General features: G+C 39.5%; 11 protein-coding genes and 1 long non-coding RNA gene across 13 annotated transcripts in view; 6 read left to right on the top strand and 6 right to left on the bottom strand.

The window, feature by feature from the left end:
• The window catches only part of LOC133527245 (uncharacterized), a 3,812-nt gene extending 488 nt beyond the window's left edge, over positions 1-3,324 (top strand). Inside the window, exons 2-3 of the long non-coding RNA XR_009800847.1 lie at positions 397-2,069; positions 2,544-3,324. This is a non-coding gene — a long non-coding RNA (uncharacterized LOC133527245). The remainder of the gene's footprint in view (positions 1-396; positions 2,070-2,543) is intronic.
• A 2,850-nt stretch (positions 3,325-6,174) lies between these two features.
• Positions 6,175-12,051, top strand: LOC133527246 (D-amino-acid oxidase). The gene is made up of 8 exons (XM_061864158.1): positions 6,175-6,479; positions 6,976-7,079; positions 7,574-7,774; positions 8,524-8,749; positions 8,847-8,911; positions 9,120-9,237; positions 11,366-11,474; positions 11,745-12,051. Exons 1-8 carry the CDS (start codon positions 6,396-6,398, stop codon positions 11,846-11,848), a joined length of 1,011 nt encoding a protein of 336 aa, XP_061720142.1. The 5' UTR covers positions 6,175-6,395; the 3' UTR covers positions 11,849-12,051.
• Positions 12,031-19,622, bottom strand: LOC133527247 (uncharacterized). The gene is made up of 4 exons (XM_061864159.1): positions 18,970-19,622; positions 13,412-13,585; positions 12,787-12,901; positions 12,031-12,370 (listed from the first exon to the last, which is right to left on the bottom strand). The coding sequence occupies exons 1-3, from the start codon at positions 19,075-19,077 to the stop codon at positions 12,836-12,838; spliced, it is 348 nt and encodes a 115-aa protein (XP_061720143.1). The 5' UTR covers positions 19,078-19,622; the 3' UTR covers positions 12,031-12,370; positions 12,787-12,835.
• A 2,109-nt stretch (positions 19,623-21,731) lies between these two features.
• Positions 21,732-30,140, bottom strand: LOC133527277 (omega-amidase NIT2). Of its 2 annotated transcripts, none has more exons than XM_061864216.1 (7): positions 29,987-30,140; positions 28,734-28,880; positions 27,865-28,049; positions 26,803-26,971; positions 25,895-25,991; positions 23,923-24,059; positions 21,732-23,352 (listed from the first exon to the last, which is right to left on the bottom strand). In XM_061864216.1, the coding sequence occupies exons 1-7, from the start codon at positions 29,997-29,999 to the stop codon at positions 23,267-23,269; spliced, it is 834 nt and encodes a 277-aa protein (XP_061720200.1). In that variant the 5' UTR covers positions 30,000-30,140; the 3' UTR covers positions 21,732-23,266. The 2 variants fall into 2 exon arrangements, with proteins under 2 accessions (XP_061720200.1, XP_061720199.1); XM_061864215.1 differs by having other exon boundaries at positions 29,897-30,123.
• Positions 30,141-32,098: 1,958 nt separating this feature from the next.
• Positions 32,099-38,663, top strand: LOC133527278 (serine/threonine-protein kinase RIO2). The gene is made up of 10 exons (XM_061864217.1): positions 32,099-32,252; positions 32,331-32,472; positions 33,102-33,270; positions 34,138-34,240; positions 34,459-34,565; positions 35,344-35,535; positions 35,966-36,137; positions 36,815-36,961; positions 37,736-38,014; positions 38,492-38,663. Exons 1-10 carry the CDS (start codon positions 32,187-32,189, stop codon positions 38,636-38,638), a joined length of 1,524 nt encoding a protein of 507 aa, XP_061720201.1. The 5' UTR covers positions 32,099-32,186; the 3' UTR covers positions 38,639-38,663.
• Positions 38,664-39,253: 590 nt separating this feature from the next.
• Positions 39,254-46,356, bottom strand: LOC133527279 (uncharacterized). The gene is made up of 4 exons (XM_061864218.1): positions 41,977-46,356; positions 41,282-41,427; positions 40,661-40,811; positions 39,254-39,769 (listed from the first exon to the last, which is right to left on the bottom strand). Exons 1-4 carry the CDS (start codon positions 42,205-42,207, stop codon positions 39,665-39,667), a joined length of 633 nt encoding a protein of 210 aa, XP_061720202.1. The 5' UTR covers positions 42,208-46,356; the 3' UTR covers positions 39,254-39,664.
• Positions 46,357-48,910: 2,554 nt separating this feature from the next.
• Positions 48,911-61,231, top strand: LOC133526967 (sorbitol dehydrogenase-like). The gene is made up of 8 exons (XM_061863840.1): positions 48,911-49,021; positions 51,194-51,227; positions 51,434-51,567; positions 56,707-56,897; positions 57,538-57,722; positions 58,288-58,466; positions 58,819-58,940; positions 60,034-61,231. Exons 1-8 carry the CDS (start codon positions 48,968-48,970, stop codon positions 60,209-60,211), a joined length of 1,077 nt encoding a protein of 358 aa, XP_061719824.1. The 5' UTR covers positions 48,911-48,967; the 3' UTR covers positions 60,212-61,231.
• Positions 61,232-62,524: 1,293 nt separating this feature from the next.
• Positions 62,525-67,149, top strand: LOC133526969 (sorbitol dehydrogenase-like). The gene is made up of 8 exons (XM_061863843.1): positions 62,525-62,722; positions 62,885-62,918; positions 63,497-63,630; positions 64,079-64,269; positions 64,573-64,757; positions 65,123-65,301; positions 65,584-65,705; positions 66,060-67,149. Exons 1-8 carry the CDS (start codon positions 62,651-62,653, stop codon positions 66,208-66,210), a joined length of 1,068 nt encoding a protein of 355 aa, XP_061719827.1. The 5' UTR covers positions 62,525-62,650; the 3' UTR covers positions 66,211-67,149.
• On the bottom strand, positions 67,020-85,080 carry LOC133526968 (recQ-like DNA helicase Blm). The gene is made up of 22 exons (XM_061863841.1): positions 84,737-85,080; positions 83,681-83,757; positions 83,165-83,211; positions 82,578-82,706; positions 82,049-82,336; positions 80,530-81,655; positions 79,889-80,044; positions 79,623-79,735; positions 79,089-79,267; positions 78,538-78,703; positions 77,762-77,886; positions 77,291-77,450; positions 76,549-76,741; positions 74,396-74,496; positions 73,342-73,437; positions 72,469-72,629; positions 71,688-71,822; positions 71,359-71,523; positions 70,429-70,619; positions 70,120-70,303; positions 68,786-68,940; positions 67,020-68,232 (listed from the first exon to the last, which is right to left on the bottom strand). The coding sequence occupies exons 1-22, from the start codon at positions 84,841-84,843 to the stop codon at positions 68,135-68,137; spliced, it is 4,152 nt and encodes a 1,383-aa protein (XP_061719825.1). The 5' UTR covers positions 84,844-85,080; the 3' UTR covers positions 67,020-68,134.
• A 370-nt stretch (positions 85,081-85,450) lies between these two features.
• LOC133526966 (mitochondrial import inner membrane translocase subunit TIM50-C-like) lies at positions 85,451-100,689 on the top strand. The gene is made up of 7 exons (XM_061863839.1): positions 85,451-85,710; positions 86,976-87,150; positions 87,828-87,999; positions 90,176-90,309; positions 92,381-92,606; positions 92,922-93,045; positions 97,823-100,689. The coding sequence occupies exons 1-7, from the start codon at positions 85,572-85,574 to the stop codon at positions 98,005-98,007; spliced, it is 1,155 nt and encodes a 384-aa protein (XP_061719823.1). The 5' UTR covers positions 85,451-85,571; the 3' UTR covers positions 98,008-100,689.
• Positions 100,639-106,626, bottom strand: LOC133526965 (uncharacterized). Its single transcript, XM_061863837.1, has 4 exons — positions 106,404-106,626; positions 105,960-106,326; positions 104,037-104,255; positions 100,639-103,491 (listed from the first exon to the last, which is right to left on the bottom strand). Exons 1-4 carry the CDS (start codon positions 106,440-106,442, stop codon positions 102,167-102,169), a joined length of 1,950 nt encoding a protein of 649 aa, XP_061719821.1. The 5' UTR covers positions 106,443-106,626; the 3' UTR covers positions 100,639-102,166.
• Positions 106,627-109,505: 2,879 nt separating this feature from the next.
• LOC133526878 (uncharacterized) lies at positions 109,506-117,932 on the bottom strand. Its single transcript, XM_061863708.1, has 8 exons — positions 117,632-117,932; positions 115,420-116,370; positions 114,198-115,194; positions 113,149-113,968; positions 112,549-112,654; positions 111,878-111,989; positions 111,446-111,543; positions 109,506-111,367 (listed from the first exon to the last, which is right to left on the bottom strand). Exons 1-8 carry the CDS (start codon positions 117,753-117,755, stop codon positions 109,629-109,631), a joined length of 4,947 nt encoding a protein of 1,648 aa, XP_061719692.1. The 5' UTR covers positions 117,756-117,932; the 3' UTR covers positions 109,506-109,628.
• Positions 117,933-121,896: the final 3,964 nt, after the last annotated feature.

Genomic DNA, 121,896 nt, shown 5'->3' on the forward strand with positions numbered 1-121,896 from the left:
TGTTGTTTGTATGCTACGATAATGTAACGCAGCGGCACCCGCACCAGATGCCCATAATTTTGTCCATTCCATTCTTAGATATAATTTAGGCAGTGCCAACAGGTCTTCAGCAACATTCCTAAACGGAAACATGTCCCCAGAACTAATGGCATCTCGAGCCAAGTCATCCACCCTTTCATTGCCTTTAATCCCTCTGTGTCCAGGGATCCAGGCAATGGAAACCGAATACCCTTTAAGACGACATTTTAACAGTTGGCTACGGATTTGATAAATAATTGGGTTATTAGATTTAGATTTGAAAGGAAATTTAGCTATTGCCTGAAGTGAACTTAGAGAATCTGAGAAAATAATAGTTTTTTTAAGATGCATTATAATGATGAATTCTATTGCTTTCAGAATTCCAAAGCACTCGCCACTGTACACAGAGGACTCTGGAGGCAACTTTATTTTTTGGTAAATATTAGACTGGGTGTGAAGTACACCAATGCCAACACACCCATTGTCAGACATCTTAGAAGCATCTGTGTATATATGATCAGCAGCTAGGCCATCTGTTCCAATGAATCCCAGGAATTGTTGATTTTGTTCAACATCATTCTTAGAAATGCCGATATTAAGGAGAACTGGAGGATCAAGTATTACAGATTCATATTCATACTGGAAAATGGGAAGTGTTGAAGAGCTAACAGTGGGAGCTGAAATAGATTTAAGTTTTTGAAAACTTTTAATCAAACATGGAGGACTCTTGTGCTTCCAGTAGTTAGAAGTAGTTATTTGAAGCAGGAGGTTAGACAAGATAACCCAGAGTTGATGATTAGAAAATTGGGAGCAGCGGAAAATAAACCTATCACAAAGATATTGGCGTCGTAAATGGAGTGGAGGCTCAGCACACTCAACTTGCATAGCATTGATAGGGCTTGAATTCATGGCACCGCATATCATTCTCAGGGCTTTTGATTGAATACGATCTAATTTTTGGAAGCCTGCTACAAATCCTGGCTCTAACAAAAATGTTCCATAATCTAGAATACTTCTTATCAAGGCATTATACATTAATTTTATGCAAAGAGGATGCGAACCCCACCAAACTCCTGAAACACACCTAAGGATATTAATATTTTTTTCACATTTAGAAACTATGTAATCACAATGTGGAAGACCTGTTAATTTATTATCTAAAATAACACCTAGGAACTTGGTTTTATCTTTAATGGGAATGGAGCAGTTATTAAATTGCACATTGATTGGAGGAGGAAACAGTTTTCTAGTAAACAAAACTACAACACTTTTAGGAACTGAGAGTTCCAGACCATTTGAATCTAATCATAACTTCAATAAACCCAAAGAACAAGTAATGGATCTACTGGCCTGTTCAATAGAAAGGTTTGGTGAATATAATAATAAATCATCAGCATATTGCAAAATTCTGACAGTGCCATTTAAGGATGACTCTAAATCGGATGTGTAGATATTATATAGCAATGGACTTAATACGGAACCTTGTGGAAGACCTCTCCAAACTAAACGGGAAATCCTATTGTTGTCATCTATAAGAAGGCTAATGGACCTTTCTGATAAAAGATTTATTATGAAATTGCTTAACATTATTGGTACAGCTAATCTATGAAGTTTTGCTTGTAATACTGAGACTAAAACATTATCATAAGCGGCACTTATATCAAGAAAAGCAGCTACTACAGACTCATTTCTAGAAAATGCTAATCTAATTTCTGCAACTAATATACCCAAACTATCATAGGTAGATCTACCTTTTCGGAATCCAAACTGACTATGAGAAAGTAATTGGTTTTTTTCTACAAAATATTCTAATCTGTTTTTAATCAAATGTTCTGCTACTTTAACAAATACTGAAGAAAGGGCAATTGGACGATAAGAAGAAACATCTGTTGCTTGTTTGTTGGGTTTTAATATAGGAATAACTATTTGAGATCTCCAAGAATCTGGGACTGTACCAGATTGGATGACAAAATTTATTATATTCAGATAATAAGAGAGAATACCATCACTAGCATTTGCTAAAAAGGAATATGGGACTCCATCATCCCCAGGTGAAGTATCTCTTAAACTACTTAGTATACCTTTTAACTCTTCTATTTTAAAAGGCCCATTAAATACAGTATAATAGGAAGAGTCAAATGAAAAGGCAGCAGGGTGGAAAACATGTTCTTCGGGGACTGATGCTGGTGCTAATTTGTCCATGAACTGATTAGCAAGGTTAGGAGGAAGTGTCTGTCTAGATGGCTCATTGAAAGCATGTCTGAATCTTTTAATATTATTCCATACTATGGATGGTTTCACGTTAGGACTAAGAGATGAACAAAATCGTCTCCAGCCTTCGAACTTTTTTTTGCGCAGTAATTTTTTTGTCTCACGAGCAACTTGTATATATATCTCGAAATTTTCATTTGTCATCGAATGACGATAACTTCTCTCTGCCTCCTTGCGGTTTCTGATTGCTTGAGAACAATCATCATCCCACCAAGGAGGAGAAGGTATTTTACCTGATACACTGTTTTTTACAGGGAAAATTTCATCAGCTGCTTCGGTAATCGTCTGGGCTAAGGCAACTGAGCAGCTAACTACATTACTAGCATCTATAGTGGGCAAACACAACAATTTCTCCTCTACGCGGCTTTTGAAAAGTTTCCAATCAACATTACTTAAATTATACTTAAGCCTAGGGCTAGGTTTTGGAGATGGAGGAATGGAAGATGGAAATGTAATAATAATAGGGTAGTGATCACTCCCATATGTTGAATCTAAGGTATGCCAAGAGAGAGAGGATGCAAGATCGACCGAACAAATAGATAAATCAATAGCGCTAATTGACTCTGTTGGCGCTGTTCGGCGGGTTGGAGAGCCAGTGTTTAAAACACAAAGGTTGTGTTCGTCTAAGATATGTATGAGACGATCTCCATTATAATTAGATGATGAACTACCCCAAAACTGGTGATGCGAGTTAAAGTCTCCTAAAATTAACACGGGCCTAGGGAGAGAAGAAATTATTTGTTCAAGCTCATCAAAAATGGATGATGATGGATGAGGTATATATACAGAAATGATACAGATGTTATTTACAATGGCAGCAACAATTGAAAAATCATCGCTATGGGATGGAAGATTATAAGGTGAAAATGAAATGGAATTCCTGACGAGTAGAGCTACACCGCCCCATCCGCCAGGACGGTCCTCTCTGAGGCATGAATATCCAGTAGCTCTAAGAAGAGCTCCAGGCTTTAGCCATGTCTCAGAGAGGGCAAAAACAAAAGGTTGAAATTTGTTTAATAAATGTATTAGATCTTGCTTTTTATTTATTATGCTTCTGCAATTCCACTGAATAATTGTGGCCATTATTTTTAATAGTTGTAACAAGTACATCAAGCATGGGGGCAACGTGGGACGGTAGTTTTACATTGGGCTGAGATAAATGATTAATTAGGGCTTGAATTTCGTCAGCTACTGATGTATTCTCTTTGCGAGAATCTTGCTGTAGTGCACAGCCATTTGGAGGAGATGGAATGGTATACTCATTAACTAGTGCATTATGAGCTGCTACATCATACCCTGTCATGGTCTTTCTTACTGGACGTGGCTTCAAAAAAGTTGTTTTTTTGTAACTATGGGACTGCATGGTTGTGCTCGGGGCTGAATTATGGACTCTGTGATGTAAATTTGGCTGGGACTGTAACTGTGGTTGTGGTTGTGTCAGAAGGACATCGGCGAATGATTTAGAAACTGCAGGATGTAGTTTGACAGCTTCACCGTAGGAAATACAATTATTGGCCATAGTTATTTTAATATCCTTCTGTCTCTTATGCTCCGGGCAAGCCCTGTTCGTGGCGAAATGAAAACCATTGCATAAGCAGCAAATGGCATCTTCTTTCTCCACTGAACAGGTATGACCGGAGTGCATTTGACCACACTTAAAACACTTTGGTTTTGATCTGCAATTAGTTTTGGTGTGTCCGAATTTAGTGCAATTATAACACTGAATTGTGGGGAAAATATACAATTCAACAGTCAGTGAGTTGTAGCACGAAAATACCCGTTTTGGTAAGACTTGGCCATCAAAAGTTAAAACAACTGTTTCAGAGGGTTGCCACGAAACAGAACCATTAACCGTAACTCTATGGTTTAAGCGCCGCACTTTAAGAACATTTCCGCACCCAATGGGCACGGAAATGTTTGACAAAATTTCTTCATCCGACCACTGTGCAGGAATGCCGCGAACCAAACCCATACGGGTCACAGAAAAAGACGGTATGTATGCAGTAAGATTCTCTAACTCGAGACATGGGTCAGTTACAAATAAATTTGCATCTAAATAATTTGAGAATGACATTGCTATGCGAGTTCTGCCAATGCGCTTAACACTTCCGTTAATAATGTTTCTGAAGGCCTTTTTGACGAGGAATTTCCCAAAAGATACCGGGTGCAGAGATGAGCTTGCGTCAGTCTGTTTGAGTTGGACGTGAACCATAAAGGGTGCAACATCTGAATTTGAAAATAAGTTCCTACCAACCTTGGTGCTAATAGCGCTATTGTTTATATTTATATTTAAATTGTCAGAGGGGATTATGGTAGGCTGCGTGCTAGAACTCGAAAGAGCTTGGGAGTTTTGTATGTTTTCCTGGCAATCGCACGAATATTCCCCGCCATTATTTTTCCTTCTTTTTTTATTGCAATTTTTGCATCTTTTTTGTACTTTATTTCTTTTAAGTTCACTCCTGCTACCCACAGAAGTGTCAGTATCCATTGCCGAATCAACGGTCACATTACATCCAACCTGGAGGTTTCCACCTCCAGGATCAGGAGGATCGTCGTCCCCCATAGAAAATTTACACGAAAAAACTTACCAACTATGAAGAAATCCACTAATTATATATACAAATAAAAGAATATATACAAAATATGTGAAAAATTATATACAAATTACCGATTTCCTGATATTACAATAAAAATAATGTACGAGAAACAAAAAACTAGACCGCCGCGTTTCACGTTTCCCGCGCTTTTCCGGCACTTGGTTTGGTTTTGTTTGTCAGTGCCACTGTCAGTGTCAAGCATTGTACGTTCGGATTTTAACTTTTGTTCAAAGTCGAAAATGTTTACAGGCACAGGGGGCCTACCGCGAAAACCGAAATTCGGAAATTGCGGTAACCTTTCTCTTTTACTCTCACTAAGATGTAATTAGTGTGACAGAGAAAAATGTTTAAGGCTTAGTATGTGATGTGATAGTGCTGCTCTCTGGCGGCAGAACCTTGCAGTAATACTCCCTATTGACGAACTTAGATTTTCGCGTTTATAGCCCAGAGGCTCAAATATCCAAGCCGAACGATTTAATTTAATAGGGAGCGTGCATGAACTGTAGGAGGCAGCACAGGAGCCGTCAGATTTTTGGCGCGAGGCGTATATGTGATGTTTTTGTTCCGATGTAGCCCACAAGATGGCAGAACCTACTATGCGCAAGAAAACAGGTGACGTGTACATGTGCATGTTTATGGTTCCGATTCAGGCCACAAGATGGCAGACCCTCCAACGCGCACGGTCCCTTGATATCTGTCATTCATTTATACATTTATGAACATATACATGTTCAGTTTGTGTTCACAAAGAGTAAAATATAATCGGTCAAACAAGTTTGTCAGTAGAAAGAGGCGCGAATTTTAAATTTTCTATGAGACAATAACCCTTAGCACCTAAATTTAGTAAATGTGCCGCATTTTTCTACTGACGGAAATGGTTTAATAACGACACAACACACGCCACTCATCTTTTTTTACCCTTCTTAAACAACGGTTGCATAAAATACTATTTTTAAAAATTATTTTTGTATAGGAATACTGTACGAATATTTGTGAATTTCATTGTTGGTGTTCATCCATATAAACGTTTACTAAAATATAATTAGGCATTGTCTTTGCTCTTTCTAGAAAATATAGTGGTTAGAAGGAGAGGCAAACTGAGGTTATAGCTAATAGAGGGCCTATACCGAGAAAAACGAAATTCGGTTTATGTTTTTTGCGGTGGGCCTTTAGTCCTACTTAAAATATGACCGTGTCTACAAGTAAGTATGTGTACCTACAGTTGCCCCCAGTGTTAAAATTTAGGTATTTTTTCCATTTTGTTCTCACTGGGGTCTACTGGATAGGAACAGGCCAATTTAATAGAGATTAATTAACAGAATCTTTTGTTAATAGTTAGTTTACTTACCTTTTGACCCCTAGATATTGAAGTCGTTTACTTAGCTTTAGCGATAAAGTAAGTATTAAGTATGTTGATGGAATTCTTTTGTACTCAGTTGTTATCACGTACGTCTCAAGAAAGATTGTATAAATTGTATAAATCGTAGTTTCTGTTTTTTTTTTCAAATCATGGTTAAAGTTGGTGTAATTGGTGCTGGGATAAATGGAATAGCTTGTGCACTTCGGATCAAAGAAATATACCCAAATTTTGAGGCAAGTTTATAAACACAATAAAAAAATAATTATAACAAAGTAATTTTGCAAAACGATAAATAGATACATATAATCTGGCAAACACAATTTGTCAGTAAATAAGAACGAATAAAAACACCCCTCGGGATGAGCCCTTTCTTTTCGATGCTAGGACTAGCGTAAAACAAAGACAGTATGATTTTCTCTATCATGTCTGAAATAAGACAGTCCTTAACCAAATTTTAACAGCAAGAATGGGTAATAGTGACCCTGCCTATGAAGCCGATGGTCCTGGGCTCGAATCCCGGTAAGGGCATTTATTTGTGTGATGAACACAGATATTTGTTCCTGAGTCATGGGTGTTTTTTTTATGTATATAAATGTGTATTTATCTTTATGAGTATGTGTTTATCGTCACCTAGTAATAACCATAGAACAAGCTTTGCTTAGTTTGGGGCTAGGTTGATCCATAGAAAGCCACGAGTGTTTTTAGCCAATATATTCAATTTTCTTTCAGGTGGTAGTGTTATCAGAAGAGTTCAGTCCGGACACGACTGGGGATGGGTCTGGAGGTCTTTGGTATCCTTATTGCTGTGGGAATACTCCAGGGCATCTTCTTAAGTAAGTACTTATTTGTATAGTCAAGTGTAAAAATATGGGTGTACACATATTACTCAAAAATATGTCCCATAGCATCTTATTCCAGTGTAATAAGAGCGTAGTACCATATTTATGAGACGATTCTCTCGATACATATTTTTGCAGCTAACTGTACTAGGTGATTTTGGGATAGAATTTAAAATAAAGAGATTGAATCACACAAAAATAGGTATATCAAATTGAAACAACTAAAAACCGTCGATAACCATAAGCATATTATGAGTTGAATTCTGAGGACCTATCGCGAAAAACAAAAATCTAATTTTATAATATAATAAATCAGTGTTATAAAGTGAACTTTGTTTACCTATTCTTCCAATAGGGGTCACCCATACCTAAATTATCTGTTTTTCTATCGCTCTTGTATATTCGAGCGAGAAACAGATAAATAAATTTCAATCTTCCTGTTTTGTACTAGCATCTTTGATCATTTCGTCTATCTGTTTACCTAACAGTAAATGGGGTGGTGAAACTTATAAGTTCCTGCACTCATGCTGGCTGAAAGGCGGTCACAACGTGAGCATCGGGCCAGTCTACTCCCTGAGTAAAGACCATAACAAAGAAACTCTGGCGTGGAGCTCGGCAGTCTTCGGATTCCGGGACTTAGAGCCACGGCAGTTGGAATACCTGAACCGGCTGTACTCTGCCGACTATGTGTAAGTATAGTAAATGCGTAAAATAGCATTTTTATTTCTCATGCTAATTCCACTTCAGAAGTTACCGCTTACCAGCGGACATAAACACACTTTAAGGGCTCTGATATGTCCAATTGTGTTCGATTTTCATCGTGATTTCGCTTTAATTTATCAACAGTATCTCGTTGACAACTTGTCCACCTATATTTCTATTTCACGCTTTTGTGTTGATGTTGTCTGTAGAGCTCATTGTACAATGTTAGTAATACAACAAGTTAAATAAAAGCTTGTAAAAGTGTACTTAATTTTGATTTCACCCTAGAAACATTACATTGCGAAAAAAACCCCGTTGGCTACGTTTCGTTTTACGAAATAAGTATCAAAGCCATCAGAGTCAGACCAAGATAGGATGGCAGCGATTTTGATAGCCCGGAAATTATCACGTTTACTTAACACTTGCACAGGCTGGGCTAGCTAAATCACTGCCAACTTATCGTGGTCTGACTCTATAAAATACAAATTTAGGATTAAAAGTTTCTATAAAAAGGAGAAGCCCATTTTTTTTATTAAAAAAATATTGTTAACGAATAACGGAGCATTAAGGCATGGAGTCGTATTTTCAACGTTGTTAATCCGTGTTGTACAGTATGTATAAACATGGTACAAACGAGTATACTAGTTTGTACCATGTGTATACATACTGTACCGTATACGGTATGGGTCAACCTGAAACTCGTCAAAATCCCTACCATGATTCCATTTAATTTCAGTTCTGGCCACACGTTCACAACCTTCATCGTCCACACAACCTCTATGCTATCATACCTATACTCCCGCTTCGTCCGCGCCGGCGGTGAGCTAAAGCGGGCCAAGGTGACTTCTTTACGGGACCCCGTTCTTGAAGACTACGACGTGGTGGTCAACTGTACTGGTCTTGGAGCGAGAGATTTGGTCCCTGATTCCGGGGTGTTCCCGGTTAGGGGACAGGTCGTAAGAGTGAGTATTGAACTAGATCATACAAAATAAGACAACTATAATGGAAAAATATGTAATTATTTATTTTAATTTTTAACTCAATTCTTCTATTTTTAAGGTTGATGCCCCGTGGCAGAACGACACAGTCTTGGACAAAAGCTCTGGACACTACATAATACCTAAGTAAGTAATTTTTTTTGAGTTGTAAGTCTTCATAGTCAGACCAAGATAACTTTGCAGCGATTTTTATAGCATAGACGTGCAAGTGTTATTTAGGTCCCTAAATCGCTGTCGAATTTCGGTTTTGTAGGAAGTTTCCATTCTGTACGGTAGTACTATTATTTATTCTGTGGTACTGGCAGAGTCCTTCATTCGTCTGATTCAATTTTAGCGCCGAGACAGTGGTGTTAGGCGGCACGCAACAAGACCACGATTTCAATACGGGAACAAATCCAAAGGACACAGAGTTCATTCTTAATGGATGTTGCTCAAGGATTCCTACGATGAAGGTAATAAGTTTTGTTTTATTTTTAAGCCCCCTCCAGACTATGCGCGTGAATCGCGGCTTGACTTCGCAGAGCGAACATACTGCGACTTGACATAGACTCCACACTCGCACAACTTCACGGCGATTTCGTCAGCTGATCGAATTTAGTTTGCGGCAAGGCATTATTGGTTCAAACTGGGAACTGTCAAATTGATTTTTGGTTGATCAAGTTCGCACCCAATATAACCAAGTAGCCACCATAGAAGGACAGATTAACCGACTCGTGAGCGATCGCGAGTGTGGAGTCCCGACAAAAAACTGGGAATAAGGCGCGAAGGCGTGAACAATCTGCGAAATCGACGGGAGGGCCCTCCAAACTCGCGTTCGCGGCTTCGCGCATCGATTCGCGCACGAGTGTGGAGGGCCCTTTAAGTTAATGTGGATAAAAACTGTCTCTTATTCACCTTAAAATCCTTAAATACCTAAGCAGTCACATTTTTTGTCTCATTCTAACTGTACTTCACTAACTACTGTGTGTGTGTTTTACTGTGTCTATTTCACTATAGGTAACAATTTTAACAATAAAAAAATATAATTTTAATTTTACCCTGGTAACATCAGTTACATTGCGCAAAAACCCCCGTTGAGTCCATTTCGTTTTACGAAATAAGTATCAATGCCGTTACCAAATGCATCTAATGTATCGTTATAATAGTGTCTACAGAGGGCCTACCGCGAACCACGTTCGACGTGTTGCCTCCCTGTCACACTCACGTACGAATTTACAAGTGCGACAGAGAGGCAACACGTCGAACGTGGTTCGCGGTAGGCCCTCAGATTACATCACTGGACCGCGACCTTGGTCCGGTACGGCGCACGTATCGATAGTGTGTAAGGTGGTCGTCGTACGTGCGTTAACCCTTAAATGCATAGTGTTGCCAAATGTCTACAAAGCATTAGACAGCTCATAGTTTTACGTTCTTGAACGCACCTTTATACCAAACGTCAAGTAGTAGTCTTGGGAAATAATAACTGGCAACACTAAAATCTGCGCACTTTAAAAAAAAAATTGAGTTGGCGGCAACGTAGTGTTTGCTAAAGTTAGCGGAGCGGTAAATTTATTTTTGATTTCACGTTAGGATGAGTGTTATTCATTCAGTGAAAAAACATTATTTGTTTATTATAAATATACATTTCCCATGGGCTGTGAACCAATGTATTTAGATAAATGCGTAACTATTTTGTTATAAACATGAAATAATAAAATTTTAACTAAACGCATACTATTAGAAGTATTAGAACAAATTAGATTAGTTTTAGAAAATATTTTAATTTGTTTTTATTTCAAGTAGAAACACTACTATATAAATTATAAACTTTTTTTCTTGGTATACGACATTTATTTCAGTTTTTAAACGCATACTGTTGCCATTTGGCAACTATGTATATTTTTGTATATAAAAAAGTAAATATAAAAGCTGGATAATTTTTTCCCAGATCATACATCCAATGAACTAAACAAAATCATTTTTTCTACAAAAAATAAAAATCATGCATTTAAGGGTTAAAAGACGCAGCTATAAGTTTTAGCGAGAAAGGTGTCCTGCACAGGTGCGGTGATCTGTTACGGCTATAAAATTGAAATTTAGAAATTAAGTCCAGTAATACAGCAATACAAGCACAGTACAGCTAGCCTTTTCAACAGCCTTTTGAACATTTATGAATTATAAATTCTATTCTCGGCCAAGCAAGCGAAACGATGCGACGGCTTTACATTCAACTCGGGACGCACAGATGCGTCCCAACAGCATAACAGTAGCAAATAGCATAATGTACCTGCAGCAGTAGGTTATTCTATTTACTACTTAACACATTCACTGCCGGGAACCCACCTGGTGGGCGCTCGTGAACTTTGTTCAGATGCCGGACAACCCGCTGTTTTGTACGCAGCTATAGACCACCGGTTTCTGGGGTATTGCGCCGTTTTTTGTCTGGCAGTGAATGTAATAATATTTTTCATCATGGAATACTTTCGTTTTACTAGTAGAGGTGTTTTTTAATGAAAATCGGGAGGTCAACATTCGGGGTGAGGTGAGTTAGTAGGTACTATATAAGGTATAATACAAAAACAATGTTTTTCTATGTTTCAGGCGGCTAAAATAGTAAAACACTGGACAGGTCTGCGACCTGGACGAGACCAAGTCAGGTTGGAGTTAGAAATTGTGGATGGAAGACTAGTCATACACAACTACGGACACGGTCAGTATTTATTACTTGTGTAAATAGCATCTACCTTTTCGTCAAACACTTGCGATCTTTCCGTTGTGGGACAGGACAATTCATATATTTTTCTCTATCCCTCTCAGCAGAAAGTATTATAGTCAGACCAATATAATTGGCAGCCATTTTGATAGTCATAATTCCATAGAAGTTTGACGTTTAAAATAACCCGTGCACTGTCTGGGCTATCAAAATCACTGCCAACTTATCTTGGTCTGACTCTAAGAATTATGAAATGGTTTGTTACAGGTGGGAGTGGCGTTACGTTGTTCTGGGGGTGCGCAAGCAATGTCCTAGATTTGCTGCAGGCATATTTGAACCAAATAGAAAGACCCGTAACGTCCAAATTATAATAAAGATACCGGAGACGGTGCTAACACAGCTTTACACACCTTTCTGCGACACGATGTAGATATATCCATCTCACTTCTTCGTATTGCTGCGTCCTTGTTGTCAGTTACTAAATTGAGAAAACTGGCTGTAAAGATTTGGGTTAATTTTTTTCATGTGTTGTTTTATATTAACATTAAATATATATGTTCTATGTTGTATTGTATTTTACCTTAATTCTTATTTATAAAACACCTGAAGCACCTATCCTTAGATACAGATTTGTGTTTTTTAAATTGTCACCTGCAATCATGCACACCGCTTTGTGGTGTTTAAATTATAAGTATTTCATAAATACGAAAAATGAAAACTGTCATATAGAAAACCCTGCAATAAGTAGGGAGGTAGTGCGTGTGATCGATCAATTTTCGATCGCAAGAAAGAAAAAAAAAATCTGCCCGCGGAGGCAGCTTGTGGCGAGCTGACGGTGAGTGGCGTGTACAGGTTTTGCTCCTGTGTGTGTACTTGATGGGCTCATCGTAGGCCTGAAAACATGAGACAAAACTCAAGCTCATAGATATATAATAAATATAAAATTATAAGCGTAGAAACACATTTCACAAAAAAATATTATTAATAATATATAAGTTCAATCAAAAATAAAATGGCGCTGTTTTCTGCTTTAGCTTTTGTGCATAAATTGTTAGAATTTTTTAAGGTACGTTTTAGATCTATGTTCGTGATTTTTCCCTATCGAGCGAAAGTCAGGAAATCAGGTCGATCGAGGAGTATCGATGAAGTTACTAGTGAAAAGCCTCAAGATTGCTTATTATTTTTTTGGCAACCCTATAATGATGTCTATGCCTCGTACAGCGAGAAACCGAGGCGTAATACTAGTAGATGTAGTTAGTAAGCGACAGTGCAATAGGCATGTGGTCTAACGTCAAGTGTGCAGCCTCACCTGGATAAGCAGCATGCGGCGCACGCGGTCGGAGAGATTACGATAGCTGCTATGCAGCGTCAAGTATAAGAAGAAGATGACATCCCCTCCTCTTGGCGACGATTGGCCATTCTTTCTGCAGAAACCATATTGGTTAGAGCAGTTACACGCTCACACACAAGTGTGCTAGAGATCGATAGTTTTAAATGGCTAAAACACCCTCATTTTAAAGATGGGTCCAAAGAGTAAAGTATAGGTTGGGGCTATCCGAGTTATAATGACTCGAGTTCCAGTAACGTCATCGTCATTATGCAAACATCAAAAACTCAGTTAAATCTGTAATAATTATTATAAGTAATCTGATTAATGTGCAAATTGAATGGACTCTCGAGTGGGGTTTACAACGCGGCGTCTATGTGAGTGCGATCTCAGTGTACGCTCAAATTGCTTAGAAGCTCAACGCCACGCTGCACGCCCAGCCGAACTTGCTGTTCTGCTGGACATTGCTAGAGCCGTACCCGAGAGGCGCGTACTCTGAGCGGGAATGCTTTACGCCGACATAAACCGCCATACATTTACCATTGATAGATCAACACATAACGCACGCTAAGGAGCGTATGTTTCGTGGCTGAGGCCTAGTACTTACTGGGTCCATATAATGGAAGGCCTGTCCTTTCTCAATTGTGCCGACGTCCTTCATCGGGCCGAACTTGTGTGAGCGGGGGTGGATGCACAGCCCGCCGTTCTCAGGGTCGGCGTCGTCCAAGTTGATGAACGCTGCGGTCATGGAGTCGTTCTTGTAAGGGAAGTAGTGGTAGTCCTGTAAATCACAGTTCGTAAATTGCTGAACCTATACTGAAATAGAAAACTTCCTCGTAAATTGAATCTCTTCCTCGTAAAAGTGGGTAGGTGTATAAAAAACGACAAGTCACCTGATTTTAGTATATTAAATTTATTATTTATATTCAAAAGTTTTAAACAAAATTTGGCCTTAAATTACTAGCATTGAGTCTAAATATTGACATACTGTGTGGGAAAGTATTTCCTATGTGGTATTAGTGTGTAAAATCATCACCAACCTGCCTGTTGACCTTTGCACTCCAGTCTGCACTTGTCACCTGTCACTTTTTATATAATTACTGGCACTAAAACAAAACATGGAGGCCATGAACACCATCCTGGACACACAAAAGCAGTTTGAGGCATCTATCAACAAGCGGTTCAATGAGCTGGACGCGGCACTGAAGTTGGCATCTCCCCATACTCATCCCACCATCGCTAGTCTTAGCAAGGAGGTCAGCACATTCAAAGAGCAAGTGTCGGGCATGATGAATCTCCTCAAGCAGCAGATCTGCTCAGTCATGAGTATGGTGGACACCATTGAAATGCGCCATCGGAGGAAGTTTCTGCTGTTTTCTGGTATTCCTGAGGCGAGCAGCGAGGACATCACTGGTACTGTAGTCGCTATCTGCCAAAACCGCCTTCAACTTGCTGATGTGAACAAGGACTCTATTTTAGTCTGCCATAGGCTCGGTGCATTAAAGGACGGGCGACCTCGACCAGTTCTGGTTCGTTTTTGTGATACACGGTTAAGAAGCTTAATATGGTCAAAGAAAACAGGCTTAAAGGGCACCCCAACAGTCGTTTCTGAGTTTCTTACTCGTGAGCGACAATCAATGTTCCATGCAGCTCGGGAGTATTTTGGTATGCGCAGAGTATGGACAATGGACGGCAATATTTTTGTCAAGTTGCCTTCGGGGAAGAAACAGCGGCTATCCTCGGATGAACATCTTCAATCGCTGATGTCGCAGCATGCAGTCCTAAGCTCCGGGTCTGTCACCTCCGAAACCTCAGCCTCTGTGCCACCCGCAGTCCCATCACCTGCGCCGTCTGAAGTCACGGCGCCTGCGCCGGCCGGCGGTGTAATCCTCGCATCTGACGCGGTTATCACCATGGCCTCAAACTCCGCATCACAAGTCTCTGCGGTGGCCGGTAAAAGCACAGCGACTGCTGCGACCAGGAGGCCTGCAACGAGACGTTAGTGGGCCTTGCATGTGGCCATTGACAGGTTTTTTCATGTTTTATATAATGTCAAAAACTACGCAGTTTAGCAAAACTTATGGTCACTGAACAATTTATAAGTCTACCGTCTTTGTATTTTTATATTGAGTTTATTTTTCACTAGTAAATTCGATTCAGTCAAGTCAAACGTCAATATAGCCGTCATGATGATAGATGTCAAATTATGCGTTTTGTTTTTGCAAGACAATTTTACGGTAGTTTGCAAATACATATGTCAACATCTTTTCTTGTATTAACTTATATTTATTTTTGTTTTTTCTTTTCCTAATTAATGTGCTCGACAAGTTTTTAAGTAATTTAAGTTGTGTTATGTTTTTTTTCTGTTATTGTAGATTTTTCCTGTTTTTTTTTTTTTTCTATTGGTCAACTGGCAGGGTAAACCGAACTTGTATAGTTTGTAAAAATTGCCTGTATACGGGTATAATAGTTTTAGTACTTATATATTTTTAATTTACTTATTTATTTGTATATATTTATATTTGTACCTGCGTTAGTGAAATATTATGTCGAACAATGAATCTTACCTTTCAGCATGCGACTTGTCTGCCTCTTTCTACTCGCTTGATAGCTCGGCCGGTGAGCCGGATACGCTCGGGAATCGCCTCACACACACTTTTGAGAACGATTGCAAACATATTAACATCTGCCACATCAATGCCCAGAGTATTCCGAGCCACTACAATGACTTCTTAGACACTTTCTCTTCGAGTAATATACATGCTATAATGGTTTCAGAGACATGGCTTAAACCTGAGCTACCCTCCACTTCTTATGGCCTTTCAGGTTTTGTGTTGCTACGTAACGACCGTATAGGCAAACGTGGCGGTGGTGTTGCCATTTACCTCCGCAGCAATATTACGTATAAAATTATTTCATCATCTTCCACGAGATACTCTGGGTCTATTGAATATCTATTTGTCGAAATTAACGTGAGGGGTTCACTTGCAGTACTTGGTGTAGTCTATTGTCCTCCAAACACTGACTACTTTACTGACTTTGAATCAGTTTTGTCTCCGATTAGCTCAGTGTACACACATCACGTGGTAATGGGTGACTTTAATACCGATCTTTTAAAATTTAACAATAGGTCACGAAAATTGCACGAAATCGTTGAATCAGCGGGTTTAAACGTTCTTCCTCTTAACCCTACCCACCACAACTGTGATGCTTCGGACTCCTGGCTTGACCTTATTCTAACTTCTTCCAAAGATCTCGTGGACAAAGTTGGCCAGTTCACAGCGCCCGCGTTTTCTCACCACGACCTTATTTTCATGAGCTATCGTATCCGGCCTCCTAAACCACAATCCAAATTTGTTCAGCTGCGTAGCTTTGCGAGGCTGGATATTGAAGCCCTAAAACGTGACGCGTGTGCTGTGGACTGGACGCCGGTATATGCAGCACCCTCGGTGGATGAGGGAGTAGCTTTATTGAATAAAGCAGTCTTAAAGCTCTACGACACTCACGCACCGGTTTGTACTGTCAAACTGAAACGACCTCCTGCGCCCTGGATTACTAGAGGGGTCCGAATGGCCATGGCAAGACGTGATCGGGCGTTCCGGAAGTACAAACGCAGCCGGTGTGACGAAGACTGGCAACATTATAAGGCTGCTAGGAATCGGTGTAATCGACTGGTGAGAGCGGCTAAGCGTAAATATATACATGAAAATATTATTTCTTCATCCCAAGCTGACATTTGGAAATTCCTAAAATCTATTGGTGTCGTCAAATCTCATAGCCCATGCAATTCATTCTCTTCTTTTTCTATTAACGATTTAAATAAACATTTTGCAAAAAGTCCCACCTTAGACCCTGATACCAAAGATTTAAGCATCTCGTACATTTCTTCTTTACCTTCTATTTCTAATAGATTTTCTTTCTCCCCTGCCACTGATGATGAGATCCGTAAAGTAATCCTGTCCATTAAGTCCAATGCAGTTGGTCACGACGACTTGAGTAGATTAATGATTGTCTGCATCTTAGAATGTATTCTCCCAGTTATCACTTCTCTGATTAATTCTTCAATGTTCAATGGGGTTTTTCCTTCAGTGTGGCGGAATGCCCATGTTATCCCTTTACCCAAAAATTCTAACCCCATTTTACTTAAAGACTTTCGGCCAATATCCATTCTCCCATTCATGTCAAAAATATTAGAAGCAGTAGTTCATAAACAACTATCTACCCACATCTACTCTAACCATTTACTGTCGCCTTTTCAATCCGGTTTTCGCCCTGGGCACAGTACATCGACAGCTCTGCTGAAAGTAGTTGAGGATGTGAGGCACGGCATGGAGAACTCTCTGCTAACTGTATTGGTTTTAATCGATTTTTCCAACGCCTTTAATGCGGTTAATCATGATCTTTTACTTGCTGCGCTAAAACATTTAAACATCTCATCATCAGTCGCGGAGTGGTTCTCTTCTTACCTCCTGGATCGCCGGCAGGCGGTTCGCGCTGGTCAGTCCTTTTCTGACTGGCTAGAGCTCACTTCGGGTGTTCCACAGGGTGGCATACTTTCTCCTCTTCTCTTCTCTATATTTATAAATTTGATTACTAATAGTCTTAGCTGCTCTTACCATTTGTATGCTGATGACTTGCAACTTTATACGCAAGCAAATACCAAAGACATCGGATGTGCAATCGCTAAAATTAACGACGATCTTAACCGCATCGCTGTTTGGTCCCGTGACTTTGGAATCGCCGTTAACCCCACGAAATGCCAAGGTATAGTTTTGGGAAGCCCCCGCTTACTTTCGTCAACTGATCTTTCTCTCGTTGCGCCTATCCTATTCGAAAGCACCGTTATACCTCTGTCAGCGCATGTTAAAAATCTGGGCTTAATTATCGACAGTGGTTTGACATGGGAGCAACATGTGTCTGACGTTAGTCGCAGGGTGACCAATACATTGCGGGCGCTTTACAGGCATAAAAACTTTTTACCGGCAAGTACTAAAATTTTACTTGTTCGGTCCCTAATATTACCAATCATTGACTACGCTGATGTGTGTTGCACTAACATTACACAAGCCTCGCTTTCCAAACTTGATCGTCTCCTCAACAATTGCATCAGATTCGTTTTTAACCTCCGCAAATATGACCATGTCTCTGCTTTTCGCCGTAAACTCCAATGGCTCGCAATTCGTGAACGCAGGTCATTGCGAATTTTATGTACTTTGTATTCAATTTTATTTGACCCAGCTGCACCCAGTTATCTCAGGTCTAAATTTGAATTTATAACAGCCCGTCCTGGTTATGTTCTTCGTGCTTCTCGAACTCTGAAGCTGGCTGTCCTCCCTCATCGGACTGGATTCTTGTCCAACTCATTCACTTGCCAAGCAATACGTCTGTGGAATGCTCTCCCTCTGCCTATCAGACAAGCTCAGAGCAAGCTTTCTTTCAAAAGCAAGTTGCGTAAGCACTTATTTGAAAACATTCGTGACTAAATGTCTGCGTGATATCTCACACTAATAGGTACATTATTATTATATATATGTATGTTTATTTATATATATTGAATATGTATATATGTAGGTATATTTAAAATATATATTAGTGTAAGTATAGTATCATAGTAGTCTCGACTTGTGTCTATTTCCATATCAACTCTTTACAATCCTGCACCAAACTAACTATTTCTGTTTAGCCCAATGGTTGACTGGTAGAGAATGCCTCAAGGCGTTAAGTCCGCCATTTGTACTCTTTTTGTAAATTTGTGCAATAAAGTTTAAACAAACAAACAAACAAACAATCTCCTAAATTTTACCACTTGTCGTTTTGTTAGTAATGTAATCTGCCTCAGTTTAAATACAGCTGCCCTTTCTCTCATTCTCTGACACGTACCTTCACACACACACACACACACACACACACACACACACACACACACACGCACGCACCCTCGCACGCACTCGCACACGCATTCTTACACACACACACACACACATACAAGCATACTTACACACATATACACCGCTCCTCCATTTAAAAAAAAACTCTTTAAAAATACGTTATATTCAAACATATAAATATACCATAAACCTAACTTTTGTTTGGTCTCAAAACAGTTGTAACCATTCATAAAGTTTATAAACAGTTGAGTTGGTTATCCCCATAATTCACACTTACGGAATATTCCTCGTTATCTGCCGCCTTGCTCATCAGCTTCCACTGCCACGACGTCTCCATCTTCGGGTTATTCTTCTCTCGGAACAGCCTGCCGTATTCCTGAGCCATCTTCACTAACTCCTCTCAGTGAAGATCCGGGCAATTGGAGGTAACCGTAGTCTTGAAAGAATTGCACTTGCTTCGGGGATAGTTTCACCTTTTTGCTGGAATCACTTTAATATTATATTTCGTAAACGTCGTACACTTAATACGTAGTAGGTACTCTTCATGTGCCGTTGGCAAGTACTGTGTCAAAAAGAGTATTTTTAGGACACAATGGAGCTCTGTTTCTATTTAGGTCGTTAACGATATCTCATAATTTCCGAGAAATATTCTTGTGATAAATAATCTATTCTCTCTCTATTCTTTCAAGACCCTCCTACGTATCCCCAGTGGCGGGGCAAGACCAAAATTTGATGTGGGCAAGGTACATTTAACGATGCCTTCTGGTGGCGCAAGAAATAACGAATATTTTTTTACGTTGCTTCCCAGTTATATGTATTTGAGGCGCGAGTCTCCTCGGACCGCGAGGCCGTAGGCGGTGGCCCATGTCGCCCTCGCCTAGCGCCGCCTCTGCGTATCCCCTTCTTAAATAAGATAAAGGTAAAGTAACCCTTAACTCATGTAATTAAGAGATAAATAGAAAAATTAACAAAACAACTCTTAATCTTGCAAACCAATTTGTCATTAGTAGGTATTAAATAAATTTAGGCACGATAAGTATAATAGGCATAAAATCTTTGAACTTTGCGCCTTTTTCTATTGATTAGGCTATCATTCATTACGTAATGAAATAATAATAATAAGTAGGTAGATATACTTGTTTTTCGTAAACTGTGATCCGCCGCAACGTTGACCTAACAAGGGACGCTCAGGTCCCACATTTGTCTTTATACCGGCAGCCATTGATGGAAGCTCACCCCTTGACAGTGGAATTATGTGCTACGGATATGTGCCATATGCCGAATCTTCTGTTAGATGTATATATAGTCCTCCTCATGACGGCGACCCTAATAAATGTGTACACGCAGGAGGGCTTAGATCTTTCTTTCCGTAACTGGCGTTTTATGTCTAGGCTAGTGAGGCGGTTATCTTTAAATGTTTTGACACCGTTACGGATGGTAGAACGCCAAGAAGACCTCCTTCCAGCAAGCTCCTCCCAACGCTCAGGGTCGATGGCGCAAGCGTTCAGATCAGATGCCGTGTTTACTATAAGTGTCTAGCGTAGTAATATGTGAATCTATTGTGGGAATTTATTACCGCCAAACTACTTTAATTGTAAATGGGTATTAGGTACTCTGTATCATGTCACTGAATGCCAAAGAAAACGTAGAACTTAATGCAAAATAATTAGTACCTCGTCAATCTGATTGCATTGCATCGCATGTAATTTTTTCTTTTATTTCGGGTAGTATAGATTTGAAACAGTTCTATAGGCATAAGGCAAGCAAGACACAAAACGCCAGTCTATCTTATTCAACAGATGTCCCCGAGAAGAATTTCACTTAACCAATTTGAATCCTTCCTGGATCTGTAAGGTGTGACGTCAATTGAGAAAACTTGTTGGTTGAAAGTACTAATAGTTTTATTCTGATATGTGATCCTTAACCTACTGTGCGTGAAGCTGTGTGTACCTACGTACGTAGCGCACACTACAGGCCATTTTTCTACCTCTAGATAGTCGTGATTACTGTTATAGTAATTATATATGCATAGCTTTCATAAATATTAATCGTCATTGACATCATTATAGGCGTTTTTCTTACAGAATGTATACGTATATGTATCGTTCTCAACAAAAAGGTACAACAGTTGCGCTTGACATAAGGACGCTCTGACAGGATAAAGAAAAGAGCAAATTTCGTCTTTATGGTAAGAGTTTTGTGCAAGCTAGCAAAAATGTTTTATTTTTCCACACACGTATACAAATACAATTCACACGGATCTGACAAGCTCCGGTGGCTTAGTTGATTAGAGCGATCGCACAGGTGTTACAAATAGTCGCGATTTCGAATCTTTTCGAAGCAGTGAAATTTTATACATTCAGTAGTTAAAAGACTATTACATCAACATTTTGGTAGGACAAGTGTTGGCCGTACGTTCATTAGAACTGACCATTAACGGCATTAAGCATTACAAATTGAACCGTAAACTGAAACCGCCTGTTAATGGTCAATTCTAATTAACGATCGGCCAACACTGGGTAGGACACTTCCTGTACGCTTAGCACGAGTGCACCGCGACAGTTTCTCGCGCGCAGAATTGTCTTGTACTAATTGCAATAATTCGGAACTTTCGGAAGGGACTAAAACTTCTGCCACCCTTCTGCTGAGACACAATTTTTGCTACACTCTTTTGTCCGTCCTTTCAGCAGAAAATGTCTGACGAAAAGGTAATATAATAAATAAAAGTGGATATGACGTCCGACTTTCAATCCGGAGGTCGTGGGTTCAAATCCTGGCTCGTACCAATGAGTTTTTCGGAACTTATGTACGAAATATCATTTGATATTTACCACTTGCTTTTCGGTGAAGGAAAACATCGTGAGGAAACCTGCATGCATCTGCGAAGAAATTCAAAGGTGTATGTGAAGTCCCCAATCCGCATTGGGCTAGCGTGGGGACTATAGCCCGAGCCCTCTCGCGCATGAGAGGAGGCCTGTGCCCAGCAGTGGGACGTATATAGGCTAAATTATTATATTATATTATATATATAAATAAAAGTTTAAAGTCGAAATTTTAATAACAATAGGACTCGTCCAAAAATATTTTCATTAATTAAATTACATAGATCTAAAAATACATTTACATATTTATTTTTTGGTGTAAAATGTTATTGTATACCTACCACAAAATTGATAGGTAGCTTGGTAATCACTTACGGCAAATACCATCACAGACAATAATAAAACAATACGTAAATCTTATTGCAAAGATAATTAATATAATAATATTCATCAACTTATTTTTTCCATATGTATACCTTCTCTTTATTCTTGTTTATATATTCCAGATCTATTATGTAGTACACGAAAAAGAAATATTAAGTATATAAAATGGCAGTTCAGTTGCCCCTGTAGTTGTGCCGTTCTCGAGAACGTTCTCTGTTTTGTATGGAGAAGAATATTCCCCATAGTTAACGGAGAACGTTCCCAAGAAAGGTTCAACTCTTTGCCCCAATTTGTCCGACTGATTTGTAATCTTATTTAGTACAAGATCGGTACAAAACCAGGACAAATAGGTACTAAAGTAAGTACGAAGAATTTCGTACATTGTTCCGCCATTTCCGCTCTATAGGGAGCGTGCATGAACTGTAGGAGGCAGCACAGGAGCCGTCAGATTTTTGGCGCGAGACGTAAATGTGATGTTTTTGTTCCGATGTAGCCCACAAGATGGCAGAACCTACTATGCGCAAGAAAACAGGTGACGTGTACATGTGCATGTTTATGGTTCCGATTCAGGCCACAAGATGGCAGACCCTCCAACGCGCACGGTCCCTATCGCACGTGTATAATTATTAGGTCATTACCTATGAAATTGGCGTTTTGTATGGAGAACTTTAACGAAGTTCGATTTTGCATACAATGATTTTTGCGGATTATTTTGTGATGGCATTTTCAAACCAAACAAATTTTTGCCAGTAATCTGAGACATTTTTAAGGCACATTTTCTATATCATTTTTTTTTTTAATCTGTCTCGTCAGAAAAATATAAGTCATTTAAATACTCGAGCCGGCAGGACATGAAAAGAGCTGTTTTCAGGGCGGTATTCTGAATACATAAAACAATAAAAGTAGCAAATAATTGTATGTAAAATCGTTGTTATGTAGCGCACTAATGAAATTAAAAAATACTTCGAAGTTACTATTAAAATAAATAAACTATGACATGACTAATACTTATGAACAAAAACGCCAATTTTATAGGTAATGACCCAATATATTGGTTTCCCGGTCGCACAGGGGCATTGAACGCCGGCACATAGAAACCGGTGGATCAATGCACGAAATACTCAGTGCTTCGCGTCCTTACTTAAATGAACTGGACAATCAAACTGTCACTTTAGTACCTGAATTACAAATGCACAGCTTATAGTCGTGCTGATCTCACAATCGAGAAAGATTTGACTGGCTGCACATTTCATTTCTAAATACGAGGTGTTGTATTTGAGACGTGGCCTTTCTCTCTTTACATACTATACAACAGTACAATAAATGATACGTACGTATGTATATTATCTAGATTTTAATTTATTATCCTTATTTGGCGATGGTGTCGTAGATATCCGTTCGCCTTTGACTTCTTATTGGTATTTGACTCCTGACTTCTTCTACCGTATCCAAATCTAAAAAAAACAATGAGGTTGTTAACGTGCTTTTTATTATAGGACAAAATGTTATTGATTGATGAAGAGTTGTCTAACAATAATTAAGTAGCTTTCCCTCTTTAATAATCTTTTTAAATATTGATCCTTATAAAACGAGTACCCATATCTTTTTTGTAGAAAATTTTGTGTAGATTATTTACATTCAACAACGTTTTTTGCTATTGGCCACCGTTTAGGAATTATTTACAAAAATATAGAAAAATGGACCAAAAAATTGATTTTAATTAACTTTCCCGCTTTAATATCTTTTAAATGTTGATCCTAGCGAAAAAGTGTACAAAATCTTTCTTATAGGCAATTTTATATACATTATTTGCGTGAAAGACCATTTTTTGCTATGGGCCACCGTTTACGTTTACGAGTTATTTACGAAAAACTAAAAAAGGGCCCTTGTATTTGCTGTGATTTATTTTTCAAAAGCATATTGCAATAAAAAGACACGTCAAGATCTACTACAGTCTTTTTCTAACGCTGAAAAACGAAGTATAGATCCAAGTTTATTCCTAATGTATACTCTGTCTCACTCACCTATATTGCCCGTGAGAGTGCCCTCCTTCTCATCCAGTTTGGCGACGACGGCGCCCCAGGGGTCCACCAGCGTGGAGTGTCCCCACGCCACGTAGCCGGCCGCCTCGTCGCGCGCCGGGCTCACTAGCGCCACCCAACTGTCAACGTTCAATAGGCATGATGACACATTTTTAAAAACTGTTCTATAATGTTTAGAAACATTTATTATGTACAACTAATAAGATTTTTCTAGAGAAAATAACAGTTAAGTAGGAAAAAAATGCATTTGAGTTTTTAAATTTAAAATTGGCGTTAAAACGCTTGTCAGTGTCATGGCGTCCCGAGTGACGTCACGTTTGTAAAAACAGGGCTATAACCGCGAAAATCGAAGTTCGTCAATCGCGGGCATTTTTCTCTGTAACTCTAATTAAGTACGTGTTATTAAGAGTAAAATTCACGCAAAATAGGCGCGAATTACGACGTCGAGTTGCGGAAACCAAGCCCGCGAATACGAATAGTAAGAGTAAAAGAGAAAGATCCCCGCAATTTGCGAATTTCGGTTTTCGCGGTAGGCCCCCAGAACGCAGACCTTTAACGTTTGCTACCTAGATCCTCGATTGCTCATTGAATAAACATGAATTCAAAAGTTTACAAGTCTTGCGCGTTCCCTCAGTGTGGTTATCAATATAAACCTAAATAAGTCAAGAGAGTACTGACAGAGTTGGCTTGCCATTCCACCTTCCTATTTTTTATAAAATAAAATTTATGCAAATCTACAATACCATAGACAATCAAATTGACAGAAGGATTAGTAGCCTAATAAAGCGTTGGTAGCTAGCCTATCTGTAAGGCGTGCGAATTTAAAACCCTAGAAGGTCACGGGTTCGAATCGAACCACGGCTTATACTGAAGAGTTTCTTAGAATTCGTACAAAATATTGTTTGATACTTATAAAAAAAAGAAGCCTTTAATTCCACTACATTAACATGATTAATAAATATATACTAGCTAGCTAGCTTACATACTTAATTATTATTACTAAATTAATTCAACTACTAACTAACAGTATGATTGGTGGACCTCTTCGCGAGTAAAGTCGTCCCACAGCCACCGCCATTCTGAGCGGTCCTACGCTACATCTTGCCATTTGTGCGGTATGATGTTGATAAAGTCATTGACCCATCTTGTGGTTGGTCTGTCAGATTTTCTTTTTCCATGTGGTCCTTTCCGAATAGGGTTGTTTCCAATTTTTTGAAACGCTTGTATTACGTTTTATATTAACTAAAAGTTGCCCTAAAATTCAACTTTTATGCTAAAAACGGCTTCAAATATGTTAATTTAACAAAATATATTTTGACAGATGCTTTCGCGCCCAAAACGCTCTTTGAAAATTGTGTGACGTCACAGTTTACGGTTTGACACATAACTACATACACACGTAGAAGATACGAACTGTCAACAGACATTTGTCATTTGTTGTTTATCGCCTAACTGTCAACAGTGTCAATCCGAGAGTTGTGACGTCATCCTAATCTTCAAAGACGTTTCGAGTTTGGTCACGTGACGTGTGCCAAAAGATATTTTAAATTTAATATTTACAAAAATATGGTCATTACAGGTCCCCTAAAAGTAGTTTAACATGTTCTTATAATCCAAAAGAATTTATTGGGATACAATTCTGCCCTAACATTTGTAGATGGAAACAACCCTATTGTCACAACTTTGGTCACTAATTCTCGCTATATGGCTTGCACATACTTACCGATAGCTTACCGTTTGATACTTACCGATAGCTTATCAGTATAGGAAAACTTTGTCAAAAACCCAGACTATACCAAAAAAACTTAGTTTCCCCCTGGGCTTGGAAGCCAGATGTCAATCGCTTGGATAAAAAAAATGTCTGCACCAATTCTTCGACCCTTAACTTAGCAGGCTATAAATATAAGCTAAGACGAGGAAGGGGAATCAAATGGAAGAATAGACATCGACTTACAGTTGCTGGTCGGTGGCTCGCGCGCGGGCCAGCAGCTCCCAGTGCTTGGGGCCCGTGGTCATGTTGAAGGCGCCCGGGTAGATCAGGAGGGAGCATCCTGTATGCAGAAGATAATGGGTATTAGGGTCGAATTTTTACACGGTGACAACTAGAATTCGGAAGGTTAAAGCCACTAAAATAAAATCACATTTACATCTCCAAATTTTATTAGTATTAGTACTCTGACATTGGGGACCTTTTACATCTCCAGATTTAATGTGTTTTTAACCATAGAGACTATACATCTCTATTGTATTGTAGTAATTATTTATATTAAGATTATAATATAATGTAATGTTTACCCAGGTATTGGCTGTTATATTTATAAATGTTGTTATGTATTTTTCATGTCACTATATGATGTTACTATAAATGTTGTATTGACTTGTAAAAGAGCCCTTGAGGCCTACTTGCAGAATAAATTTTTGAATTTTGAATTTTGACATTAAGTGAAAAAAGTATATAGTATACTTAACCCGTTATAAGACAAAAGGGTGTCAGAAATTACGCAAAATTGAACCCTACCACTGTGAAATAAAGACCAAAATTATTTGGGAAATATCTAAATAATACAACATAACATAGAAAAGATTGTCCAGACCAGCGTTTAAAGACTTTAGTGTGCAGTAACAGCCCAAAAAGACCGAAGCCTGTGCTAGGGCTGTGACATATTCAGCGAGTGATCAGTATAAACAGTCGTCGTTTGGGTGGCTAATACCATTTTAAATATTGAAAAATATATAGTTTATAATATTTACAAATAGAAACTAAAACTAAAAGAAGGTCCATTCTGCCTCACTGTCTGATATTATTATTATAATTATAATATTTACAAATTGTCCGTTTAACTGTGGACGATGATCTCTTACCCTTGTTTGCCATAAGATGCGCCATCTCCTGGAACCGTAGATCATAACAGATGCCCAGGCCGATCTTCACGCCGTAAACCTCGAATGTGGTCAACTGGTCGCCAGCTGATAGAACTTCGGACTCTTTAAACGTTATCTTATTTGGAATGTCGATGTCGAAGAGGTGCATCTAAAAAACAATAGGTTTTGATTCAATACTCGTATGCACCAGATATGGATTAATCCATTCATATAAATAAGTGAAACAAGCATTGAGAGCGTAATTTTTTTTTTTATTAGAACAGCTTTAAAACAGCTCCTTAATATATACTTATATCCAGCTGCTAAAGTGCTTAGCCACTTTATGAATGAACTCCTTTCATAAGGTAGTAAAGGTAGGCATGCTTTTGCAGCTTGTATTAAACACACACTTGCTTGTATTGTACAATTAGTTTTAAATCTTAAATTATGTTACTACTCTTCTTCTTGTTTCTTGTGTTCTGTCGACCAGTTTGGCCTAGTGGGTAGTGACCCTGCCTACGAAGCCGATGGTCCCGGGCTCAAATCCTGGTAAGGGCATTTATTCGTGTGATGAGCATGGATATTTGTTCCTGAGTCATGGGTGTTTTCTATGTATTTAAGTACTTATAAATATTTATATTATTATATATATCGTTGTCTAAGTACCCTCAACACAAGCCTTATTGAGCTTACTGTGGGACTTAGTCAATTTGTGTAATAATGTCCTATAATAATTATTTATTTATTATTTATTTAACCATTATGGACCATTCTTGTCTGTTGAATAAATAAATTGAAATTACACAATGAGTTTTTGTTATAACACTCTTAAGTTGACTTTGTGAAGTCTGTAGAGATAATAATACGATTCTGACTATGTCCAGTTATCCAGTAGTGACCGTCTTTCGGATGATATGATGAGATTTCAAAAGAGGAAATTAAGCGCTGGAGGTGTTTGCTTGACGTTGCGATGGATGACATCCTCGCCAAAGTTTCACAAAAGAGGATTAAGAGAATGTCGAAGAATGTACGAAGTGCAGGAGAAAAAGTTGGAAAGTACACCTTCCTGTGCTGCGCCAGGAGTTTGCCGCGCGCGTCCCACACGGTGCACGTGTTGTACAGCTTCTCCCCGCAGCGCTCGGGCACGGTGCCGCCCACTACGCACACGCCGGCCTCCGCTGCGGCCTTGGAGAGCGCACGCGACGTCTCCCCCATGGGGACTTCTTCCGCGTATTGATCAAAGAACTCTGAAAGACAAGAATATAGTTTTTTATACAATCGTGACATATCAAAGAGTTTTTAGATCGCGTTTAGACAATTTTGAAAATATGAACCGTAAATCACAGTAGCTTGGATCGTAGAGTCGCAGACTGATATCCTAGAGTTGCTAGCTTAAGTCCTGCTTGAGTCTGTCAACAATCTCTCGATTACACTAGAATGTGCCACCAACACATGCTGTTTATATTGTATCCTTTTGTTCCGGTCCGATACACTCCAGTCTTGTTTATTAATTCTCTGTAACACTTTCATTCAAGACCAACATGTTTACAAAAAAGTTGCTGGAAAACTGAAGTGTTTGTGACATACACATGTTTATAGTTTATGAAACAGAACTGCTTATAATCTTTTCTCGTTATTGGCACAGTTCATGAAACATATTATCAGTGTTTTTTTAAGCCTTAATATGACAACATACAAAATACTGGACATAACTTTCGACGTATTGTATTTTTTTCCTACTAAGAAACATTTAAGACTATTAAGTGCCATGGAGTTGCAATTGAGGTTAAGCCTCGTTGAACTGAAATAAAAATTGCAAAGCAAATAAATGATTGCATACTCAAAAGGGCAGACCATTTAGGGCATCAACCCTACAAACCTTTATCATGACATAAAAATACATTATCTAGCTTAGGTAGACTGCTACTTACTGGTGCCATAAGGTGAATTAAAACATTCTGGCAGAGCCACCAGCTGCGCTCCAGCCTGCTTAGCGCGGTGGATCTCTTCAACTGCCCGCGCAATGTTCTTGCTTTTGTCGGGACCAACTGCCAGTTGGACCAGGGCAATCTTCAACCCTGAAATAATGGAAGGAACTACTGATCAAACATAATATAAAACAGAATTGGTCCAGTGAAAAGTCCCTAATAATATGAAAACTTTCAAAACTTATTATTGTAGAAATAATAATTACATTAATAGTTTACTCTTTCAGGTATTTAAAAGAATGTAAACAGACTTATATAGATACAAATAGTTAGTATTAACCTGTTTTGATTGTTTATAATGTTACGAAGTAGGGAGACCTTTATCCAGCAGTAGGACACTCTTACAGACTAGCAAAGATATACATATAAGTTATATATCTATGGTGTTCCATAGGTATACTTTTTTCATCTGCCATTTGACAGAGTTATACAGTATTACATTATTTATTATTATTTACATTATTTTTCATATTATGCGGTGGTTGGCAGTCCTAAACTGTGGGTTTCTCCAAAAACTTCCTGCCTCACAAAGCTAAACAGTGAAATGAATTGTCTCCTTCAGTATTTCCGGACTGATATAACCTTCAAGAAGAGTGTACTCCCATCTCAAAGGCAGACAAATCACTTACAACCCCTCTGGTGTTGCAGGAGCTCATCAACAATGGTAATCACTGACCATCCATTGATTTGTTTGCTCAGTTGCCTCCTATATCATTAAAAAAAAAAACAATAATAAGTAGGATTCTCAATCACAATTTAGTTTTTGTATGATTAAAATAAATTAAATTTTGGGGTTAGTCAGATCTAATAGGCATCAGCAACTTTATATTGTAAGAGTAAAATAACTATATTCTAAGTATCTTATAGAAGCATTTAAAAGGCATAAAGTAGTTATATTCATGCGAGTGGAAGAAGTCAACAATGTTATCATGTACGCCTGTTATCAGTACTGACATTATAGTAATAGGTATACATGGTATTTTATTTTATTTTAATAGACTTAGAAAAAGGCGATATAATCCAATAATAGAGAAATTATATACTAATTTGTAAGCGCGCATAAATGATTGTTATACGAATTAACTGTATAAATACTGATACTGTACCGCGAAGAACTTTAGGGGGTTTCTGTAAAAACCGCGGGTGGACCGCGTCAGTGTAGGTACCCTCTTTACTATCATCGAAAGAATCATTACCTCGTTTTAACATTATAGAGGAATGAATTCCGTTACCACCACGATATTTCTTGAAACCAGCGCGATCACTCGGCGAACTAACGAGACAAGACAACTACAAAGCCTGACTAACAATGACATTTTCCTGATTTTCCGCAAAGAGCATATAATCACTACGTTTTAAGAGACGGGATTTCCATACTAGCGAGTGGAATCAGTTTGTTTCGCAAATCATTACCAAACTGACGACAAAGAACTGTCAAAGAACCATAGTACCAACATAAGCGATTTAAATAGTGTAGTACGCTACACGCTTACGATTCTTATCGATATCGATAAAATGGGGAGGGTTGAAACATAGGCTCCTGTCTACAAATTTTGTACTCGAAATCAGGTTAGCATCGAGTCCACATTTAAGTTGTATGTTATAAAGTGGATAGTTCTTAATTGGACTACTATCTGGTCGGGCTTAATGTGGACCCGAATTATTTTAATACAGTTTTTAAGTCGTGTTTTTTTTATTTTATTAAATGCTTGATTTTCATAATGATGTGCACATACATGTTTGAATAAATGTAACTTTTCTATGGGAAGATGTATCAGGTTCCCAACAAATTTGACCCACTGCCTGCATCTGAAAACATACAGCCTTGGAAAAACATGACTTTATCTACAGTTTATATTCCATGTGTTATATTCCATGAGATGATCAACTGATTATTTCGCGCTAATATGCATCTATAAATCATGTTTTTCGGCATCCAGTTATCATCAACCCTTTATCAATGCTTTAACTTTTTATGTATTTATATGTCTGTTAATCATGAGAACGGGTCTGGCCTTGTTGGCAGCGACCCTGCCTATGAAGCCGATGGTCCCAGGTTCAAATCCTGGAACGGGCATTTATTAGTGCCTCATCAGAGCATGAATATTTGTTCCTGAGACATGGGTATTTTCTATGTATTTATAAATACTTATAAATTAGGTCTATGTACATATATATATACATTATTGCACAAACTGACTTAGTACTAAAGTATGAATGGCATGTGTTGTGGGTATATATATATATATCGTTGTCTAAGTACCCACAACACATGCCATTCATACTTTAGTACTAAGTCAGTTTGTGTAATAATGTCCTATAATATTTCTTTATTTATCATAAAAACAGAGTTTGTTACATTTTAGGTTAATATATTAAATAATCACTAGATAAAAAAAATATGTTAACTAAGGACCATTAATGCATAAGTGATAGATAATTTATGCATTATTAAGCTTCGACGAATTAATATCATGTCATATTGCATATTGCATGTTCAGGTCATATTGCATGCTAGTTCTAAGGAAATTTCACATATTTAATTTAATTATTTACACTGATATACAAATAAAACTACAGTTATCGATAGTTATAGTACATCCCTAGTTCACAACGAAAAATAATGTAAAATATCTAATTTTCGATGTGTTTATAGCCTGCTGACCCAAAATAAGGTCAAAAGTATCTAAAGCAATACTTACCAGTCTTCATCCAAGGGAAATTTCACCATAAAATCCCTTTTTTCGTGATTTTCTCGAGTGGCTCGCTTGCCACATATTTCACACTTAGTAAACCGTTTTCTCGCTGGCATTGTAACAAACTCGCTCTTTACTCTGATCACGGTTGACTATTTTCGATTTTTGCACTAAATAATAAAGAAATTACACGAAATACCCGAACAAAACATTGAAGCCTCCAAAACAAACAAAGCAATTAGGCTGACAGTAGACTTGATGTAAACTTGACAGAATAAATAGCACTGACGTTTTCTTTTTCTTCGTTGGCAATGATTTGCGAAACAAATTCCATACAAAAAAAATTTCTTCCTAGTTGCGTCAGCCTGATTTTCCGGCTAAATGACGTATTGACGTGACAATGACAGCTAAAGTAAACTCAGAACAGCTGTTCGACTTGCAGAGTTCGCGCGGTTTATTAAGTAGTTAAACATTTAATTTATTGTTTATATCTCTATAATAAACAAATTTTATATATGGACATTAAATGTGACTAAATAACTAAATCTTAATAAAAATACAAATATTAAGCGCTAACTAAACGCTACTGCTGTCACTGTCACCAATGCCATCCATCCATGTTCTTCCTTTTCTTTCATTGAACACATGACGCTGTAAAGGTTGTTTATATTAATTTTCCCATGCCAGTTATTAGTTCAAAATGGGGAAACTAGACGTAGCAATTTTACGTTATTTGACGGGGGAGGACTTCCGCGTGTTGACTGCGGTATGTGAAAGCTTATAGTGAAATTCAGTGATTGTTCCACATTATCCCTAACCTTACTACTTTACGTGTCGTTTTTAGGTGGAAATGGGCATGAAGAACCACGAGCTGGTGCCGGGTTCGCTTGTGGCGTCTATTGCGAATCTCCGTCACGGCGGAGTCCATAAACTAATGAAGGAGTTGTGTAAACATAGGCTGCTGACGTACGAGCGAGGAAAACACTGTAAGTTACATAGCTCTTGTCTAACCTATATTAACAATAAGACCTAATATACAGCATAAAAGCAATAAAGAATAAAAAAATATGAAATCTGATATAACATATAACTACATATGATACAACATAACTATGTTGTATCAGATTTCATATTTTTGAGGATGTTGCTGAAAGCTGACCCATCATACAAGCCTTGGTATGTTACAGACATTTATCAAACTGCTGACTGTTGCAATGTTTGCAGCTAAAAGTAATTAATTAATCAAGCAGAGATAAGAATAATTGAAAAGGATCATTGTAACAATGGAGAAATGCTGTAGTAACACAACTCACAAGCCCTATAGAGCTTACTGTGGAACTATGTTGATCTGTGTAAAATCCTATAAAATGTATGTACTTATTTTAACCATATAGTCTGTCAAGCCATTTCCGTCAGTACAAAAAAGTGGCAAATTTTAAAAATGTTGGTGAAAAAGGTTGTTGTCCCATACAAAATTTGAATTTCGCGCGTTTTTCTACTGACAATGTTGTTTGTCAGACTATATGTTAGTCATTTATTCGAAATAAAGGTTTACTTACCTAACCTAAGTGATTGAGCTGTTAAATTACTCATTAAAAAAATATGTCCTTGACAGATGATGGTTACCGACTCACCAATGCTGGCTATGACTACCTCGCGCTCAAGGCACTAACAAACAGGAAGGTGATTGCCTCATTCGGCAACCAGATTGGTGTGGGCAAAGAGTCCAACATCTACACAGTTGCTGATGAAGATCATAACCCACTCTGCTTGAAGTTGCATCGGTAAGCAATGTAACTGGAATACTATTTTTTCATATAAACTATCCTGGATGCTCAAAAATATTTTGAGCATATCTAAGTAAGCCATTATACTTAGATATGCTCAAAATATTTTTGAGTTACTAGTAACAAAAATAGTATAATAATGTGACAATAATAGCAATAGAAAATGATTTTTATAATTACTGCCATTTGTATTTTTGTATTTTTTATTGTTTTTTTTGACATTTGTTTTGCATTTTGCATTTTAAATTTAGTGTTGGTTGTGTATTTTCCATTTTACTTTTATTCTGATTTTTGAGATTAAAGATATTGAATTGATCTTAGCTAGCATGTCATAAAACTAAACAAAAAAGTATTGCTGCGTTAGCTGTCATTAGACATTTCAGATTTAACCTTAAAAGTTTATAATTGGATACAGTTAAAACAAGTCAGTGATTAAGGGTTAATAACTGCAATCAACTCAATATCCATGTTGTATAATTTTCACTTACAATCAGGACTGACAGCACTGCTGCTTTCTGGGAATCCATTGTTTAGGGAACTTTAACACAAAAGCAACTTTAACGCACTCAGGCGAGGAAAACGCGCGCGCCGCGTCGGCCGAGGCACGTCTACACTGGCCGGTTTGTGCGAACTTGCCTCGCGGGTATGCTCGTTCTGTGTGAACTCGCCTAATCAGATAAAAGTAAACATGTATTGTTGTACTAAGGCCACCCCAGAAGTGCAGTAGACCTTTACATTGACATTACTATAGAAGTACAGTGGATCTTCATAAGTTCGCGCCTCTCCTTCTTGTCCTCATCAACGAAATCAATGTAGCTTTACTTGAGCTCAGTAATACTGTCATTATCTTCTAAAACCTTGCAGGCTGGGTCGCACATGCTTCCGCAACGTCAAAGATAAGCGCGACTACCACGCGCATCGCCACCGCGCTTCCTGGCTGTATCTGTCGCGCATCTCTGCCACCAAGGTATAGTACGAATATTATGAAATGATAGTTTGGCTCGGGCCCTAATCTGTTAAACGCAAGCCTATGTTTATGCCAAGTTCAGAGATTAAATATAGTAAAGTTAATAAAGTTTTTGCTAACAAAAAATTGCAAAAAGAACATTGAATTTTCACTTTACGAAAACATACAACCCTTATGCCTTGCACTATGAAAATTCGAAATTATACTTGAATTCACAGGAGTTCGCATACATGAAGGCCCTGTATGAACGCGGGTTCCCCGTGCCCCGTCCTGTGGATTTCAACCGACACTGCGTGGTTATGGACCTCGTGCGAGGAGGGCCTCTGTAAGTATCTATGACTTTTTTTGAAATTATATCTATATAAAAAATACCTTTAGGAAATTAAATTGTTATTAACTGCAAGTTCGTTTGTTAAACTTGATTGTTCCAAACCTAACAGATTCTTCGAATTAAAGTAAACTGACACTTTTACTATTTTTTAAACGAGATTTGATTAATACCTTACTTGCTGCTATATATATACTTGTTTGCTGCATCAAACTAATTTTGAGATTACTGACATACACATAAAATATTTTAAAGTGGCCAGCTTAAAATATTAAAACCGTAACTTGTCTTGTTATTAGATTCTCGTACGATACTTAGTTGTATTCGTACCTTACTTAGGCAAACACGGTACTCGACTGAAAAGCTTTATTATATCACTATTGTATACAATACTTTTTCTACAAGTCAACTAAAATAATCCTTCTTTAACTATAAAATCTACATAATTAATGAAAATTGGTAAGTATCTCAGTAGACAAAAATATAGTACAAAAGACATAAACTCCGCGCGACCCCGCGCCCGTTTAAGTCTTTTCTATGGGAAGGGGCGGCGGCACGTGATTGGTCAATTTTTTTATAGTTGATTCCAGCTTAGCGAAAATAATCTTATAATTGAGTTGGGAGCCCATACATGAAAAGTACGCAATTATAGTTTGCTATACGAAATTTTAATTCTTCATTCAAGCATTAAAATTCGAGTAGAAAAATGATATTTTAGTAGCTCAACGACTTTAAAGGGCTGCCGACAATCGGCTAACGATTTTTATAATTGTAGCACGCAAGTCCGCTCCTTACCCGACGTGCCGGCGCTGTACGACGAGCTGATGTCGCTGGTCGTGCGCCTGGGCAACTGTGGGGTCATCCACGGAGACTTCAATGAGTTCAACCTCATGATCGACGAGGAGGGGAAACCGATCATCATAGATTTCCCGCAAATGGTGTCTACAGAGCATCCTAATGCTGAACTGTGAGTTATTATATGTTGTGGCATTGTATCTCCCAAAAGTCCCAAACTGATTAACAGATTTGATTATGGTTTTCAGTAAAAGATTTGTGATATGTATAGTTAGATAGTTCTTAGATAGGTTTTAAATTCACTAATTAGTGCTGTTATAAAGGGCATTTAATGACGCGACGTCACAACTCTCACAAGTGACCATGATGTACGAAATACATCGCCGTTCAAAAAAATAAAAAAAATAATGTTCTTTTAGTTAAGACTAAATTAAATAAAAACTTTCAGAATTGTTTTGTCGCACTAAAAGCTACGTCTAGTTTAAGCTTGCGGTTATATTAAAAATACATATTGTAGAAATATGCCTAGAACTAGTTTTTGGTCTGAACTGAACCCTTTGAAGCGAGTTTGGGCATATGTCAATGTATTCCTTTATTTCCAGTTACTTCGACCGCGATGTTCGCTGCGTCCGCGACTTCTTCAAAAAGCGCTTCGGCTACGAGAGCACCCTGTACCCGCGCTTCAGCGACCTAGAGCGAGAGGACGAGTTAGACAAGGAGGTCGCATGTTCGGGCTACAAGCGAGCTAGGGCTGTCGACGACGAGTTGTTAGAGGTCAGTGTGACAAGCTTGCGGGCTGGAGCGAGGGGACGAGTTAGACAAGGAGGTCGCATCCTCGGGCTACAAGCGAGATAGGGCTGTCGACTACGTGGTCTACGTGTTGTTAGAGGCCAGTGTGACAACCTTGCGGGGTGGAGCGAGAGGACGAGTTAGACAAGGAGGTCGCATGCTCGGGCTACACGCGAGCTAGGGCTGTCGACGACGAGTTGTTAGAGGCCAGTGTGACAACCTTGCGGGCTGGAGCGAGAGGACGAGTTAGACAAGGAGGTCGCATGCTCGGGCTACAAGCGAGCTAGGGCTGTTGACGACGAGTTGTTAAGAGGTCAGTGTGACAACCTTGCGGGCTGGAGCGAGAGGACTAGTTAGACAAGGAGGTCGCATGCTCGGGCTACAAGCGAGCTAGGGCTGTCGACGATGAGTTGTTGTAGGTAAATATTTTTTTTAAATCTTAAAAACTAAAAGGGATGCCTTTGAGATGCATCGTCTTAAACGAGATTCGAATCCGCGATCGTAAGGAACATAGCGCTAAGTAACTTCGTGGTTCGGGGCGAAAACAAGAATGTATGTATTTAATGCATTTAGATATTATATGTACTTATAATTCATACTTTCAAATGTACCTAATCACAAGTATTAGTTCAAATTCACTCACCCAATTTTTATTTTCACAGGAACTAGGTATAGGTCTTCAAGTGAGTGACGACGAGGATTCCGAAGCGGAAGACACACAGAACACAAAAGACTCAGATGGCACACAAGACAAAGCTTACGACAACAAGAAATACACCGAAGAAGAGCTAGCCGCGTTTAGGAAACAGGTAAACGATCAAATATATCATCTTACAGTATTAGGAGCGTTCGCGATCTGTAGAGGGCAGCACAGTAAGCCCGAGTTTATTAGCTCAAAGTTTTAATATCATAAAGTTTTTTTTTATTTATATGTGACATTCCTACTAATTTTCTAATCCGTGACAAATAGAGATCATCAACTTACCGGCTAGCGTTTACGCGCAATTTTAATTGATATCACCACTTGAAATGCTAGTGATATCAATTAAAATTAGTAACTAAGGTATAAACCACATTAAAAAAGATATTAAATATCCCATTGCGTACGTCGTGAATCGCTTTTCCGCTTCTTAAGCAATTCAAAAAGTGTACTAGATTAGGCTTGCAAATTACCAAAGAGATATATGTGAGTAAGCTTAGAATACTCACTCGATACATGGTTCATCTTCCTCGCGTTATCACGGGTTTTTGCCTCGGCTCATTAAAGCCTGGGGTCCGCGTGGAAACTAATCTCAAGAATTGGCCTAGGTACTAAATAGGTAGTTTTTACGAAAGCGACTGCCTTTCAACCCAGAGGGTAACTAGACCTTATTGGGATCAGTCCGGTTTCCTCGAGATGTTTTCCTTCACCGAAAAGCGACTGGTAAATATCAAAATGATATTTCGTACATAAGTTCAAATTTGCGACCGCCGAATTGAAAGTCACACGCTCTTACCTCTAGGCCACTAACGCAATTCTATACATGGTTATCCTATTACTTATAAATAAAAAGTTATTTGACGCTATATTTTCATTGTTACAGGTCGACGACTCAATCCAAAACGATGAAACATCCATACAACGCCTCACCCACAAAACAGTATCACTAGAAATCCAAGACGAGCCTCCACAACTCATTGCAGTCACAGAACACAAGCTCACAGAAGACAAGCTCACAGAAGAAGACGATAAGCTCACAGAGCTGGATAGGAACTCGCAGAAGTACCGGTTAGCTATGGTGGAGAAGGCGTTGTCGGACGTGAGGTCCATGAGGTCGTACACGTCGGCTAGCACGATAGCACCGGAGGTGGTGAAACAGCAGGTAAAACAGAACTACCATACTGTACTCCATCTATATGTGCGTTTCTCTAGAAACTGCCTGCCTCGCCCAGCTAAATTGTATTATTAACTGTCGCCCGCTGTATTACCGGACCAAGGCCGGCAATGTACTTGTAACCGCTGGTGTTGCAGGTGTCCGTGGGCGACGGTAAGTGCTTGCCATCTGGTGATTCTTCCTTATATTATGTAAATAATTCAAGTATAGCATCACCTTACTACTTACTAAGGCCACGTACACAAGTTGTCAAATATATAACAAACGTTTGAATATGTGTATCAACATTCGTTTCTATTCGCTTTTCCGTAAAAATTTACTAGAGGGTTCATGTTCGATTTGGGATTGGCAATGGTTAAAGTATCTTAGTTTATTTGCATTTTTCTAATTTCCGAAAATTATCAATTTGTATTGCTTTTTTGTTATGGCCAAGTAATAAAAATATTATTCTTATTTTTTTAACAGGTAAAGAAGAATCTAGAAAGCCGACAGAAGAGGACGGAGAGGAAGAAAGCAATAGCCAAGGGAGAGGCGAGTGCTGTCACACGCCAGAGGCGCGAGAACAGAGAGACGGTCAGGGAGAGCCACGGCATCTGGGGCTGGGCGGAGTGAGCACTTAATATATGTATATTGTACACTTTGTAGTTTCATTACAAGCTAGATGTAAGGCAGTGTATACTACAAATAAAGAGGCAAGAGCGATCATACGGCAGAGAGAAGAGAACAGAGTCGTGACAAAATCACAAAGTACTATTTAGCTTCATGTATTGCTTTAAAGTATAGAAATTAGAATTTAAGGTCAGGTGGGGTAAGAGAAACAGTCTATTTTGTTCGAATTAGAGGAACTGTATGAGGAAATTCTTTCTACGTAAGTATTTAGAAGTTAATTTTATTTATGCATTACTTTTATTTTTTGTATTATCATTTAATTAAGTTTTTAATATCTTTAAGTATCTCTATCTTTTTATTTTTCTTTTCTTGTTTCTTTTTCTCCTTTCTCCCCACCTTACGAATAATATTTATTCAGAAAGTTTAACACATTCACTGCCAGACAAAAAACGGCGCACTACCTCAGAAACCGGTGGTCTATAGCTGCGTACAAAACAACCCGCCCAGCGGGTTGTCCGGCATCTGAACAAAGTTCACGAGCGCCCACCAGGTGGGTTCCCGGCAGTGAATGTGTTAACAACAAATTAACTAACACGCTACATAAAAATACTTTATAACGTCACTGTAAAGGCACTCGGCTTGGTGTCAAGACTGTCAAGGTGCGTTTTGCATACCTTGACCTTGTCTTCCGTGGAAACCCTTCCAAGAGAGCGCGACTCAACTATTCAAATGTCTTACAAAACCAAAGTAAGAGCAAATTCCTAGCGTGGTATGGACATGTGATAAAGTGGGATGAAAGTCATGAGACGGTATTAGGAATGAATGTGGAGAGATGTATGAGGAAAGGCAAATCAAGGAAAAGGATGGGCTGTCGACCTAAGAGATCATACGAAAAGAAAACATGTGAATGATGAGATGATGGGCGATAGAGAGGTACTTATGGAAGGTAAAGATATGCTGCGCTGACTCTAGTCGCCAATTAAATGGGACAAATGCAAGTGAATTGATTATTGCTTCATATAGTTCATATTAGTCTTCTTCGGTGGTCTGTGGCTCTGTGGCGGCGGCTTCCAGGTCCAGCCAGTTGTGATCGCGCAGGTACAGCAGGCGCAGGTACGCCTCCACGCACAGTATCTGTAGAGGAGCAGTAGAAAATGTATTTTTTTAATATACCATGTCGGTGGCTAGCAAGCATACGGCCCGCCTGATGGTAAGCTGTTACTGTAGGTGTTCATAAGGCCTGCAATTCCAGGGGTGTTACATGCGCGATGCCGACCCTTTCCCTTGAGAAAACCTCGGCAGAGAGCTCATTCCACAGCCGGAGCGTCCTCGGGAGGAAATTCCTCTTAAACCGCGTAGTGCGCGACGATTTAGGTTCTAGGCCAGGCCGTGAGGATGAACACCCTGCCGACAGCGTGCGATGATAGAAAGCGGCCGTTGGCATCATGTCAAACAATTGTTCAGAGCACAGCCCATTGTACAAGCAGTAGAACACACACAAGGAGGCAAAGTATTTCCTTACACTAAGGTTCAATATCACTTGTGAGTTTGAGATTGTTGACGATTCACACAGCGCGCCTTTGGACGGAGTCGAAGGATTCAAGCTGGTATAGTATGAATTTTCTCAAATGAGTTGAAAGTTAAATGAGCCTCGGACTCTAATCTGTTAAACAAAATCCTTTGTTTCTTTTATGGAGAGGCGTCTTAGGCGCGTGCTAAAGCAATCATGTTATTAAAAAGCAACTATCGTGATTTCAAATCACATTATTCGTCCAAACTTATGTAACAGCTCTATTCTGAGATAACGGGTTTGCGTAATCTCTGTCGCTCGAATACGCAAGAGTGATAGAGAGGCAGATAAATATTTTCGATGTTGGCGGTAGGCCCTCAGCATAGTCGGACTCTAGCAAAGTAGATAGCAACCGACCCAGCTCAAGCTGCACGTTACATTTCTACTTTTTGCATAATGAATTATGCAAAAAGTAGAAATGGGGAGATACCATAAATGCATATGCATGGACTTACGTGTTCTGAATCGCTAAAACCGTCCAGCCGCACCGTGTATCCGAAGACGCTGGTGGATATCTTAGCTTCCGTCACGGCCAGGTAGTTGTCCTCCGTGAAGAACGGGTAGTTCTCAATGTGGTACTGTCCAGGTTTTATTGGGCAACTCATTCTGAAAGTGATTTATAAGGTAAATGTGGACGTCGGGGTTGTTGTTATTTTGATTTTCTAGTGCTAATTTGAGGGAATGGGTGTCGCGTCGCCGACGTGGCGTTGGTAGTGATCCTGTTACTGATAGGTACAGGGGGTACAACCTCGCTATGAACGATCGATATGGTCGTGTGCCAATTCCGGAAACTGTGTGGCTGGCTAATACTTCAAATTAATCTCAAACTGGTAGTCTGGAGCTCAGGTAGTGAAATAATTTGCTGTAGAATTAGAGTACTCTACATTGAGTTCTTTCGCTATCTACTGGTACAAATTCTGTGAACGACAGAAAGTGAGGTTCGTGTGACTTGTAAGTAGTCAGCTGGGACTCAGATTGTGGAAGAAAGTTTTGTAGAGGTCGAAGTCGTTTACACAAGCTAGTATGCTACAACCGTGAAAGTGATGTTCCTGTGAAAGGTAGGAATAGATACTCGCTTGGGATTCAGGTAGTGGAAGAACATGCTGTAGAGATCGAAACCTGGCAAACTCTCGCCGCTGCAACCGCCAGAGACGACCGTGAAAGACCGGTAGTGGTCGCATGTGTCGGTGTTGCGGATGTCTGGGCACTTCTGCATCGTTGCCTAAAAAATGTGAGTGTATTTCGTTAGGGTTCAGTACTATCTACAGTATAGTATAGGTAAAAAACTTAAGTAAGTCACCTGTTGTATGTACTTGTGGCGTGTTCGAATAGACAATACATGTTTAAAAGACACACACAAACAAAACAAATGTCTATTAAGTAAAGGTATTAAGTAGTAAGTAGAACCCTGTTAAACCTTATTGAAGGAAATGCGTATTCCACCATGAACTTCTAAAAATGTATAACAACACACGTTCCGATATAGAGTAGACCAGACTGACATGACGTGGTTCTATAAGAGTTATGTTCGTCTAACACATAATTTTTGTATAGTTTTGCAATGAATTATATTCCTGATGGCCCTTCGAACTGGATAAAACGCGCTGTGATATGTACGATCGTGAATGCGATCTGTGCAAACATCCATCTGGTCAGGTGTATCTGAGCCTTACTCCCCAGCTGGGTGCCGACTGTCCATCTTCCCTATTACCACAAATGCCTATGGACAGTTTACTATGGAAAATGCATAAACATGAAGAAAACCACAAACCTTGATATCCCAGCCATCACTGAAGTTACCAGTAATATTCAGCTGTCCCGACAGCATGAAGTCGTAGAACCGGCGCATGATGCTCAGCTCCGACACTCTGACTGCCATCTTGGAGGTGTCGGCGCACGGGCCTACTCGGCTGAGGAATAAGTGAGTTGGGGCTACGGTGGCACGTGACATCACCAGTGGAAGGTGGATGAATAGGGGCAGCTTGGATAGTAATAAATACATTATATTAGGGGAAAGGTGCAAGGTTCTGCTGGTTCGGTCAATTAGGAGACGAAGATGCAATGGCCGTCTCTGATACCTTTCTGTCTTGGTTATTGCTTTCACTAGCCAGGGTTTTCAGATTTGTAATGTTTGAATTTTAAATTGGCAGTTTTTTCGACTATATTAGGTATTCCGGGTCCGTACAATAAATTTCATATTTATTACTTTCATACAGGTCTAAGAGGTTTATCTTCGGGATACTTGTTTTTTTGTCTGTGTTTTAGGAACGTGATATTAGACGTGTTTTATTTTCAGCGAGTAGATAAATATGGTGAACGCAAAATGAAGGTTTAAATTACGTAAACTTTGAGTGTGGTATTTGATACTAATGAATTTCTGATAACTTTTTAATGATGGATGATCGTCGACCACATAATTTAGATTAGAATGATTATGTGATTTGGATATCTACATTTAGGTAAGCATGCCTCTTATCTTATTTACCTATGTGAGAATATAGCGATAGTAGTGTATTGGCGCACTTAATAAAACTTATTTGCACAATGGGACTTTTTTATTTTAGGTACTTTAGGTAAGAGATTGACACACAACAAACACACCATGAATTTGGACCATAAATTTCAACTTATTAAAAACAATAAATGTTACTTTACAGGACTAGCCTAAGTCGTTATTACATTTCTTATACCTAAGGTCATTATATATTTATAAAAAACAATAATAATAAGTATATTTAAGGCAGGGCAGCTTGTGGCGAGCTGCTGGGGAGTAAAGACCCCACGGACCCGAGTACTCCCGAGAGTCGGTCAGGGTCTCCGTCTCCGGCGTGTCTTCGTCGGTCGTAGTGGACCCCAAGGCGACCCGCAGGACTCTCAGCTCTGGCTTGTCTTCATTGGCCGTCCAGAGAGGAGTCTTTAGAGCTAAATGCTCCAGGGGTGGAAGTGAAAATTTGCATAAGACGCGAGTTGGCACAGTGGCTGTTATCAGCCATTGGGTAGAAAGCGCCGTAAATCTCTCGACACCCCTGAGCCGCTCACACCGGTTTTGCTCCTGGTCGTCTTCACGACGGCAGTTTCAGGGGCCCATCTAGTGGGCGGCAAGTCACCGCCTGCCTCGATAACTAGTGAAAACATTGTTATGGCAGGTGTCCGGACGTCTTTGCAATAACCCATTCTCATTGTCCACCCAAATTTCAATCCATCGACCGTTTTACTGTTCACTTTTTCAACAATAGTCCCAATGCCTGCTGCGATCGGTTCATGGGTATCTATTGTTGCACCTGTGAACGGGTTCCAGCAGGCGTTCTACATGACATTAAATCTCTCAAAGGGGCCTCTACGTGTTGGATCTATTTCCCCACGCAAGCCTATCAAAAGACCGAGATTTATAGGCCCGTGAAATCCAAGGAGATACAAATAGTATATGTAATAGCTACATAAAGATCATGTCATAAAATACATTTAAACATTTCAATCATTAAATCAGGTCAGTAACTCGCATATTTTAAACAATCTTTCTCAATAACCGTCCACTCCCTCCAGCCGTCCGCAAACAAATCGCAGGAGTGTTGCACAGCAGCGAGCTTATTGAGCGTGTTCAACGCTCAGCAAACGGGCGAGTTGCGCCGCAAGACCGTGCGGGCGGAAGGCACGCCCTTCTGGAACAAATAGCCGAAAGCCGACATGCCTCGCCAAAGTCTGGACAGTCCAGGCGACCACGCAGGATACGAAGCGCGGTTATCAGCTGATCGAACAGTCTGCGCGTCGCTACTGCGTTGTATCCTAGCGCGCCCTGGAAGTAAACTGTTGAATGCATGAAAGGATAATACCCATACAGGTAGGTACCACAAAAGTAGAACGCTAAAATTGTCTTTTAAATGGGCTTTATCCTTCTCAGTAATGAGAAATTTGATAGTCACCGGTCACCGCGGTGCACAAAAGAAACAATGCCTTTTGTTTAACAGCTTAGGGTTTGAGGCCAAAAAATCAAGATTATTACTATAACACGACACGTAGGTACATGCTTAGCCCGCAACCTAAAATTGTAATGCGTATTGTTTATATAATAATAAAATACTCTGTACAGTACATATGATACTACTTTCCCGCACGTGTGCGGGAATGAGCACTTTCCGTGCATATGTCGAAACTTTAAAGAGTAATATGTACTGTAAAACGTTGTACGATACACGTGCGAATAGATAATTCGCAACTCGTGTCGATTTAAAACACTCCCATCGGTCGTGTTTTAATTTATCACCACTCGTTGCGAATTTCCTATTTTCTGCACTTGTATCGTAATAGTAGGTACATTAGTAGTTTTCCTCTATATCTATGTAGTTTTCATTACTAAAAATTGTTATTCTTAAGTTTAGTATGTAAAACTTCTACTGGCTCTAATTTCTTTGTATTACAATAATGTCTAGCAACGAAAACTTTAATACTACCAGACATATGTAACTTGAATATTCATGTCAAGCTTCATGTTAGGATCACAGAATGTCGTTTTAAAACTTCATTTATTTTCGCCTCCATATTCACCTCTATTGGGCGAAATCTCGTTGACTTCATAAGTTCAATAAACCTACCTACAAGCAAACTGTTACCAAGAGTTGATTTGATAAGATGTGGGTGTGAGTGACCTTATATTAATTAACATTGTTGACGTTAACAAACAAATAAATTGACAGATGTCAATATTGAAACAATCTGTTAAGTATAGTATATCAATTATTTTTTCACCACACTCGTAAGGCCTCTCTTGATTGTTCAAAAACTGATGAGAAAATTGCATTTTATCCACAAGAGGGGCAAGGTAATTTGATGCAAATTTTTTAGTTGATTTCTTTTGTTAGCTGGTAGGATTGACTTTTAAATAATGATTTTGAATGATGAAATATTTTAATAACGTTCATTTAATTTGATTTCGTTCATGTTTTTGGTATTTTACAGTTCGTGTTTTCCTCGCGGCGGGGTGGTAAAAATTGTTGTGTTTCACTCAGTGGCAAAATTTATTTAACCTTCGTGCCTAGAAAGTCTTGATACACTCGCAACGCTCAAGATTCCACTTCTCGAGCCACTCGCCGCTTGTACTTCGATTTCGCTTGTTGGGTATCAATATTAGCATACAATACGAGCGGTTAAACAACAACTTTGCCCCTTGTAAAACAAATAACTTATAAACAAATAATTATAATAAGAATACGAAACAAAACAATATAGATAGCTATATTAGCTACTGGAAAATACCGTTTCACTTATAATTATACACGCGTTATCATTTGAATAGCTTGACATTGTGTCGTTCATTATCTCGACTAATCAGAGTAAACAGTCTTGAAATGGTCTTAAAGATGTTTTGTAAGAGTTTTAAATTTGTAAATATTAAATATTTGAATATCTAATGTTTGTAGAACAGACCTCTGGTCTAGCTGATTTCGGTCATGGCGACGTCCCCACGTGACCGCCCCCATACAGGAGACTGGGTCAAATGGGAATGATTTATACGACGTATGTTACACCAGCCACAGAAAGGGTACGTTGTATAGGTCATGCCAAAGAGAATTAAGAAGACCAAGAGTGCTCACTCTATACAACGGTTTTGTTACCAAAAATACTATTATTTTCGTTGTCTACATCTAGCGTCAAGTAGCGGAACTCTCAGTACTGCTACTCGACAATAGATGTCGCGGCAAACAAAAAGTCTAATGCTCAACGATTTTCAGCTAATATTATAACCAGAGTAAGCGTAGGAGTTGAAAATAGAGCTCCGGGTACTCTGATCTGAGCAAATTTTAGATTCCATCAACTCTCAAATAGTCCTTACACCCTGGCGGGTGCTGCCTCTGCGTGCGTCCCATGACACGGGCAAGGGCAGCATCCACTCGGTGTACCCCTTACATTTCATTAAAGTGTCAAACTGTCTACGTGTTGGCTTCGGCTCCGCGCATGCCTCCCAAAGGTCCGGAACACCATTGTTCCGTGATGGGAAAGACATACAGTAATAATAAATCCGTTTATTTAAGACAACATAGGTCCAATCGCATTACAATGCTAAAAAAAAGTTAAAAATAAATTAAAACAGTAACATTTAGAAATATTTGAATATAACTGACATTTACAAAATAACACAGCCATATAAAAAATCCGAATAAAACATAAAAAAAAAATTAGTATATAATTATAAGATTAGAACAAAATTATTGTCTAATAAATAAAAATAAAATAATAAAAATATCAGAAATTTCAAATTAGATACAATCAATTACAATTCATTACTATTAAAATCTAGATTAAAATAAAACATTCCTAATAAAGCCATATTCCTTACTTTACATTCATATTTGTATGTATTAACATGCAATGGTTCATGTAAGGGCAATCAAACCTGTTGGAGATCATTTTTAAAATGGTGTGGGGGCTATCACGCCCTCTGCAGAGCAAGGACGCGCACCGCCTGCGCAGAGTGGTGAAAAAGCACGCGGTGCGCGCCTCCGCGAACATGCCCGATGCGATGCAGCGGCGCGGCAACCCCAACATTACCCTGAACGCATCGTTATACTGGACGATATAAGACCACTATGTCGATAGGTAAGGGGTTGTCCATAATAATGTCATACTTTTTTGGCTAGTTTTAATGGACAGCCCCTAAGTTGCAAAATGTTAAATGAATATTTCAGTATCACTATGTCGTGCTTATTGGCACACATATTAAATAATAATACATACTCTAATCATAATATCACAGACAAACAATAAAAGTCAAAACAGGGTTATCTTAATCAGGGCAATCTATCTTAATTAGTTAATTAGAAAAATAATCTCAATCATAAGCTAAAATGCCTTCAGTCGCCCACTGCTGAGCATAGGCCTCTCTTCGTGTACGCCACTTATCCCGGCCCTGGGCTAATCTAATCTAGGAGTGTCCCGCGATTTTTCGAATGTCATCCACCAATCCGACAACATTTTGGTCCACCTGCCATCACTCTGCCTAGTAACATGACCTGCCCAATTCCATTTCAGCTTGGAAATGATCTCACCCGTACCTCGCAACTTGGCGTCGGATCTCGACATTCCTCACTCGGTCTTGAAGTTTAATGCCGAGCATGGCGCGCTCCATGGCTCTCTGTGCTACTCTTATTTTATGCACAGCCTGCTTAGTGAGCGTCCATGTCTCGGCACCGTATGTCATGGTGGGCAGGACTCATTTGGTTAAAGAGGCGAGTTTCCAGGCATTGTGGAACGTTAGCAGATTTAAGGATCTCTCGCTAGTTTGTTTAATGCTGCCCAACCCAACTTAATAGAATATGCTAATAAAGGTCAATGCATTTTAATTTACAAATCAGTCTTAAATTCCGTTATAGAGTAATATAATATGCTTTCTCGGTAAGGAAAACCTTCTTTCTTTTAAAACATTATCCTTGTCTTTACGTAGGAAACAACTCAAAATTTGCATCTGATTCTTTGCCCCACATGGGGATAAAACGCAACTTTCTCATTAGCTTTTGAGCAATCAAGAGGGCCTTTATCAGTTGGTATGGTGAAAGATAATTACCTCTATAATAATCGAACATCGTCACAATCATCATTCGTAGTCTTTGTAGATAACGATATGAAAAAAACGCCAGGCTACGACAACTCATCAAGAATAAGTTCGTAAACTTAATTTTATAGAAAAACAACAGTATATCCTTGGTGTAGAGTTAATTTTACAATAACACGCAGAATAGCGCCAGGCGCGCTCGCAAAAAATGTCCATTGATAGGAAAAAGTGTGCGCGTAACGTAAACGTGTGTGGCAGCTGGCCGCTGGCCGCGTCAGCTGCGTGGACCAATTCACAAAAGGCCTGTGAATAAAGGCTATAAAGTCATATGCGTTTTACTGACCAAGTGTCTTCAAATCAAATACAATTCACGCCAAAATAAAAACAACTTAAGATTATAAATGTCGGCCTTCATCTCTCGCGCTAAAATATTCATAATCACACAAGACACGTTTCATACTACAGACAAGATGAAAAATAGTGTAAAAATATTTCAACAACTAAAAATTATTTTGTTTTGCTTGATTTAAATAATAATATATGCTATTTATAACTACCGCAGTCCGCGTGGCTTAATCATATAAAATTACTCCCTTGGGAGTAAAATCAGCTATTACTCTCTGTACGCTTGTATACTGTAAGTACTTACCCTTTGTAGGTACCTAATGGTGTTCCCACACTGGCTATTACGTAACATCATATGATGGGGACAACATGCTAAAATTGATAGTGTTATTAATGTTGTCTCTGTCACACAGTAATAAAGATAAAAAGTAGGGATAATATAACATTTTATAACAGCCAGTGTAGGACCACCATTAGTGCGATGATTGTTACTTTATTTTCATGGTTCTCCTCGATTATTTTCGTTTATATACATATTTACATGCAACTTATGGCATTTTACCAGTTGAATGTAAAAAAATCCACGTCAAACATCAATTTGTCGCGTAAGTAGTTATTATATCCTTATCATGTTATCACTTAGACCAACCGCCCGCAATGTTCATAATCCGCCGGCCGGCTACGATGACTGACCTTAACCTTCAATACATTGCGCTTCCCCTACAACCATTATTCCAATACTCACAATAACCCTGTAATGTAACTCTAACTAGAGTGTATCGTAGTTATGTGATAACGGTTTGCTGTTGACAATATGTAGACACACCTCCTCAGATCTCCAGTCGTGTAGTGACCGCCGCAGAAAACACTTGCAATGTCAGGAGATAACCTCACCGCCGTCTTACACCAGACGAAAGATCTCCGATTAGTAAGTTACCTATCCTATTTCATTTTGGAACCATTTCAACTAGCTAAAGTTTATTTTAGACGCCAATATGCGACTATGCGTATGCAAGTATCGTTGACGTAAATAGTAATTTTATTATATTCTCTCACATATATCGTTCGTTAATCGCGGGTTAAAGGTTATTATTAGAAACGTGTTGTCCGATTAGCGATCGATATGTTTGCCAAGATTGACGTTGTGTTATGCAGGCCGACTAGTTTGTTTACCACCGTCAATCTTTACTTATCCACTTTATATCCACCAATGTATAACTCGACCTAACCGAGTCAATTGTTGGCAGAAACTTGTCATAAGCGTATTTAAAATGAATAAATTATCATGAATTACAGCGTTTTCCTATCGGCCTGACAAAAGGCCGGTTTCTACTTCATTGGACGTTAATAATACCTAAATTAGTTTTACTGTTGATATTTAATTAAATATATGTTAAGTCTTCCATTTAGCTGAGTACGTACGGATATTATAAATAAAATATATGTCATCTTCGCCGCTGCTGTAAAAATATACCTGAACCAGAGCGGTATTACTGTACTGTACTCTTTTCTTGTTGACAAGTGTTACTACAGTCTGAAGGAATTTTTCGATAATGGACTGTAAATTTTATAATTTGTTTGTATTAGTAACAGTCCACGTTTATGACTTAACGGCTTTATAGCAAGTTTAATAATGCATGTTATGATTAAAATAATTATGTCAATTAATCTTACATTTTGTATAAAACAATTTGCATGGCTTTTTAAAGTCTAAATGTGTATGGCTCAAATAAAAATAATGTACCACCTTTTTGTACCACATTTAATGGCAAATGAATATATTTCTATTTCTTTTCTATATTTCGTTTATCGGTCTCATTAAGCATAGTTTATTAAAATTACTTTTATAGTTGTCATTTCTTTTGAATTATTTTTTTCACTGCACCCACATTCGAGAATTTCTATTTTGCCCTATGGTTGACTGGTAGAGAATGCCTTAAGGCATTAAGTCCGCCATTTGTACTTATTTTTATTGTGCAATAAAGTTTAAAATAAATAAATAAATAAGCATATAGCATACAATAAGCCATTTTTAAAGATTATTTAGAAAACTTTTTACATAGGTACCTAGACAAGTAGGTAGGTATATACCTAGAAACCTACCTTCCTATTTCTCTAGTAAATACCTACTTTATCTACTCCCTCCAAATATAATAAATGTATATGTACCTGTTCCAATTTCAAATCTTATTTCCACAGTCTTAACCTCGTAATCATTATGAGTGTACCTATTTGGTGTGTATATGTTATGTAATAATTAGTAGGTATCTCCGACCATATTGTGATTTATCAGTGAACCACGAATTAAATTACATACCTATAACTTAATCATAATATTTAATCTTAGTATCGCAATATAATAATTATCAGTCTTAAAAAACTTTTAATTAATTACATTATTTGAATTTTTTGTATCCATACAATTTATAGTTCGTTTTTTAGCATTTGAAAGAAGGTACCTAAGCGATCTTGACGTGTATTTTTTTATTAAAAATCACCTTTGAAAAATAAGTCACAGCCTGGTCACAGCAAATATGTAACAATTATAAATCATATACGATCTTTTACGTTATTTTCCTTTCATAAGTAATAAAAACTATTTTTTAAAAACTGTTTTCTATAATTTTCAATAAAAAGACACATCATGATTCCCCTCATCATCATCTCATCATCTTTCGTCATGATTGACCTTTTTTCTAATGTTAAAAAAAGAAACCATAGAGATGCCTACGTTTCTGACTATTTACCACTTTTAGATCAATTTAATTGCAATTAAAATGTATTGAAACGAAGCTGTCGGCCTTGAAGACAATTGCTTTGCGGCATTCTTAAACAAGCATTGATAATTTGTTACAATTTACGTCATTCATTCAGTAACAACTATACAAAGACTCACGTAAATAGCTTATAAAATCTACCAATCTCCGTACAAAGTTGCGTTTTGGACCTCGAAATTGTATCCATCACTAATAGATACCTACCAAAGACTTACGTAAATAATTCAATCTTCTAATAATCTCTATTACAAAGTCCCGTTTTTCTACACGACCTGATCTGTTAAAAGATCGTGAAGTACATAATTTGTTGTTTTTCTTTACAGGAACAAACTCCGATCCCTGAGATAAACGATGATGGTAAGTTTCAATACTAAGTTTGTGTTCTGACAGTAGGTAAGTCTTGCGCTCCTTAGCCCAAAGGGCATCCTAAAAAACTCAAATAAACCAGATGAAGAGGTTAAGGCAGTTTTCTTTCCTCTATGCATCTAGACTAGATCGAAGATTATATTTAAGCTGCGTGCTATATGGGCTTGTGTCTAATGTGTTACATGAATCCATTTCAGAGGTACTTCTGCGCATGGACTGCGTGGGTATCTGCGGGTCCGACGTTCACTACTGGCAGAGCGGCGCCTGCGGTCACTTCGTGCTCAAGGAGCCCATGATCATGGGCCATGAGGCTTCTGGAGTCGTTGCCAAGGTAACCACATATCTGTATTTTACATGAATCTGTACATCAGCGTGGACTATGTGGGTACCTAATACCTACCACATATCTGTTGTACTTACACATTATGTCGCTACTTGTGACACTTTACATTCATGTAGCGTGCTTTGACTACAAAGCAATGATATTATAGAACTATATATAAGTATAAATATATAAGGAGCACAAAAAATACTTTCGTATTTATTTATATGCCTATGAAGACATCTTTTTTTTTATTAATGTTCGCATTCCAGTCATCTTTGTCATACTCGTTGTTAAACATCAGCTTGTCTTTTCCTTTGCGACTAAAGGCAACTTGTACAATTTGTACAAGTCACCTTTAGTCGCTAGACTTGTACGTTGCTACAAAGATATACTTTCCTAGCCTAGAGAAGGTAATTTAAAGCCAACGATCTTGAAAATTAAGCTGAAATTAGTCATTAAATACGGTCACTAATTGCCGTTTATCTAGTAATTATTTATCTAAAACTTTTGGGTATTCAATTAAGTGTTTTAATAAGCGTAATAAAACAGCTCAAATAAGGTTTCATTTCCCGTGAGTTGGAAGGGAAAGATATGATATTATCAGTTTATTAATTTTTAATATTTTTAAGTATCTCTGTTTATTTTCTGCATGTGTCCCCCTTGCCTCATAGTTCCTCTTGCCCCACCTATTCTTAGACTAGTTATCTGGAATATTACAAGACGTAAAATCCGGGTTTCTGAGCCATATTTTATTTTGACATCCCTATTCCTCGATAAGACATTTCATACATGTTTAGGTTCAAAACAGAGTGATAAAAAACTAATCGTAAGATTAGATCGTAAGGTTGTCTGTCGCTTTTTAGCGATAAGACCGCCGCAGCAGGTTTTATGAAAATACCTATTATGCCACTTTGACTATTCATTTTACAGTACCTGGGCGACCAAGCTTTGCTCGGTTATAACTATTTATTGTAATATGGTGGTGTATAGGTGATAAACTTGAACATAAAAAAAAAAGTTAGTCACCGGGCGAGAATCGAACCCGTAACACTCGTTTAGCAGTCCGCGTCTTAACCCGCTGGACCAGACGGACAGTGGCCGGCACCACGAAATTAGCGACCATATTCTGCGTCGAAAGAAAAACGCATGAAAACCCGAAAACACGCGTTTTCCCAAACATAAGACTAATCTAGATCGGTTGTTTACCCCCAAAAACCCCCATATACCAAATTTCAGCGAAATCGTTAGAGCCGTTTCCGAGATCACAGAAATATATATATATATATATATATATATATATATATATATATATATATACAAGAATTGCTCGTTTAAAGGTATAAGATATATAAAAGTTACTGCCATGAAAAACCATTAAACGTTAAATCGATGATTAATATTCATAATAATCAGTCAATTAAATAAATAAGTACCTCTTTATGTATGCGTATCTGGTATACCTACCAGAAACTTGTTTTAGATATAGGAGGTGTGTGATCATAAAAACAAAGCTCGCATCCGAACGGCGAATTTAAAATTCTATATCACAGTATTAAAGTTGAGATTAGAATGTGTTTGTGTTTGTTCTCGTATTGTGACTTGCTGCATTTTTCTATTAGATTAGTTACAACGCTATGCCGGACACACCCGCGCAATTTACGTCATTAGCTCGATTATACAATTCCACAATAGAATAAAAATACTCTTTATTGGACACCTCACACAGAAACAATATAAAGAATACAGAAAATTAAGAAGGGGCAAAACAACAGGCGGTCTTATCGCTAAAAAGCGACAGACAACCTTACGATCTAATCTTACGATTAGTTTTTTATCACTTTGTTTTGAACGTAAACATGTATGAAATGTCTTATCGAGGAATAGGGATGTCAAAATAAAATATGGCTCAGAAACCCGGATTTTACGTTTTGTAATATTCCAGATAACTAGTGTAAGAATAGGTGGGGCAAGAGAGGAACTATGAGGCAAGGGGGACACATGCAGAAAATAAACAGAGATACTTAAAAATATTAATAATTAATAAATTGATAACATCAAAAATAAACGTAATGCATAAATCACATTGACTTAAAAATACCTACGTAGCCTTCTACTTTCCTCATACGGAAACCGTACCATTAGCAAAATAAAGTAGGTATGTTTCTCTTAACCCACCTAACCTTAAAAATTATTTTAACAGTTACTTGTTTTAAAATCCTAAACTACATCATAAAATTCCTACAATCATTTAAGTGATTAAATAAAATACAATTGGGTTATCTTTTATAACTGCAATCCATCCATAAATCCGTTATATTATTACAGCATGTTTGTCAGTTAGTAAATTAATTAAATAATATAACACGTAGATAACACTCGTAAGGTGTGACTTTAAGATAACGCAATAAATCTGGATAACCTGTTACTTACCTACCTAAATAAAATTATTCATCACAGGTAACAGTTACTTATCTGAGTTACTGAAGATATGTCACTCCGATCCTGTTAGGCACCTAGATAAAGAACATGCTTGTTGTGTGTGTGCACTTACCAATTAACTAGTGTAGTCGAGGCCCTTCTAATGCTGTAAAAAACCGGCCAAGTGCGAGTCGGACTCGCACAGGAAGGGTTCCGTACCATTATCTATAAAAACGGTCACCCATCCAAGTACTGACCCCGCCCGACGTTGCTTAACTTCGGTGATTGGATGAGAACCTCGACATTCTGTTTTTAGTATTTGTTGTTATAGTGGCAACAGAAATACATAACCTGTAGAAATTTCAACTAGCTAACTATCACGGTTGATTAGATACAGCCTGGTGACAGACGGACGGACGGACGGACGGACAGCGGAGTCTCAGTAATAGGGTCCCGTTTGACCCTTTGGGTACGGAACCCTAAAAACATCATATGTTGGGCCGTTCTCCAGATTTGTGCCTGGGTCTAAACTCCGCCAAATCATACTAAATTTATGACGAGTTGTACATGTCTGACCGCAGTCATATAATTCGAGAATGACCCTGTTAAAAATTATACTACCTAGGCGCTAGGTAAATACACTGTTGCTCTGTTCTTGATTTATGACTATAATCAATTGTATTCATCCATTCCTATCCATGATTTCATTGCATTATTCCATATCCCTTATTATTGTATTGGTGCGAAAATGTAGACTTAACTAAAATAGCGCGGTATTAAATATTTTACAAACTTTATAATTATGTAGCAAGGATAACTTTAGGTAATTTACGAGTATTCTTTTCAACAGCTCGTCGTTTTCGTCTCTCTACCGTTCACATTTTCAAGAATAACAGAAAATAGGCTTAACTTCGATTTTCGATATTCGCGTCAGCCCCCCTGATAGTAAAGGGCTTTATCTTTATCGTATCTAAATGTCTTGATAGAATTAAAATGATATGAATATCGGATAAGTGCAATTGAGCTGACAAACCACGAGCTTTAGATATCGGGTGATACGGGTGATACGCAGTGATACGGCGATTTATCGAATGGATGGGATCAGTTAGGTCAGCCATATCTTTATTGTCTCAGCGTGATATTAAAGGTTATATGAAGGATATGATAGTTGACACTAGATCATTTCCGTATCTCAAGTAACTTTTTTTTTTTAATAGCCTGTTTTGTGTCCCACTGCTGGGCAAAGTAATAACTGAGATTTATGTTAACGGCACCAATCATGGCACATTTAAGAGAAAATTTGGAGGATTTTTGATATTTCACCGACACCTGTAAAGTTTATACCGCTCTACGCTTTAAAAGTTGAAGGTCCCATTCGTCCTTTATCTGTTCTATGTATTTAATGAAAGCTACTGCAATTGCTCCAGTCATGGGATGTATGGCGCCATTAATTTTCAAACTAACAAATATCAATAAAAAAATAAACTTCTTTGGCTCTTAATTGTTTATGATAAAATGTTGCCAGCGACTAAATACCGATGGTAAATACTTGTTTTACAGGATTTGTCTATACCATCCCATTATAGGGCCTGTTCCATTATAGGGGTGTTGACTATATCATGATTCATGAACGACTGTATACATAATTTATTCAAAATTCATTATATTAACCTTCAGAATCCAATTTCTAATCATTTGGCACAGTAATGTTTTTGATGAAAAATGGGAATTGACACTCTACAGTGTAGAGTCTACACACTAAATCACCCGGTAGTCTACAGCAACTACAGTAAATTAAAGTTTTTTTTTTACAATCTTATATCATTTTTATACATATCACTTACAAACTAGTCCAATAAGTGATATCCAACAAGATGGAAATACTATTCTGCTGGATAAATGGAAATAATTGGCTCGAACGATTTGCAATCTCATTTATGTATATGATTCATGAATAGACTAGGTAAGTAAATAAATATTGAGATGCTAAATTTTCAAAATTTTGTTGCCGAAAGATCCTAATAACTACAATATAAGTATAGGAAGCGTCTCTAGGCAGTTTTAAAGCAAAATCAACTTATTTTATTCGGATTAAAAATAATTGTCATGGTTCCTTTGTCGAGCTTTGACCAAGTGTCACCCTGCTCTGATTCACTCGATCCACTGTCGACCGGCCACAATTGCAAAATAAACGTAAATAAAAAAAAGAATCAATGACTATTACAAAGATGCGGTCTTCTGCTAAGAGTATTTTTATCATAGATGGTAGGATCGTATAAATGTGTTATACCTACCGCGTGCGCCCGTGAGCGACAGAACATACACAATGCGACAACACCAAGAACGGTTTTTAGCATTCCTGACAATATACCGGAAGCAACATAAGTATTTTGGTCGTCGACGGAAAAAACGGTGGGCAACCAAAAACGTCTACGTCGCTTAGTCCATTAATCACGTCACACGTTTAGGGGGTGGGAGGGAGTACAGAAATTGTGACATGTTGTGGCATGGGGGAGTGAACAACTTTGTGACGTCACTTAACTTTTCATGTAGAAATATTCGTGAAATTCGTGTGATGTAATTAATGGATGACCCCTTTCTCTGCTACTCCTACTGAAAGTTCCGTAAGAGCATCTCGTTCGCCATTCCGCCCTCTGTACCTCTATGATTTTTACAGTATGGTATAACAGTTTAACGATTTCTAACAATATTTAAACGCAATTGCAGGTAGGTGCCAAAGTGAAGAACCTGGTACCAGGCGACCGCGTGGCGATCGAGCCGGGCGTGCCGTGCCGCTACTGCGAGTTCTGCAAGTCGGGTCGCTACCATCTCTGCCCCGACATCATCTTTTGCGCCACGCCGCCCTGCCACGGCAACCTGGCGCGCTACTACAAGCACGCTGCTGACTTCTGCTACAAGTGAGTGTACTCTACTATAAGTCGGGCCTCTACCACCTCTGCTCTGACATCATCTTCTGCGCCACGCCCCCTGCCACGGCAACCTGGCGCGCTACTACAAGCACGCTGCTGACTTCTGCTACAACTACAAGTCAGTAGGTATATTGTATTGTAATACTCTCGGCCTACGGACGACCTCGGAACGTCAAACGCCAAAGACTTTCATGATTTTGCACGCTTGTTGCGCGAACTGAGTAAGTATAACGGTTGTAGACATTTTAGAAAAAGGTCACTTCTGTGGACAAAATATTAATGTCCCGTTTTTCTTAGTTGCATCTCAAGTACTGAACAAAACATTTCGTCTGTAAGTGTGCATCGTAAAAATTAGCTTTAGATTCCCTTAAGTTTGCGATGTCTACAGAAAACACACAAACGAGTTAACCATACCTACTTAAAATGTGTAATACCCAAATTGCAGAAGTAAGCACGGGGCTTCGGAATGTAATCGATTTTAGCGTATAAAGTACCATTGTTCACACTGTTAACTGTCATTTAAACCATATTATAATAAATAAATAATAAATAATGATGGCTGCCTTTTTCTACGCGCTGGTTTCATGATTTGTTGACGTTATCGGACATATTTTTTTTTCTTTCCCAGATTACCTGACCACGTGTCAATGGAAGAGGGCGCTTTACTAGAGCCCCTGTCCGTGGGTATCCACGCGTGCCGCCGCGCCGGCGTTACTGGGGGCTCCACCGTGCTTGTTCTAGGCGCGGGACCTATAGGCCTGGTCATCATGTTAGCTGCTAAGGCGTTCGGTGCCAGCAAAGTGCTCATCACAGGTGAGTGCTTGTGGTAGAGCTACTGGCAGGCAGTGAGTATTCAACTATCCACGCGTGCTGGCGCGCCGGCGTCGTTGGAGACTCCACCGTGCTCGTTCTAGGATGGATAGTAGTAGGATAGATAGGGATGTCACGAATAACTATTCGCATTCGTATTTACGAATATTCTCACCAATTTAAACATTCGCATTCGTATCAAATGAAGCGAATGTTTTGCGTTCTCGTCGACTCGCGTATGGGCAATGCGCGCAAACTGTTTTCAAGTAATGCATTTTGGCCAGTAGACAGCATTTTTCAACACTTTATAACATCCCGTTTTAATAAATAACATACGAAATATGAAAAATTGTGACATTCGTGACATCCCTGCTCTCTGAAATCACTCTCCCATATTAGTGCGAGTGTAAGCGGACCCCAGGCTCCCATGAGCCGTGGCAAAATGCCGGGATAACGCGAGGAAGAAGAAGAAGAAGAAGAGTGACAGCCGTATTAGCGATGATTTTCATTGATGCATGCCAACGATGAAAGCAGTAATTTTTCCTATATTCCTGTTTCCTTATTTCAGACATCCTCCAATCCCGTCTAGACTTCGCCAAAAAGATGGGCGCGGACGCGACCATGCTGGTCACCCGCGACGACAATGAAGCCGACTTAGTGGCCCGCACCCATCAGCTGCTGGGCGAGCACCCAGACTTCAGCATTGATGCGAGCGGCGCGCAGTCCACCGTGCGGCTTGCCATGCTGGTGAGTAAACGGGGCAGGAGTTACACGACAGAGTGGGTGAGATAGAGATGGAGGATGTAATGACAAGCTAGCGCGAAGACTTCGACGCGAGCGGCGCTAAGCTCACCGTACGTCTCCCAATATTGTAAGAAAATGGGGCAGGATATACGCGGACAAAGCGAGCGGAATAGAGATAGAAAATGCAAGGACAAGTAAATAATCCGCGATGAGGAGGAGGTGGGATTGGTGCAAAGGAAAAATCATGCGGAGTGGGATAAAAATAGTGGCACAAGTATTAGCTTCCTTCTCTGGCCCAAGGCGGTGAAATGAAGATTGATATAGTTCTTGTTTTATTTATAAATACACATTTCAGGCGACCAAGTCAGGCGGTACCGCAGTGCTGGTTGGAATGGGCAGCCCAGAGCTCACCGTGCCCCTGGCGGGCGCCATGAGCCGCGAGGTTGACATCAGAGGCATCTTCCGCTATGTTAACGAGTGAGTACTGATAAAACACTTGATCGATCTTATTTCGTTATTATAAGGTTTACAAATGATCGTTTAACTGTGTCGATGGTGGTGTTATCTACTTCTACACGATCAGCCTTCGCCTGCCACAGTTCGCATTTGGATGTCGATGCTATGGAATTTGCTTCTGATATGTAGAGTCAGCAATACTATTTGCTTGGCACCTTTCATACTTACTTCTATGCAAGGGGGTCACTGTTATCTGCAGCTGACTGTACCTACAGGCTATGCTCATTGCTCCGTAAAACTATGTATCTGCAATATCTCAAGTTAATACAGACAGAAACAAGGTCAATCTTGTCTTCTTAACTCTTCTTCTTGAACTTTTACTGCGTACACGACTTACGTAAATTCTTTCTTGACTTGTATCAGATTGTATCATTTGTAAAGCACCAAAGGGCGTCCGCTAGCATGTGCGGATGCACTTCGCGCGCCCACGCACACGGGTGCCATTGTAAGTTAAATCCGTCGTTAACCCGCTCGCCTGCTCCGTGCAACCGCACCTGCTACCGGACGCACTAAAACGATGCACCTTGCTCCCGCAGATCCGTGCCAGTCAGTAAAAACACTAAATTTTGCCACGATTACCTACCGACAATTCATGAATTAGTACATTGTGATACAAGTGTGCTAAGTTGGTCATTACACACGAGGCGATATTATGCGCGCGAGCTGCAAGCGAGCGACGTTTTTCAACACACTTGCGAGGAAAAAACACACTTTCATATTAATCAAATTTTAATTGTTTAATCGGTTAGTAAAAGCCTTGCATTTGTCATACTGCCTGCCGCCCCTCGCCCCGCCAGTCCACGTTGTAAAATCTACTCGACCAATTTAAGAAGGCTCCGTTTCCATACATCTTATTAGCAATCAGTTACCTTCGTAACTCAGTCGGATAATATAATGAAAAAGCACGAGTGGTATAATATACTGAAAAAGCACGCGTGTTTAATATCTACGATTATGAGCCAAAAATCGATGGAATAAAAACGCCGTTTTGAGCAAGTGTGTTGAAAACACGATTCATGAATGAGTTTAACTTAACACTACTACCTATAAACAGGTACCCCATCGCGCTAGCAATGGTGGCGAGCGGCAAGATCAACGTGAAGCCGCTGGTGACGCACCACTTCTCCCTCGAGGAGACCGTGGAGGCCTACGAGACGGCGCGCCGGGGCGCCGGCATCAAGGTCATGATCCACGTGCAGCCCCGGGACACCAACAACCCCCAGAAATTCTAAACCTGTTTTAAAAATATGCCGAGCGAGGCATCCATATAACTTGATTCCTACTGGCCAAGAGTTATTAATTGTAAAAACAAATAAAACAAGTATGTACAAAAGTTGATTGTAAAAGAGAAGTCTAAGGAATAATATAACAAATTAATAACAATAACAACTGAACTAGTCCATCTATTTTTTTAATCTTTGCGTCAACTTATAACCAAAGTATACAAACGTTACTTGATGCCGTTTAATGTACGGGGCCCGGTATCTACGTCAGCTGTCAAATTCGGAGCACGATTTTTTTTAGACTTGACACCTAAACTACTGATAATAACTCTTTGCCACTGGTCCGATATTTCAGTCCTCTAAATATTCTATTTGAATAACAATGTTCTATTCTATAAAGGCGCATTAAGTTTTTAAAAATATGAATTTCGTGAAAATTATGAATTTGGTAAATTAATTTGTCTAAGTTTTGACACATTTACAGGGTTATTTTTAAAATCTTGCATTGTTGTAAATGCGTAATTATTTATCAAAGTTTCGCAAATATGTAACAAAGCTACATTTAATTGTGCTATTTCTACAGATTATAGATATGTTAGCCGCGTAGCGTATGAGGCATATTGTGAATTTCCTAGGTATATCATGAAACGTGAAAATCTTTGTCTCGTCCCTGAGTCGATGGAGCCTCACTACGCGGGGCACCTATCTCTGGTCAATTTGCCCTTCGGGCATCAGAAGTAACCAATTAGTAGGTAGGATTACCTATCTAATTGGCTTTATGTGACCATCGTTACACAGAGGTTAATATATCTGTCGGCGGCCGATCGTACGACCAGGCAGATTGTAACGTTCCTAAGAAATAAACATCCTTTTAAGTGGTGCTCTAAACCATTAATAAAATTGTAAATGTTAGAAGTAAGAATGTTGTGAATTATTGTACATAGGTACTTGTATTTTATAGGCGCTGTTGGCGAAATAATACTGTAGATTGATATCTTAAAACACTATGAAATAAATTATTTTATTACACGTTGGAATTTTCATTTTTTTTTTGATAAACCTCTGTAGTTGTAGACTCCGACCACGCTTAGTTTGCACCGACCCGACTTCACACTATTAGCAGTGGTTAGTGAAACTACATCAATGTATGATCGCACCATAGAATTTCAGCCCTTCTGAGGGCCTGCCACGAAAAACGAAATTTCGTTTTCAACCTCACTTCACTATCATGCTTAATAAATACGTATCCGAGCGATAGACAGGCAGATAAAGAAATTTCGATATCGCGAGAGCAGGAATCCATGCCAATCGGTTTTCTCACTACCAAGTCAAAGAAGGGCTGTAGTGACGTAACAGGAGAGGTCACCGTTCAGTCGAGCTCTAACACTGATCGTATACTTTGATTTATACAAGGTCCACGCCAGCTTTCGTGAATCATTTTAGTTATAAAATTAAGAACCACTCTATTAACGTATGTCAAAAATGGATACGGGCTACAAATGGTGCTCGTCTATTCTACTGTTAGTAAAATAGCAATTAAATTCATGCTAATATGAAATCATCATGCATCTCTATTTGCCTATCTCTGTTATTTTGATGAAGCATGTAGAAGAGGATGGACACAAGCTAACGTAAAGGGAGAAACCATCACACACACTCTACCTATTCCAAGCTAGCTTAACCTTGGGCACAGCCAGTTACTTAGATACCTATAGAAAACGTTCTGTTGACGTATGTATAATATAACGTACCTATTAATATAACGTTATCTAAATGTAGTTTTACTCAATAACTCAGTTACGTAACCTGAAATGTTTTTAAAGATCAATGAAACATTCATATACATACAATAACTATTTACACAATGATATCATGCTTACGTAACAGCAGAAAGCATTGTTGCAAAGGGTCCCGGGACATACTTAATAATTCAGCTTTTGAGGTTTTGAATCGTTTGAGGCTCCACCTTTGGTCTGTGTAATTTCACCTTCCTCCACTGGGTTTGCTTAAAAAATATAAGTATAGTTTATTTATAACAGAACGTACTTAATTTCCCTTGTATAAAATTAATACAACACTTAAGCGTGTCAACTGTTATGTAAAGAATGAACCTTCTGTAACCTCTAGTAGTTAGGTACAGTCAGCGTCAAATACTTCGTAGCAGTCAAAGTGGCCAAATAGTTCGGTACACCATACTAAATATATGGTGTACCGAACTATTTGGCTACTTTGACTGCTACGAAGTATTTGACGCTGACTGTACTATATTTATTACCTGATTAATAAGTAATATAAATATTTTATTATTTGCTAGTACAAACGGAACTCTAACAAAGATCATAACAGATTGCGTGGAATTAGTTTGTTTGCGTTGCATAAGAGATACCTATAGTTTTATCATTATATTTCAACATAATAAAAGCGACTTCTCGGCTGTGATTGTTTGATATGGACCACAGTGAAGCCATGAGTGAAGTTAACTACGCAGCCATTCTACATGGACCTAACGATGTTAGGATTGTAAGTACTAATATTTTAACAAGTACCTATTTGTGACCTATAGGTATTTAATTGTGTCATTAGTGACCATTAATGACACAATTAAATACCTACGTGAATTAAGAATTATGCAAAAATAGTGTTTATAATGTTTTAGTTATAATGTATGTTATTCTTTTGCAGGAAAAATGGCCGATGCCGGAGATCAATGATAATGGCAAGTTCACAGGATTAGAAACATACAGGATGGACCCAAATTGGGGAGTGAATAAAAATCAGAAATCATAAGATGTAGCTAAATCTGTTCATAGATAATTGAAAACTTGCGATTGATTTTAGATAGAAGCAAAGTTTTTCAAAAATCCTCTACATTGAACCATATGTATTGCAGAATAGGATAGTCTAACATACAAAATAAAATAAAAAATAACTACTTGCCAAATTATGCCAGTTTGTTTATCAAAATGGTAAGGATCAGCCTTCGTAGTAGACTATAATATAATTTATGTTTTAAATAACTTTTGTCGTCTGGTTTGTATGCTGCCTAAATGGTAAGTTAGTTTATCACGAATAAATGAAATGGTTTATGATTTCAGATTTTTATGAAAACTCTGCTCCAGATCGGTGGTTGGAATGTAATACAATTATAATAATTTTTATATTTACCATGAAAATAATTTTCCTCTGCATTATTTGAAAAAATATAGTATAATGATTTTTTTACTCGGATATCGGTCTCTGGGTTCCTAATAAATAACAAATATTGGTAAAATTTGATGATAATTGGAATTACAGAAGTGCTGATAAAGATGGAGTGTGTGGGCGTATGCGGGTCCGATGTGAAGCTGTGGTCCACGGGCAAGTGTGGCTGGGACGTGCTCACGGAGCCTATAGTCATCGGCCATGAGGGAGCAGGTGTTGTTGCCAAGGTATCTAGTGTACTATATATGTTGTGAATAGATATATTATGGGTCCGACGTGGAGCTGTGTGACGGGCAAGTTTCGCTGGCACTGGAACGTGCTCACGGAGAAGTACGACAGAAGTATAGGACAAAAGCAGTCAGGGTAAGAGATCGGTTAGGTAGTGCATGAAGGTTAAACCAAACCAGAGGTTGCGTATAAAAGTAATGGCTGAGGCGTTTACCTTTGTTTCAGTGTTACTACTTTGACCTTCACTATCTATTTGAAGCTGACTGTACGCACTAGTTTGATAGCTGTGCTGTGTGCTGATGGTTGTAAGTGAGCGCAAACGTGCGCGAGCTGCGCGTAGGGGTCAGAGTAGCGATCGAACCGACGCAACCATGCCGTGCTGCTCGTGGTTGCACGTTCTGCCGCACGCACGGGCCACGGCGTTTGTAACACTGATGATGATTGTAGGTCGGAGCCAACGTTCGTGACCTACACGTGGGAGACAGAGTAGCCATCGAACCGACGCAGCCATGTCGCGCTTGCACGTTTTGCCGCACGGGCCGCTACAACCTTTGTCCTGAGCCACGCTACTGTTCGTCGCTAGGCGCTGACGGCAACTTGGCCTCGTACTATAAGCATCTTCCGGATTACTGCCATAAGTAAGATAATCGTGTATACCTCTATACCTACATCATCAAGTCAACAAGGGCAAATACGCGGAATTTTAGCCCGATACGGTGGCGACACCGATATTAATAGAGATCAGGGACGCTCTCCGATCCGCTGCAATGTTTAATTATTTCAGAACTTTTTTTATCTCAATCCTCGTCTATAGGTATATTACGTGACTAATACTGTCGAATACAGTTTATTGCTCACTCCCATAATTTATCGTTGGTTTGCCCGCAGGATTGACGCCCCTCATAGCTTCCTCAAAGTTTCATTACCATATTTTCTAACAGGATGCCCTCAAACCTGTCGATGGAAGAAGGCGCCGCAGTGCAGCCGCTAGCGATCGCCATCCACGCGTGCAATCGTGCCGGCATCCGGCTCGGACATCGCGTGGCCATCTTTGGTTCCGGGCCTGTTGGCTTACTGTGTGCTATGGCCGCACGAGCGATGGGGGCCAGCAAGATCCTCATGACAGGTTAGCGAATGATTATTGTGGTTCTGTCGATCGCCATCCACGTGTGCAACCGTAGCATCTAACTAAAATGTCTCCAACGTCTAATGAACCCTGTTCTTTGTGAAAGTCTAATCTTAACGTGTCCTTAACAGTTTTGAAGAAATTCTGTTTTTAATAGTAACGTTTTGATCTATGTATTCGTATTTTTCAATCTGACTGGCCATTTGTGTCAGTTAGTTGTAACGGTAGGTGCAAAAAACTTATACTCATCCCTTTCTTCCGGATGATAATGGATGGTAAAGTATGATTCTCTCTGTCAATCCTAGACACTGATAATCTGTTAGCTTACTGTTAACTTATAGTTAATACCCCAGCGTCTATTTCAGATGTAACCCCAAAAAGGCTGGAAGTAGCCAAAGCCCTGGCCGCGGACCACACTCTACTGGTGGAAAACTCCTTTTCCGACCAGCAGACAGCTGATAAAATAGAAGAAATGCTTGGCAACCGTCCTGATGTCAGCATCGACGCGTGTGCGTTCCCGTCTGCCACAAGAGCTGCTATGTTGGTTGGTTGCTGCTACTTTATTTTGATTGATACAGAGTACACTTTAGTGTAGCAGAATTTAAGGACTAGGTACGTGTCCCTGATGAAGAAGTACTCCGACTAGGAGTTTAAGTATTTGTCGCACGGACCAACGTCAACATATGCGCTTTCCTCGCCGTCACAGGAAATGCTATTATAAAGATACTATTTCCATAGGCATGTAAATAAAATACACATTGAAGTAAAGGATTATCTCTATTTTTTTTGTGAAAGACCGAATTCCTAACATTGTTTTGTTTCATAGGTGACGGCGACGGGCGGCGTGGTGCTGATAGTGGGTATCGGCGGCGCCAGTGTCGAAGTACCGCTCAGTAACACCATGCTGAGAGAAGTGGATATACGCGGCTCCTACCGGATCGCTAATACGTAAATACATCACACACACTGCAAGCGACTCTAGACTATGCTGTATTATAACTACTAGTACAATCGCGAGAAAGACTACTTATCCCTTGCTAATAAATGTAATCTGAGCGCGTTTTTGTTCTTAACAATAGCCAGATTCGCTGGGTATTTCATTGCCATCGAGGCATCGCGATTTAAAGTCATGCAACTCACTCCTAGCGGTAACGCGATATCGGCTACCAGCGTAGCTGGCACAGGCAGTGAACACGTAAATGCGAATATGCCCATACGACAATACCTACGACGAGGACATAATGGTGAAAACATACTAAGCATTAGTACTCAAGCACGTGAATGATTGTATTTCGGTTGCAGGTACCCGGCCGCCATATCGGCGGTGTCAAGCGGCGCCATCGACTTGAAGAAGTTCATAACGCACCACGTGCCGCTCGCCGACACGCAACGCGCTTTACAGCTCGCGCAGAGCGGGGAGGGCATGAAGGTTATAGTTCATGTGCAAAAGTAATCAAGGCCTATCACTGTATGTCGATCTGAGGATTTGATGGGTGAATCTACATTTTTGTGTCACTCGTTGCCATGGGTTAGTTGTCCAGGCCAAAAACAACCCTAAAAAAATCATGATTTTATGGTTTACAAATTTACCAAACCTACATATTTGTGGTATAAGCTTTGTTCACAATGGGTAGAATGTGATACTTATGTGTACATTTCTTTTAACAAAACAAACTGTGCCACTCTACCAACAACACAAAAAACTATATCCATCCTGATATCAATCGATGTTGTAAATAGAAGCGTTAGTTAAGTAAAAATCGATTTAATATTGTGATGGCGGATGCGGCAATGGTGCGCAAGCGAGACAGCGCTTTGAACGTAAATACTGCTGTTTCGCTCACACACTACTTGAATAAATGGCACTTAGAAAATTAAACGCTTTTAATAGTACATTACGATACAAGTGCGAAAAATAGGAAAATCTCGTGTCGATTTAAAACACTCCCTTCGGTCGTGTTCTAATTTATCGCCACTCGTTTCGAATCACCTATTCGCACATGTATCGTACAGTACACACGTTTTACAGTACATATGGCTCTTTAAATGTTCGACACAGTAATGTAATATGCAAATTTTCACACTAGTGCTATAAAGTAGCACCATATGTATGTATGTAAAATGTTTAAAAAATGTTACAACATAATCAAATAGTTTTTTTCCCCTACTTAGGCAACAATTTATTAAAGCAGCATTTTTATAACATTAGCCAATTGAGGCGCAGAAACATTACTTTTGCACTAGTAATAAAAGATTCAAGAATAAATTATATAAAAATATTTATTCGATCATACTTAAAACTAAGGCATACTCATACTGACATTTTGAATTGTTATCATCGGTGGAAATAATTGTAAAACATTTTTTATAATAAAATTAAAAATCAGTCAATTATTGGGCTGTATCACATTAAGAAAACGATATTCTACCGTCCTAAACAAAAAATCGGCTGACATCAGACATAATGATACCATTAAAATTATAAGAGTTCGCAATCCCGATCCGAATGTATAAAATTATCCGGATCTGGATCTACCAATACATTTCAGATCCGTCGAAACCCTACTCTTTTGGTTTAGCTCGGTGGAATACTCGTCGAAAATACAACGATACAATACCTAAAACTGCCTGCAGTTAATTGGAATTATAATCATACTTTTAGACAATACAAGATGAGGTAATTTGTTGATATTTATGCACTAACTTAGGTAATTTTGCTCTCTACATTGACATTCTAAATGTAATAATCCACTCAAATGTCAACCTTAAATCAAAACATAAAAGCTTGGAAGTGACATAACATTGCAATCTAGAAATCTGGACTATTTCTTTCATTCAATACATTCAGCAGTCCTTTGATTATTCAAATCAAATTCAGTTCAATAGAATGTTATTTACATAAGTCCTTAATGCGTAGTAAATAAGGCACTTTTTAATGTGTCACGTACACTAAATTGCATTAAACTTCATAGTGATGAGTTTGTGGTCTACTGTAGGTTTCTGTTTGATTTTAACAACTTCATCTTGAACTTTTTTTTGTCAGCGAGCATAACGTAACTATTGGTCTAGTTCACAGTAGGGTAATCATGCGCCTTCATCTGACAGCTAAGATGAATAATATCGCGATTGTTCCTTTCGACTGTCAACGTTATACGAGGTAAATAAGGTCGATTATCGTTTGACACGCAGCTAGTATCTCATCCGATTGTGAACTTTAGTCGTTGCATATAAGGTCTAGTTTGGGAGCTTGGAGGGATCTCATGTTGAGCACGGTGTTGGCGCGCGGCACCGGCATGCTTCCCCAGCTTGGTCAGGTGCAGCTAGCATCTCATCCGATTATCAACTTTAGTCGGTGCACATAAGGTCTAGTTTGGCGTTTAGAGCAGGTTGAGCTTCGAGGGGTTGAAGACGCCGGGTCTCGTGTTGAGCACGGTGTTGGCGCGCGGCACCGGCATGCTGCCCAGCTTGTTGCCCGCTGTTACAAGTACACAAGTTACTGATGTAACAAATATTGTACACTTTAAAAATGGGACGGTAAGTTTCTACAAAAAAAAAATAACTATGTTAAAAATATTACATAATATATAAGTGTTTTTCGAAATGTTTATACTCACTACTACTGCTCTGTAAGGGCACAACGAGCGAGAAATATATCGTGAAATCGGTGAAATAATGATAGGAGGGAGGGACAACGTGATTCGTGACCTTGCGCTGTCAAACATCAGTTTTGGTTAACAGTGATAAATCTGTGTTGAACAGGGAAAGTTTACGAATCATGTCGTCCCTCTTTAACGCATAACAGGTTATCTTTCTGCGTTGTCACACCGTGCTTTAATTGCCGCTCGGAGCCGAGCGCGTCGGAAGAATTGAGGGGTATAGCACGGATTCAGTTTAATTTTACCTTCATTATTTCATATTTTAATAACGCGAAACACATGAATTTTTCGATTTATGTTTTTTGTCTTTTTGGTCGATGGTGATCTTCACATTTAAAAGTGGTTGTTAATAAATAACTACAATGCAGTAACCTGAGGACTTCCAGGCCGGCGCGGGCTTGGCAGCAGCCGCGCCCGCCCCCGCCCCGCGCCCCGCCCCCGCCCCCGCCGCGTCCCGCCCGCGCGCCGCGAACGCCCCCCGCGCCGCTTTCGTCTTCGCCGCTGACGCTGTACGTTTCTTCTTGAACCTACAAACACAGTATACACGACATACAGTCAGCATCAGAAGTAGCTAAGCGGGTGAGGTGTTTATTGGACCACACTCCTTATTCGTTTTACCTTCTACACCCTGAGATATAAACTTTTGATGCGATTGGCTCAAAAATGCTAGAGTTCACCACTAGAGACACCCGCTTCTTTAAATTCTGAATCCTTGTTATAAGTTTTATGTACGAATTATGAGAAAAGGTCAACCTGGATATTTCTATAAGGCAAAAGCGCTTTTTTGACCTACAATAAACCTAACTAAGGCCACGGACTGGATGCACGCGGCACGGCGACCGCCGGCTGTCGTCCAAAGCAGGTTTACTCAAGCCTATACATTTTGATCGTGCCGCACGAACCACCGCCCGACACGACTTGACTGACTCCTCTAGTGAAGCTTCTACATCTGCAGTGCCCTCTGCTGGTGCTAAAGAGGCTGGCGTGGTGGTAAAGATGGTGGCTAAGTGGCCTTTAACCAGGCTGTCCCAATCGGTTTTTGAGACTGTTCCGTCAGCGGAATGTCACCCTAGGGAAATCTCTTACTCCTACTTCATGATATGTCACCCTACAATGTCGCGTAAACTAGATGAACTAACCTCTTCTTAACACCCCTACTGAAACCCCTCCCACGTCCTACTGTGTACTGTGTACTGCAGACACTGGCATCATAGCGGACTCCTTTGGCCAGGCTGCCCCTGTCTGTTTTTGAATCTGTTGCGTCAGCAAAGTGATCTTCGGCGGGCTTCTCGTGTTCGAGTTCGTCTTGATAGCTCATACCTGCCCTATAAACTTGAACTAACCTTTTCTTCACGCATTTAGGGAACATCCCCGCCCCTCTCTTCACGTAAGAAACCCTGGGCGCCATACTTGAATAAACCTCGAAAAATCGCGAAATTTCTATAGAGGATATTGGCTATATGACAAAAACCTACGGTGTGACCAAGCGTGGTATTTTAAAGACCCCCCCCCCCCCCCTCCCCCCGCTGGCGACAACTCCATTAGTCAAGCTTCCCCAATCCGCTTCCGAATCCATGCCTTTGGAGAAGTAATCCTCTAGGGCCATCTCTTATTCCAGCTAATCTTGATACGTCTCGTATATATAGTATCTATCGATCTATATCACGTATCCATGTATCTATGCCGTATAAACTTGATGAACTAACCTCTTCTTAACACCCCTAGTGAAGCTCCTCCCGCGGCCTCTACTCCTGGTGCTGGGAGCGCTGGCATCATGGCTGGCTCCTTTGGCCAGGCTGCCCCAGTCTGTTTCCGAGTCTGTTCCGTCGGCGAAGTCATCCTCGGCGGGCTTCTCTTGTTCGAGTTCGTCTTGATACTGCATGAGAAGGCCTGAAGAAAGAAATAGTAGTAATAGAAAGAATTTCTCACACATAGTACGTTAAAAACTGGTAGGTAACAGTACTTACCAGTACTTACTTACTTACTTACTTACCAACTTTGATGTTTGTACGTACCCATCTTCTCCACGGCGTAGGCGGAAGTAATCTTGAGCAGCTCCGCGCCGTACTTGTCGTAGTTGGCGCGCGTGACGTGCGGCAGAGACAGCATGTCGTCCGGCGACTCGGGCAGCCGCGTCGACATGGCCTTCAAGCCGGCCAGCGGCATGACTGCGATCAGAGATGTGCCGCGGGCTTCCGCCATTTCCCTGGGTTTCAATAATACAATGAGCGTCCGGTTGAGAATAAAACAATAATATTTTATCAATCACATATTAAATTCTAAACGCAGCGACTCGCAATATTTAAACAATTTGGAAAAGAAGATAAACTATAGTACCAAGGCTACGTGGGTAACATGGTACCTACAGAAAACAGAACAGCAATTAATGAATTAGAGTTTACTAGACATAACCGACAATGCTACGGAATCCGACCACTACCAGATACGCGTAGCATCTTTCCCCTATCCTTTACTTAAGCACGTTTTCAGGTGTGTCAGTCAGTTTGGGATTGCTCCTTTTACTGCATGACATGATACGGGAAACTGCCTATCTAAGACTTGCTGGGACGTAAGGAACATGCCGACGACTTCGGCTAGCCGCTACTATCTCTCTTCGATCCTCTTGTGCGCGCGCATTTTGTATTTGTACCAATGGTACATTAGTTTACCTGTGCTAGTGATATCTTGTGACATATCAACAAGCCTGCAGCAGGTCCGCGTAGCATCTCTCCTCGCTACACTGGATGAGTGCGTATTCTGTGCTCCCTTGGCGATTACGTCAGTGCTAGGACAGCATCGTGTGACATACCGACAGGCCTCGGCCACATACGCGTAGCATCTCTCCTCGACCCTCTTGTGAACGCGTATGCCGCGTATTCTGTACACACCGTGTTTGTTGGTGACGTCAATTTGCCTGCCTTAGCTAAAGATATCGATTGACATACCGGCATGCCTCGACCAGGTCGGCGTAGCATCTCTCTTCGATCCTCTTTATTAGTGCGTTGATGGGCGTGTCGGTATTCGCGGCGGGCGCGGCGGTGGTGACGGTTAGTTTTGGTTTCTTCTCCACCTTCATGGGGAACACTACGCGCACGTTTCCGGACATCAACCTGGGGAATAAGATATTTACAATATGTTTTTAACCCTTAGAACGCTACGCCCGGCGTGTGCAGCACGTCATCGTGAACCTAATCTAAATAGTTAGTGTTAGGGTGTATGTTAAATATAATATTTTTATTGAATAGTTGGCCTTGTTAGGGCAGTCGGCACGTACTTGTCCACGGCAGGCCCGAGCACGACGTAGGCGCTGGCGATGTCGTTGTTGACCACCAGCTGCTCGGCCAGCAGCGAGCGCACCACCATCTGCCGCAGCAGGCGCAGCGGGTCGCCGCGCTGCCACGCCTTGCATCTGTACACCGACTCACACATTATCTGATCAAAGAAATGGACTCATACTTAGATAAAATGAAATGATTGTAATTTCAATGTTTGTAATTTCAATAGTTGGACATAATGCTGAGATGGAAGATCATTACGCATGTTCGGTACGTACTAAGACTACGTCTATTCTAAGGTACATTAGTTGAATTGGTCGTGTCTAAAAGTGTCTGTCAGGGTTAAAGCGGCCAACAATAAGCCGGGGGTACTCATTGATTAACGCTTAAAATCTATCTGCTAATCAAGTCGTGCATCTGAATAACCTAACCTTCAGTAAACAAACAGTAACGTACACACATACCAAAAATCAGACAAATAATACTCACACACGCGCGCGTACATCACAACATAGTCTCACATGTTTGTATCTTTCTCTAATTTAATTTAAATATTGCTGTAATTGTATTATAATAAAATGTCTAACATTGTAACATTTCGCTTGTAATCGGGTAGGAAAAGGCTCTTGAGACAGGGAAACCTACTTTGAGAGCCAAGTACCAATGTTTTATAATAACTCAAAGTTGCAATATTTATTTCTAATCTGGAAAAATTCCTTGTACTTATAGGCATAGCCTGTCTGATTAACTGTCGGTCCGTTTTAGAACTTCTAGACTTACCGTCCGTGCATAGGGCTCTTATGTAAGGACTGTATCCTCTGTTGCATAGAGCCTCGGAGTGCATCCGCGATATGCAGTAATGTAAACGAAGCGCGGCCGGAGGCGTTCGCGTTGCGGATGCAACGAACGATGAGCTTGCACTCTTCTGTTACGTCGACAGGCTGAAAACAACATCATTGATTTTTCATATAGAACCACGGATGACGGACAAGACGATGGAACAACATCTCTTTTTCAAAATCGCCACATTAGACATAGACATAGAAAAGTTTTATTTAACATCACAAATATCGCATTGGTACATTTGAACATAAAATCTTAAAACTACTAAAACAATTTAATACTAAGATGCGATGGCTGACATATAAACAGCGTGATGTTAAAAAGGGGCTCGACTCAGCATAAAGTTGCAGTAAATGTACTGCAACGCTGGTTTTCAGTCGGACCCTAGTAATAAAAACAAAACATAAGAAAACAAATTTCAAAACAAAAACATTAGGAAACGGAAGAGAAGAAAAAGTTAGATGGGTGTGTATGTGTATATGTGACGAAACGGAGTGCAATTTATAAAATTATTTGTGTATAGTTTCTATTTTTCTCCGCGAGCTCCCATGGACCATCGTCCTATCTATTGTCCATTACACCTGCCAGACTTGTGGGCGTGTTTGCCGCTCCCGTATTGGCTTACACAGCCATGAAAAACGTTGTTGCCTTACCTGACACTGTTTCTATAGTCTGTTATAGACGTTAAGGGCAATGATGATTGCGACGATGATATATGTAATGAGTGACGGACGTAAGGTGGAACACACAACGTAAGCCGTGGCCAAACGCCAGGTTAACGCGAGGAAGGTCATGGAAGATAAAACGAACCTTATAATCAGCAGCCTGTAGACAGTTGTCGCAAGCAGCCGCTTTATACGCCGCGCATTCGGCGCGGCTGAAGCGCTCGCCGAGGTACCCCAGCACCTGTTTATGAAATACTATACTTACAAATAAGTAGACTATCTTGATTCAACACTTTATGTTATGACACAAAACAGAAGGTTCTAACTTGACGTTGACGTTTAGACTCAAGCTGGTCACAGATTAAATTCAAGCACTTGAAGCTGTTAAGCTTAGCTTTAGCACTAGTTAAGATAGGGGTAAGAAGATAAGAATAATATATTCTTTATTGTGAACCTCATAATGAAAAGGGAATACAGAAAAAGAACACACATTAGAATAGGTAGCAACAGGTGGTCTTATCTCTCAAAAGCGATCTCTTCCAGACAACCTTTGGGTAGCAGGAAACCAATAACTTACAACAATGAACGGGTAGTGCTAATACGAGATTAGAATAATACTAATAGAAACAGCATCACATATCAAGCATGTATGTTGAAGAATTATACTAAATAATATATATATATATATATATATATATATATATATTATTTATAGACATACATACATATAATACATATACATTTACTTAGTATACGATTTTTCTGTAATTTTTTTTTTGAAATATGTATTGTTTGAATGGTTACTGTAACGTCGCGCGGCGCGCTAACAATGATAGTTGCGACCAAGGTAGTAGTTAAATGTCACAAATATAGGGAGCGTGCATGAACTGCAGGGGGCAGCACAGGAGCCCCCTGTTTATTGACAAAGTGAAATCGTTAAGCTTCCGATGTAGCCCACAAGATGGCAGAACTTCAATGCACAAGCAAACGTATATAAACTGTAGAGGGCAGCACTTGCTTTAGCGTGAAGTGTCCACGTAGGTACAGTTTATGTTTCCGATTCAGGCCACAAGAGGGCAGACCCTCCAACGCGCGTGGTCCCTGAGTGAACAACGTTGGTAGAGCTTCAAGTCGTAGGGCAACATCACTCGTCGACGAATTGCCTTTTCCCTATAGTAACTGTCTCTATTGTACTCTACCTGCGCGCGGCGGCACTCGGTGACGCTCTCGCACACCTCCACCATTCGCAGCAGGTTCTCGATGTGGACGCGCTTCGCCTCCGGTGTGGTGTTGCGTTCCACTGTTGGCAGTACATCAGCATTATTACATAATAAGGGGATATTCCATAATTCAAATTACAAAAGCTACGAAAAGTCCTCAGTAAGTAAATACGTGACTTCCAGATTCGAAATCACGAAACAGCGCACCACCCTTGCGATTCGTCAAAAATAAGGTCAGTTTAAATACGTCCCACTGCTGGACACAGACCTGTACATCATGTACGAGGGAAATTGGATCTGATAATGAATATAATCAGGCGTTACGTTGCGGAAATCTATATTAATTAATATTAAAATCTATATTAATTATTATTAGTTCTGGTATCTAAGCATAATCATATTGATATTTTTAACTCGAAATTTGCCATCTTTCGGAAACAAGTTATGGAAGTTCTTTGCCATTAATCACCACTACGTTAGGTTTGTATTAATCTTACATGTGTGTTTCAATCTCCCTTTGTTCTTCGCTTTATTTTCTTTATGCAAATTGTTTTGTGTCTAAAAATAGTTATATTGTGTAATTAAGTGTAGTTAGTATAGTTGTAGTTTTCGCTCTTTAATGTGTATTACATGCTGCGCATACATGCTTTGGATGGCATTCCCAACCAAAACCTCAACTTAATTATATCATGTAGTAAATATTATCTGTTTTGTGTGCCTAATAAATAAAATAAAATACGAAAATATTACTTTGCTAATCCGCGAAAAGATAACGTGCTAACCGTTATACTTAATTGCGTGTTTTCACATGCAATTAATATTCCCACCGCAAAAATAAATACGCAAATAAATATAACAAACCACCAGCAACTGTACAAAACTTCACTGTTTCGCCTATTTAAGAGGCATCCTCAGGAGATGCAAAAAAAAAAGGAAAAACTAAGACGAAGAAGAAGAAAAGAAGAATGAGATGCTGAATGAAATTGGACCTGTCCGAACCAGAGACATGTCAGTCGCTTCGCTTGACAGACAGATGAAGTGTGCGAAAGGGAAGCCATGACGTATATGAACAAGCTATAAGTGCGAAAGAGGCAGACTACATATGAGAAAACGTAACCAATTTTGAGTTCGAAGGCGGCCGAGGCGGCCAAAATCATATTGCCGTATTTTTTAACGTGAAAAATATACGAGAATCAAAAAGAAAAATATATATTAAGTAATTTAGTGACGATGGTGTCATATTGTGTGCCGGATTGTAGTGTTTCAGGGCCAAAAAACCCAGGAAAATACTCATTTCACAGGTAATTATGATAATCGTAGCGAAATTTTCGTAACTATATTTTATCAAATGAACAGCATGAAAAGTGTAAAAAGCCAATTTATACAGTTCATTATAAGTTTTTCTTCAATTGTGTGTTAATATTTCATCATAATAGTCAATAATTTAGAATATTTTGTGTAAAAACCTAAACTGTTACTTTACGCTAGGGCTTGACAAAATGTTCATATGACTGTATAGATAACTTGTCGGTATATTCGTAGGTATGGAATTAGTTGTTCACAAGACATCATTAAGATATTACCTTTATAACCGACTTAAAATAATAACGATTGTTATAATACCTTTTTTGAAGGTGCACATGTTTAGCGATAAATTTAAACTTCACTTTCCAACACAGTACTTACATTTTAACCGCTTTTCCACGGCTTTGCCGCCAACACAAGGAAACACAAGACATCGTATACTTGTACACAGCGTATACACACCCAACCCAACTTGTCAGCAGGAAAAGGCGCGAAATTCAAATTTTCTTTGGTAAGTCAACTCTTTGCGAACACATTTTCAAACAACTTCAACTTTATCATTTTCAACTTTTTCAAACACATTTGAAAAAGTAGTCGATAAAGCAGTTAAACATCGATAGATTATTAATATATTGTAACATGACATCACTATTTTTGTGCGCACATAGACAATTTACGCACACACTTGCATTTCATTTTTGGTCACACTTTCGAAGTTTGACAGTCGTTCTATACTATCCTATTTCTATGGTCCGAACGCCGTCTTACGGTTTGAAGCCACCAGTTCTATACTGGCGTTAGAAGATAATGAACACAAAGTAACTCACTGTCTAGCAGTCTGCGATACCGCGCCACGTCACAGTAGGAATAGTACAGTAGGCACGTTGCCAGCTCGCCGTCGCGGCCCGCGCGACCGGCCTCTTGGTAATATCCCTCTACTGATTTCGGCATACTGTGGTGGATCACGTAGCGCACGTCCGCCTTGTCCACGCCCATTCCGAACGCGATTGTTGCGCAGATCTGAGGAAATATAAGTGTAAGTATCTTAATTAGTAATGTAATTCTAATGTTTCTTTAACATACTCATATACCTCCATGCATTAGTAAGGACGAGTAGTCGTTATGTCTGAATATTGAACGTCGAACATGAGAACCTAGTGGGTAGTGACACTCGTGACCCCGCCTATGAAGCTAATGGTCCCGTTATTGAAATGCTGGCAAGGGTTCCTTATTTATTTGTGTGATGAGCTCGAATATTTCTTCCCGAGTCATGGATGTTGTTTATGTATTTAAGTACTTATATATTATAAATCGTTGTCAGGACCCGCAAGTCCCACAAACGGACCTTATTGAAAGCCTTACTATGGGACTTAGTCAATTTGTGTAATAATGTCTTATAATAAAAATTATATAAAATCCAAATTCGAATCAACCGCTTACTATAAACGGTAAACTTGCCCACTTGTAAGACGCGGCATGAATATTCACTTTCCGTAAGTCAGCTAATAGTATTCTACGTGATTCTGAATCTTATACAAGTTGTTTACAGTCCACATTCGTGTAACTTACCACTTTAAACTTGTCAGCTACCCATCCCGCTTGCACCTGTTCTCTCTTTTTATCCGGTAGACCGGCGTGGTAAGGTGCAGCCTGAATGCCCACTTTACGAAGGTCTCCGGATAGAGTCTCGCACTCTTTGCGCGACAGGCAATAGACTATGCCTGAGTCACTGCAAGTTTTATTACGTTAGAGATAAGGTTTAACATTGAAATTAGCTACGTGTCATGTGTGTGGTCACCCAAAATGCCATAATACTTGTCAGTAGTGTATGGTTGCTTAAAATTTAATCATTTTGGGGAGGTAATAAAAATTAATGTTATACGAGCCAAAGTAATTTGAACCTTTTATGCAGTAACTACATGTCGCCGCGCCGGCCGCTACTGATGGCACAACCGTTCAATATAAATTGTACATCAGTAAGGTTCACAATTTTAAATGCAAAATGTAAGATGTGTATGTATATCTGCTAATGCTAGTTACCGGAAGAACTTCTCCTTGATGATGTTGGCGACATCCTGGTTTACGTTCTTGGGTTTTTTCTCGAGGATGCGGTAGGCCAGGTTCGGCCGGTTGAATGAACACAGGAACCACTTGCATTTTGATACCTGCGATAATAAGATAAAACAGCCACCTTTAGTTTGATAACGTTTCAGGTGTTACCCAGGGGTTTCTAAAGATTTGGACCCAAGGGTCGCAGCCAGGCCTCACCGGTGTCCCCGCTTCATATTAGCGAGCCGGATTGTATAACAATTTGGCAACTTGCGGGCCTAACGTACAGGCTCCCGGCCCAGCTTGGGTCCGCGGCTGGTGGTATAGAGACCACTGTGTGACTCTTGAAGCATGTTTGGGTGTTAGCGATATGATACCTACATTGTTGGCCACAGGCCCCTCCCAGGTTTTGGGCGATGCCAACCAATAAGGTTTTGGGTTACATATCCCAAGATAGCCTCAATAGAATGGATTTATGCGTAATACTCTTATTTAGTGTTAAATTGTCTATGAAGGTATGTTGATCTGAGGGTGGCCCGCCAAGTCGAGTAAAATAAAGAGAAATTAGTTTTGTGACTAACATGCTCACTGACTCACTGACTGATCATCATAATTCTAAAGTACTTCTAACAGAGCCCCAAGCTCCACATTTTAAACATAGTTAGTATTTAGCTTATCAAACCATAGAAAACCTGAAAACATTGCAATAAGTCATTATATGTTTTACATGTACCCAATGTTTTTGATGCGATCTATATTCACAGTACCTTTAGCTGGTGCAGAATGTCCATGCGCACCCTCGGCGTGGCTGTCGCCGTCAGCGCCATAATATTGGTAGTCGGGAAGCGCTCCCGGAGCATGAACAGTCGTTTGTAGTCCGGTCGGAAATCGTGGCCCCACTGGGAGACGCAGTGCGCCTCGTCAATCACGAATCTGATAACAAACAAGTAATATTGTTAGGAGTAATATTGTCAAGTACTCGGAGCGAAAACTGGCTCTTATCGTTTACGTCTTTGCAGTAAGGATTAAAAATGGTCATTTAACTATGTGAGGTATTGTGTTGTGACCCAAATTTACCTGCAGTGCACAGATTAAGACTTTGTGTGCTAACATGAGTGGTATGACGAGAAATTGTGTTATAACTTTAACATGGGATATAATATTTTTTAATACAGACCTGGCCAGCTTGCCCCGCGAGTACAGCGCGTCCAGCATGCTCTGGAACCTGGGCGAGCTGCTGATCTACTCATGGGTCACGTAGAGCAGCTTGATGCGTGGTTTCCGTAGAGACAGCTTGTCTCGTCAGCTATGTACAGACCTGGCTAGCTTATCCCGCGAGTACAGCGCGTCCAGCATGGTCTGGAACTTGGGCGAACTGCTGATCTTCTCAGGAGTCACGTAGAGCAGCTTGATGAGTGGTTCCCGTAGAGACAGCTTGTGGTATATCTCGTCCACTTGGGCTAGGGACACGTCGCCGGAGAGATGAGCCGCTGGGATCTGACGAGAAGAAGTTTTTTCATGGGGACGCTAGCAGGTAATTTCTTATACAGCGTAGTTTTTGAAGTAACCAGTTTTTAACACAACATTTTTTCATTGCACTGACCTATCAATTAATGCTTTTACGGGTATAAAAGACAAGTATAGTCGCAATCAAATATTTTGGGTTAGCCACGTTAACACCTTGATAATTGAAGCTATGTTCGGATATTTGTGAACAACTTGGCCGTTTCTATATATCTTATAGCGACTGAAAGGTGAAATCGCCAAATTTTGGTTTTGATAATATTATTATTCGTCCTGATCATGCAATATCAATTATATTCCAAAACGTGTAAAGTGAATACGAACTTACGTCCAGAGAAAGCAGCTTGTTGACTTGGTCCAAAATGAGCGATTTCAGTGGTGATATGACGATGGTGACCCCCGGCGTCAAAATAGCAGGCAGTTGGTAGCACAGCGATTTACCTAGGGACATATTTATTCATTTATTTTGTTATCTTTTTTGGTTAGGTTTAGGTTTCACTGGTCGTGGTCAAAACAGAGATTTTGTGTAACTCTACCTACTCGACGAATGACTAAATGCGACCTTCGTGTGTAGGAGTTAGGGTTGAAAATTACCTCCGCCCGTAGGCATGAGTACAAAGCAGTCGTGGCCCAACAAAGTGGCGTTGATCACTTGCAGCTGGTTCGGTCGGAAGGAGCGCAGACCGAACTTCTCACTGAACATTTCCATCATCATAGAAGAGTGGGGGTAGTCCAGGCCGTCGAACTCGCCTGCGAAATGGAACCTTAGTGTGTAGAAGATAGGGTTTAATTTGAACTTTTGTAAAAGCAGAAATCTAAGCAAAGGACTTCAAAGATTTCAAGGGAGTATACGGAAATGTCGATTTCAAAAACGTAAATATAGAGCTGAATTCTCACGACTTGACTTAAAAAATGTTGAGTTCTAGATCAAAAAATTAGCCTCGGAAGTCTCCAATGTAGCCACATTTACAGATATTGTATAGAAAGTAATTTATAAAATAGCGTTAAATAACCGACACTTTCAATGTAATGCCTGTAATGGCACAATTATTATGTGAAATTAAGTTCAAAAGAATTGTCTAAATTGTGCTTATGAAGTATAAAGTTTAATAAAAGCAATGTTCGTGATAAGATTTCAATTTAAGTCACTTCTATTTCAGAATTAAGTATAAGTCCACTGTGGCAATTGCAGCTATTAAGTACTAATTTCATATAAGTAAAAATATAAATCTTACCCGTAATTCCATCATTTTGCGTACCCTCGTGAAAATTCCCCATGCCCTTATACTTAGGCGTCTCAGTTTCCAAAGTAGAGTGCTCCATCAACTTGACGACTTCCGGCTCCGTCGTCAGCGATATATCCATGTCATCTTCAAAGTCTTCCAGCCTGTACTCCGGCCAACCGTCGTCATCCACTGCAACCTCTTTACCATTCACAATCTGTGTATTACTTATACTTGGCTGAGAATCACTTATATTGATCACACTGACTTTCGAACTTTCTGGAATAATATCCGTGTCATCATCCATGTCTAAAGGTATATCATAATCGTTTTCATCATAGTCTTGAACCGGCTCTTTTACAATAGGCGAAACGGCCGTGCAAGGTTTACTAAAGCTTGACAGATTCTTACTCAACTCAGGGGGTTGGAAACCAACTGAGCTGTTAGCTACAGGCACGTATTTTTGAGGTTCTTCAGCTACTACTGGCTTGAGTTTTTCAGATGCATTTTTAAACCTTTCTAAAGTTTTTGAAGGTACATCTCTAGTCGGTGTACTATTATCTTCACTAAGTCTAGAAGGTTTCTTAAATACAAATTTCCCTTTACTTTTATTTGCATTTTCAGAAGTATCTAAATTCTCTACATCTGATTGGAGGCTTTCATTTCCTGTTGTAGGCGAAAACGCTTCAAAAGATAGAGATTTCTTAGCCATTAAGTCAGAATATATTGTTTTATTTGGGGCTGCTTTATTAAATGTAAATTCTGGAGTTGAAGTATCAGATGTCAGTATAGGTCTTTCCCCGTTAAGGAGATTGTTTTTTGGCATTTGAAAATCGTTTAGGTCATCATAATCACCAAGTAGTGATGGACTTTCACGACCATTGACTTGTGTATTACATTTACTAGTACTAGGTTGACTATCTAAGTAGGACTGAGTCGAATCATCAGGTACCTTCGCCATAGCTGCTTTAAGTCTTGATTTCAACTGTTTCATTTTAGCATAAGTTTTGTTTTCGTAGCCGGGGAATTTTTCTTTAATGCAGTTTGGTATTCTGTCAAACGCGTCAGCAATTTTTTCTAACAGTTCTATGTACATCTTTTTACAGTCTTCTTTGTCTTTTGTGTGGAGACTACGGTCCTAGAAATTGCAGAGTGAAAAAGACAATCAGAGAATCTTTGAACTACCGATATCGGCATAAAGTACATGGACATGGCTAATTTTAACAAACTGTAACATATAAAGATATAAAAGCTTGAAGCCTGTGACCAGACTATGGATACTTACCTTTGGATTTGGGTTAAGACTAAAAACATCATAAAATCAATTCAATAGATTTGACGTTACGTGGAAAAAACATTAGAATGGAATACTAACAGTAACCTTATCTCGTAGGAGTAAGGTTTTCGAAGGATCTTTTGACTGTATTAAAAGAAAGCTAAGTTTTTACATTTGCCGCCTTTTCGAGTAGTTCGCCAGGCTATTTACCCGCTACATATTATTAAACTGGCATTTGTTTAAGTATTCATTTACCTCACTAGCTTTCTTCAAAGCAGTATGATGAGCAATCTTCTGTAAGAAACCAGAAATTGAGCTATCCAGTTTAAGATTCTTCAGAGGGTCCTTATCCTTCTTTGGACTGGATTTGTCTGGGGTTCTGCAAACCTTTTTGCTGTCTGCCGACTTGTCCCTAGTTTCAGATTTGTGTTCATGTTTAGCAGGTGAAGGGCTAGAATTGATTCTGAGAGATCTGTTGGTCGCTTTTGGTGATTGGCTTTTATCTTTTGTTATATTTGTTTCAAGAAAGTCCATTGAGTCATCCTGAAATGATAAAAACATGTTATCCTGTTCTAACTGCTTTTTTTTTGTAAGTTAGTGATTGTGTAAAAAAATATTTGAGTTTGTCAAATAATAAGGCAAAATTTATATATTTTAAGGATGTATCTAGAGCGATGTTTTGCATTTAATGTGTGATTAAGTTCCTGCATGTGAGTGTGTATTTTATACAAACAAAATAGAGCCTTAGCGAAGTTGACTGGTAGACTAAGTATCTTGGACTTACCACATCCATAGCAAACATGTCATTGCTGTTGTCACATGGGACATTTGATTTTAGAGACTGATTGAAAGCTGAGGGAGCAGAGTTAACAATTGGAGTTACAGGCAATATATGGTTCTGTCTAGGTGGGGCCTGAAAACATATATGAAAATTAATTATACTTACACCAAATTATTTAGCACAATTACACTTAGCACAATTCAATTCATTCATTTAGAAATGTAACATGTAAGTAAGAAAAAATAGTAAAAGCATATTTCTTCAACTATTTTTTAAATTAAGTCCAAGTAAAAGAGACTGGTAAGGAGCTGCCACAGGGACCATCAGTCACACTACTATAATTTTATTATAAACTGAATTAGATGTCATATACTAAAGAAAAAGTGGCCAAGCCCTCCATTGGCCACCAGTGAGTTTTATCTGATTATAAAAAGGGAAAAATGAAGTACAGTCAAGTGTAAAAATGTGGGCAACTTACTCAAAAATATGTCCCATAGCTCTTAATTTGTCAACATATAACAGCTAGGGACATATGTTTTAACTTGTGTGCACCCATATTTTTACACTTGACTGTACTTTGATTTTCTTACTTGATTTGATGAAATACCAACAGGATTCTGTTTGAATGGAGGTGTCCCTGAAATGAAGAATTGTCAGTCAGCACAACAATTTGCATGGCAAAAATGAAGAATACGTATTTATTGAATTTTTATTATTATTGAATTTTAACTCCGGGGTATGGGTTAATTTAAAGAAATATATATTATTATTTCTATAATAAGTAATTAAATGTTGCATATAGCGTTGTTGTAACAGGACATTACATTTAATTTAACCCAACAATTGAAAACTATGACATTTCAATGTCATTTCGAACATCAATCGTCCGAGATAGTACATTTGCTACTAAAGGTAGCAAATTAGCTCACTGGTTATTAATTCACTGGAACTGTCAACACAGAGTGAGGCAATTTCCTCACGCACAAACCGGCCAGTGTAGATGAGGAAAACGCATGCGCCGCCGGGCCGGTTTGTGCGTGAGGAAATTGCCTCGCGCGTGTGCTCGCTCTGTGTGGACCCGGCTATTAAATGATTTTAATACTTACAAGTATTAGAGGTCGGAGTAGACTTGGACTTCCATACAAATTTGGATTTCTTTTCTGAGACTTGCTCATTGTCACCACTGAGGAAAAATAAAATGGAATCACAATATAAATTAATAAAAAACAAACTGTAAACCAAGTCAGACATAAAAATGAGAGCTTCTCCTAAAAAACTTATAAAACAAATAAAAAATGAAAATGAAAAAAGAAGTGAAAATACATAAAGCCATGTGAGTAAAACATTTAAGTATTTAAATGTTCTCTTTAAGATTCTGTATGATATGAATTATGAATAAAACATAGATAAGTTTTTTTTTACAAAAATGTCATGTTTGATACAAGCTTTTATCACTAGTTCAGTGACCAGTTTGAATAGTGATCTATTTTACTACTCATCAAGATAATTCTTTAAAACTAACAACTCAATGAGATTACTTTGTTGTCTTTGGGCTACCTTCAGTCTCCATCATTAGATCAGCTCAGTCTTTCATAGGTATGCCAAATTAAGGGTTGCCATCTCTAAAATTTGGAAACCAGGACAAGACACATGAAAACCCCGGATTTTAGAGTCCAGGACCCGGACATGTTAACACGTTTTTTAAACAGGTTGTGTGTGTCACGGGCGACTTAAAAATTTTAAACCCCCGATGCTCCCCGGATGCCCTCTAAACTAGGACAAATCCGGGGAAACCCAGACGTATGACAACCCTAGCCAAATTGAAACCCTGTCAAACGTCAGGCATTGGTTCTAATTTTGAGATTTGAACCATGCATACTAACACACTTGTCTTGATAAAATAAAACCTTGTAAAATGTAACTACCCACAATATACTATGAGAACATGCATGTATATTTTTTTTTATTAGACAGTATGTGTTATTTGCTACTAACGCTTAATATAGACTGGCTGAAATATTTGTAAATAATGTATAAAATTTCATACAAGGGTGTTAAGCAAATTTTTAAAAATATATTTTTTTATTTATTGGAGGACCAGATTTCAAGTATATTAAAAAAGTAAACATTGCATAAAGATTTAGATTTAAATAATAACCCACCTTGGAGTCGGACTACTATTCCGAGATGATTCCCGACTGGTTTTTTTTACAAAATTTATAAGTGATGACTGTTTGTTTTGAGACAAAGACATTTTTTTCGTGGCCATGACATTTATCTATTATACAAAAGTAAACTATAATCAGTAAACATTACATATGAATTATTATAATATACTTGTTCTCCTTTCCCTCTTCAATTCAATTAATAATTTCATTATTTTTTATTTTCATTCGCATTCACTGCTGACTGTCAACTGTCATCGTGCGTTTAACGACAGTTGAAAGAAGCGCTCAAATACTACAGTAAGTAAAGAAATGTTTCCTTCGGAAGTCAATTTTAAAGACAAATATACGCTAAAGTCCTAAAAAAATATATTGTATAATACAAAACATGTTGACTTATAACATTTTTGAGCAGCAATATAAGTAGTTGGCATTTTTCAAATTACTCATATAAAAATACTATCAACATTTTATTTTACTTTGGTATATTCTGAATGTGCTTTGAATCCTAAAGTGGCCACTTACGAAAAAAACTAATGCGAAAATTTTATATCATGATTATTAAAAATAACGTGATATGAATTAACCCTCTTAATAACAAAAGTTGAGATATACATGTTATTTAGAAAATTACTTCATTCAGTGATCAGCGTCAGAGGCCATGCTTGGGCCCAGTTAGGCCATGCTGGGCTATGCTATATGCTTACAAGTTTGACATTTATTTAGTTAATATTAATATAATAATGACAACCCTTTCAGCTTCAGCGGTCAGCGGTTTCGTTTTGTGATTGACATTTGTTGTGTAAAATAAATGTGAATTGGAAAATTGAAAATGTCGCTCCGAAAAGTACTTTTCCTAACAAAAGCAGTGTGTTGTAATACAGTGAAGCTACAAAAGACTAGTTTCCCTCGACATAATTTGTGTTTCGTTAGCGCTAACTCCCTTAGATTCTACGGCACCGAAAATATAGGTTAGATCGATTTTGAATATTTCACAATAATATTAAGACTTAGTTATAAATTTATGTAGCTCTACGAAACAGAGAGCATTGAGAATATAAAATCTTGATCTTTTCATAACATGTTTAAAAGTAAATTGTACAATAATTTTGAAAAAAAATGGATATCATTTAAAACGACTTATGAATTAACGTTTAAGAAGAACATTATTTTCTCATTTATGCATTGCATTGAGCTCCAAAAAACTATAGAATTTATAAATATTAAATAAATCAATATTATAGGACATTCTTAAACAGATTGACTAAGTCCCACAGTAAGCTCAAGAAGGCTTGTGTTGTGGGCACTCAGATAACGATATATATAATATACAGATACATAAATATATAGAAAACACCCAAGACTCAGTAACAAATGTGCTCATCACACAAACAAATGTCCTTACCGGGATTCAACCCCCAGGAACATCAGCTTCATAGACAGGGTCACTATCCACTAGGCCAGACCGGCCATCAAATTTAATCAAGAATTTCACTGGAACTGTCAATACTGAACTGCTAACAGTTTTGAAAATAAAAGTAGGATAATAGAGATGATAGCTTCCTCACTCAGCACAAGCATTGTAATTTAGCAAAGATATCTGCCAGCATCCTCAACATATTGCTACAGGGGCCACCTTAGAACATTTTTTAATGATATTTAATCTTCTTGTTTCCATCCTGTTACCCCATTTTCTTCCACTGACTCCGGTCCTGGGCAGCTTGGGTAACCTCCTCCCACCCCATCCCCAATACACCCAACTCTTGCTGGAACGGCACCAAGTAAGTTTAGGCCGACCATGTTTCTGTTTTCCGGGCATCTTCCAGGTCAGGGCCACTTTGGATAGGTGGGTTGGTGGGCTTCCTGAGGATATGCCCAATCCAATGCCATTTGCGCGTTTGGATCTCCTTGTGTACAGGTGCTTGTCTAGTGATTCTCCATAAGTGAGCGTTTGTGGTCCAGTTAGGCCATAATATGTGTAGAATTTGCCTTAAGCAATTTGTTCACAAACACTCGGAGTTTTGTTGTTAGATCTTTGTGGGCAAACCAGGTTTCGCACCCATACAGTAACATGGCTTCTACATTCGAATTGAAGATCCTCACTTCAGTTCTTCTTATCAGGGTAGAGGAGTATGATATATTATAGTAATTTTAAATTCATATAAAATAGTAATTGTTAAAAAATCTACTGATCTTGTTATAGTTTGTAACAAAAACCTGTTCTTTTCTTTTTTAGGTGATAAAAACAAATCAGGAACACCTGAGAAGGTAGACATTCTAGGAAGGTTCTTCCCACAGAACCCAGTAGCAGATGAGGCACAAAAAATAAAAAGTGAACAAGAAAACTTTGAAAAGGAAAACAAGGAGAAAACAGAAGAGAATGAAAAAAGCTGGCGGAGGATGAAGATTGGGTGTGTATAGAGATCCCTTAATTTTTTTTTTAATTAAGTACCATAGCTCACACACATACAAATTGTGGCAAAAACTTGCTTGGAAAAAAAGGCTTTACGCTTGTGCACTATGTTTATGTGGTAATTAGTATGAGTGTGAACTAGGGTACTGCTGTAATAATTTGCACTTTAGCTCCTCCTGTACATACTTTAACTAACTAACTAACTAACTGCTTTGGCTCAGCGATCCAAAAAGATACATCTAAGGTAAAGTAAGGTAAGGTAAGGTAAGGTATCTGTACATACTTTAGTTGGTGAAATTTAATTTTTGTATTTACATCATATGCCGGGTCCACACAGAGTGAGGCAATTTCCTCACGCACAAACTGGCCAGTGTAGATGTGCCTCGTCTGAGGCGGCGCGCTCGTGCGAGGAAACATATGCGCCGCCTCGGCCGAGGCACGTCTACACTGCCCGGTTTGTGCGTGAGGAAATTGACTCGCGCGTATGCTCGCTCTGTGTGGACCCGGCTATTATTAGAATGTATGGAACAAGAAATGAATAATAAAGACGTTTATTCAATAAGTGTAAACATAGGTAAGGTACATAATAAAAAAAAAGTGTGCCGAAAAATTATAGACTTGAATGATGACTTGATGTTTTAATTTATAAATCTTACAATTAAAACAAATTCTCAGGTTCGCAGTATTTGGTGGAGCTCTAACAGTAATGGGCGGCTGCATGGTGGTGGAGATGGGAGCGCCGAGGCGCGCTGAAGATGGCACGCTGCTGGAGGACGAGTTCTCGCATCTGCCGGTGCCGCTGCAGTACTTGAAGAGGACGTGGAAGGAGCTCACGTTCTATGAGAAGGTGCTTATGTTACTACCCTTGTTGTTTCTTAAAATAAATATAAAGTTAATGTATGGAAGAAACATTTTTGGTTGAGACAACCGTCACAGGGATTTTTTTTTTTTTTTCTATTTATTTAGAAACAAACAGTCATACACAATTTTTGATCAAAACTTATAGACAAAAAATAGACCTATAGTTTCATATGTAGAAATAAAATATAAACAGGTCCGTGGCTATTACAAAAAACAAAAATACTTAAATCTGTATTTTATAATAACAAATACTTGAAATATGTAAATCAGTGATTTGATAAGTCTGCAGAAAATAAGTTACATATACATCGTAGTCTCGTAGTACATTAAATTTAAGCAAATAACAAATTCCAGTTATAATCAATATTTAAATGCATTCTTAAGTTGTGTTAGTGAACAGTTAAAAATGTCTAAATCATTAAGTTTTTGATTCTCATTAAAAAGTTTACATGCGCGTTTGATAAATACATTCCCACCGTAACCAGTCCTGCTGAATGGAATAAAAAATAAGTTTCTTTTACGACAACAGCGCTCACGTCTTCGCGGAACTCTAAAACAGATTTTATGTAAAAGAGTAGGGGCTTCTAATTGTGAATGGTTAATCTTAAAAAGCAAAACGGAATCAGTGGAATCTCGACGGTCACTAAGAGTTTGAATATTTAAACGTTTACAGGTATCGGTATAGTCAGCAGTATAAGCTAGTCCAGTCCTGAAGCACAGTGATTTAATAAATATTTTTTGAAGTCGCTCAATTCTGTCGATGTGTACTTTGTAAAAAGGTTTCCACACTGAGCAAGAAAATTCAAGGTGACTACGCACAAAACTATTGTAGAGAATTTTATATGTCAAGCGGCTTTTAAATGGTTTCCCAACACGCATTATGAATCCTAACTGTTTATATGATTTTGTCAGCATTTTATCAATATGTGGGATAAAAGTAAGTTTGCTATCCATAATCACACCAAGATCTCTAATTTCGGTTACTCTATTTAAGGTTTTACCCGATAAGTTGTAAGAATAATTAATTACATTTTTCTTTTTTGAGAAGGTGATAACATTGCATTTATCTAAGTTAAGAAACAAATTATTTATTTCACAGTAGCTGACTAAGTTGTTTAAATCATCTTGTAGCTTTTCACAATCGCTAATATTTTTAACTATCCTAAAAATCTTTGTATCATCTGCGTAAAGTAATAATTTAGAGTTCTGGATGTGATTAGTTATATCATTCACATAAAGAGTAAAGAGCAAAGGACCCAAGTGAGAGCCCTGAGGGACTCCTGAACCAACAGACATCCATTGAGATCGATAGCCCAACAAGACGACCGCCTGACTTCTGTTTTCTACGTAAGATTTAATCCAGCGAAAGAGATCGCCATGTATACCAAGTTTCCAAAGCTTAGATAATAGCGTATAATGACAAATTTTATCGAATGCCTTGGAAAAATCAGTATAAATAGCATCCACACTATGGCCATCGTCCATTGCAGCATAAATTTATACTCTCGTTATTCATCGCTCAGACACAGTCAGAAAGGAATACCTTTGCCCCTTCTGCTCTACCAACCTTCTGTAAGTGAAGTATGTGTTAGAGAAGTGACGAAAGGGCATGTAAACGGTCTTACTTACCTTGAAGCTTTTATGAGCAATTGGTGTCAGCTGTTAAGTATTAGATGGTTACGAGCAATTTGCTCTTTGATGACTGAGGATTACATTTTTGATAATCAGTGATTTGAGTTTTGGATGCCACACCGCGGCAAGCATGCCGCGCAGACACACACACGCAGGCGGCATGTTACTATGTCAAGTTGAAATAGTAACATGGATACCTTTAAATTAAAAAAAAAACAATAGTATCAGGCGTTACTTTGCGGAAACCCATACTAATTAAAACAAAAAATATTACTTTGCTAATCCGCGCGCGTTTTCGCGGATCAATACCTTTGAATGTAACGGCAGTCAGCTTTTTGCTTGTACAACTTTTTTTTTTCAATGCTTTATTCAATTTAAAATATAAATTGACAACCAAATCTCAGCAGCAAAAATTTCTTCTCATATCTTAGTACTAAATCTTCTGATATTTTTTTGCTAGTTACAAATACCAAACTCATTGTTCTCAATGATGTAATATCTGTTTTCATCAACATAACACAATGTTTCAGATGATCAAAGAGCCGTCCCGAGAGAAACTCCTGCCTGATCCGCTGCCACCACAGTACCAGCCCACCTACACCCTCGTGCTGGAGTTCACAGATGTGCTGGTCCATCCTGATTGGTCCTACCAGACTGGCTGGAGGTATGTTGATGATGATAGAGGCATCTCGAAAGAAAATACTTCCAAATCTGTTGCCACCGCACTACCAGCCCACCTACACCCTCGTGCTGGAGTTCACAGACATGCTGGTCCGGCTTGATTGGTCCATTTGGTCCTACCAGACCGGCTGGAGGTATGTTGTTGATGATAGAGCCGCCCCTAGAGAAAGTACTTCCAAATCCGTTGCCACCGCACTACCAGCCCACCTACACCCTCGTGCTGGAGTTCACAGACATGCTGGTCCGGCTTGATTGGTCCATTTGGTCCTACCAGACCGGCTGGAGGTATGTTGTTGATGATAGAGCCGCCCCTAGAGAAACTACTTCCAAATCCGTTGCCACCGCAGTACCAGCCCATCTAGACCCTTGTACTGGAGTTCACAGACATGCTGGTGCATCCCGACTGGTCCTACCAGACCGGCTGGATGTATGGTGATGAAACAACCATCTATAGAGAAACTAGAGTATATATAGACTTTGTGAGTTTATTTACAATTACCGAATGCTAAAGGTTATGGCGCCATCGCTCGAAATGATGTCGTCATACCTTTGGCCTTTGATCTATTATTGTCTGTGCCTGGTCTAGTATCGTATTGGAACGGGGGGGCTCCATGACACCATTGCACCAATCTGTCGCCAGAACCGCTACCCATTGACGATGGAAAATTTGCACTTGGGAAACGTTGATTCAATAACCAGTCAATTGTAGGCTTGATAAAGTTGCGTATTTCAATAATACTTATGTATATGCGAGCCTGAAACAAACAGTATAAAACATTATTTCCAGTACAGACGGACTTCTAATCATTAATAGAAGTCCGTCTGTACTGGAAATAATTTTTGGTGCAATGGTGTCATGGAGCACCTGGTTTTGTACCCTTGTGTACCCTTCAACGGCCAAGTCACACAACATTAACTATAATAATAAAGAAATCGCAGTAAGGAACCTTAGACTTGGCACGACTTTGTCTAGATTTCATTACTTTTTTGGGATAAACAAGCAGCTCCATCGAGACTTGGCTAGTTTTTTATGGAATGTTTTTGGTGGGATATAAATATTAGATGGCGCCACTTTCGCAACCGGGCATAATTTTGAACAATACCCCAGAAACCGACAGAACTCGCCAGGCGGGCAACGACGTGCAACGCAATGCCGCACGCCGCGTGCCGCTAAGCGGGCACTAGGCGGACTCTCAAGGCTGTGCCAAGTAACTGTCGTATACGTGAATAAAATTAAATCTACTGTCTCATCTGTTTATGCCCCCCGTTTTATCACAATGCATCCTTGTTACGTTTTGCTTCCATGCAGGTGCAGTACAGTGCTGTTTTATGACTGCAATCCAATTGTCTTTTACTGAGAACTGCGCTTAGAAGTTAGAATCTTGTTACTTAGTTGAATTTCTTGGTTTATTTTTCTCCGAATGTTGTTTTACAAGTCCTCTTATGGGTACTCCTGAAATATATATACCTATAGTTACTAAATATTCGTAGACACAAATTAGGTTTTACGATTTACGAAAACTCTAACTCCTATTGATACATTACCTGTGCATGCAATTCAATGTAACCAACTGATAAGAATTATGATAACAAAAAAGAAGAAGTAAAAACACACAGCCTGTTTAAAGATCAACTGTACCTACTTTTCGACCACATAATAATCAAAAGTATTAAACTCCCTGTGGTGGCGAAGATGCAATGTGTGCCCGCCAGGCGGGCTCTTGGGTGTGGCGTATGGGTTTATAGGTACAGCCCGCCTTACGAGTGCCTACCAGGCGGGTTCTCGGTAGTCAAAGTGTTAACAAATTTAACACATAAAAGAATAAGGATCAAAGTCAAATGGCGTTCTAAAAGTTTTAATCATGTGTCGAAAGATGGCAGTAAATTAACTGTAGATACAAAGTTTTCTTTGACAATACACCTCTATTTCAAATTCTCTTTGACATGATTATATGACGTAGAAGTTGTAATGGACCGATTCGTCCATCAGAACTCTTCGCCAATAAATGTACGTACATATCTATGTTCTACTTACATTCAATCGTATCTTTCAGGTTTAAAAAGCGTCCCGGCGTCGACCAGTTCCTTCAAACCGTGGCAGCATCTGACTTCGAAGTTATCATCTTCACATCCGAGAACGCGTTCATGATCTGGCCAGTGATCGACAAACTAGACCCTGAGAATAAGATGATCGCGTATAGGCTGTTCAGAGATTCCACTCACTTCATAGATGGAGTTCATGTTAAGAACCTGGAAGGACTCAACCGGGATTTGTCAAAGGTTTGTTGACGATTTTTCCCTAAAAACTGTAGATTATCTGATAGGCCCGGGTTATTAATATTATTTGTCTTTTACACCTTATTCCGGCTTATGAAGCGGTTATGAAGATAAATATATACATTAATGTAACATAACGGACCGTACAGCCAACTGAAACAAATAGGTATAATTGATGGGACTGGGAACTAAATCTAGAACCTCTATTTTATCGGGCCGGGCCTGTATCAATGACTTGAAAGATTATATCAAACTTTTTTATGATGCTTCAACTACAAGAGAACTTTGTTTTAACAATATACTTATGTGTGTGTGCAGGTGATCGTAGTAGACTGGAACAAACAAGCGACCAAGTTCCACCCGGAGAACGCGCTAATCTTGCAAAAGTGGAAGGGCGCGGATGACGACACTGCCCTACTCGACCTGGCCAACCTGCTGCAAAGTAATATGTACTTACTATATATATATTATTTTTCTAATTTTTGTATGTCATACATGGTGAATTCAATAATGCAACTAAACAATTTTGACATCTTAATCTTCTGAGATGAATGAATTGAATTCACCATGTATGACATACAAAAATTAGATTTAATAAAACCAAGTTGGCTGGCTTTTCTCACGCAGGGCAACTCAAAAATGCAATTGAACATGAAAATCGAAGACCAGTTTTCGATAAGGTGCCTCGTGTGAGAACTTAATTTTACATATCAACCATGCTTACACCTGCGCGTTTGGTCGCGTCGCAATCGATAACTGATTTTTCATCATACCAGCTAACATCAAAGGCTCTCTTGATTGTTCAAAAACTGATGAGAAAGTTGCATTTTATCCACATGTGGGGCAAAGTAATCAAATTCAAATTTTGAGTTGTGTCCTTATGTTGGCTGGTAGAATTGACTTTAAATAGAGGTTAATTGATTATGAATGATAAATATTTAATAACATTCATTTTAAATCGATTTTGTTTGATAATTTAGTTATTAATATTATTTTCAAAAACAAAGTACAGTCAGCGATAAAAGCTTGTACAGTCAAGGTATTAAATATGGATACGGTTAAAGTGACAAATATATGTACACACTACCTTAATATATAGGCAATAAGGTCGTGTATACATATTTTTGGCACTTTGTCCGTATCTATATTTAATACCTTGACTGTACCAAAAATTTAAAATAAAACAAAAAAGTAATTCATAGCCAAGGTCACAAAATAAGAAATCACTAAACAGCACAGGAGCAGTATAAAGTTGCCGACGAATAAATCGTGACTAAATAACATTTCCCATATTACTCCAAAATAGATCTTTAATAGGGGGGATGGAATGAAACACTTCTTGAACTCCTGTGAAAATACCATATGAAAGATAATACCGCCGCTCGGGTGCATTCATTGTTTATTGACCAAGTGTGCCGATAAGCTTACACTTGGTCGGTCGTTATCTTTGTTTTGGTAAAAGTCATTATAATGTAGTAACAATAGACCACTTAAAATGTATTATAGTACTTTATTTCTAATCTACCCTTGAAAACACGAAGACGTTTTAAAAAAGTGGCCAAGTGCGAGTCGGACTCGCCCATGAAGGGTTCCGTACCATCTATAAGGGTTCCGTCTTTTGCCATTTGGCTACGGAACCCTAAAAATGTAACCCTGTTTTCGCCAAAAACTTGAAGAAAACTCGGAAGGTATTTTATCAATTTTTACAAATGAGTCTTCGATTGTAAATCATTGCAGCCCCTCGCACAAGCTATGTTGAATCAGATTGTAATCATTCATGTACCAAATGTTTCTTGTTTACTGCAAAATTGAGAACCGAAACGACACTTCTCACTGCAAAATTTGAAAAAGACTCCCACGAAAACTCTTTGAAAAAGAGGTTTAAAAGAGAAAATGAAAATTTGAACTCTTAAAAAAAATATATGATGCAAACTTCCACCGAAAATTGGTTTGAACGAGATCTAGTAAGTAGTTTTTTTTTTAATACGTCATAAATGGTACGGAACCCTTCATGAGCGAGTCCGACTCGCACTTGGCCGCTTTCTTTTTCCGCAAATTATGGCTATATTTTGCTTTAAAAATAATATTATAGCAAACTGTAACTTTATGTTAACCGATCAAAAAAAATCATAACTATGGGACCCACATTGCGGTTAATTTATATTTTTTTAAAAGACGTATAAATCACGCTGCATCGACGCCGCGCTCAGTGTCCGCGGAGTGCGCTTAGAGGACAGACCTGCGTGCTCGATTGTCAGGCGTTCGTTGCGTTCGTAACCAGCTACGGAGTTCGGAAAAGTGCTGTATACTGCGATTAGAAAATCTTAATACAAGTACATTTTTTACACTATGCTTAACAACCTTCGAGGATTTAACAACTGGAGACGCCTTTAAGAGCTTACCCCTCTGTCGAAAAGCTCGGCCATTGGTCATATGTATTGTATGGATTGACGTTTATCTGACATGGCTATTTGTACGTTACGTAGAAATAGCCATACATTTGACGTGACTCTCCCCCACAAAAATCGGCAGACTGTTTTTTACAGAAAATAGTCAAGGCGTCTCCAGTTTTTAAATCCTCCAAGATTTTCAGTGTTACTTGAAATTACGTTAGGGTTTGCATCTCAGATCATAGAAGGTACTAGATATCTGACGGAGACGTGGCGCGTGTCGCCGCAACATGGCCAGATCGTGGCCATACCGTGTCCGCCGTCGACAGTCGCAATTTAGCTGTCATTAAAAAAATGCGCATCAATATTCTGAAATTGCCGTTGTTTCGTGTCGCCATAGGAGTGCATACAAACATTACAAGGATCATGGGGTTACATACCACATGTGGGTACATTTATTTTCACGTATTAGTCAATATAACCACACATTTTAACAAATAATCCAGTGACATATGATTTTTCTGAGTCGGACCATTTCGTCAAACAAACGTGTGGCAATTTGAATATGCATTCTACATTGACGGTTTAGCATGGAAAACTATTTGTAGTGTGCTAAGCAACGGCGCAATGCATTAAACCGCTTACGATATTCACAACGGCATTAATATTTCTTGGTACGACCGCTAACCGCTCGCCTCTTGACGCCGCGAAGTAGAGTGGCGCTCGTGCATAATTGAAGTTTGAGCGTTATCGATAAAAATATCTGGATATATGTAGTGTGTATGGAAGTAATAATTTTCGAGTAAAATTTTATGTTATTTTGTACGCACCTGATGTAGTATACCTATTAATTTTAATTAAAAATCAAATCCCTGTCAAAGAAAAAAACTGTTTTAATTACAATTATGAATTACATTGTAGTTTATACCTGTAATTATATTTTAGTCAGATTCTTAGCAACGATTCGAATAACTGCACTAGGCATAATCAAATATGTTCATTGAATGCTTGCAAAATTATAATTTAACAATATAATTTTACTTAATTTGCTTTCGCAGTTCTTCATAACTCTATGTAATATTCGGATTCTGGTGACGACATATGCTATAATAAAGTAGGTTCATTAAAAAATACAATTGTAACCATTTTATTAATGTAACCCTGAGTTTTACTCCCTTTTGTGAAGTACAACCAGGCGAGTGCACGCGTCTAACGAAAATCCTAAAGTAAACAATTTAAACAAACAGTAAATAAAATCGTTACTAAAATTTAAACCAATTGGTTTAGTGAATATATTACGTTTTGATTAGCATAAAACAAGCTTTCGAATTATGGTACATTTTTTTATTAAAAGCCTTGTATTAAATTTAACGAACGAACTTATGGAGCGACTAATATACCTTACTTGTGCCAAAAAATCTTAGCTCGCAAATAAGGTCAAATATTAAAAGAAATATAAATTAATTCAATGGCAATTATTGCTTAAAACAAAACGTTTTCATGTCAAAACAATAAGGTAATATTCTGAACATATAAAATATCGATAGCTGTTGTAACTTTATCGACTTGTCCCCCCTCTAGTGTCGCCGCTCTCGTCTCTTACTCTGCGCGGTTTGTCCAATCACAGCGCCTGAGTTGGTTGTCTGGCCACGCCCTCAATGGTGTGGTCGAGGACAGTTGGAGACAACGAGACTCATTGAAATTAAGCTTCGTTATAAATCTCCTTACTTCTTATATCTATGGTTTGCATTATTATTTTTGACCCGGATGAAGACCAGGTTCTCATGATGGAGTCAGGAGTTGGTCACCAGAACTCCTGATCTACTCATCATAACTCCATCGTGTTTGGGCTCAATAGATTTGCCTTGATGAGCACCATCGATCTAGATAAGGTCCAGGATCTCACGATGGAGTCAGGAGTTAGTCATTATAACTCCATTATGGGTAGGTAGCCAACATGCCAATCGTTTACGATACGACAACGATACACTGTCTTTTTGACGCACTAATATGCGCAAACGATTGGCATCTTGGCTAGGCACCCTGGGTCCTTAGCCAACACAATTCAAGCTATAAAATTCGTGCTGTGACTTTCTGCAAATTTAGCCATAAGCGCATGTTCTTTATTTATACCTGCAGTCATTTACTATCTATTTCATTTTCCATTGTTGTGAAAGAGATAGAATAAAGAGCAAGGCTTATAGTACACTCCGTACACTACTATTGTGCATATAAAATAAAATAAAGAGTGCCCATATAAATTTTTTTTTTTTTTTAATAGGACATTATTACACAAATTGACTAAGTCCCACAGTTAGCTCAATAAGGCTTGTGTTGAGGGTACTTAGACAACGATATATATAATATATAAATATTAATAAATACTTAAATACATAGAAAACATCCATGACTCAGGAACAAATATCCATGCTCATCACACGAACAAATGCCCTTACCAGGATTTGAACCCGGGACCATCAGCTTCGTAGGCAGGGTCACTACCCACTAGGCCAAACCGGTCGTCATTCTTGTCCGCATTGAACGCGCGTCGCGTTGCCGGCGCTCGCAACGCCATCCATCGAGCGTTATTTCGTAAAATCTGAGAACGCTCTAAGGAATAAGGGCCCCTCGCAATGCTCAAGATTCTGTTTTCGGAACCTGTTGTGCTCTTTTGAATTCGTTCGCTTGCTCGGGTATCAATATTAGCACGAGCGGTTAAACAACAACTTTGCCACCTTGTAAAACAAATAACTATTACGCTACCCTATGTTAGGCCTTACAGTTTTGTAAACATCTTTCGGTTGTTAACTTGCTCGTTTAATTTCCCAGCCATCGCGATGTCGTCAATATCGGACGTGCGCGACGTGCTGCGCTACTACAGCCAGTTCGACGACCCCATCGCCGCCTTCCGCGACAACCAGCGCAAGCTCATGGAGCAGATGGAGGAGCGCGACAAGCAGCCGCCCGAGCCCGCGCTCACCAGGAACTGGCTGCGCTCCTTCACGCGCCGCTAACTGCTGAGGTGGAGGAGCGCGGCAAGCAGCCGCCCGAGCCCGCGCTCACCAGGAACTGGCTGCGCTCCTTCACGCGCCGCTAACTGCTGAGGTGGAGGAGCGCGGCAAGCAGCCGCCCGAGCCCGCGCTCACCAGGAACTGGCTGCGCTCCTTCACGCGCCGCTAACTGCTGAGGTGGAGGAGCGCGGCAAGCAGCCGCCCGAGCCCGCGCTCACCAGGAACTGGCTGCGCTCCTTCACGCGCCGCTAACTGCTGAGGTGGAGGAGCGCGGCAAGCAGCCGCCCGAGCCCGCGCTCACCAGGAACTGGCTGCGCTCCTTCACGCGCCGCTAACTGCTGAGGTGGAGGAGCGCGGCAAGCAGCCGCCCGAGCCCGCGCTCACCAGGAACTGGCTGCGCTCCTTCACGCGCCGCCTTTGCTGAGGTCGATACCCTTTCTGTACCACTACCCTGGACGTACACTTTATCGCTACGAGATAAGGTCTAACAATAGTCAGAAGTGTGTTCCACAAACAAGCCATTGGTTGATTTAGAAGTTAGGTCCTTCACGCGTCGCTAGTGTTATACAGTAAACTTACGGGAGGCAACATCTTTCGCTACGACCAGCGCAAGCTCATGGAGCAGATGGAAGAGAGAGATAAACAATCGCGAGCGCTGCGATCATTCAGGCTACTTACTATGTCGTCGCCACAGTTAATTTTACCGATTATTTGTAGACCTTCTTGCAACGAGTTAAGGTTTAACGATGGTCATTCATTGTCAGCCACTGGTTTAATTAGAAACACAATTAGACATAGTTTTGCAAACGGGAACCCCAAGAATTTTTTTTAGAAAATCGAATTTTACTGTTAAAACTAGAGATGTGCAAATCGCTTCACCGAGTTGAAAAGATTGATTCACGCTCGCTCACTCATTTCACTCAGTGGATCTGTAAAAGAGATGGTTGTAATACACACAGCCAGAAGTGCGACCAAGATGGCGAAACACGCGCTACTATCCCGTCATGTTTTCCCGAAAACCTCCGGACCTCGAGATAGATGAGTTACTGAGCAAGTTAAAGCGAGTTGAAGAGCCAGTGAGTTCAATCAAAAGATATAATACATTTAAATGACTCACTCGTGAACTACACATGTCTAGTTAAAACACGGGGAAATTGAATCGAGATTTAGTGTGGGTTGGTTCCCGTTTGCAGAACTAACTTGTAAGCGAGTGAATAAAGTGGCCCTTGACAGACAAATAACATGCCAACGCTTGGGCTCAATTGTTGCATTTGAACGCATTCAGAAAGAAACTATCACTATAGTTATACCTCGTAAGTTATTGAGCCGGGAAAACGGCATTATGAAACACAAGAGATGTTAGGGAGATGTAGGGTTGCTAAAACAGCACATTCACAACTTGAGGGTTAAGTTAAGCTATGAATGGCATAAACGCGATACGTAAATGTTCGCGTGAAAACGACTTGTCATAAAGTCAGTTTTACCTTAGCAAACCTAACTGTCTATCTATTATAAATCGTGCCCTTCATGGAGACACATTCCTTGACTCGTATTGTCAAGTAATTAATGGTTAGGTTTGACAAATCTGCGCGTCATCGTGAATGACACGAACTATAACATGAACGAACGAATTGTATTGTAGCATTTATAATTCGCATTTTGGAATTTTCTCAAACCTTAACTTTTTTTAAATCTGAAACTGCTCGTTTTTTACCTGTAAAAAGCAATTTTTGTGCTTGAAAATGTATTTTCTTGAAATAAGTTACACAAGGGGGTGACTGATACCAAGTTAAAAGCTATAATATATTTATTTCCTCTTTTTTCTTGCTTTTACTTTTCCTACTATTTAACCCTCTAATGTATTGACATGTAACAAGTAATTTTATAGCGTTTTAAAATCAAGAAAAAAAAACCTTGACATGTTCTTTCACTACACTGAAGTCTTTACAATGATAATGAAATATTCTACCCCTATTAAATTGCCCCTTATGTACCTAATAAAAACACATATATTTGCTGCCTCTGAACTTACAATGGGACATGTTATATCTAAATCCCAAATACTTATTAGCAGTAACTATTAGGCATTGTTGACATGAATGTAAATTATACAGAGTGACCCAAAAGACTGATTTAGCTAGCGTTTTTGATTTAGCTGCAGTCAGGTTGTGAATTTTAAAAATCTGCCCCCACACTCCTGTAAACACAATTTACTTAAAAATGTGTTGAATAAAAACTGTTAACAGCACGTATGGTGCTACTTTCTCGCACTAATGCGGGAATGAGCACGTTCCGTGCCTGTGTCGAAAGTTTAAAGAGCCATATGTACTGTAAAACGTTGCAGGATACACGTGCGAATAGGTAATTCGCACTTGTATCGTAAATAACTATTGGGTTATTACCTGCAGCGATATCTGAAACATGATTGTGTGTCATCTTTTATGCCACTCTGTATAATTACCTAAATTTATTTTAGTTTGCATATCGGGCACCATTTTAAACTTTATTTCTTTAGCCATAAACTTAACTACCAACCTGAAGTAAAGTTTAAAATGACGTCCTAGGAGCATTTGTTGTGTTAATTGTTATTTGTATGTATGTTCGTATGGGCATTGAAATGGATGAAAGAGTGTATGTAATACAAGTCATTTATTTAGATAGGAAATATAGTTGTTTATTAACGAACAGCGTTTAATTTCTTCCCTTTTATTGTGTTAAAAAGCCTATACAAATCAGTCTTAACATCAACACTTAAAACTTGCGTAACTCAATGGTGCGTACACATCAAGCAAATATGCCGCGAATACGTAGTACTACGCAATATGCGAGCTGGCAATATTACGCGAAACTCTGCGTAGGGGGCGCCACCATCACAATCTGAGCGTCTCCCATGAAAGAAAATTGAAATGTTGTTATCTAACCTCTTACCACTCTTGCATATTCGAGCGATAAAGAGGCAGATTAAAGACAGAGACAGACTAAATTTCTATTTTTACGTTTCCCAGTAGTTCTAGTAAACAAACCGCCTTGATGCATCAATGTCATATTTTATTAAGTATCTGTGAAAACTTGTCAAAAACAGTTTAAGGCACAGTATATATAAGTTACTCTATGGTTTACGATAGGTTCGAGTGCTGCACTCTGGCGGCAGAACATTGCAGTAATACCCCCTATTCGCTTGATCTAGAATATCTAGATCATCTTTGCATACGTACGAATTAGAACAAACTAAAACTTTACTTGGCGCCATAGCTGATGCCAAGAGAAGCGTCGGTCGGCCTATGTTACGGCATAAGGACTGCGCCAAGCGAGACATGCACGCCTTCAACATCCCTGTTCATAAATGGGAGGAGCTTGCCGAGGACAGAGATAAGTGGCGCAAACTGGTGTTCGACGGACGTAAAATCCACGATGAGGCTTGGTTTAAGACACTTGCTAGTAAGCGAGCCAAGCGTCATCAGCCCGACACCTGTTCGCCACGGACACACTACACCTGCCTGGCTTGTGGTCGTGTTTGCCGTTCCCGTATTGGCCTACACAGCCATGAAAAGCGCTGCCGCCCTACCTGACACTGTTTGAATAGTCTGTAATAGACTCAAAGGCCAATGTAAATACAGCTCAATTCTTAGATTTTCCACATAAATCAATTTATTTGTGAGACAGCCCCAATATTCTTGCTTGAACTGGTTATGAATATTAGTTTTCGTATCCCCAGAGCTTCTTCTAGACACTACCGACCTTTGTCACTTCCATCGACCAAAACCAACTATCGTCAAAATTCATACTTTGTCCGAGCTCCGAGGTCAATGAATGAACTGTGTCATAGCAACGATCAACTGGATTTACATCTAATGAAACCTGCTACAATTAAAAACCTCATGGCATCTAGTTTCTTTGCTCCCCTGCCTGCAGAAGATTAGCATAGGTTTAATTTTAATTTATTGATTTAAATAAGAAACAAATTACTTCTTTCTTTTCTCATAGCATGTTTTGGCGTTTGTAAAGTCTTTAATTTTGTGCTAACCTGTAATATGATTACCTTTGTATCCTGTCTGTGGAAACCTGTAATTGGCTTCCCTGATACATATTTATGTTAACCTAGTTTTAGTTTATTAAGCTGTTGGTTTTCCGAATAAAATAAAATAAAATAATAAAATAAATATTAATCTTCATCTTTCATGATATTAAGCGATAAACTCGACTCAGATTTGTCATCACTATCATCAATTTTAGTTTCGTCTTCCTCCTTTTCCACCCACACGTCTAGCAGCGACGCCTCTATCTCCTCCTTTTTAAACGCGTCCAGCACTTCCTCCTCACTAAAATTCATCTTCTCATGCATGAGTCTCTTATTGAATTCACCTTCCGGAATTTTCCCTAGAAGTTTCCAAATTGGGCTGATATCTCTATAAAATGTTACTATGAAGTCTTTTTTGTCATCCTCGTAGCACTGGCTCCACTCGTGCAGGGCTTTCGGCGCGTCATCCAAAGGGGCCGCCATGTGGTCCGGGTACAGCACATGTGACGTCACGTCCCCGAGACTATTCTGCGAGAGCACGATATACTTCTCCCCGTCTTCCAGCAAAAGGCTCCCTGACAACGCCGTCACCAATCTATTCTCTACAGACTTATACATATCCCCACATAGCATTTGCTGTTTAGCTTCCTTTAACGTCTCAATTATACTAGGTAGGCGGTAAGGTATCGTCATACCTTTAAATTCTGATTCGGCCCAGTCTCTCTGCAAGTAGTTCGGCACGACGCAAGTATCCTCGCACCACTGACTCGACAAGCAGATCAGTTCCTTATCACGTTCGAAATTGCATATTGATATGTAAGAAGGGAAAGATTGCATGCCGTGCGTCCACCTCTGTAGGGGCTTCAGAGCTAAATTCTTTTGATATCGCATGTCCATTAATAATAAGTAGTGGTTTGAGGCGACGTAAAGGTAAGGCCCGCTCAGGGAATATTTGGCGGCACTGAAGAGACTGCATATGGCATCATCTGCTACTCTATCTGGGTTGCTCCATCGACGTACAGAACCATTTATTCGCTTGTCATACAATGTTATAGCTCTCGTAGATACGTGTGTATAATATTCGCGTTCATTACTAATCACTGTGCTCCAATTGTTCACTAAACTTTTAACTGAGTTTTTTAATTCAACAGTTCTTGCTTTCAGCCGGTCTAGATTGACTATTTTCAATGTGTTATTCAAATCTGTCACATACAAAATATTCTTATGACAATCATCAAACGAAATGCCAGTGTATGCTGTTTTCGATTCAGATACTTTCAACTGCTCTATTTCTATCTCGTCATCAGTTATGGCGATCTTGAGTACAAATATTTTATACTTGGTCCTTAAAGCTATGATGTTTTGGGACGAGCAAATGCTTTCACAGATATTGTTGCCTTCACCACAGTCAAACACTGCCGCCGCGTCTCTGCTGAATGTCACTTCATCCCTATTGAATTCAAATAAATCTGAAATAAACAATCAGTGTTAGGCTTGGAGTGAAGAATAATCCATACTTAATATTATAAATGCGAAAGGGTGCCTGTTTGTCTGTCTGTTATGTCTTCACTTCTTCAAATTCGGTATAGACATAGTTTGAATCCTGGGGAAGGACATAGGATAGTCTGTGTCCCGGAAAGAATGCCTAAAGAGGGTAAAAAGCACGGTTGGAAGTGAGATAATTAATGCATCACCTGATATGATGATGTAAGCAAGGCAAAAGTTAGTAAATAAATAAAAGAAATAAAATGACCAAACTGAACCCCAGTTTGTTTTAAGTAGTACATTTTGCTATGTATTGTTTTCAAATACATCAATCCAAATGTATGGTTAAGGTAAAATGTATATTCTTTATCAGACCAGTGGCAGGGTTAAATAGGTGGGGATAAAAATATTATATTTAAAGAAAGGTAGTCTATCTCTCCACGGATGTCGCGCCAATCATGTGCTAGCTCGGTTGGGGGTTCTCAAATCCCACTTAGGGGAACCCTGAAGTCCCTGATACAATACTTACAACAGATGTTGATTTCACTGCACATCAAGTACTCCTTGCCATCAATGATCAAAAGCTGCATGTTTCCATTCCCAGCATAGTACCAGTTATATACACTGTTGAAGTATGGGTCCGGGTCTTTATCCCAATGTTTCGCCATGTCCACCAGGTGTTTAGGACATGAGATAATGTCATCACTGTGTTCTTTTAAATGTGCAAGAAGTGGTATTTTATATAGATCTGGAATATTTAAAATTATAATGAAATTACAGAAAACATCTAGCCACCCTAGTCCTGGGCTACTCAAGCCTTAGGGCAAATTCGCCACTGTACAAAAAGGTAAGTAAGTAAGTAAATATTCTTTATTGCACCAACAATTATACATTTTACATACATGTAAAACTACAAATAAGGTAATGGTATAATAAGTAAGGTAATGGTGCAAAGAAAAAGTTCCCTGGAGTCTGTCTTAAGCTCTGTACAGACTTTGAAGTCTGGAGATACTGGAGATGTTACTACAAATTTAATATTTTCTTGCGAATTTAATACTTCCTCACTCTGTCACAGGAAAGTCTTTTTTAAACCACGACGGTGGCAAACAAGCATACGGCCCATCTGTAATGTACACCTTGGCCAGACCAGTACAATATTGTAAAAGACCTAATCTTTATGATGTATACTTTCATAAGCCCCATTTACATGGCGTGAGAACTTGCATGCAATATTTGATACAATGCTGAGATTATTGCCCGTCTCGCCTAGTGGGTATTGACCCTGCCTATGAGGCCGATGGTCCCAGGTTCGAATCCCGGTAAAGGCATTTATTTGTGTGATGAGCAAGGATATTTGTTCCTGAGTCATGGGTTTCCAATGATTCACGGTTAGTTTCACTAGATTTAAATGGATATGAACTGTGATTACCTTTTATATTGTTTATAAGCTTCCAATATTTTGATGCAGTTATATGCATCTTGTTCATGGGTAACGGGGGACAAATATATAAAAGGTAATCATGGTTCATATCACGGATCTATTTAAGTCTAGTGAGTGTTTTCTATGTAAGTATGCCATCGCCTAGTATACCCATAGTACAAGCTTTGCTTAGTTTGGGGTTGGGGCTAGGTCAATCTGTGTAGAAATTGTCCCCAAATATTTATTAATTGCTGACTACAGAGTACAATGAATTCAGTTGATCAACTAAATACCAATCAATCTTAAATTCGGTCTAAATGGAGCTATAATGTAACAATGTTCAGTGAGAAGTATTAGCAAGCCTGATAAATAATCAGGATTTTATGACATGACATCAAATCGAAAAACATTTGAAATGAATGGACGCTAAGCTGGTGAGGTGTTCAAAATGAATGGAATACAACTTTATTGTGAAGCCATAATCAGACATTCGCATGCCTAGTGCCAAGCCAATGATTTCTTACATTCTTTAATTTTTTCTTAGATATAATCAGCTCTGCACTTGTCAAAGGTGTGGTTGTGGCTTTAAGTCAATATCCCTTGGAGTGGTAGACTGTCGACTCCAAACCATATATGTCATTTAAATTTGAAATATGATTCATTGAAATAAAATCATAATTCCAATAACTCAAAAAGAACATATGCCACTTGAAGAGTTAAGAGTGTGTTCAATTAATTTTGAACCTCGCCTACTTTGCTACTTTTGCAGCTGACTGTACATATATTATCACTATTTTGTTACCTTAGGGCCAGTACAGATGGACTGCAACTCGACTGCAACTTGTATGGGAACTGTATGCCGACTGCACTCCATCTGCAACGTCGATGTGCAGTTCCCATACAAGTTGCAGTCGAGTTGCAGTCCGTCTGTACCGGCCCTTACAGTACAGTACACATTACCCTGTCCCAAGCACACATTCAGTTGGTAAGTAAAGGAATACAAATCTTCAAATAATAATAACAACCACTTACAAGCTGAAGCTTTTTGGCATACCAATGCCTTAAACCACTCTTCTTTCAGTTTCAAAAATTCAGCTAAAGGATCTTTGTCATTACAATTGCCAACTGTCGCGATCATTTTTGGCTGCATACACTTGTATCGGAACGGTTCGTAGAAGTCGAGGGATAAGTCTCCATCCCAGTCGTCCGGGAAAGCCGCAAGCAAGTGCCCAGGGTGCAAAAAGTGTTTGTGAGTTCTCTCCTTATTATAATAACGAGGGAGCCGGTTCGAGTGGACAAACCCGAACGCTTGTCGGTTACTGTACACGAGATCATCGACTATCTTTTTCACGGGCGCTGTATTGTCTATTCGTCCAGCGATAAGTTCATCACGCGGCTTCTACGGAACATAAAAGTATTTTTAAGTATTACTTAAAAGAGAAGTCACAAGATGTTATAATATTCAACGATTCATACCTTGAACTTGAGGAACCCTTTATCATCTCTGCTGTCCATGTTTAATTCATTGAGTTATTATAGTTCAGAGGTTTAATTTTGTTATTATTCGTTTTAATGACTAAAGTATCAATGTCACTTCAACACTTGCACGCTTGCAAATCAATCAATCAATCAATTTTTCGTGTTATGGATCGAAGTCGCGCCCAAAGAGCATATAATCACTACGTTCTAGTCGCGCCTTGCGCCTTTAGATGACAGGACAGACAGACGAGTGATGACAGTGACAGATGACAGGATCACATGAATCCAAGCCCCCGGGGCCTCTGTTGTGAGGGCTGTAGGGCCAATAATTGGCCCTACAGCCCTCACAACAGAGGATATCTTACATCGGGCCTTAGCGAATGTGGATGTAATTATTACATCCACATTCGCTAAGGCCCGATGTAAGATATCAGACCCGAGAAATAATATTTTTCCGTTACAACAAATATCAGCACATCGTTTACAATATTAGAAATGAAAACAGTTTTTGATATTTTTGCATCTATGGACCATCCATAGATGCAAAAATATCAAAAACTGAACATTTTTGGCAATGAGAGGAAGGAATTAGAGGCAAAGTATTTTTTACATTTCTTCTAATATTGTTAACGATGTGCTGATATTTCGTGAAACGGAAATCGGAATCGCCAATTACATTCACCCTGCCTGATATCGGGGGCCTACCGCGAAAACCGAAATTCGCAAATTGCGGGGATCTTTCTCTTTTACTCTCACTAAGACGTATTTAGAATGACAGAGAAAAATGTCCGCAATTGACGAATTACGATTTAATAGGCCCGAAATCAGATCCGTTTCACAAAATGTCAGCAGATCGTTTGAAACATATTTGAAATGTAAATTGCCAAAAATGTTCAATGTTTGATATTTTTGCATATGTACCATTTTTTACATTTCTAATATTGTAAACAATGTCCTGATATTTGGTGAAACGGAAAAATATTCTTTCCCGGGCCCGAAATTGTATCTCATATCAAGCCTGCTAAAGTGTGGATGTAATTAGCACTTTAGCGGTAAATTTGAACAACGATGTTTATTTCCTCGGAAGTATTAAAGGGCCCGTTGTACAGTCAGCATCAAATAGATAGTGACGCCAAAATTGGCAAAACATATCGAGGCACATCATTTCATGGTAACTGTGATATATGTACATGTATAGTACCGAAGGTATATACATGGGCACGTATCACGGCTGATCGCTCGGTCAGTGAACCCGCGGGTAGGTTAAGATTTTCATTATTTTATTTAATGTCATAATTTGGTGGTAGTTTTACTTTTCTTCCGAAATACATCTTTCAATACGAACGGACGTGCAGTTGCCTTTTTAATTAGATATTCCCGTGTTCCTTTCCTGGCTCCTATATATTTCATTTGGCGACGAGGATGGGAAGGTGTGATACTTATTTATCCACTTTGATATTGACTGTACCCTCGGTTATAAGTTTCGTTATTTACGGTACGGTGCTTATTTTCGTTCGCCCTAAAGGAAAATTAAGAGTGCGATTTTTCCATACAAACGCTCTCGACTGTTTCTTCCCTGGATTTTTAACCTAAAGCAATGATTTTTTCAAATAATATCAATATCTGTGCCGCTGTTTTCCTTTTTTGGATTATTTTATTTTGAAGAAACTTACAGCGCCTCGAAAATCGCAAAAACGGCTCAATCGAATTGGCGTTGTCTCGCTCGGGTCCATATTGGCTCATATACAATTTATTATTCGAATATTTTTAATGATACCGCTTTGTAGTCATAATCATCGTTTCTCCGAAAATTGTTTCTCATATATTTTTTTAATGGTTTTTTATACTACTAACTACATTATTCATAACGATACATATGCCGTTTTTTTTTTACTCATAATGTTATTACTGAGAATGTATCGGTGCCCATAATGTTATTACTGAGAATGTATCGGTGCTCATAATGTTATTTGTATGAATTTCTTTATTTATAAACTTATTTCATGCAATTGTTTGATCAGAAGTTATATTACTTATTTTAAGTGAACGTATATCGGAACGTAGGTACACGGAAATTATGATTTATATTGGAGGGTATGCACTACATAATTCCAACGTAGTCTAGTTTGACAGCGAGTCAGGTGTGTTGTGAACGCAAGATACCTAACACTCCTCCTCGCTTCGCTCGTCGTCGTACCTAACGGTGACTCTGGCACTGTATTTCGTTTTTGTCAGCGAGTCAGGTGTGTTGTGAACGCAAGATACCTAACACTCCTCCTCGCTTCGCTCGTCGTCGTACCTAATGGTGACTCTGGCACTGTATGTCATTTTTAAATAGCAATATCCTATATCTGTTAGCATAAACTTGATAATGTTTAATGAATATACTATTGTGAAATGTTAAAAAAAAACCTTATTGTTTTTTACCCAAATATTCATAAATGCATCAAATTAGGATCCAAAATGTTTTTGCTTGAAATCGATAGTTCAGTAATAATATATGCATAAATTTTTATGTATGCATATATTAGGATCCAAAATGTTATTGCTTGAAATCAATATTTCGAGTAATAATATATGCATAAATTTTTATGTATGCATATATTAGGATCCAAAATGTTATTGCTTGAAATCAATATTTCGAGTAATAATATATGCATAAATTTTTATGTATGCATATATTAGGATCCAAAATGTTATTGCTTGAAATCAATATTTCGAGTAATAATATATGCATAAATTTTAGTATTAGAGATATTTATGTAGAATGACATTATGGATATAATAAATTCGAAGTTCCAATGAGTATTGTTTAAAATTAAAAAGTATAATGATCATTAGGATGTAAAATTGTATGAGATACATTTTCGGAGTTTCAATAATCGAGTTTGCAATTTTATATGAACTTTGGCGCACCCGTCTCGCTCAAACATTGGTGCTATGTGCGAATCGGATTCAGTCTGCTAAGTGCCTGACGCTAAGCACCCAAAAAAAAGGGATGAGTATCTTTAATTCTCCTGGTCTTACTGACAAATTGTGTTTGCCAGACTATTACATCGTTAGCATTGTAGCATACCTTCTCAATTAAAACTACATGAATAAGTTATTATAATAACTTTTACGGATCAATAAATAAATAAATAAATTCAACACAATCCTAATCTTGACAACAAATTTCCATAATTTACGTTTACGCTGTAGCTTCCGACATACACATTTATATTACGCGTACTGCAACATCTCCGGAAACGCCAGGGCCGCAAATACAGTCAACACCAATATGGAATAAAACGTCACAAGAATGTCCCTTTTCACTTTGAGCGTGGAATCCAATTCGCCAACATTCAGACTAAATTTGTTCACCTCTTTTTTGTCGTTTACCATTTTTACTTCCTCGCATTTATTTAGAACTCTTTTGCTTTTTTGGACTGGCGCAATATCTACCAGAATGTTACAGACAGCAGCTACATTTCTTTTAGTTCCAGTAGCTACTGAATGTGTGAGAGGTAAGAGTGTTGCTTCTTTTTTCATTTCGACCTTAAAAATATTATTATAATAGGGCACTAGTGATTTGACGGAGGTACGATTTGTTTCCATTCCCATTTGCTCTGTAATTTTATCGCCGGATTGTATCAATGTGTTACAGGCTATGTCACAATATTCGGAGTGAGTGAAAGCCGACACGGAGCAACTGGAGGTCGGTAAATCTGTGCAAGTGGATGTTTCGATACCGTTTGAGAATCCAACCTGTTGGGATGTGCTAGCGGCAACCTGTTTGGGCGCGACTCGAACCAATACTTCCTTGTCTTCGCACTCCGGCTTCAACTCCACAGCTTCAGCGCTCACCGATTTCGTTTCCGGGATAAAACTCCCAAGTGGGTCATCGCTGCTCATACAAGAATTGGACACTGCGTCTCCGGAGCTAGGAGGGCGGTCGGCGGCGCTATCTCCTGGACTCGACTCATTCGAAAGACTTTCTAGTGTTTGAGCGCTAGTCGCGTCACTCCCGCAAGTCGTAATTTTTTGAATCTCGTTCAGAAGTCCCACCAAGATGTCGAAAGAAGAAGTGTAATCAGAAGATTGACAATCTATCTTGTTCAGAGATGCTGTGACTTCTTTATTGCCACTCCCTGCGATTGCCGCTGCAACTGAACTGATATCAGTTTCCAGATTTGTTTCGGCAGCTTGTCGGGTGATACATTCCTCGTCCGCCAAGCACTGACTAGTATTCTCCCCTTTTTCAGCTTTGATCTCCAGCACAGTTTCCTCGCTATCCGTGCAAGATGTCCCCGCATCTGACGTATCAAACATGTCTCTATTAACTATTCTAGGCATTATGTTCTTTATTTCACATTTAAAAGTAGGAAAAGCATAGCCGACAGTAGATATTTGGAACGGGAATCCAGAAAATCCGCAGTTTAACCGCGTCTTCGATAGTAACCCCATCAAATCTCTTTCTTGGTCAGAAGATTGGCAAGTAACTTGTATTTTTTGGGTCAAATGCGATTTGAGGACAAGAGTGGTGTCTCCAGATTGGTGCATAACGACTCGCTGTAGGGAGGGCCGGGGCGAGAGCGTGAGCTTGTTGACGCGCAGGCGGCCGGCGAACGTGCCGGACGACAGGCTGCGGTGCAGGGCGTGTTCCAGCTCCTCTAGCTCAGTGACGGAGTTGGCCGGTGTGATTTGTACTGCATTTTCAAAGCCATAACTTGGCTCATTGTTAGCTGTAAAGATTTCTTCAATGGCGGTATTTTCTACAAAGATTTCCTCTGTGGCGGTTTGAGTTTCTGTGGGTTTCACATCGCAGGCAGTGGCGGCGAACGGCGGGCTCGGGTCCTCTTTGACATCTGCTGTGGCGTGTGAAGGTCGCGAGGCGCAGAGCATGTCGTTGACCATATGGTGCAGTTTGAGGCCGATAGAGCTGGACTGAGCATCATCCGTGGTACATGAAGTCCGTGAAGCTACGACAAACAACCAAAATTAGCATGGATATTCAGTACCTGTTAAGAAAGCTTGTATCAATTTGAACTAAGTCTTACATAGATCAACGTCGCAGGGCAGCAGCGGCGCACGGGTAATCGCAACTGGCTCCGCGCTGCAGCGTCCGCCGGCCGGCTCCACTGCCACCTTCTTTTTTCTACGGACAACTTACATAGGTTAGTAGTAACCAGGTCAATAGGTAATATAATTTAATGTAAGGTATTTGTCAAATTGATACAACCAAAATTCACTTATTAAAAAAAAAACAACCTTGTACAGTACTATTCCGGTTCACTACAGTTCTAAACTTGTAGTACTTAGTAATTGATGTGTTTTGGTTGTCACCTGACGGTATGTTCACGTTATATAAAGTGCGTCCACGGCGGCGGCGGCGGGCGTGGTAAACTACAGGAAATCGTGACGTTGCTTAGGCGTTCTGACGGCAAAGCGGTTCGTATTTGACATTGATACTACATGCAAAGTACGCTCACATTGTCTGTAGGGCGTCGGCGGCGGCGGCGGCGAGCGTGCCAAACTGTGGGGATTCCCGGCGACGTCGCTCGGGGCTGCTGTCCGTGGAGCGGCGCGGCTTGGTGGTACGCTCTGCACTTCAATTCAAAATCAATATCAATTAATAAACCGAGTTTTTATACGACAAAAACGCCCCATCCGGATGTGGACTTGATTCATTGCAAACTTACAACTGGACGGAGTTAGTAAATGCAGTATGTCACTTTTGTCTCAGGTGATGTCACTGGGTACAATTGTTCCTTGGGTGAAACAAAGCTGATCTAGCCCCGAAGCCACGAGATCGTGCCGTAGCTACACCCCCCCCCCCCCCCCCATAAGAGGGGAGGAGGAAGGGTTGGGTCCCCAGGTCCAATCTGAGCAACTAGGGTAAGTTATACATAACTTAAATGCCTTATCATGCCCTAAATGATACATCATTTTAGTATAATTTAGGGACGAAGAATTCATTAAAAAAAAATGGTTTTACCCTTTCATACAAAATTTGTAGCAAAAAAAAAAGGAAAAAAAACGAAAACAGAGTGGAAGAAGCATTAAAACATATATTATTCATACCTTTTAAACGCTACGCTTTCTATATAGAACCTATTTAGCGGGCAATATAGTTTGAAAAAACTCTTTCACCTTTACGCACCTAAGGAGGAGTGTGGCGCTCTGACGGAGCTGGGAGACAGGAGGCGGTCGGCGCGGCGCCGCGTGCGCGAGTAGTGCGAGCCCGCCCGCTGCACCCGCTCAGGGGTCTGGCAACACGTAAGGATCAACTAACCCAAAGGCCACAAAACGCATGCTCAGAGAGGCAGGAGCCCGTACCCAAAAGTGGATTGAAAAATAATATAAAGGATGCACCTTCTTAAGAATAAACACTGTTCTTAAGGGTGTATTCCACCTGTCCAATTTCTTGGTCCAATGACTCCAATGTGTATTTGCGTCTCACATTTTGCTTAATGAGAGTGAGAGGCAATGCACATTAGACCAAGAAATTGGACAGGTGGAATACCACCCTTATCCACTTGGGAGGACTACTAACCCCAAGTGCTACGACAAGTATGGCGCGAATATTTATTCACTGTCAAGTTGATGTAGATTTCTATATAAAATGCTCGACCGTACATAATAAACGGGGAAGAGAAAAAATCGACGCTATATGGGCGTTAATGTGTCTAACATAAGGGGGACTTGTAATGTTTTGGATAAAAGCAAAAATAATTGATTTTGCAAAAACGGTAGGCGGTACCTGTCGCTTGGGCAGCTCCCCGGCGAGCGCCTGCACGTACGCCCGCTTGGGCTGCGCCAGCGCGTGGAGCCGCGAGCTGAACCGCGGCGGGCCGCGCACCGCCTCGCCCCGCGCCTCCTTCGCCTCATCTATCAAATCATTTATCTTTTTCTCCAGTGCTTGAGGCTTCACAACTTCTGGCTTCTCCTGTCTCACGAACCGCGTTTTCACTTTAGCCGTAACTTTCGGCTCTTCTATCGCCGGCGACCCGATCCGCGACCGTCTCTTCTGTATTTTCAGCTCCTCGTTTTCGGTTGATATTGATCGGTTGATAGATTTTGGATCTGCAATTTTCGGTCTCGACTTTTGCACGTTATCGATATCGTGGAGTAATTGGGATATGGCTTTTAAGGGGTTTTCGGGGATCAGCTTAGCGCGAGGAGATTTCGCCTTGCTGCGGCTTTTCTCGTCAAGTTTTGTTTGTGGTTTCACGCTAATAACGACTTTAGGCACGGCAGCTGTAGGAGAGTCTTCACATCTTTCTTTAGATTTTTCTGACCGATCTGTGAGTTTTTCTAATCTTTGGTTACTGAAGGACACTCGTCGTTTGAGACTAGAACCGCTTTCACTTATTAATCCCCTCGATTCGCTGGCTAGTGCCTTCTTCTTCGTCGTTTCACTGGTTTCGATCTGCTGAAGCTTCTTCATCAGTGTGTATATCTTTTCCAGACTGCGGCGGCATTCTAATGCTGGCGCCTTATCGTTGTCGACCTTGGTTGTGTCAGTGGGCTCTTTTTTTAATAACTCTTTAGGTTTTATAATTTCAACTTCATGCTTCACCCTGTTAAATTAAATACGTATATTATAGGAATAAGAGAAGAGTGAACTAAATATAAAATCGGTTACACATGCATGGTAACTAATATTGGTATTTTTTTTACATTTAGGTACAAATGTTGTCTACACTTGGTTTCGCGTGGGTAACCTATTTTACATTAGTAATTGGATAAGTGTAAGACAAAGTCACTACCTGCTCACTTAGATTAGATTGAATTGAGTGAAATTATTACCTTTGCTTTTCTACAGGAGTCGCTGACTCTTGTCCGTTGACTTTGACGCTCATAAGCGGGGAACAACATTCCGATTGAGAATATAAGTTGGTTATGGATTCGTTGGAGTTTACTGACGTGGATGTCGAGATTCGCAGGAAGTCACTGTCATGTTTACTTTGCAGATAAGACATTTCCGTTTCAGTATCGTCTAAGAAGTGGCCTTTAGAGATTTTTTTAAAGGTCTTGTCCGGCAGCACTTCCTCTCTCTCTACATCTTCCTCCGATTCTTCGACCTCTTCATCTATCTTCTGCGCTCCCTTGCGCGTGTTTACATTGATTGTCGTTGTAGACTTCCTTTTATTGTTCTCACCATTACCATTGCGTCCATAAATAGAGTTGTAAAAGGCTTTGTTCGTAATGGATAATTTGGTAACCGAGCTAACTGCCTGAGGGAAAGGCTTATGTTTAGCCACTTTGCTGTTTTCGTTCGAAGCCATTTTCCTCCTTTCGCGTCGTTCTTTAACTTCCAACAGTTTCCTTCTTCTTCTTTCCTCTAAAATAAAGGATTTATTTTCATAAGGAGACTTTATTCGGGCTCGCTCCGGAGACTTCTTCTTTGGTTTGGCATAAAAGGAGTCTGAAGTATTTTGTTCCGGTAAAGATGTTTGTGGCTTCATGGTTGTCATGGAGAAAGTCAAGTCGTTGGGGGTGGCATGGTTAGAGGCGGCCTCTGCGCGGACAACCCGTGCGGCCGTGGTCAGGATCTGCGCCATGGCGTCCGGGCTGCCGGGCCGGGGGACCGCGCCCAAGCTATCAGAGTCCTCTTTAGATTTACAATCACTTTCTTTAGAATCTGTGACGTCTGAAATCGAACAGATGGAACCAAACTCGTCGGATTGAGGACTAGACCTGTTTCCTGTATTTTGTTGCATTTCGGGCAGCTCGATGACTTTCGGTATTAACTCATCAGCGTGCTCGGGATTCGGATATTCTAAAGGCATTACCTCCGTGCAATCTGAAAACAGAAACAAAATCTGTTCAAGAACATATATCGGAAAGATAATGAATTCATCTCCATTTTAAGTATAGTATTATAACTATAATATCGGCGTGGTTGATGCAGGTCTACTATCAGTTACTGAACTTACTGAACTGGACCGCGGGCGGACGCACATATACCTATAGCGAAACTCGTGAAAATGAAATGGTAGAAATATCGAGAAACAGCTGTAAAAATAACCTTTAAGAGAAGTCTGGCACTCGGGTTGCAGTACCATGATGGAATGGATGTTGCTCACAAGCTGGCCAGCTGCGGCGCGCTGCACACTCAAGACAACGTCCACACGCGACTTCATCTTCGACCTCTCGCCTTCGCTTTGACGCCGCGAGCAGCTCATCACTAATTTGTCAGCGCTATACCTGCTGAAAAACTTATACGAGTCGCTGATCATCCTCGGAACTTCCAAAACGATTTTCTTTTCCATTATCTTGACGAGCGACCGCAAGTCCATCTCCGTATGGACGATTTCGTCCCAGACAGGTGTCATTCCGGTCGTCTTCTGCTTCACCTGCAGGGGCATGCTGATAGATGTCGTCAGAATTTTCGACGAATTCTCAATGCTTTTCGGGTCCGATTCCCTCCATTTTTTTTTTACTTTTTCTGGCAAGTAATCCCCGTTGCTAATGCGTTTCAATTGATCGATAGTATGCTTAACGTATGTAATAATGTCATCCATATAGAAGTTGTAATTGTCTTCCAAACGCTTACAGCAGATATAGTCGAGCAGCGAAGCCGGGAGCATAGTGTTAAATTCATTCGCTTTGGACATTAGCTGTAGGTTCTGAAGTTGTTCTTTTATGTATGGATCTCTTTTTAGAAAGTGGCGGTCGACGTATAAATCGTTGGAGATATTGGAGACTTGTATTTCTAAATCGCCGAGTTTGTGGCAGAGGGAGTTGAGGGAGGGGGGAGTGGTGAATAAGTCAATCCTCTCCTTGTTTGCCAGCATGATGTTTCGGAGCTCCTCGCTGCTGCAACTCTCGCCGAGGTCGGAGTCGGTCTCGGTGTCGTCGTGGTACACGTTCTCCACGTACTGGTTGGGTCTCTCGCGTACGTTGGACATGAGCTGGGTCCCTAAGTCGATGTTCTTGTAAAGCAGCACGAGGTCGCTGGTTGTGAGCGGATCATCTCCTGTGTGGTAAAATTATCACAGAGTATTTGTAATAAAATAAAACACCCGATGCGTATGCAGCACGGCTCCTCCTCCCAGCGAAGACGCTGGTTCTACCTAATGTTTGCAATGCTTATATCACAGCTTAAAGTCACATATAGCTTGCGTTCCTTGTCTGTAAGTCTGTAACGTAATGCTAAGAGCATTACCGTGCTGCATAACACACCCGGTGTGGTTCGGCCTTCTGTTGTTCAGGTCTTCAGGCCTTTCAAGATCAACATTGTTGCGTAACTCGGATGATGTCTACGGTTTCATCTGTCTATGAAGAGTTGGTAAGTTCTGTCCAGAAATCAATACCTACGTATATAGGGCGAGTTTCCAAGATCGAGCGTTGGTAAAGAGTGTCCATAGCCGCTTTGTCACTCAATCGTAACAGTACGATAAAGAAGAAAACGTAAACTTATTTTCCCTGCCCACGCAATTTTGATATAACCATATAGATAACCTAACGGTACCTACTGTTACACATGCTGCTTACTAGCACGAAAGCATGCCACTATCGAGACATTGCTACTTAGTAGTATGTGTGTCGAAACACTGCTAATAACAAGCATACTCATTTCGAGTTTGCTCAAAAAACAACGGTCAGTGCTATTTTTGGGCATGCTACCTGCAGCGCGGGTGGAAGAGGGCGTGGTTTAGCGCGTGTGGATAGGTTTGCTTATTGAGTATGCTAGATCGTAGTGGTAAAATGTTAAAACTAGCATGCTTATTGCTAGCAAATGTAAACAGATCATAAGCATGCTCATATTAAGCATACTGATTGCACGCTTTTTAGCATGCTATTCTAGAGCATGTGTAACAGTGGCGCAATGCTGCGCTGCGGCCGCGGCGCTGTGTGATGGACGTTAGATACGATGATGGAAAGTCGTCGTTTTTTTCTTCTCACTAAAAGTCTTGCCTATTGCAACCAGCAAAAACAAGGATTTCTTTTTAAATACAGTTAATTGTAAACAATTTCCTATACCTAATTCACACCGAACCAGCAAACAAATAGGTAATCAACACATACAGATGTGCAAGTTCCGGGAAGTTTCCAAAAAGTTATCAGAACTTTCACAGGAAACAAAGAAACTTTCATTTTGGATATGGAAAAATTCGATTCCTACGCAACAATATGAACACTATCCGATTTCTTTCCAAGTGGAAACCAAGCAACTGGAAATGTTTCACAACATCAGTGGGATTTCTGTCAATGAGGAAGAACATGTGGTTACATACCCGCTTCAAAGTCATGGTCCTTGGTCATCAGCTCAAACAGCTCGCTGGCCGTCTGGCCATTACAAGTTACCTCCGCTGGCTCGCCCCGCCCAGCACCCTCATCGGGCACCCGACTTATCAACATCACTTCACTTCATTAAATTTACCTTTACAAAAACCTATTAACAATCTAGAGTCAATATACAAATAAATATTTATCAAAAAACACGAGTGCGGAACAGTTTATTTTTGATGTAAATTTTCACGACTTCATGATTTTCGGCTTCCGTTACTCAATTTTGAAATTGGAACAGTCATGCCAGAGGCGGCTTTGACGAATAGACGATTGATGGTTTAAAAATAAGGTTGTATTCATAAAATCGAACTAATATAATGCCGCATTTACATTTGTGACAAATCGCAAAGAGAATGACAAGGCCAGCAGCAAACGCTCTGCATTCTGCATGCAAGAAAAAAACGGACCTCTCGCATATGTACGTAACTCCAGGGAATCCAGTAGGGCTAACACAGGAGTGGCACGACAGTATCTCGCCCGCGAAATAGACTACCCGTCCCTCTATAATAGATACAGTCAGAAAAAACCGGTAGTCTATTGTGCTGGTCCTATAAGGTTAGACAAAATGAATGTACAATTTCATATTTTGCCCGAATAGAGCGAGCAAAATAACTAATCTTCTTCTTCTTTATTCGCTATTTTCGATATTCGCCCTTACAGCCTGCAACGTTTATTATTGTCAAATGTGATGGGCCTTGATATCGAGCGATTTTAGGCCATGTTTGCGCCACGACCATTCATAATCAATTTATACATTGAATCCTATTGATTTTACTCTATATGTCTCTCTTCTTCTTCGCGTTGTCCTGGTATTTTTGCCATGGCTCATGGGACCCTGGGGTCCGCTTGACAACTAATCCCCAGAATTGGCGTAGGCACTAGTTTTTACTAAAGCGACTGCCATCTGACCTTCCAACCCCAGTGGGTAAACTAGGCCTTATTGGGATTAGTCCGGTTTCCTCACGATGTTTTCCTTCACCGAAAAGCGACTGGTAAATATCAATAATATTTCGTACATAAGTTCCTAAAAACTCATTGGTACGAGCCGGGGTTTCCCGGCGGGGGGAACCCGCGACCTCTGGATTGAAAGTCGCATGCTCTTGCCGCTAGGCCACCAGCGCTTCTAACTCTTCTTTACCCTTTATATGTATATGTATAAAAATATTGTCAATCAAACACAGTTTAAATAAATTAATTTTATTATTATGTAACGATATAAATTATGCATAAGCAAATTAAATTATTAAAATACTGCAACATTAACAAGGAATGTTAAGCACGATTACACATCAGTCTTAAAATTATAATACCTAATAATGTTTAAAAATATTTGAATACATACCTTCTACTTTTTGGAAGTCGGTTAAAAAGAGCTAGTGTTAAAAACTGATGATAAATACTTCTTTTGCTGGATTTATTGTATAGGTACATCCCATTATTGCAGCCAAGTTCATCAAGTCATGTTATTTATAAGGTAAAAAATTAAAAACGTGTTTATATATAAATTACCTACTTAGGGTTAGTACACGATTCAACAAATTCGTCGACGCTGTAGCATGCTAAGTCAGTTAACATTGCTTTAAGATTTTGGTCAAACTTTTTATTCGTTTTTGCTAGTTTTATTTCCTCAGGTAGCAAGTTATACAATTTTACGCCTAAGATCCCAAGTGACTTTCGGGCCCTTGCGAGCCTGCACCGCGGGACGATTAACCGGTTAATTCTACGGGCCTGCGAATGGGTAGCGTATTGATCCACGTTAGCCCTAACATACTTACATGCGCTTAATATGTAAACACTCGGAAGAGTGAGAATCTTATACTCTTTAAATAAACTTTTTGCGGGATGATCATATGACTTTCCGCTGATAATACGAACATCACGTTTTTGTAATTTGAAAGGCCTTTCGCGTTCAGCCGCCGTCGCCCAAAGGTCAGCACCCATAATAAGAAGCGAATGAAAATACCCATAGTACGCTTTTGTCACATTTTCATGAGACAAGGTCGGTGCTATTCTGGAAAGCGCATAGCATGCGGAAGACAGTTTGCCGCACAAGCAGTCGATGTGAGGGGACCACGTGAGACCGGAATCTAGGATGAAGCCTAGGTATTTTATCTCTTTAGCTTGTGGTACTTCGACGTCATTTAGCTTTATAAGTAGTTTGTTGTTAATGTTATGTCTAAGCTGGAAATATAAAATATTGGTTTTTTCTAGATTTAATAGCATTCCGTTTGCAGTAAACCATTGAGATATTAGTTGCATAGCAATTTCGACCTTAGAATTTAAAATTTGAAGGTTGGAAAATTGTAAACCGTAACGGACGGATACAGTGTACGGTTCAATTTGTAATGGTTAATAGTCAAATGTAATGTGTAACTTTACTTTTGAGTGACATTAACGTGAAACACTTCATTCGGTTCTTGTCTGTTTTAATTTTTTTGTCTTTTAATTATTTATATAAGAATTCAAGCCTTGGCGACCCTCTACATCTCCAAGGATAATTTAATATATATTTTTATATTTTATCTCTGACACTTAGAGACTTATACATCTCTAAAGAATTTTAGTATTTTATGGTTTTATTTTTTTATCATAGTTTTTTTTTGTGTAATTTGACATTTAGAGACAGTATACATCTCTAATAAAGTATTTATTATTTCATAGATTCGATATTTGTAATCGTTTTTTTTTTTTTTAATTTATTGTTTGTAAAAATGGACATGTAAAAGTGCCCCTGTGGCCTATTTGCTGAATAAATGTTTGATATTTGATATTTGAATGCATTAACGTTTCGGCCAACACTGCCCTCTGGCCTATTGCGTTCAGGCGGGCTGTTTGAAGAGCGACTCCAAGAGCTCCGGCTCGGTCAGCTCCCTCTTGAACTGCTGCGCCAGCTCCTGGATGAGGTGACGGCGACGCACGTGCGGGGGTTGGTATCTGCAGATATTTTGTTGCGTTATTGGAATGCAAGTAGGTCTACATTTTTAGGGTTCCGTAGCCAAATGGCAAAAAACCGAACCCTTATAGATTCGTCATGTCCGTCTGTTTATGTCACAGCCACTTTTTTCTGAAACTATAAGAAATATACTGTTCAAATTTGGTAAGAAGATGTATTAACCGCATAAAGATTTTCACACAAAAATAGAAAAAAAAAAAACAATAAATTTTGGGGGTTCCCCATACTTAGAACTGAAACTCAATTTTTTTTTTTCATCAAACCCATACGTGTGGTGTATCTATGAATAGGTCTTCAAAAATGATATTGAGGTTTCTAATATAATTTTTTTCTAAACTGAATAGTTTGCGCGAGAGACACTTCCAAAGTGGTACCATGCAAACTTCCACCAAAAATTGGTTTGAACGAGATCTAGTAAGTAATTTTTTTTAATACGTCATAAATGGTACGGAACCCCTCATGGGTGAGTCCGACTCGCACTTGGCCGCTTTTTTATTTTGATTGTATATACTTATAAATTAGGAAACTGTAACTATAACACAGAATTAATTAAGTCTGTGTCGTATTGCTAATGGGGTAACCTTTTTTTAGCAACACCAACGTCTGTAAGGAGTCGTATTAAGTTAAGTAATCAGTTCAGTTGGAGAATCTACGCTTGAAGTTGTTAACGACTATATTTATCTGGGGCAAACAGTCAAGTTAGGTGACGCCTCGTGCCGCCGCCACGGGAGGCCCGTCTCGCAGTAGCGGAGCAGCTCGTCTGTGGAATGTAACTCACAGGTCGGTGTTGAGGCGGATGGGGCGCGCCAGGTAGCGCGCGGCGCGGCGCAGGCACGCGGGCAGCAGCGAGGGCGCCACCAGCGCGCCGTCGCACAGCACGCCCGCCGCGCGCGGCACCGTGTGCACGAGCAGCAGCCCCGAGCGCCGCGGCGACACGCACACGCAGTGCGCCTCGTGCCGCCGCCACGGGAGGCCCGTCTCGCAGTAGCGGAGCAGCTCGTCTGTGGAATGTAACTCACAGGTCGGTGTTGAGGCGGATGGGGCGCGCCAGGTAGCGCGCGGCGCGGCGCAGGCACGCGGGCAGCAGCGAGGGCGCCACCAGCGCGCCGTCGCACAGCACGCCCGCCGCGCGCGGCACCGTGTGCACGAGCAGCAGCCCCGAGCGCCGCGGCGACACGCACACGCAGTGCGCCTCGTGCCGCCGCCACGGGAGGCCCGTCTCGCAGTAGCGGAGCAGCTCGTCTGTGGAATGTAACT

The sequence above is a fragment of the Cydia pomonella genome, chromosome 17 (genome assembly GCF_033807575.1).
Source record: "Cydia pomonella isolate Wapato2018A chromosome 17, ilCydPomo1, whole genome shotgun sequence".
Taxonomy (NCBI): domain Eukaryota; kingdom Metazoa; phylum Arthropoda; class Insecta; order Lepidoptera; family Tortricidae; genus Cydia; species Cydia pomonella.

Bases quoted from the DNA above. Each gene is read 5' to 3' on its own strand.
- LOC133527246 (XM_061864158.1), top strand. From the start codon at position 6,396: ATGGTTAAAGTTGGTGTAATTGGTGCTGGGATAAATGGAATAGCTTGT. The intron at 8,912-9,119 runs GTAAGTAATTTT...ATTCAATTTTAG, and splicing joins GGACACTACATAATACCTAA to CGCCGAGACAGTGGTGTTAG. The intron at 11,475-11,744 runs GTCAGTATTTAT...GGTTTGTTACAG, and splicing joins CATACACAACTACGGACACG to GTGGGAGTGGCGTTACGTTG.
- LOC133527247 (XM_061864159.1), bottom strand. From the start codon at position 19,077: ATGGCTCAGGAATACGGCAGGCTGTTCCGAGAGAAGAATAACCCGAAG. The intron at 13,586-18,969 runs GTAAGTGTGAAT...TGTGATTTACAG, and splicing joins CAGATAACGAGGAATATTCC to GACTACCACTACTTCCCTTA. The intron at 12,902-13,411 runs GTAAGTACTAGG...TGGTTTCTGCAG, and splicing joins CCTTCCATTATATGGACCCA to AAAGAATGGCCAATCGTCGC.
- LOC133527277 (XM_061864215.1), bottom strand. From the start codon at position 29,999: ATGTTAAAACGAGGTAATGATTCTTTCGATGATAGTAAAGAGGGTACC. The intron at 28,050-28,733 runs GTAAGTAGCAGT...CTTGTCTTTCAG, and splicing joins TAATTCACCTTATGGCACCA to AGTTCTTTGATCAATACGCG. The intron at 24,060-25,894 runs GTAAGTCGATGT...GAACGTTGACAG, and splicing joins CGAGCCACCGACCAGCAACT to TTGGGTGGCGCTAGTGAGCC.
- LOC133527278 (XM_061864217.1), top strand. From the start codon at position 32,187: ATGGGGAAACTAGACGTAGCAATTTTACGTTATTTGACGGGGGAGGAC. The intron at 32,253-32,330 runs GTATGTGAAAGC...TGTCGTTTTTAG, and splicing joins ACTTCCGCGTGTTGACTGCG to GTGGAAATGGGCATGAAGAA. The intron at 34,566-35,343 runs GTAAGTATCTAT...TTATAATTGTAG, and splicing joins CTCGTGCGAGGAGGGCCTCT to CACGCAAGTCCGCTCCTTAC.
- LOC133527279 (XM_061864218.1), bottom strand. From the start codon at position 42,207: ATGTATTTATTACTATCCAAGCTGCCCCTATTCATCCACCTTCCACTG. The intron at 40,812-41,281 runs GCGAGTATCTAT...AATCACTTTCAG, and splicing joins TTCCACTACCTGAATCCCAA to AATGAGTTGCCCAATAAAAC. The intron at 39,770-40,660 runs GTAAGTCCATGC...GCTCCTCTACAG, and splicing joins GTTTTAGCGATTCAGAACAC to ATACTGTGCGTGGAGGCGTA.
- LOC133526967 (XM_061863840.1), top strand. From the start codon at position 48,968: ATGTCAGGAGATAACCTCACCGCCGTCTTACACCAGACGAAAGATCTC. The intron at 51,228-51,433 runs GTAAGTTTCAAT...AATCCATTTCAG, and splicing joins CCCTGAGATAAACGATGATG to AGGTACTTCTGCGCATGGAC. The intron at 57,723-58,287 runs GTGAGTGCTTGT...TCCTTATTTCAG, and splicing joins CAGCAAAGTGCTCATCACAG to ACATCCTCCAATCCCGTCTA.
- LOC133526969 (XM_061863843.1), top strand. From the start codon at position 62,651: ATGGACCACAGTGAAGCCATGAGTGAAGTTAACTACGCAGCCATTCTA. The intron at 62,919-63,496 runs GCAAGTTCACAG...TTGGAATTACAG, and splicing joins GCCGGAGATCAATGATAATG to AAGTGCTGATAAAGATGGAG. The intron at 65,302-65,583 runs GTTGGTTGCTGC...TTTGTTTCATAG, and splicing joins CCACAAGAGCTGCTATGTTG to GTGACGGCGACGGGCGGCGT.
- LOC133526968 (XM_061863841.1), bottom strand. From the start codon at position 84,843: ATGGCCACGAAAAAAATGTCTTTGTCTCAAAACAAACAGTCATCACTT. The intron at 83,212-83,680 runs GTAAGTATTAAA...TCTTCATTTCAG, and splicing joins TACTCCGACCTCTAATACTT to GGACACCTCCATTCAAACAG. The intron at 77,887-78,537 runs GTACTGTGAATA...TTATTATCGCAG, and splicing joins ACATTCTGCACCAGCTAAAG to GTATCAAAATGCAAGTGGTT.
- LOC133526966 (XM_061863839.1), top strand. From the start codon at position 85,572: ATGTCGCTCCGAAAAGTACTTTTCCTAACAAAAGCAGTGTGTTGTAAT. The intron at 85,711-86,975 runs GTTAGATCGATT...TTTCTTTTTTAG, and splicing joins CTACGGCACCGAAAATATAG to GTGATAAAAACAAATCAGGA. The intron at 93,046-97,822 runs GTAATATGTACT...TTAATTTCCCAG, and splicing joins CCTGGCCAACCTGCTGCAAA to CCATCGCGATGTCGTCAATA.
- LOC133526965 (XM_061863837.1), bottom strand. From the start codon at position 106,442: ATGGACAGCAGAGATGATAAAGGGTTCCTCAAGTTCAAG. The intron at 106,327-106,403 runs GTATGAATCGTT...TATGTTCCGTAG, and splicing joins AAGGGTTCCTCAAGTTCAAG to AAGCCGCGTGATGAACTTAT. The intron at 104,256-105,959 runs GTAAGTGGTTGT...TAAATATTCCAG, and splicing joins ATGCCAAAAAGCTTCAGCTT to ATCTATATAAAATACCACTT.
- LOC133526878 (XM_061863708.1), bottom strand. From the start codon at position 117,755: ATGTTGATAAGTCGGGTGCCCGATGAGGGTGCTGGGCGGGGCGAGCCA. The intron at 112,655-113,148 runs GTACCGCCTACC...ACGTGTTGCCAG, and splicing joins GGGAGCTGCCCAAGCGACAG to ACCCCTGAGCGGGTGCAGCG. The intron at 111,544-111,877 runs GTGAGCGTACTT...AGTTGTCCGTAG, and splicing joins GCCGACGCCCTACAGACAAT to AAAAAAGAAGGTGGCAGTGG.